General features: G+C 45.1%; 1 protein-coding gene and 1 pseudogene across 1 annotated transcript; one reads left to right on the forward strand and one right to left on the reverse strand.

Moving 5' to 3' along the window:
* Positions 1 to 7,270: 7,270 nt before the first annotated feature.
* CGNL1 (cingulin like 1) lies at positions 7,271 to 104,689 on the forward strand. Its single transcript, XM_040968980.1, has 18 exons — positions 7,271 to 8,845; positions 9,619 to 9,713; positions 11,075 to 11,180; positions 23,083 to 23,184; positions 23,831 to 23,979; positions 25,770 to 25,905; positions 36,029 to 36,241; positions 80,974 to 81,180; positions 82,006 to 82,110; positions 87,829 to 87,981; positions 88,565 to 88,735; positions 93,421 to 93,582; positions 96,045 to 96,134; positions 101,743 to 101,826; positions 102,271 to 102,395; positions 103,089 to 103,197; positions 103,481 to 103,644; positions 104,545 to 104,689. Exons 1-18 carry the CDS (start codon positions 7,271 to 7,273, stop codon positions 104,687 to 104,689), a joined length of 3,891 nt encoding a protein of 1,296 aa, XP_040824914.1.
* Positions 72,283 to 72,940, reverse strand: LOC121148725 (annotated as a pseudogene).
* Positions 104,690 to 144,179: the final 39,490 nt, after the last annotated feature.

The raw sequence follows: 144,179 nt of genomic DNA on the forward strand, positions 1-144,179 counted from the left end.
AGATATACAGAGAGGAGGAGAGACAGAGAGGAAAATCTTCTATCTGATTTCACTCCTCAAATAGCCGCAATGGCTGGAGCTGAGACAATCTGAAACCAGGAGCCAGGAGCTCTTCTGGATCTCCCACACGGGTGCAGGGTCCCAAGGCCTTGGGCTGTCCTCAACTGCTTTCCCAGGCCACAGGCAGGGAGCTAGATGGGAAGTGGAGCAGCTGGGATTAGAACTGGTGTCCATATGAGATCCTAGTGCATTCAAGGCGAGGACCTTAATCACTATTCTATCACGCTAGGCCCTTAACTCCATTTTTTAAAAAAGATTTATTTTTATTATTTTTTTATTGGAAAGGCAGATATACAGAGAGGAGAGACAGAGAGGAAGATCTTCCGTCCAATGATTCACTCCCCAAGTGAGCGCAACAGCTGATGCTATGCCGACCCGAAGCCAGGGGCCTTTTCTGGGTCTCCCACGCAGGTGCAGGGTCCCAAAGCTTTGGGCTGTCCTCGACTGCTTTCCCGGGCCACAGGCAGGGAGCTGGATGGGAAGCGGGGCTGCTGGGATTAGAACCGGTGCCCATATGGGATCCCGGGTGTGTAAGGCGAGGACCTTAACCACTTACGCCATCGCGCCGGGCCCACTTAACTCCATTTTTAACACACTTTTTGAAAGTGCATTCATATATTGAAAAGTGTATGCATTTTGCTAACCTTAGATTTTCCACATTTAGATCTGTTTTCCAAATTTAGATCTTTCACTTTTAGTTGGGGTTCTAATATGGCCTAATAACTCATGCCAAGTTCTTTAGGAGTATGTATGTTGTTTAACGTGTAGGATTTTTTTTTTCCCTTTCTGTTTTTGTAGCATCTGGGGGAGAAGTGGAGGATAAAAAGAAGAGAAAATAGTCTCGTGGTTGCTGGTTCCTGAATACCTGCAGCTGCTGGGAGTGGAGGACTCGGTCTAGGTGTCCCCTGTGGATGTTAGGAATCCGCTTTGTAGAGCTGTCTCCCCTGCTTCCCTGAGTCTGCATTTAGCATGTAGCTGGAGTCCAGGGTAGGGCCAAGGCTTGAACCCAGGTACCTTGATATTGGAAGTGGGCATCCCTGGCTGCGTCTGAAGTGCCAGGGCCACCACCCTGCCCTCTCTGGAGAGATCTTCTCCTTGTCTTTGCTGGCAGAGGTTTGAAAGAGGTGACCTTCCAAAGGAGGCACTTGTGAACCCCTTTCAGGAAATGGTTGTTTGGTTTGTGGCTCACGTTTGTTCTCCTGGAATGAAGCTCAGAAGTGTTGTAATGCTTCTTAGCTTCCCTCCTGTACGTTAGATGACTCCTTTGAAGGGCTTGGATGATAAAAGATTATGTATCCAAAGCAAGTGTACACAGAGCTTCTGGCCTGTGCTGGGTACTGTGCTTGGTGCTTGGTCCAGCAGGACCTGACCACTGGGGACTGTTGTCTTCTGGAGGAAAGAGCAAGTCTGCGTGGGACGGTTTGGGACTGCGTGACTGCGTTTCTGTGGTGGCCATGAGGGTCTTTGTCAGGCAGATGAATGCATGTCTGGGTCTTGGAAGTAGCCCTGGGAACAAGAATAAAAAGATGGGAGTATGTTCCCCAGCATTACGTGACTAAGCTCCACACTCACTGATGACATGTGATGGACCAGCGAGAGGAACTGTTTTTATCTGGCATATGTTCCTAGTTCTCCCAAGAGCTAAGCTCTTTGTTCCTATAAACACACTCATTGATCTTGCTAACTAAAACAATTATCATCAGTTAGCAGTCTTTTCAGACAGCATTATTTCCACTCCAAAACACCATTTTTATTTGCCAAGTGTCACGATGTTGCATCCTGGCAATGGATCAGCATCTACTGCCAAATTATGTAAGCCCTTCATTGGGCTGAATCCCTGATGGAGCGAATCTGTCTGTGTTGTGTGTTGGAACTGTGGACATGGCCCAGTGCCTAAAAGTGCAAAACAGCTGGCCTCGAATTCTTCAATTAATTCAGTGTGTACACTTTGGGAAAAATCCGCAGTTGCTTAACAAATGAGTGCCCCGCTGTGAAATATCATCCCGTGAAAATGTTGGGTTGAGGCTTACTGTCAAGGACGTGTGAATTGTGGATGTTTCATGAAATTCGGATATGCGGATTAATTTACCAACAGGGAGCTAGGATTTTCATAAACCAAGGTGGCCTTCTTCAAAGATTGAAATGTAATTAGTGTTGACTGTAGTAGTAACAGCTATTATTGAAAGGGACTATAATACCCTAGGCAAGGACTTGATTAGAAAACATTTTTATCAAAGTGTCGGCATTAAGAAGGGTTTATTAGCAAAATAACCCCATTTAGTAAATGCCACATATAAAAGTCATCTCAATGAATACATTTGTGCAGAAGCTCTTCTCTTAGAAACGTTAGAAGCAGGCCCAGTGTGATAGCCTACTGGCTAAAATCCTCGCCTTGTACATGCCGGGATCCCATATGGCCGCTGGTTCTAATTCCTGTTGCGCGGTTTCCCATCCAGCTCCCTACTTGAGGACAGTAGAGGACAGCCCAAAGCCTTGGGATCCTGCACTGTGTGGGAGACCTGGAAAAAGCTCCTGGCTCGTGGCTTCAGATTGGCTCAGCTCTGGCCATTGCCATCACTTGGGGAGTGAATCATTGGATGGAAGATCTTTCTCTATGTATCTTCTCTCTGTATATCTGACTTTCCAATAAAAAGAAAGTAAATCTTTTTTTTTCTTTTTTTTTTATTAACATTGTATTATGTGATACAGTTTCATAAGCACTGGGGAGTCCCCCCCCACCCCTCCCACACCCCTCCTCCCATAGTGGATTGCTCCATCTTGCTGCACAACCGCATTTCAAGTTCAGTTGAAATTCCTTCATCGCAAGCATGTACCTAGCATAAAGTCCAATGTCTTATTGTCCAGATAAGTTCAGTGGCCTCTTGGGGAGACCTTCTCTGGTCTGAAGGTAGAGCTAACAGAGTAAACTTCTGGTCAGTTAAAACCCCCAACAAAACATCAGCGTCGATATACAATGTTATGGGATTAATTGGTATAGTGTTGAGTGAACACTATGTTAAATTAAAAAAAAAAAAAGTTCAATTCTTCCACACCTCTGGGTTTAGACAGTATCAGTGACAGGTTCAAAAAGTAACAATCAACCAAGCATAAATTACAGGTTAAATCCAGGCAAACATTAGATGTCTGACATAGTATTGAGTAGACAATATGTTAAAATTACATGTAAGTTCTTGATTGCCCTCTACAACTATTTCAATGTCACCTCCTCAATTGAGGTGTGTAACGATTTTGGGGGGTGTTGCAGAGAAATCTCTCATACCTTGCTAATGAGTACTTGTTCTTTATGTTCCATCTAATAGTATATGAGTGAGTCCTTGATGACCTATCTTTATTGTTCTTTGGTTATCTCATCCTATTAGTGTGTGTATATGTGTGTGTGTGTGTGTGTGTGTGTGTGTGTGTGTGTGTGTGTGTGTGTGTGTGTGTGTATGTGTGTATGTGTATGTGTATGTGTATGAAGGGAGGCAGGGGGGTTAGGAACCTTGTTGGTCATTATAGGGGGTGGAGGCCCAGAGCTGAAACTAGGTAAGGACTGGAGAGGATTCCTCCCCCACTGTCCTGCCAGAAGTTTATTGATCTTCTGGTTCTGATGACCAATCGTGGTTCCTAGTTGTTGTTCTGATGTCGTTGGTTCCTATGTGGAAGGACTCGGGCTTCTTCCATCTCGTGTAGTTGGTCCAAAGAGAGGGGGTGTCTGTCCTCTGGGTTCACAGCATTTGGAGGCATTCCAGATCCCCGTGTTCTCTTTGGCAGTTGCGTTGACGTTCTTGTGTCCGTTCTGATAGACCTTGGTGGGAGTCCGGGAGTCCTTATGGGTGGGGGATAAGCCTCCTCCAGTCCCTCTGTTCCGCTCTGGGGTTCTCCCCTATTCTGTGCATATGACCACTTTAAAAAATAATCTGATTTAAAAAAAAAGAAGAAATGTTAGAAGCATTCAAGCCTGTGGAGACACTTGCAGAGATCCATAGTAAAGCTTGCCAGTGTTGCCCCCAGTATCGAGGTGCAGCTGACATAGCCAACGGCTTTGGTCTTGGCCATGGTACATGTCTTTGTCAGCCCAAGGCATACTGGCTGTATTTGTCTTTGGCACTGAGGCGTTGTATATTATTAGCCTTGTTACGTTAGATAACCTTCCAAGTTTCTCCTTTTTCAACACCTTATTACAAAGTGCTAGTAAAGGAAGAAACCATTGTTTGGAACTTTAAGTGACAAGGGTTGGTGATGGTGATTTCAGTGGAGGAAAGCTCGGAAGCAGATGGCAGTGTGACTGCTGACGTGGTTCAGGAAGGGACGTTTGCACTTTGTGTGTTAGCGGTATGCACACAAGGTGGCTCACCCGGGTCACAGCCCAGAGGCTCAGAGGGAAAAGGCATTGGTGATGATGCATGGCAGTTAAGGGCCAGCATCTAGGGAATGAGAAATTGGAATCGTTAGACCTCTGCAAATGGCAAAGCCTCTCTCTTCTGCTGTCTTGCCTTAGCAGCAGCTGGAGGTTTGCTGTCTGGAGAGACAGGACAGGTCTCTGGTGTGGCAGGGACCCAAGTATTTTTGCTGCTTTCCAGAATGCTCAATAACAGGAAGCTGAGCTGGGAGCTGAGTAACAAGGACAGGAACCAGCACTCCCTTGTGGGATGCCAGCCCTCCAAACAGCATTATAACTGCTAAGCCGAGTGTCTGCCCCGTAATGTACTTTCTTTAAGTGTGAGGTGCTACAATGAAGTAGTTTGAGAGGGCATATTTACTTTTCATTGCACTCTTTTGTTATAATCCCTTTTGTTGTTGTCAATCTCTTATTGTGCTTAACTTGCAAATTAAACTTTAAAGGGCAGACATATAAGTGTGTGCTTAGTACTCTGGCTTCAGGGATACCTGGGATCTTTTGTATCCCCTGTGGATTTGGGAGTATTACTGTAACAAAAATGAAAGTGGGTGTCATAGCAAGTTAAGCCATTGCCTGCCATGCCAGCATCCCATATGGACCTGGCTGTTACACTTCCAGTCCAGCTCCCTGCTAGTGTGCCTGGAAAAGCAGCAGAGGATGGTCAGTGTGGGCCCTGCCACCCACACGGGAGATGCAGATGAAAGTCCTGGTTTCCGTCCAACCCAGCCCCAGTCATTTAGGGGCTAGCAACTAGAAGGTCTGTTTCTCCTTCTTTTATCTCTAACTTTGCCTTTCAAGTAAAATGAATAGATCTTAAACAAACAAACAAAAAACAACCTAACTAGAACTCAGTAAATTAAAAAATAAAAAGTGGGGCTGGCATCTTAACTTAGCAGGTAGTTGCTGCCTGCAGTGCCGGCATCCCATATGGGTACCAGTTTGTGTCCCTGCTGTTTTACTTCCAATCCTACTCCTTGCTAATTGCCTGGGAAAAGCGACAGAAGATGACCCAGGTGTTTGGGCCCCTGCCACCCACTCAGGAGGCATAAATGATGTTCCTGGCTTTGGTCTGGTCCAGTGCTGGCCCTTGTGGCTATTTATTTTTAGTGAACTAGCACATGGAAGATCTCTGTCTCTGACTTTCAAATAAGTAAACAAGTAAATACATTTTTAAAATAGTTTTTTAAAAAGTGCCTTAGAAGTGATACTTGATAGATTTTAAGGTCTAGTTCTCTAGTGAAAAATCAAAAATATAGCTGTAACTATGGTGAAACATAATTAACAAATAGAAGAGAGCACATAGCGTAAGTAGATAATGAGAAATAAAGAAAATGATTTAGGCTTTGCCAGAATCTGTGCATACAAGTGAAAATTTATTTGAAAATTGAATTGAATACATGATTTTCCTGGAAATAGGTTATGAGTTCGACTCTAGGGTAAGCTCAGCTCAAAGAAGGCCCTTGAAAGTGAAAAAAGGGATGGCTTGTAAACTGTGCTGAGCTTCCTGGATATCTGTGGCTAATGCAGTTTTCCAGGGTAATGGAAGTGAATTTGTGGTTGGAGTACCACGTGTCACAGACCATGGCGGATGTCCCATGTCTCGGGGGATGAAATGTGTGCAGGCATCTGGCAAGTGTGGCTCACACCAGGAAGGTGACACAGGCAACAGTTCTTAGTATCAGGACCCATTCCAACATGAGAAGCTCTGAGTCTTTGTTTTCATAGCATTTTCCAACCGCTGAATGCTACTTGAATTTTGTTGATTAAAAAAAAAATCAAAAAACTTTGGAAACATGGTCTAATCATTGACTTTCTTTTTTAAAAAGACTTATTTTTGTTGGAAAGTCAGATATACAGAGAAGAGGAGAGACAGAGAGGCAGATCCTCCACCCACTGATTTCACTCCCCAAGGTGGTTGCAGTGACCGGAGTTGAGCTGATCCAAAGCCAGGAACTATGAGCTTCTTCTGGGTCTTTTATAGGAGTGCAGGGTCCCAAAGTTTGAGCTGCTCTCGACTGCTTTCCCAGGCCACAAGCAGGGAGCTGGATGGAGAGCAGGGCCACTGGGATTAGAACCTGTGCCCATAGGGGATTTCAGTACTTGCAAGGTGAGGACTTTAGGCTACCACACCAGGCCCTCATCATTGACTTTCACTGCCAGTCTCATAGAAAGCGGATTCTGTAGAGTAAAAATGTTTTCAAAGTTATGTCTTAAATGAAAGCTATTGAAGGCATCAAAGCAGGATTGCACATTAAGGCTGCAGGAGTTTAGAGAGGAAAATGAATAGTATAGAAAACAAGGAGAAGGGTGCCCATCAGAACTCCATAGCTCAATTAATTTCATGGAAAAATACTCTGGTTTTAAATACTGGCAACTGGCACATTCTATTGGTTAAAAATAAATAGCATCAGGGTAAGGAAGCCAACTTGGGCGGGAGGGAGGTGGGGGTACGGGGGTGCAGTTGGAGTAGTGAGAGGAAGGAGAAGAGAAAGTAACTGGAACAGCTTGTAAGCTAGAAAAGGAGCAACAAAGTTATGCCAAAGGCATCAGCTCATTGCACTACTTAGTCTGCCCTCAGCCCAGTGTTGATAAACACTGGTTGGTCATGTGGCCTCAGGGTGTCCTGAAGGCCTGTTTGTGCATGTCAAGGTCATGGTGCTCTTTGTTCTTAGAAGTGTCTGGTTGTCTTAGAACTTGAAAGTTTTTTCCCCCTTAACTATTCTGGTCTTTAGAAGATGTCTATTCTAATGTATTGTCCCTCCCCCATCCCTTTACCCTGTCTTTCCCTGGCAGTGTGAACAGTGAACCATGGAGCTGTATTTTGGTGAATATCAACACGTGCAACAGGAATATGGTGTCCATCTGAGACTCGCCAGCGATGAAACAAAAAAGTCACGAAATTCCCAGCCCTCGAAGGCAGGCTCCTACGGCGTCAGTATTAGGGTCCAGGGCATTGATGGCCACCCCTACATAGTCCTCAATAACACCGAGCGGTGTCTGGCAGGGACACCCTTTCCTGAAAACGGGCCTTTATTTCCACCTCCGGTTGTAAATAACCTGCCCATCCGTGCTAGTCGCGGGTCTGTGCTGAAGGAGAGCAGGGCAGAAGAAGAACAAATCCCCGAAAACCCGTATGGCCAGACCAGCCCAGTAAGAAACCTGAAACCCTCCTCTGTCCATGAGGGCAAAAATGGAGTTCTAGAACGCAGAGATGGGTCCACGAAACCCACTCACGTGCTGAACTTTCAGAGGCATCCAGAGCTGCTACAGCCCTATGATCCAGAGAGGAATGACTTGAATTTGCCAAATCACCAAGCTCCTGAGAGTAATTGGCTGAAAACTTCAGCAGAAGAAGGAACCAACAGCAAGAAGTCTTGGACTTGCTTTCCCAAGCCTCCCAGTTCCCAGCCAACCAGCCCGCCCCTGGAAGAGCTGGCCAAGTCCAACGTGACTGCCATTCGTGTATGCAGCTCCGTGGTCATAGATGACCCCAAAAAGCAGACCTCCGTGTGTGTCAATGTTCAGAGTTGCAGCAAGGAGGGTGTGGTGGCGGAAGCCCTCTCCCCTAGCGGGAGACCCTTATCTGCACACAGCCCCCAGGCCCACGCTGAAACCAAGAAGACCCGGCCAGACGTTCTTCCCTTCCGCCGACAGGACTCGGCTGGACCCGTCTTGGATGGAGCCCGGTCCCGGAGATCATCTTCATCATCGACAACTCCCACTTCGGCCAATTCTTTGTACAGATTTCTCCTTGATGACCAGGAATGTGCCATCCACGCTGACAGTGTCAATCGTCATGAAAACAGAAGGTACATCCCTTTCTTGCCAGGAACTGGGCGGGATATCGACACAGGATCCATTCCCGGCGTGGATCAGCTGATTGAGAAATTTGATCAAAAATCGGGTCTTCAGAGAAGAGGGCGGCCTGGGAAACGAAACAGGATCAATCCAGACGACAGAAAGCGATCCCGGAGTGTGGACAGTGCCTTTCCTTTCGGACTCCAAGGGAACGTGGAGTACCTGACGGAATTTAGTCGGAACTTGGGCAAGTCCAGCGAGCACCTGCTGCGGCCGTCACAGCTGTGCCCGCAGCGGTCGCAATCTCAGGAGCACCGCGGGAAGCCTAGCGCGGGCCGCACCTTTGCCAAGCTACAGGGTGCCCATCCCAGGCCTCTGCAGCCAAACAAAGATGGGAAAGTTCTGGAAAGCAAAGGTCGTTGGGAAAGTGCTGCGTCTTCTCCCCCAGCTCAGAGCAAAAAGGAGGAGGAAGTGAAAAAGACCACTGCCACGCTGATGCTACAGGGTCGGGCGATAGCAGCCTCGCCGGATTCTGGTGCCAAAAAAATTTCCGTGAAAACCTTTCCTTCCACCTCAAATACTCAGGTAATGCCTCCATGATCACGATTTTTTTTTTGTTTGTTTGTTTTTCCTCCCCATTTCCAAATGATCCAAACATTAATCTGGTCATGCATGGTCTAGGGGTTGTAGGAAATCCTGTATCCAGTGAGCATTGATGATGGCACACCTGGTTTTTTTCTTAGGATCAGATTATGGTCTGCAGATTGTGTTGGTTTCTGTTATTTCCAGAACTAGTAGATTTCCTTCCATCTTGAGCTTTGTTAGAGAGACTTGACAAATACCTCCGAGAAATTCCATGTTCCTGTGTAGGTATGAGGTCTGAAAAGTAGGTGGAATTTGTGTTCACGTAGAGTCAGTGGTTTTGGGAGGATACATTAATTTGGGAAGCTGGGTGACTGGGTTAATTTCTAGCCTGAGAAATTAGGTTAATTCTAATTTAATTGTGAAGGGTTGGAGGCTAAGTGGCACATTTAGAGTTTTGTGGGAACCATTAACAGTAATGACACTGATAAAAACCATATGAAGATTGGTAAGTGGCAGGTGCCGTGTGTCTGATATTGCAACCCTACATTAGCCCTACGGAGGTGTAGGCCACAAACCTCCACGGACAGGTGAGAAAAAAGAGGGGAAGGGGAATTTTGAAACTTGCCGAGGTTACTGGGCTGGTCAGTGTTGGAGCAGACTGTAATGAGAATGGGAAAATGATTTTGGAAAGCAGGAATGCATTTGGAAGCCTCTGCCTCCAAATGTTTTCTTCCTGGAGATGTCACCCTCTAATAACAGTCCTTGTATTCCAGGCCACACCAGATCTCTTAAAGGGCCAGCAAGAGCTCACCCAACAAACCAACGAGGAGACAGCCAAGCAGATACTCTACAATTACCTTAAGGAAGGGTTAGTGATTTTCTTTCTTTCTTTCTTTTTCTTTTTTTTTTTTTTTTTTTGCTTAAGGCACACATATTCAGCCTTTAAATGTTAAAAATTGCATGTTTGAAATGACGCTTTTCTGTTTCACAAACAAATTCAAAGACAGGAAGACTGTCTTGAACTGCTGCTGTTGTTTGCACAGGGGACTTCAATTGTCCCTTAGAAGTTAGGAAGAAAATCCACTGTACGAGCAGGCGTGCACAGGCCAGGGGCCTCTGCTTCTGTGTCGTGTTTTGTTTTAAACACCTTTGACTCACTTAGAAGCAGAACTTTTCAGAACTTATCTTGGAGACTGAGTTCCAGTAATCTTTCAGTCCTTACTTAGACACTAACCATGCCGGAATCCGAGGCAAAGCATTTGGGGTTCCTGTTTCAGTTCTCTCATCAGATATTATTAAGAGAGGGCACCAAAGCGCGATAGCTTGACATAGCTGAGAGCCAGCCACTTGGCAAATGCTCATTGGTATCATAGCACTTGATATTTTCTGGATTGTGCTTTGCAATTATTTGTCAGGATTGCACAGCTGATAAAATCGTTTCAAAATATAAGATTAGGGGCTCTTTTTGGCAGGGGGAAGGGTAACTGGAGAGTTTCTTTTGGCCAAGAACTAGTTATTACAATTTCTTTGTGAAGGGGTTTATACTATTCCGATAAAGGAAGAAGAACTTTTGATTTAAAATTCTTTAAATGCTTTTTACTTTGTTTTGGCATATCACTTAATTGGTGGGAGGCGCCTACTTAAAAGGAAATTTAAAAAAAAACCTTAATTGCCACGTGTGTGAGAGATGTAAATAAAACTATCTGATCTTTACCTGTGAGCGTCTAGACAGAGGGTTACTGTGTGGGCAACCTTGGCACAGGGCTTTAATTTGTTTTTTAAAAGCATAAGCCTACTAATTTATGCTCACCAGAGATGGTCCTCAATATGAAATTTAAAAATATTGTGTCCATATGAGCAGTGAATGACACACAAAGTAAATGAAAATTCCTTTAGCAATGAATATGTGCCATGTGAATTGAACAACAAATAGCCTTCACTGGACATTTTTTCCAAGCTAATTTTGAATGTTGTTAGGTCTCATATATTTGGAAATAAGAGCCCCTGTTGCACTGTGAAGAGTGACGTTTTTTTCCTTTCCTTTTTTCTGTTTAAGGGTAACATTTTTTTATTCAAAGAGAGCTACAGCGTTTGCTCGTCTCACACTGGTTTTATCTGCTGCCGTGATTCCTGCTTCTTGCAGTTTGTCTTCTTGAAGGCTGTCTGTGTGAAATGGCAAATCAAAGAACAGTTTTGTGTTCCTTATTTTCCCTATTGTCACTTTTGCAGAAGCACTGATAATGATGATGCCACGAAAAGGAAAGTCAACTTGGTTTTTGAGAAAATCCAGACCTTAAAGTCTCGAGCAGCTGGGAGTGTGCAAGGAAATAATCAAGTAAAGTACACATTTTCTATTTTGCAGTATGTTTAATGTGATCTGTGATGAGCAATTTGCTGTTAGTTCATTCTGTATGCTTGTAACAGGAAGTGAGAAATTTCTGAAGTAGTGACTACACTTTAAAGTGGAGGCCATTTTTTTTTCTTTTAAGATTTATTTATTTGAAAGGCAAAATTGCAGAGAGAGAGAAAGAGAGAGAGAGAGAGAGAGAGAGAGATATCTTTCTTTTTGGTTCATTCCCTGAATGAGTGAAAGCGCTGAGCTGGGCTGGTTCAAAGCCCAAGAGCTTCTTCCCAGTCTCCCAAGGGAGTGCAGGGGCCCAGGCACTTGAGCCATCCTCTGCTGCTTTCCCAGGTCATTAGCAGGAAACTGGATTAGAGGTGGAGAAGCTGGGGCTCAAACTGGTGCTCATGAGGGTTGCTGGTACAGAGGGTTAGCCTGCTCTACACCAGGCCCGGAGGCCATGTTTTAAATTCTTACTGAACATCTCAATGCAAACAGTTCTGAAACTGAATGTTGACATGCCACAAGTAGAAAATTCTACACCTGACCTGACATGAAGGCTCACAGTCAAAACACAGATGTATACATATTCTTTTTCAGACAGGCAAATTTAAGCATTATATAAAACCAACTCCAGGCTATGTGTGTAAGGTGTGTATGTATGAAACAAATGAATTTTAGGTTATGACTTGACTTTATTTCCAAATTATCTGATTATGTGAATATAAGTATTCCCAAAATCTGTCCCCCGACCTCTCAAAATCCAAACTCATCGTGCTTTTGTTCCTCAGCACTGGGAGCCTGAACCTATGTTATTAATTTGTATTCTGCCTTTTCTTCAGAAAGACTTTAAAGATATTTTATTAAAAAAATACTTCAAATGTAATAAGATGACAAAAGTAGGTGGTGAAAAAACAAAAACATGTGGAGAACTCTGACATTGTTACGAGCAAATTGGGGGGAAGTCAATCTGAGTTGACTTGAACCTTGGATATAAAATAGGGTGAGAACTAGAGCCTGGAACAGGCAGCTGAGGTGTAACGGAAGGGATGAAGAGTAGTTATTATTATTATTTAAATGGTCATAAAGATTGAGTCATCTTGGTCCCAGCTTGGTGGCCTCTTGGCTAAAATCCTTACATTGCATGCGCCAGAATTCCATGTAGGTGCTGGCCTGTGTCCCACCTGCTCCACCTTCCATCTAGCTCCCTGCTTGTAGCCTGGGAAAGCAGTGGAGGATGGCTCAAAGCCTTGGGACCCTGTACCAGTGTGAGATCAGGAAGATGCTTCTCCTGGCTTCGGATCGGCTCAGCCCTGGCTGATATGGCCACTTAGAGATGAGCCAGTGGATGGAAGATGTTTCTGGTTTCCTTCTCTCTGACTCCCCAATAAAAATAAACAAATCTTTTTTAAAAATTGAATTGTCTCATGTTTGCTGAATATCTCAGTGCTGGGTGACTTGTGCCTTGCTAGGAAGCAGCTCAGCTGACTAGTGTCCCTCGGTCCTGTTACACCTGGCCTTAGGACTCTGTCCTTGCCTGGCTGGCTTCCCTTTTCCTCCCAGGGGAATTCCTCATCGGGGGGGAGGAGAGAAGAGATAGAAAGTCCACCCTGTTCTTTATTGCTGCGTATTCATCTGGCTTACCCATGGCTGCTGCTCTGGCCTCAAGTAGAGCCATGCTGTGTCCATCCCTTTGTGTGTTTCTATAGTAGCAATAAGAAGGGAGGCCACAGGGACACACACACAGATATACTGGGGATTTTCATATTATACAACTATCGCCATCCTTCAGCAGGTTCCACATAGTTCTTCAAAGTAGTTCAGTATTTTTCTTTTACTAAGTTGAAATTATCCTCATGGTTTTTTTCCTTTACATATATATATATATTTAAAAAGATTTATTTCTTTGAAAGAACGAAAAACCGAGGTTTAAGATTCTGCAAGATTTGAAATTCCCCACATGGCTGTAACAGCCAGTGCCAGGTCAGGTCAAAGCCAGGAGCTCCAGGTCTACAAGCATGGCCTGGAGTGAGCTGGGCTGTGCGTGTTCAGGAATTTGGACTGGAAACAGGAGGCGAGGCTGGAGTTCCGGCACTCCCCCTGCAGACTGCGGCTCTCACAAGGAGCAGCTTAACCACTGTGCCGCAGCACCTGCCCCTGTTCTTGCTTTCCTATTTACCTGCATGTCTGTTCTTTGGGAGAGCAGAGCCTTGGATTCGGATGAGAGGATTGTCCTGGGATCACAAACTAACTGGGGAAGTCGGAGGGTGGCCCTTCTAGGACACTGATGGTGTCTTAGGGAGCCTAGCACCTCTGTGTGGAGAGGAAGGCAGGTGGCGTGACTGACACTTTAGGGTCTGCAGATAACTTAGTGTGATGGCGACATAGAACCAGGAGTTGGGGAATGAGAGTGCAGTGGGAGGGCCTTGGAACATCACATAAGAAGTTTCCCATTTCAGTTTAAAGGGGAGGGATACTACTTGCTGATTTCCTACACAGACATGAATATGATTTCGAATGGTTGTGAAAAAAAGAAAAGTAAGTTTATTTCAGTGCAGAGACTTTTGGACTACAATATACATTTTTTCCTCATACACGTTTTCCGAGAACTTTCTGAAGACCTCTATACTTGCGGAAGTTTGTCCCATTTTGTAGCTTCTGGAGAGAGAGAGGTGAGCTTAGAAGAAGAGAGAGCAGTTAAGCTGCTGGTGAGGCAAGTGGGAGATGACAACTCAGGCTCAGCTCTCACACAGTGCTGGGACTTGCATCCCCCACTGTTTCCTTTCTCCTGTTTTCTAAATTGGAGTCTTAGCCAAGGTTCTGGAGTTTTATGGTGTCTGTTTTAAGTGAAGACTTAGGATGCTGAAGCCATATTGGAAAACAGCAAAGCAGGTCGAGTTTTCTTTCGAGAAAGGATAATTTTCTTCACTGGGTTGGCTTTAGGTGGCTAAGATGGATTGTTTTTCATTTAGCTGAAGGAGATTGGAAGTGCTGTGTGTTGGTTGACTGTTGGGTTCTTATTCCCTTCACGGGCACAGATGGGGAAAGTGCCTCATTTCAAGTTTGTCAAACCCCTCTTGCACCTGGAGTCAGAGATTATTGAGCCAAGACATTGCCGTTTGCAACTTTGATTCCTGCTTTTATTGCTTCCTCTCTCTTGTGTTTTTATTACCAGTTTCCTGGGTAATTTTAGCCAAATGTTTTTTGAGAGAATCATCCACTCTTTATTTTAATGGAAGAAAAACATCTCTCAAGATCCATGAACATTCGTACTCTGTAATTGTACACTGAATGAGGGATTAAAAATCTCATTAGCAGTTAAGAAGCAATAATCACTCCTGTCACGAAAGTTCTATGACAAATATGTGTGCAAAAGAACACTAAGACAATGGCCTTGGGTATCATGTCCTAAGACAGAGGAGTCTGCAGCAAATGTCTTTTAATAACTATTTTATTTGTTATAACTTTCATATAGTAAATTGCACAAATCTTTACTGGATCATGAATTTTTTAAAAAAGGATCTATTTGAATATTAGGTTTACAGAGAAAGGGAGAGATAAACAGTGACACCTTCCATCTGTTGGTTCATATAGTCCAGATGGCCAGGACCCAAGTACTCAGGCATCTTTGCTGTCTATTATCAGGGAGCTGGATTGGAAATGGAGTTGGATTGAACATAACCTGGCATCTTCTGTATGGGATGCTGGCAACACATTTGATGTTTTGTTTTTTTTTTAACTTTTTATTATTATCATTTTATGATACAATTCCATAGGCTGCTGGCATTTCCCTTATCCCCTTCCCAATTCCCTCTCCCCCCACCTAATTCCTCTATATCATTACTAAAATACAGTTTTTCATACACAGTCATAAGTCCATCATTGCGGACATGGACAATGGCAAAGAGTCCAGCATCCTATTGTCAAGATATAGTGAACAGTTTCATTGTAAGTCCATCTTTGGAAGTAGAAATGCATACTACATTGTATCCTCACATCTGGATGTTAGTCTCCGTTTCACAGCTACTGTACATCCCCTCAAATGAAAAGTCATAATACAAAATCAACAATAGAAAGAAAAATAGAAATTTACAATGCCATGAAGTTAAATGACATGTTACTAGATATGACAGTCTCCACTACACAGCTACTATACATCCCTTTAAATGAAAAACCACAAAACAAAATCAACATCAGGGAGAAAAAAGAAATTAATAACACCAAGAAGATAAATAACATGCTAGTTAATGACTAACGTGTAGCTGAAGAAATGAAAATCAAGAACCTTCTTGAAGAAAATGATGCCACTGCATGATCTACAAGTCATTGAACGATTTAATCAGAAGTGTTTTGAAGAGATGAAACCAACAGAAAACAACAAAACCCATGCGATAGTTTCCGCTGATCTTTGTTGAAGTGTGTCTCCTCCAGACAATTAACAGATGGATTTTGTTTTTTAATCCAGTCTACTACTCTATAATGTTTGATTGAGCTTAAGTCATTTACATTCAGGATTAATATGTATGGGTGGAACTTTGGTCCTGTCATTTTAGGAATGGGTTGTTCATTGGTTTAGTCTTCTGTTGTCATTTTACTGGGATGTTCTTCTCATTTGCCTTTGGTTTTGGTAGATGCTGTTCCTCTTCTCTGTCAAGAGAACATCTTGAAGTATCATTTGTAGGGCAGGTTTGGAAGAGGCAAATTCTTTTATTTCATTTTCAAAGATGAAAGAAAGCTTTGCTGGATATGTTATCCTAGGCTGACAATTTTTTTCTTTTAGAATCTGGAATATGTCACTCCATTCTCTTCTTGCCTGTAGAGTTTCCTGTGAGAGATCTCCTGTGAGCTTAATTGGCATTCCTTTATATGTCAATTGATTTTTTTCATGTACACATTTAAGGATCTTTTCCTTATGTTCAATTGAAGAGAGTTTGATAATCATATGTCTTGGTGAAGATCGCTTTTGATCAAGCCTGTTGGGAGTTCTGTGCCCCTCCTGGATCTTGTTTCCCAATTCTTTCTCCAGATTAGGGAAATTTTCCTTTATTATTTCATTAAATACATTTGCAAACTCAGCTTCTCTTTCTGTACCTTCTGGGACTCCCATAACTCTTATATTTGGCCTCTTAATAGTGTCTTTCAGTTCTTGAATACTTTTTTTGGCCTGATCCAGCTCTGCTTCCAGTTTTTTGTTTGCTTCCCCCTGATCACAGGAAATATCTTCCAATTCTGAGATTCTTTGTTCTGCTTGCTTCATTCTATTTTGGAGAGTCTCCATTGTACTTTTAATTTGTTCTGCTGTGTTCTTAATTTCTGGTCTATCAGCCTTGATTTGCTTTATTGTTTCCTTTAATTCTTTGAACTCTTGTATGTGCTTCTCATTTTTGATCAGAAGCTTTAAAATGAGTTTTATGAACTCTGTGTTCCCCATTTTCTCGATGTCTTCCTCAGTTAACTCTGAGGTTGGCATAGGGTTTTGCTCCTTTGCAGGAGAGTTTTCAGCAATATTCATTGTGTTTTTGTCTCTTATTTTGCTCTTGGTCATTGTGCTTCTGGTTAGCAGAGTGTTCTCCTTGGGGCAGGTTTCTAAGCTGTGTTACCCACAGGTCTACAATGCGGTTTTGCTTACTGCAGTTGGTACACAACTCTTTACTTGCAGCCACTTGTGCCACAACCTCCAGCGAGTTCCAGGTCTGGGTTCTTATGTTAGATTTCCACCATGGTCTCCACAGCCCCAGCTCCTGGCTCACTAGTCTCCACCTCCTGTGATACCGTGCTGAGGCTGCACTGTTGTCTCTGCAACCTTTCTCCCACTTCCGGTTGGAGCAGGTCCCAGGATTAGAGAGACACCAGGCATCCTATCTAGTTAGATTGTTGGTGGTGCTAATCTTGTCGGAACCTGTTGGATGTTAGGTCTGGGTGCCACACGCACCTGTTTTGCCCCATACGATGCCACAGTCGGTATTATTTTCCTGCGGGACCAGTGCAATCCACGGACCTCAGTGAGTTCTTGTGAGCTCAGCACATGCGCAGTTCACTGTTGTCCCTGAAGTCCCAAAGCTATTGCCACAACGTACAAAATGGCCCCTGATGTACTTCTACTATAGTTCTTGATCTGCTGGCCATCAGATCTGACGGCTACCCAGACCTGTCTTGGGTGGAACCTGTAGAATGCCACATTACTGCAGTTCACTGAGTCAGAAATGAGTTCACTCCCAGCTCTGTGTATCCTCAGTCCTTTCCCTTGCCTTTGCCTCCTTACGCAAAATGGCGTCCAATTCAGCTCTAGGGAGCTGACTGGGCTGTGAAATCCACCCTGTTCTTCCAATGTTCATCTGTGATCTGCTGCTCTGTCTCTGTTCCTGGTTAAATTGAATGGACCAGCAGGACGGATAGTTCTTTGTCTGGGTTCACCTCCCAAGCTCCCAGTGAAAGTCCCTTCCCACCTGGTTGCTGGTGGAGTTCCGGCTGCTGGTGGAGTTCAGATTGCCATTAGTTGAATGCTGTTGGATTGTCAGTTACTGCAACACCACACCGCTGTGTCCGCTGCTTTCCTGTGTCTGTCAGTCTTCAGGTACCCCTCTGCTGTTGTTCTGTCCTTTCCTATTCCCTGGAATATGTCCTCTCTGCTTCATCCTGATTAAATGTTCTTCTGTCCGTTTAAACGTGTCCTTACCCTATTTCACCATCTTGATTGTCCCACATTTGATGGTTTTACCTGCTATACCACGATGCCAACCCTAATTCCTGATTTGCATTCAGACAAGATAGAGGACACTCCCAGCACCCAGAGGCCTATGTTCCTTTATAGTGAGTTATGTTCCTTTGGGAAGAAATCAGAGTTTCATTTCTTCATCTAGATAAGTTTTACCATTCTTGAATTTTGCATGAATCAAATACTAAAAATATCTTTTGAATGTCTAGCTTCATTTTCCCAATTTTAATAAACAAATTTCGTTACTGATGTGTAAATAGCTATTTAAAATTTTAATGATCTATTTTAAAGGTTCTTTTTTTTTTTTTAAAGATTTATTTATTTATTGGAAAGTCAGATATACAGAGAGGAGGAGAGACAGAGAGGAAGATCTTCCATCCGATGATTCACTCCCCCAAATGAGCACAGTGGCCGATGCTATGCTGATCCAAAGCCAGGAGCCAGGAACTTCTTCCGAGTGTCCCACACGGGTATAGGGTCCCAAAGCTTTGGGCCGTCCTTGACTACTTTCTCAGGCCACAAGCAGGGAGCTGGATGGGAAGTGGAGCTGCCAGGATTAGAACCGGCATCCAAATGGGATCCTGGTACGTTCAAGGCGAGGACTTTAGCCGCTAGGCCATGCCACTGGGCCCTAAAGGCTCATTTCAAATATGGAGTTCTGTAGAGCGGGTGGGACATAAGGAGAAAGGTCTTCTATCTGCTGGTTCACTCTCCAGGTGGCTGCAACATTTGGGGCTGGGCCAGGCTAAAACCAGGAGCCAGAAGCTGTTTTGGGTTTCATACATGGATACAGGGACCCAAGCACTTGGGCCATCTGCTGCTACTTTTCTGGGAGCATTATCAAGGAGCGGGATTGAAACTTGAGGAGCTTGGATTCGAACCAGCACCCATATGGGAGGCCAGTGCTGCAAGTGGTAGTGTAACCTATTAAGCCACCATGTCAATCCTAGCTTTTTTTTTTCTTTGTATGAAAGTACCAATGTAGATACAGCTAATGGACACTTCCAATTTTTGGCTATTAGGAATAAAGCCAAATACTAATGTTCGTGAACTACATTAATTTGTCTTGAGTTTATATACCTAGGAATAAAGTTGTTAACTCTTAAATTAGGCATATGTTTGGTTCTTAAATGCTACCAAATGATGTTAAAGTGCCAGCCATTCACTGCCAAGGTCAGCTATTCTATTCTCTAACTCTCAGACTTTCTCTTTTATTACATTTATCTACTCCTCTTTATTTGCACTAATACTGTAAGGTTGAAAGCCTCAAATTTGGTAGTAAGTCTTGAAATTTGGTCATGAATGTCTTTCAACTCTTCTTTAAGATGGTCTTGGCTCTTTTAGGTCTTTAACTTTTCCATATAGAAAATTAGGTTGTTGACTTTCATCAAGAACAAGACGAAAAATGCCCCCAGGAATTTTGATTGGGATGACAGTAAATAGGTGGCTAAATTTAGTGAAACTGACATCTTGTCATTATTGATGCTCAGGTTCATGAACGTGAGAGTCTTTCATTGTTATTTGTGACTGCAACTTCTTATGGCCATGTTTCTACGTGCAACTTCCATTTGGATTTAGTCCCTCCACCTAGCATTGCTTTGTTATTTTCTTTATACCTGCGTTTTCTTCCAGCTTGCCTGCCTTTTCTGTTAGATCTTGAAGTACTTCTGTGTTCCCTATGGATTCTGGCATTGTTTGAGAATGTCTTTCATCCCTGCTTTTTGCTTGGAGGTACCCTGGCTTGGGAAGTAGTACTTTGTTTGAGAACTTTAAAGACATTATTAGCATGTCTTTTGGTAGACGTCGTACTTAGTGTTGGTCTCCTGAAAGTGCTACCAGTTTTTTTTGGCGGGGAGGGGCGCTTCTTGTGTTATCTTTGCTAATTTGGTATCTTTCTTTTCAAACTTTAGAAGTTTGAGTATCATGTGCCTAATTGAGGTTTTCCTTGTATTTATTGCAGGGCTTGCTGAGTTCCTGGTTGTCAATGTTCAACAGATTGGCCAATTTGTGGTTGTTGATTTCTTAGAGTAACTCCTTTCCCATTCTCTCTAAGCTCTTCTCAGATTCCAATCACTTGTATCTGAGAAGTCTTTGTGATTTGCCTCTTGTTTTTTATACTCCATTCTGCATGTGGTTATGGCTTTGATGTATTAGATATTCTAGATACTTTCAAATTCATTAATTTTGTTTTTTAAAAAGCTATATTAATCTTTGATTCCTTTGAAATGTCATTGAAAGGAGCAGTTTCTTGTTCTTCCAACAGAGTTCTTAGATTTCAGATAATTGTGTTTGCTATTCTATAATACTGTTTTATGTTTATTGAATCTAACAATAATCCTCTTTTTATTCACATTGTCTAATTTTTTCTAAAAATATTAGAGCTGGCATCATGGCATGGCTAGTTAACTTGCCACCTGTATGCTGGGCATCTCACATGGGTGCCAGTTTCAGTTCTGGCTGCTCCACTTCTGATCAAGTTTCTCTTGCCAGTATCTCTGAGAAAGACCATGGGGCTGATACTTTGGCCTAGTGGGTATTACTGCTTCCTATGGCATTGACATCCCACTTGGGCACGGGTTCAAGTCCTGGCTGCTTCACTTTTGGTTCAGCTCCCTACTAATGCACCTGGAAAAACAGCAGAGACTTGGGCCCCTGCACCTGTGTACATCTACATGGGAAACCCAAAGGAAGCCTGTAACTCCTCACATTGGCTTAGGCCAGCCCTGGCTATTTTGGTCATTGCAGGAATGAAGGCAGATGGAAGATTTCTCATTCCTTGTCTCTGCACCTCTGTCTCTGTGTGACTCTGCCTTTCAAATAAACAATAAATTAAAAATATTTTGTTTATAGTTTCTTTAAAATCTTATCTGCTGACTGCAGTGTTTGAGTCATCTCTGTTTTTACTGTTTATTTTATGCATTGATTATTGGTCAGTTTTGCCTGCTAAAACATTGTGTACTATAGATTGTGGATAACAAGTAATGCATGTTCTAGGTTGAGATGTCACTTATTGAATGGTGTGTATTGTTCTGACAGTCAATTAAATTACTTGCAGATTTCCATGATTCTGAATACTTGGTGCTTGAGGCATTGTTAGTGTTGTGTTTTGTATGTTTTTGCCTTTACTAAGTGGGAGGGCCTGCATTCCTTTCTTGAATGTCACATGAATTCCAGGGTGGTCTGTGGAGGTTTCACTCTTTTGACAATGCTGGAACCCTACTATCTCCTGAGTATGTGTAAGCTGTGATTCTTTTGTTGGATTCTTTGCCTTTTGAAAATATGTCTTTGTTGGCCTCTTAGATTCTTAGCCGACTCATATGTAGTTTAGGAATCATCAATGAATACAAGAATTCTTGCTCCCCCTCCCCCCAAGGATTTTGCATCTTTTTCTATAAAGCTGTCTGGTCTTTGGCATTATACCCTGAAATTCCTGCATGTCTACTTTCCTTCCTCCAACAGGGATTTGGTCACTGTCTATTTTGGACCCTCTTTGCCATTAAATTAGTGGGATTTATTTTTTTAAAGCAAAATTGGAATACATAGAAAGCTCCTCAGCTGTCCTGTTCCCACACGTGCCTTCCACCTGTATTAGCATCCTGCAGGATGGTGTAACGTTGTGACAATCAGTGGCTCTTCCCTGACCCAGTCATTGTCACCCAAGCCTGTGGTTTACATTAGGGTTCACTGTTGGTGTTGTATAGGTCATGAATGGTGACCATTTAATGATATACTCACCATTGTGGAGTCACACCTAGCAGTTTCACTGCCCTAAATATCCTCATTGTGTGGTTTATTTGTCCTCTTGACCTTAAATTCTAGCAATTAGCAATCTATTTTTTTTCTTATTTTTATCATTTTGCCTTTTCCATTGCAGCGTGCGTTTGGAATCATGAGTATATAGCCTTTTCACCTTAGCTTCTTTTACTTCGTAATATTCTATTTTCTGATGTACCACAATTTGTCCATTTACCTTCTAAGGACATTGTAGTTACCTCCAAGTCTTGTCAATTACAAATTCAATGCTATAAACGTCCCTGTAGTCTTTTTTTTTTTTTTTTTTTTCACTTGGGTATACACTACGGAGTGTAACTGCTGGGTGGTGTAGCAGGAACATGGTTGGCTTTGTGAGAAACTACCAAACCTCCAAAGTGGCTGTCCCAGTTTGCATCCCCCCAAACAATAAAGTTCCTATTGTTCTATAGTCCTGCCAACATTTGGTATTTTCAGTATTTTGGATATTGGCCAGTCTGATGGATGTGTCATTGTATCACATGGTTTTAATTGCAGTTTTATGATGGCATTATTTGAGCTTTTAAAACTTTACTGTGCAGTGGTTTGAAAATGGAGTCAGGAAGAACCAGGTGAATTCAAGTTAACCTATGTAATTTTCCCTGTAAAATTCATAGCCCTGTGTTGTGTTTTTTTTTAAGCCTGCAAATGATTGTTTAGGTATGTTACTCTTCATAGTGTTTTTTTTTTTTTTTGTGATAACTCTGGTATCAGTTACTCTACTATGAAAGAACCAGAATTCAAATAGTCATTTATTGATATAAAGATTCTTAAAAACGATTTCTTTATTATTTTTATTGGAAAGGCAGATATACAGAGAGAAGGAGAGACAGAGGAAGCCCTTCTGTCCATTGGTTCTCCCCAAGGAGCTGCAACAGCCAGAACTGAGCCAATCTGAAGCCCCTTCTGGGTCTCCCATGTGGGTGCAGAGTGCCAAAGCTTTGGGCCATCCTCCACTGCTTTCCCAGGCCACAAGCAGGGAGCTGGATGGGAAGCAGGGGCAACATGGGATCCTGGTAGATGCAAGATGAGGACTTTAGCCACTATGTTACTGCACTGGGCCCAAGTTTTAAGATTTCAAAGTTTAGGATACAGCATAGTTCAACAACTTCATCATTATTCAAGCTTTTGTTATATTGAGCTGATGTTGAGATAACTGGTGAGGTAATTCCTGTGTTAGAGGAAGGTATTGTAAAATAAAATTTGCTGGAGTTCCAAATGGGTCAGCATGATTAATATTGCCTGCAAAATTGGGGGAAGGGTCTCTATAGGGATTGACATTCAACTTAGATCTTAAGATATTTAGTTTATACTTCATCTGTTTGTATTTCGGGTGAAGAAATGAAAGCATCTTGAAGATTTATGATAGGATATCTTTGCAAATGTTTCTAGGCCTCTAATTCCTCATCTGAAGTCAAAGATCTGTTGGAACAGAGAAACAAGCTGACCTTGGAAGTGGCTGAGCTTCAGAGACAGCTTCAGCTGGAAATCAAGGTACCTGGCTTTTCTTTTATGTTTTATTCATTTCCACCTTGGTTGATAAGGAATATTTTAAGCACATTGATAAGGAATATTTTAAGCACATTGGGATACCCAAGGGAGTGAAAATCAGTTTTTTTTTTCTCTCTAAAGAAGCATTCATTCCTCTCATCACAGAGTAAATTCCTGTGTGTTTGCCTGCTGCTGTCTGAATAAAGTATACGCTGTCAGACTCAAGTGGGCCAGTCAGAAATTTAATGAATGTGTAGTATGTAAAACATCTGAACTAAGTAATAGGAATGACACAACAAGGTTTAATCTTGGTGGTGTCCTTCCTTTAGAACTATTAGATTCATTCAATATAAATATTTAGTATGTTCACTATGAACTCTTTAATTATGTAGTTTCATTATGTCTTTTCCTGTACAATAAATTGTAAAATAATCACAGATCTTTAAAATTGTAGCAACATAACATTATTATCCCCTGGTTGATACCTTTGTGTAAATCAAAGTTTCACAAAACTGTATATTTGAAGCAATGATTATTTTTAATAAAGAAAACTCAAAGATGAAATGTATTAACATTTAGCAGTAGGTTTCTGTGGGATTATGTTAATGTGTGGTACAGGTGCATGAAAAGTCACTCTACTTTATGTTAGAACCAAGAGAACATCAAAGAGGAGAGAGAGCGGATGAGAGTGGAGTTAGAGGAGTTGCGGAGCCAACACGACGGTAAGGTGAAGGAGAATTCTGTCCTGCAACAGCGACTGGAAGAAAGCGAAGGGGAGCTCCGGAAGAACCTGGAGGAGTAAGTGTCGGGCAAAGCACCTGATAATCTTCTAGCTTCTGTGACTGGGTGCTGCCAGAGCCTTCCACATACTCAGAGAGGCAGCTGACTCTGCCTTTTCCCCGCCTCTCATCCTTGCAAAATTATAGAGCTGGTGGTACGTGAAGGCTGGTACAGCAGGAAAGTTCATGATTGTGAACATTCTTTGTATATCTGGAAATATGTTTTGTAATGTTTTTGCTCGCAAGATGAATCTCGGAGCAGGTAACAGTGAGTGGAAGTGTCTGGGGAGACTGCTGTGTACAAGAGCTGGACCCAGAAAAACAGACGCTCTGAAAAACATGTGTTGCAACGCCTCTACGTTATTCAGGCTTGTGAACTTTAGAACTTCTTTCAGGTCTTCCACAGGGGTTCAGGGGCCCAAGGACTTGACCTATCTTCCACTGCCTTCCCAAACTACATGCAGGGAGCTGGATCAGAATTAGAACAGCCAACCTGTGCCCAAATGAGATGCTGATGCTTGAAGGTGCAGGATTAGCATGTTGACAGTGCGGGCCCTATTGCATGTATCTTAAACCTAGAGAAGGAGAGTCAAGTCTGGCATGGCTCTGCAGTTATGTTGTATTAAGATCTGCTGCTAAAAGATCTCAGAGCTAGTCTTGGCAAGTAGGTGCTTAACATTCCCACGTCAGAATACCTGGGTGTGATACCCTGCTCAAACCCACAACTCTTGCTTCTCACCAACACAGACCCTGGGAGGTAGTGGTGTTGGTTCAAGTAATTGGGCTTCTTTCACCTTTGTAGGAGACCTACATTGAGTTTCAGACTCCTGGTTCTGGCTGCAGTTGGCCTTGGCCACTGTAGGCATTTGGAGGAGTGAACCAGTAGATGGGAGCTTGTTCTCTCTGCCTCTTAAATGAATACATTAAAAAATAAAATAAAATCAAGATCTTAAAATGTACGATAAAATTCTGTGAACATGAAAGAAGCCTTAAGTGAAAGATTAAGTAGAAATGAAGTTTAGAAGGAAATTCAAGAAAATGAGGACATTATCTAATTTATTAGATTAGATTATATAGATTTGATTGCCTTTATAATTCTGATGGTGGTTTTTTTTTGCTTTTAAAGTAAATGTGGACTGTAAATTCAGAAGCTAGAAAAAAAAAATCAGGAAACTTAATGCATAATAAAGACTTGGCAAAATAAGTAGGTGCCATGATTATGAGTGTGGGTTAGAGCAGAGGTTGGCCAACTTTGTCTTGTCAGATGATGATGATGATTTTGAAGTTTGCAGACCATATAGTCCTTGCCATATCCATTCAACTGTGACATTTTGTTGTGAAAAGAACTAAGGGATATATACATGCATGCACATGATGTGTTCCAGTAAAATTTCATTTACCAAAGCAACCATGAACTAAATTGGCCTCTACCACCATTAATTGACTCTCCCACTATAGTGTAAGGTGGAGTGGCTTTAGAGGGGGAAAAACTCAATGCAGTTATTTTTGTCATCTGTGTCCACATTCTGGTACCATAGGTCTTCTTTTGCAGAGAAACTTGTCTCTGTGTAGCCTTCCCCAATTCACTGATCTGAGTGCTCACTTGTTGGGTGAGTTTGACCAGAACCCGAGTTCTTACCAGTGCTTTTCCCTGTTGGTGTTGGCTTGTTCTGTGCAGTGCAGAGAATGAACAGGCTCCTGGCGGCTTTGTTTAGATGACTTGGTGAGAGCCTCTGGAGGTCTGAAATTGGACAGGAGGGGAATGAGTAGGGCCTAGGAGCGTCTCTGACACACTTGCTTCCCTGCCAGGCTGTTTCAGGTGAAGATGGAACGGGAACAGCACCAGACAGAGATCCGGGATCTCCAGGACCAGCTCTCGGAGATGCATGATGAATTGGACAGTGCGAAACAATCCGAGGACAGGGAGAAGGGGGCTCTGATTGAGGTAAGGGGAGGGGCTGGGGTACGAACAGGTCTTTTTGTGTGTGTGCATTTGTTCCTCTGGACTTGTGATTGGAATCTGCAAGAGCACTGTGTGTAATAGTTGTTACACATTGTTTTAAGGAAGTTTTTAGCCCTACTGAAAGTGGAAAGACTTGTCTAACCTACATAGACAGTTAAGCTACATTCAGCAGTTGGCACTATTTTCTTCCTCCTTTCCTCTTATTTCTTACTTTCGTTTATGTTCTGCATCATTTTTGAGATAAATTACATCATGCCTCATGCCTCAAATTGTCAGGATGCACTTTCGTAAAATTGGGGAATTTGCTTACATAGCCACAATAACATCACCAAACCTTAAAAGTGAATTACTGCTGTAATATATAATAATTTTAACACAGTGATTATTCTGAAATTTTTAGTTGTCCCCTAAGTGAGTTTTTATAGTGTTTTTTCCCCCCACCTTAAGACAGATTCCAACCAGGAATTGCATGCTATCCTTGTTTGAGTTGATTTTACTGTCCTGCCCACCACCTACCACTCCTGGCTCCTTGCATTTCTCATCTGTTGACCTTTTGTGGAGACCAGGCCAGTGCCCTGTCTTCTGGATTGTCTCCTTGTGGAGGCTGTTGACTTGCTCTGTTATCTGCATGCATTTCTAGAGAAGTGGGAAATTGGATCTAAATAGTAACAGAATCAGGCTAAGCTTTGAGGCCAAAATATTCGATAAGGGTTTGGTTTGCAGAAGAATATTGGGAAGACTGAGAGTGTGTGAGTGAGTGCTCATAGGGCACTTGTCGCAGGTTCCTTTGGCTTTGCTGCAGGAGTGGCCCAGCACTGTACCTGGTATATAAGGGGCCTTCCAAATGCTTGGGGGAACAATGGAATTCAAAACATATTTGTTTAGATATAAAAGTTTTTTGCGATCTCTGCAGAATTTTGTGATAATGCGTATTGCCATGAGCTTTTAGGAAACCTGGTGTACATAGCAGCTACTGCAGTGCTGGGAGGGATACAGATAATGCACAATTGTTGATGGTTGAGGGGGTTCACAGTGCGTAAGAGAATGAGGGAATGAATGCATGTATTTGGTATGTGCACAGTCTGCTGACCTGGCTTTTGCCTGTAGGAGCTCTCAGATATTTCCCTCTTAACAGTGTATGAGTTGGTGCATCAGGCTGATTTGTTCTCTGCTGAGCATTTATTACAACATTTGCCAAATACCTTCACTGTCTCTCCCCTGGATAAGATTGCTATTCTTACCCTTGCTAAATGTTTAGAAAGCAGGCACATTGGCTCTGAGTGTCCATGCTTTATTGTTTGGGAATTTAGATGTTTGCTGTTTATTGTAACATTATAACCATGTGTAGTTTTGAAACATATTTATAAGATTGAATTTGTAGAAATAAACAAATACGTGGTAGAAAATTTAGATCAAAGCCCTCTCAGATTCTGCTCCCCACCCAAGAAAATAAAGGACCCCTGTTAGTATTTAATTTTCTCTTGCTTCCTACTTAGCACTTAAATGCTTTCTTTGCCCCTTTCCTGCCCTTCAGCTCCTGGAGCTGCCTGTTGAGTCTTAGATAACTGTCTTTCACTCCCTCCACTGTTTAGTTTTAAGATAATTCTCTGGGAGGGACTTGAGTTCTTTCTCTGTAGATCTTGGACTTCTCCCTGTGATTTGGCAGGGGTGGAGGGCTGAGTGCTGGTGGCTGCACAACATGGGAGTATTCTTGAATTCACTTTCCCATGGGCAGAGGAGGTAACTCCCTTTGTCCCACGTGTCTGTTTAGTGTTATTTACTTTCTGTTTTTATTTTGTTTGAAAGACAAAGAGAAATCAAGAGCTTCTTTCATTAGTTTCACTCCCCAAATGCCTGTAACAGCTATAGTTGGGCCAGGCTATAGCCAGGAGCCTAGAACTCATTCCAGGTCTCCCATGTGCTTGAGCTGTCCTCTGCTGGGTACACATTAGCAGGAAAATTCATCAGCAATAGTTAGGAGTTTACCCAAGGCACGCTGATAGTGGATGTGGGTCTGTTAACTGCTGCATCCAACGCCTGCTCCTCTGTTGCTACGTGGACCTCTGTTCCTGATGTCTCAGGATTATTGTTTACTGCCTTGGATATCTCCATTTATCAAAAAATTCCTTTTAAAAACCACCACAGTCATGGTGTTTCACTACTTTCTGTGTCCCAACATTTTTTCAGGGCTTAGAATGAAAGACATATTAGAATGGACTATGAAAATACATGTACTTATCATTCAAATACTATTAAAGTAGCAGGAAATGAAATGTACAATTGTGTATTTTTTTTTAAAGATTTATTTTTACTGGAAAGTCAGATATACAGAGAAAAGGAGAGAGAAAGATCCTCCGTCCGACGATTCACTCCCCAAGTGACCGCAATCACCGGTGCTATGACAATCTGAAACCAGGATCCAGGAACTTCTTCCAGGTCTCCCACACGGGTGCAGAATCCCAAGGCTTTGGGCCGTCCTTGATTGCTTTCCCAGGCCACAAGCAGGGAGCTGGATGGGAAGTGGGGCTGCTGGGATTAGAACCGGTGCCCATATGGAATCCTCGCATGCCCAAGGCAAGGACTTTAGCCGCTAGGCCATGGCACTGGACCCTACAATTGTGTATTTGAAAAGAAGGGATACAGGAAAGAGATAGAAAGCAGTGATTGTGATACTGGCATCCCATGTAGGCACCAGTTAAGTCCTGGCTGTTCTACTTCTGATCCAGCTTCCTGCTAATGTGTCTGGGAAGGCAGCAGAAGATGGCCCAAGTAGAAGACTCTCTGGGTTCCTGAATTTGGCCTGGCCCAGCCCTGGTCACCGTATCCATTGGGGAATGAACTTGTAGATGGAAGATGGCTTTTTCTTTCTTTCTCTCTCTCTCTCTCTCTCTCTCTCTATCTCCCTTCCTGCCTCCCTCCCTCCCTCCCTCTCTGTTTCTCTGTTTCTCTGTCTTTTCTTTTCTCATCACTCCGCCTTTCAAATGAATACATCTCTAAAAAGCCAGGGCTGGGCCAGGCTGAAGGCAGCAGCCAAGGACTCTACCTGAATTTTCCACGAGGCATACAGGGACCCAAGCGCTTTAGCCATAAGTGTTGCCTCCCAAGGCATGTGTTAGCACGAAGCTGAATAGGAAACAGAACAGGCCCTAAATCCAGGAATTCCGTTGGTTGTGGTATATTAAGTATTTATTTATTTATTTATTTAAAAGTGAGGATTGGCACGTACAGATTTTAGTAATGCCTGAACAACTGTTTTTAGTTCTAGGTTTTTGGTTACCCTCCAAGTCAATTGATAGATTGTATCTACTCATTTATGTATAATAGAAAGTGAAGTCCCAGTGTCCCTACAGTTTTGAAAACCTGTGTTTAAATGTTAATGTATCAGAAACATTTTCTTACTAAGCTTTACAGCACTTATATTTTTTTCTTTAAAGTTTTATTCATTTTTATTTGAAGGGCATATTTTACAGGTAGAAACAGAAAAACTTCCATCTGTTGGTTTATTACCTAAATGGCCACAATGGTCAGAGCTTGGGCAATCACTGGGTTTCTTCTGGGCCTCCCATGTGGGAAGAGGGGTCCAACAATTTGAGTCATCCTCTGTTGCTTGCCCAGGCCACAGAGAACTAGAATGGAAGTGGAGCAGCCAGGACTTGTACCAGTGTCCAAATGGGATGCCGGCATCACAGGCAGAGGATTAGTTTGCTATTACACTATTTTGACCCCTATATTTTAATTTGTAAAGGTGATAAACTGTACATAATAATGTAACTTTTTTTTTGCAATTATGAAAAAAACAGTGATGATTTCACAAGTGCCCTGTTAACGACTTGAAAAGCATTTCATATGTAACAGTGTCCAAAAATGATGTTGCTGAGCAGCTTATGGATTCCAAGAAAAGTGAATAACTAATTTCAATATTTAAGTTACTTTTAAGATGTCACCATTTATTCCCCCCAGCTGCCTTTTATTTTAAAGACTATTTTGATTTGAAAGGTAGAGTGAGTGAGACCTTTACCCATGGGTTCACTACCCAAATGCCTATAATAACCAAATGCAGGGTTTAGTTTAATCAGGAGCCAGGAATTCCATGCTGGGGACCCAAACTCTTGCTCCATCATCTGCTTTTCCAGGTGCTTTAGTAGGGGGTTGAATGACAAGTAGAGCAGCTGGGACTTGAATGGGCACCCGGCTTAGGATGCTGGCAGTGCAAGTGCCAGTTTATCCCACAATGCCACATTACCTGCCCCCATTTTCCACCCCCCCACTTTTTTTTTTTTTTTTTTTTTGCCTCTGTAAACATGCACTGTACTGTGTGTGTTAACATGACGTTCTTGAGTGAATAGTTGATTTATTTGTATTGGTCAGTAGGCCTTGGTTAGGGCCGGATGAGGTAAGGCAGAATGCAGGCTGATAGTGAGGTGTTGGGTAGTGAGAAACAGAGCCCATCTTTTTCTCAAGATGTTCCTGGCATTGCTGGTTTCCCGGTTGTTTCCTTTTTCTCCGTGTGGGTCTGGTGACACTAGCTGCCCTTCTGAAAGAGTGAGTTAAGAGGAACAGGTAGTTTGTCCAGCCCAGAGTCTTTTCCTCTCTGGAAAATTGTCTTTATAGCTTTGATCAGTTTCCTTTCCCATGTCAGCAACACTGTGTAACAAGACATAAGGCTTCCGCATCAGGAAAAAGAGACCCCATGTCCTTGTCACTTTCAGTTTATTCTTCACATCTTAATGAGAAGTGGTCTGTGGGAATTTGATAACAGAGGATAGCCGTGGGCCAAGTTTTCCCCTGAGAACAAATGTTCTGATCACTTCAGTTTTGGAAAGTTTGAAGACCTAAGGGCCTGTGTTTTGTGAAACCTTCAGCATGGGCCAGATTTTTGGTGGAATCTCCTTTAATGCTTCACATTTGTTTGGCTCGGAGCAAGTCCCTGACTTAGTCACATTTTCTTGGAAAGGAAAACGTTTATTAGAGCTTGTGCTTTGGAAAGCCATACAGTTCAGGGTAGGATGGTCCTGTAAGTTTGGAAGGTACAGGCTGGCAGTGGCAGAGGGGCAGGGAGACAGAACAACGTGAGAGCTGGGAGCAGAGACTGCACAGGGAGGCTGTTCAGCTTATATAAGAGTCCTCCTGCAAAATCTGTTGCTAGCCACCCAAGTCTTCCTGCCAGGCCCATTTCTGGTATGCCATGGTCAGATTGATGTCTTCACCCTTAATCCCTCAACTGTCAACAGAGGGCTTTGAAGTTTAAATATCTCCATGAATTTGAGGGCCCATGTTCTTTTGCATCTATGATAGCCCCATGTGGGATCTCCAACAACATGAAGAGAATAAAATAGTAAAAACAACCCCCTGACCCCCCCCAAAAAAAAACTGGAAAGGAAAGATTAGTTCAGAGGACGTTATTTTCTAAGGATAAGCCAAATGAATCAAGTGTTAAATCATTGTCCAATGGATGTTTCTGAACAATTATTTTTTTTAAAAGATTTATTTTTATTATTTTTTTATTGGAAAGGCAGATATACAGAGAGGAGATACAGAGAGGAAGATCTTCTGTCCGATGATTCACTCCCCATGTGAGCGCAACAGCCGATGCTATGCCGATCCGAAGCCAGGAGCCTCTTCCGGGTCTCCCGTGTGGGTTCAGGGTCCCAAAGCTTTGGGCCGTCCTCGACTGCTTTCCCGGGCCACAGGCAGGGAGCTGGAAGGGAAGCGGGGCTGCTGGGATAGAACCTGCGCCCATATGGGATCCTGGGGGTGTGCAAGGCGAGGACCTTAACCACTTGCGCCACCGCGCCGGGCCCTGAACAATTATTTTAAATCAAGTTGTGCAGGTGATGATCACAGAGCATGTTTGCACCTTCTGGTTTGTCTATGAACCTTTGCCTTCTGTTCTAGGGGCATAGGGTCAGCATGCAACGTATCTTTACTGTGTGGAGTTTTCTTAAAAACAGAATGTGCTGTTTTTGAAATTTTTTGTTTATTTTAGAGACCGTGTGAGAAAGAGGGAGAATACACGAGTGAGCACCCCTGTTCACCCATTGATTCTTCAAATGCCCCAAATGATGCGGGCTGGGTCAGGGCTGAAGTCAGGTTCTGGGAACACAATCCAGGTTTCCCAGGTGGGTGGCAGGGGGATCTGATACGAGAGCCCTCACTGCTGTCTGCCAGGGTCAGCATTAGAGCGTTCTGGAGCTGGCATCCAGCCTAGGTACTCCAGTATGTGACGAACGTGTCTTGTGTGGGATCCGCTGGGCTAAATCCCTGCCCCAGATGACATTTTCGATGGCAGCTTGTGGCCGTTTGGGTTGAGCCTCACTTGAGTCAAGGCTTTTTGTGGTTTCTGCCATGTCTCGGCCACTGTGCAGATGCTTCCGGGTTGTGGACATCCACTGCTTGTGCAATGGTGGTGACTGGGAGAGAGTCTGTGTGCAAGTCTTCACCATAGCTGCCTATTGCCTTCACTGTGGAATTTCTGGCCATTCTATAATTTTTCATTAAGAAGCAACTGAAAATATGGCTCTCGCCAGCAATGTACTGCCCTTCCCAGACGATCCTTTCAGGAAAGCAGTGTAGCATTCTGTTACGTATGTTCCTAGAAGACCTTTTATTGATCCTCTTCAGCGAAAATGAGCCTGAAATGGCTACACTGTATGGCTTCGGTGAAGTGTTTGTAAATAGAAGAAGATCCAGATCTGTTTTCTGCACGTTGAGGTGGAGCACCTGTGAACACTATATGTGTGAAATCCATCCAGCTTTCTTGGGACAGCTCAGTTGCCATGTGGAACATCAGGGTGACTGCTGTTAGGATGGCCACTGTCCTGACAGCCTTTCCCAGGAGTTACTTCCTTTTTCTGATTTTTTTCTTTTCTATTCAACCTCTCTGGTCATGGTTTTCTGCTTTACTTAGGAGCTCCACCTCCTTAAGGCACCTGCAGTCAAATCCAGTGTGCCGTGCCATTGGCATCTAACAGATAATCTTTTGTTCTTTGGCTGCTGCTTTGTGGTTTTGTGGTTGGGTGGTGGTGGCCGGATGGTGAGGAGAGAGGCCATTGGGATCCAACCCAGATGCCGTCATAGGCAGGCTTGTGTCTTAGACTTCCAGTATTTTTCTTTTTGATCTTATGAAGAAGAATAGTAGTATTCAGCTCCTTGAATCATCATCTCCTTGGATTTTTGGAAATGATTAAACCAGTTCTTACTATGCAATAAGTGCCACACATGGTCAATTTTTGTAGCCCACCCCACCCCCTCATTCCTATTTATTCACACTAATTCTTTGTTTATCTCTTGGCTGCTTACCATGGCTGAAAATATTCTGAATGCATAGAGATTGTGAAAACATGGCTTTTTTTTTTTTTTTGAATAAGCAGAGTGTCCTTGTGTTTTCTTTGGTTGGCGTCTGCACAGAGGTGTGTTCATGTCTAACGGATGTTTACTTGTATTTTGAAGTTTATATGTTTTCCTTGCCTTTCTTTAAGTTGAAATAAGTAAGCCTTAAAGCAATAGAATCAAGTTTTTGGAACCTCTTGTGCCTTTTGGGCTCTACACTGGAAAGCTTTAAGTCAAGACAAGGTATAATCTGGTTGGATGTGTGTAGTCCAGTCACTTAAGCAATGACCCAGCCAGAGATAACAGCTAGTTGGTATAGAATGGACCTTAAAACCCTGGGCAGGCAGGCGACAGAACACAAAGGCAGCACAAAGCACAGATAAATCTTGGAAAAGATAAGTGTGGGAAGAGGAACTGCCTGCCCCTGGAAACAACAGAGAAAAGTGTGAGAGTAAAAGCAAGAAACAGGCATCAGGCTTGCAAGGGCTGCTGTGCCGGAGGCTGTGGGAAGCCCTCCAAGGATAGCCCACAGCTGCAGTGGTGAGGGATTGGGGAAGAGTACTTCCTTAAAGGACTGTGACTCTGGATAGGTCTCTTGGTTCTTCTAAGTTCATCTGTGCAATCTAGTTAGATACTTGATGGCACTCTGTCCTAGCCTGTGCAGAGTAGCTTTACTCAGGGACTGTGGAAGTTACCCCAGATTGATGGGTTTGCATGTTCTAGAGAAAAAAGGCAATTTCATTGTGGGTTACACTGAAGCTGATGTAAATGTTTGCACTCCTCCTCGGGAAGGGAAAAGCAGCTTAGCATCTCTGATGGTTCTGGGCTCCATCACAGTCCTTGTTCCCGTTCCCAAAGAGTGCCCGGAGAATAGAATTGTGTGCTTATTCTGAGAGCCTGAGTAGACTATCTGAGATTCTCACATCATCAGATCCCTGCTGTTGTGTACATGTTAATACATTTATATCCAGAACAAAGGCACATAAATCATTCATTTGTGAATCAAAAATGCAGTAAATCAGATCCTACTATAAAGCTGACAGTCTGGTGGGGAGATTTTTTTACAAAGCTATCAAAATACATAACAAGGTATAAAGTGTTAAGTACAGTGAGAAGAGCTCAAGTCTAGGGAGTACTTAAAGGGGTATTCCTGGCAGGCTTCTTGGAAAAGGCCTTCCAAGAAGTGCCTTCAAAGGTTTCCTGAGAGATACTGAGGTGGGATTGAAAGTGAAGGTCTCCCACCCAGAGGATGCTGTGTGGATATGTGCATGTTGTCCCGAAGGCCACAAGTGAGTGATGATGTGTGGGAACAGCTGGGTGGCTGTGGCCAACTTCTGCATAGGAGGTAATATGGGAAACCAGGGACGAGTGGTACTAGCACCAAAAAAAAAAAAGTTGTTGCTAAGTGCCAGGGGGTGCTATCCTCGAGAGAAATGAGCAAAATAAGAGGAAAGAAAGGAGCTTGGTGGTGACACTTGAAACTAACCCCATGGAACCTACAGTGCCCACGAGACCTAGGCAGTTATGTCTAGCAGGTTACTGGCTGTGGGGCTGGAGAGAAGAGTTGGAGGTAAAGGCTTGGTGGTCATTTGTGTAGAATTAATAGTTGGAAATATTACATCAGCTTGCCCAGGGAGGATAAAGAAGGCAAAATTGCATTCTTGGAGATGATTCTTAGTTTCTGGAAAGAGGGAGAACAAAGCCAGAAAAGATTATCACAGAAAAAGTGACTCGAGGGAGGAAAAGAGGGGCTTATGTTGTCTTTGAACCACAGGGAAGAAGATAATCTTAAGGGGACAGGCAGGGAAGATCAAAGAGAGGGATCAAGGAAATGGAGGGATGACCTTGGGGCTCTCTTAGCAGAGTAGGGACAGAAGTTATGTAGCAAGTCATTATGGAGCGAATGGGTGGTCATGCAAGGGAGGTTTAAAGGTCTGGAATGGTACAGCATGAAGGGGAGATGTAGCCCAAGATTTAAGGAATGGAAAAGAATCAGAGTAAAGACTGGGGGCACGCTGGTCGGGGCCAGTTCCTCCTCCTTGAGGTGGCTTTGCAGTGAGAATTGAGATAGGGAAGAAGGGCATGCACTGGGGAGGATGTACCCACCTCCGGGAGTGCCAGGAAAGTCCAGGACAAAAATGAAGAAAGGAAAAGGTTGGGTCTTTGGCAGGCCCCTCTTGAGCTTGGATAAAATGATTCATGGTGGAAGTTGTTGTCCCAGTTGTGTGACTTTGATAAACTCTGGGGAGTTGAGGAGGAGAGAATATGAGTACTTTGTTCTGCTCAGATGGGCCAGTGAGGTAGAAGGCAAATGGCCAAAGTCATCCCTGGAGGATTAGGAATGTGGATTAGCAGTTGGACCACATGCAGGATTCCAGGAGGACATGAACCAAGCCAGGCAACACATTGGCATGTCCCCCACAAATCAGTGGCACTTAAAGGGCAATGGCACTTAAGGACAGAGACCCATTGCCTCAAGGTGGCAAAATCCAGACATGGATTTTCACATCTAGACAATGGATATGAAATCAGTTTTGCTTTACTTCCACAACAAAATCTCCACAAAGCAAAGACAGAAGGATCCAAGGAAAGGGTGACTTGTGAGAAGGTCAGCAGTGTAGAGTAAGAGATGGTCTTGACAGGAGTGGGATCTGAGGAAGAGGAGAGAATGAGCAGGACAGGTGAGGTGCTGTAGCTGAACTGGAGGAGAGAGGCAGGACTGCCTGATAAAGATGTTTGATTTTACACCTCTCTTCCATGTGTTCTGTCTCTTTAGGAACTCTTACAGGCAAAGCAAGACCTTCAAGATCTGCTGATCACCAAAGAGGAGCAAGAAGACCTCTTGAAAAAGCGGGAGCGTGAACTCACTGCCCTGAAGGGAGCCTTGAAGGAAGAGGTGTCCAGCCACGATCAGGAGATGGACAAGCTGAAGGAGCAGTATGATGCCGAGCTGCAGGCCCTGAGGGAGAGCGTGGAGGAAGCAACCAAGGTAGGGCTCCCAGCCCATCCAACAGCAGAGGCCGTGGGAACTGCAGAGGCCATGGGGATTAAGGGATAGGGCAGGAAACTCCCTCTTCGGAACAGGTGACTTCTTAGACCAGTGTGAGTTGGTTTCCTTCCTTGTAATTACAGAAGGAAACTCAGTTTCATCACGTCATGGAAATACAGCTTGTTCACAAAGAATGAGCTCCATGGTTCTGCTGTTGACCTTTTAAAGTCTGTAAATGTAAACACTGTTAGGAACCTTGGTTAAATGCTATGGCAGGATGTAAGATTTAGACACCTGTCAGTGAACTCTGCAAGTTCCCTAGCCCAGGGCGGAGTAGAGAGCTATGCTCCTTAAATTAGGCATTCCCACAGGTGGGAAGCCCAGGTCCTTGTGTGACTTTGCTAATGGGGGAAGAATTGCAGAAAAGACCTTTATCCCTGCCCTACCCTGTTCCTTTTGGCTTTTGCTAGATAATTCAGTGTCTTCCACCAGCAAAGTTACATGAGGGCCAGTTGGCTGAAATATTCCAATGCCTTCCAAGATTGGTTTGTCTTAATTGAATTTTTGACTCTGCAAATAGATTCTAAATTATGTCGAAGTTTATTGATGCAGACCTCATGTTGGCTGATGAAGAAAAGCAATGATTTTGGGGGGAAATGATTTGAAATATTATGCCATCTTTAGGGAAAGAGGGGAATTACAGAGGATAGGATTTTTAATTTTTAAAAAAATTCTTATTATTGGTCTCTGCAATGCATTGGCTAAAAATGACGAGGAGAAAATTCTTGATATTTCCTTGTTTTGTGATGGTGATAGTGACAGCTCAGAGCTTGCAGGATCCCTCTCTCCAAAGCCCCATGGTGATTCAGTGATTTTTCAATTATGTCATGGTAATTGCAAATGACAAAGAAGTGAAAGATGGGTTTGTTTGTTACAACACTAAAAAGTCTGGAAAAGAGACACTTTGGGGGGCTGTTATAACTTTGAGGCAGTTTTAAAAGCCTCTTGTTAATTTTCTAATCTTAGCTTTTTTCTTCCCCTGAGATCTGATGTGAGGAAGAAAAATCTATGTTGATTTAATTTTCATGGATTTGAGGAGACCTGTGTGCTTTTTGAGTGTCTATTCATTTCCGAGCAGCAGCCCTGGTGTCTCTGGTCTTGACCTCTATGTGCCTTTGCTTTGTTAGTGGGTTCCTGAGTAAAATGACTCTTCTTTTGGACCTGTCATATATGTATACATATATATTTGAATTATCCTTATACTCTGCATCAAAGCTCATGTTACCGTGGACTATTCTGAATGGCTTATTTAGGGGTAATTGAGAAATGAGTTTGAGTAAAGGTTTACAGTGGTTTGACCATGGGGAATATCAAACTTGTACTATGCACATGGGTAGCTATGTGTGTGGGGAAAGGAAAATGAATGGGCTTTAACGGGATGTTTTGTGGTGACTTAGCCTCTTGCATTTTGACTCTTCGGTAGGAAGGCTGCATTGTATGTTTGTTCCAGGATATTTTCATTATGCCAATTCAGGACAGATAACTGCCTTCATTCATGTTTGTCTATGAAAGCAATGAGTTTGTCATGATACGTCACTGGCAGGAAGCACAGAGTTTCTGAGAATTAGGAGGGTAGCGCCAAGGGGGTCATCTTAATACTCAGCGAAGTGTGAACCTGTAAGGGCTCTGGGCTTCAGGTCATGGCTGAAATAGCTGACAGCATTTTTTTTTCCCTGAGACACCAGATCTGGTCATACTAGCTTCTGTGGGAATCACTTGCTGACTCCCCACTGTCCCAAACTTAAATTCAAACTTGCTAGTGTAGTAGGCAATAGAAGTCCCTTCTCTGCCCCATTAGAGAGAACTCCTTGATCTTCAGTCCCCCTAGCTCTTGGCACATAGAGAGTGACTTGCTGGCACTTTCCCAACCTGGCCTGTCTCTTCTCATCCTTTGAAAGCCCTTTTCAAATGTCCTCTCCACTGTCATTGTGACTTAGATACCTTGTCTCCCTGTGGTGGGGTTATTTGCAGCTATGAGGGTTTCTATTGAACTTGTCCTTGTTGTGATCTGTCCTTGTTCCATCTGCCTTCTCCGTTAGACTCCAGGTCCAGGCTTGTTAGGCACTGAGGGTAGGTGGAAGGGTGGGTGGGTATCGTTTTCTTTTTCTAAAGTAGGGATATAAAATGTGGGTCAGACTAGGAGTACAACTGAGTGAAGCTCTGAGTGTGTTTTATGGAGTGATAGGGTACGATGGACATGTGACAACTTGGAGGAGGGTATCCTTTTCTGTAGGGATCGGTTTCTTCTGTTACTGCTAAAAGTTAGCAGGGAAGGAATTCTGGGGCCAGGTTCCTATGTCACTCAACTTTTCAAATGAAGCTGTGTAGCTAGATGTTGTATGATCTGTTAACCTTTAAGCATTTCTTCAAATAATAAAAGTAAAATCACATGGCCCGAATTAACCTATCTACAGGTCAACAGTGTGTGATCTTAGTCCTTTGGGTTTAGCACAGCGCCTAGCCTAGAGTTACTAAGTTACTTGGAGACAAATCCCCTAGCTGAGTGTTGGGTCCCTGCTATGTCCTTTATGCTAGATCCTCCCCTCATCCCTCAGTGAAAACAGGGGAGCTCTATTAAGGGGAAATTATGTTGTTACGTTTGACTTTCAAGTTCCTTGAAGGGTCTGTGTTTTCATATCTTTTGGATCAGCTCTTTGTCAGTGTAACAGATACCTGAGAGAGTCTGCTTGGGAAGAAAGGAAGTTTCTGTGGTGCATGCCTTAAAGGGTCGCGGTCTAAGATGGAGTGGCCCTGGGAGAAGGGAAGTGGAACTCCTGAAGAGCCAGGAGGCAGATAAAGACAGAGTCGCACATTCTCCACCCTTGACTCATTGTGGATGCCACCCACACTATTTAATCCAATCTGATGGCTTCCTAAAGACTCCTCCGGTGCTGTCCTTGGATCAAGCTTCCACCCTTAATCTATTGGTTTGTATGTGACTCGAGGATTTAAAGGTCTGCATGAGTTAGGGAGCCAAATTGTGTTCGATACCATACCATACACTTTGCTAGCTTTGCCTCTGAAAGTGATTGCTGAACAGTTGTGATAAAATCATTTCATGGGGGAAAATGTGCCAAGTTACTAGATAGATGTTTTGTTATATGGTTTATGAGATAGCATGATCGAATAATTGTTAGATTCTATTTAACACTGGGAGGAGAGTAATTAGATGTGATGTTATAATCTGATAAAGAATATTTCTTAAATTTGGACGCCAAAATTTAGCCATTTCTGTGCTCCAGAAGAAGAAATCACCGTCATGTTAAAAGCTAACATTTTTAAGGATTTTTATCTCGTTGAAAAGTTCATTTCTTTGAACGGTTTTAGGAGACAACCCAATTTCCTTTCATCATTTATCCTAATTTTCCTGGCCCCCATCTCGGACTGTAAAATGTATAAAATGCCATTCTCTCATTTTAGAGTAGCAAGCAGTTCATCCTAGCTTTGGTTTGAGCATCAAAAGTTTAAATTATTAGGGCATTTTCCAAAAACTGTGCAATACTATTAAAAATATTGTAGGGGTATTCTAAACTGATTCCCTATGATCATGCTTTCTATGACAAACAGCCACATGTTTTAGGAACGGACTGATTGCTCAACACATAAGAATTCCTGAATGCCTTTGTCATGTGATTTTCTCGCTCAGCAGGAGGAATTTTGCCTCACTGGCAGAGCAGGCATGGTTTGGGTTATGTGGACAATTTTATTTCCTTTCTAATAAAGAAATGGATTTTCCTGGTCTCTTAGGGGATTCCATCAATCACACATTCTTCTAAAGGATTGTAAGTCCTTTGGCACCTTACTTTATTGCATGCTGCTTTTCTCTGGCACGTGTTCTTTTATGCACTTTCCAGTTAGAATGATTTGAGAAGTGAAAAATAGAAATGAGAGAGGTTCTGCACATGCACCCTATCCCCACATGCATGTGATGGCCAGAAATGGGTGGGTCAAAGCTGGAATCAGGAGCTCAGTGTCATATGGGTGGCAGGAATCCGACCCCTTGAGCCATCGTCGGCTGCTTCCCAGGGTGTGTTAGCAGGAAGCTAGAATCAGAAGCAGAGTCCACAGTGTCTCCAGCTGGGCCAAGCCGAAATCAGGAGCTTCATGTGGGTTTCTGTGTGGGTGGCAGGACACAAATACTTGGGTTATCTTTTGCCCTCCCAGGAGCATTAGGAGAGAGCTGACTGGGGAGTGGAATAGCCTAAACTGGAACTGGTGTTTGTATGGGATGCCAGGGTTGCAGGTGGCAATATAACCTGTTGTGCAATGTGTGTCCCCTCTTAAATGATTTTTTTAAGGGTGATGGTAATGTTACTAAGAGTCCTTAAATGGCCTGACGCTATAGCCTCATAGCTAAATCCTTGCTTTGCATCTGCTGGGATCCCATGTAGGTACTAGTTCATGTCCTGGCTACTCCACTTCCCTCCTAACTCCCTGCTTGTGGTCTGGGAGGGCAGTGGAGGACAGCCCAAAGCCTTGAGACCCCGCACCTGTGTGAGAAACCCGGAAGAGGCTCTTGGCTCCGGGATTCAGATTGGCTCAGTTTTGGCTGTTGTGGCCACTTAGGGAGTGAACCAGCAGATGAAGGCTCTTTGTCTCTGTCTCCTTCTCTCTGTAAGTCTAACTTTCCAATAAAAATAAATATATTTTTAAAAGTCCTTTAAGAAAACATCTGGAGGCATTTATGGATAGTTTGTGAAGTGAAAGACTTACTTTCAAAATGATAGGCTGTTTGAAATTTGCTTTAAAAGAATCCGTTTTGGCGAGAAAAGTGAGTAAGGGTTTGAGTGCAAAGAGATGAACCATGTGTTGACCAGTTTTGATGCTGGAGGAAGTGTGTGGTTTAATTAAGGTTTTTCTCTCTATAGTTACAAGTTTTGAAGTTTCAGAGGGAGAGAGAGAGAGATGAAAGGAAACAAGAATTAACGGTGGGAAAGCTAGGTTGGGGAGACTGTGGAGACTGGTTTGAATTGGCAGTGAGGGAGAGTTGATTTTCCTAGGGAATCATCACTTTGGAGCATTGGAACTGAAGGGGAGGTGAATGACTAGAAGAAAGAGGTGATGGCACTGTGAGCCAAGGAGAGCCCATGGGGGTATGGGTGTGGTTTAAAGGGAGGAAGGAAGGCACAGCTAGTCCTCTGGATGCCTGCAAGGGAGCTTTGCTGGGAGGTCCCTGTGACCCCTGCATGGACACGTGGGAAAGCAGGGGTTGGAAGTCTCAGACCTGAGTGGGTGGGAGGCTGTGAGCCAGACCTGGAGGATGGAGAAACTCAGAAGAGGGGCTAAAGTCTGGGAGGAGGAAGGGCTGACCCAGACACACACAGCTGAGAGGAACAGCCAAGTGCAGGAAAGGACAGAGCAGAGCACCTTATTTGATGAAATTAATGAGGTATTGGAGAAATTTCCAAAAATAGACCACTTGTGCTTTTATTTTAACATACCTGTTCTCTTGCACTGTTACTTCATCTGCTCCTCATACTGTAAAATCTTTCCAACATGAGGCCCAGGTTTTATATTCTAGAGCCCCACTGGGAATTCAGATTCAATAATGTTAACTTTGTCCTCCTGCAATACAGCCCTTTAATTGGGGCTGCGTGAGTGTCATTTACGTAACAGTTTGGTGGTGTCACTCAGTCGCAGAGAAGTGAAGTTGTGCCTCCAAGCTTTTGGCCCATATCACTTCTGAATTTTCCCTCCTCCTTTTCCTTTCTCATAATGGAGTGGGGTTCCTTCACAGTAGGGAATCGGCAGAGGGTGGGATGGGAAGACCAGTGCTGATAACAGGAACAGTGGAATCATTTTTCCTTTCCTCAGCATTTGAACTTCAGATCATCAGCACACTCTCAGTGACAGCTATTGAGAGCTGGCATGAGGGAGGCAGCGAGAGCGAGGCGCGTTTCTAGACTCCAGTGTGCCTGGAATGACACAGAACGTTCCATTGACAACTGCCATGATGGCTGAGAGCTTGGGTTCAAAAGGGGCTTCTTTCTTTCATGTCTCTTCCCCATCTTCAGAAAGGTTGCCATGATCACTGCCTTGCTCTTTTGCATTTGATATTAATTAAAAAGTCTCCTATGGGGACCTGGTTGGAGTTCCATGCTATTCATTTTGAGGCCTCCACCCCTCCCCACCCCTACTGCAGTCTAATTACCTCTGTGGCTTTGATGCCAGGTGTTTAGGCATCCCGTGGGGTGATGCGCATCATGCATGAATGCCAGGGGCTGGTGTAATTCCTCTGAGAACAGAAAACAGAGTGCCCCAGCGAGTCTCTGCTGGTGTGTTTTAAAACGGAGCTCTCTGATAGAAGATGCAGTAAGCGAGTCCTGGATGTGTCAGTTCAGCTTTTGTATCGTCACTTGTGTCTATCACGTGCCAGCACAGTGCTGGTGACAGACTAAGAAAGGCAGGCAAGCATCAAGGATCCTGGGAGCAGAATGGGCCAACAGAATGGGAAGACTGTAGCTGTGAGTGAGATGGGTTTATTGCTTTAGATGACAAAATTCAGAATGGAAAGAGCACATCTGTTTAGTAATTTGACATCCTAAGTGCCTTTTAGGTTACCCAATTCTTAGGAATTAAAAGTAGAAAACCATCTTCTTTTCCCAAGAAAGTTCTCCAAGGATTTCTGGACATTAGCACATCTTGAACTTGCACTTTTTGGAACAGGTTCCCCCGCTGCCTGATGAATGTTAGAGTTGAACTTAGAGAGTTAAACTGACAAAGAAAGCATAAACTGGCTAAATATAAGACCCAAGAATGAATACTGACCTGGGGATAGGTTAAAATAAATTTCATTTATTTGAAAAAGAAAAAATCATTTAGATTCCAGTTATAGTGAAGACTTCCAGAGCTTTGGGAACTTAGGAAATGAAATATTTATCTTACCATTCCTGGCTAGGAAGACAGATAAAGCCCCCCTCCCCTGTGCCCCCCAATCCTTGTCCTTTGAGAAGGAGTAGACTGTTTCTTTGGGGGAAATCCTGGAGAGGAGTTTGGCTTTAACATTACAATGCAAAAGGAAGAGTTGCTGAAGAATGTCATCAGGGAGATTCCACACCCAGAAAGAGGTGGGACATTTGCTCCTTTTAAGACCATACCCGGCAGCCCTGGACATGGTTAGGCAGTATGGTATGTTCCACCAGCTCCAGCTGCTGTGGGTAGGACTTTGAGGACAGAGTGCTCAGGTGACCAGAAAGTCGAGAAAGTGCAGAGACTCAACTGGGTGAGGGAGAAAAAAACAGACCCCAAATTACCTTGTCCTACCTTCAGCAAGAGCATCAGGGCAACGTGGCCTTCCAATCGTCTGTATTTTAACCACACACACCTGATTGTGGTAGAGGGCGAGCTCTGGCCTGGTTCACACCCATGCCGTGGAATTCCCTGGGGGAAATGGGCTTTAAGTGACTCAGGAGGTTTGATTGTCAAACACTGAGCCCCACTCTCCTGGGAAAGGATTGTTGATTTGGTTTTGGAAATCTCTATTCAAAACATTCAACATTGATAACTAAGCAGAAACCTAGGAAGCATTTCATGGAAACCGGAGACTAAGCAAGGTGATAGGGATACAGTGAACAAAGGAGTGAGACAGACGCCGTTCAGATCATGACATGTGAAGGGATGTGATTCAGTTGTGATAAATGCCTGAATGTTGAGGAAGAGAGGGAGGAAGAGAATGAAGGAGGATGTTTCTTGAGGAAGGAGGTCTGAAGGGTGTTTTCAAAAACTTCAAATATGGGTAGGCAGAGGTAACAGTATGTGCAAAAGGTCTTGGACAAGAGGGGGCATGGGGAGAATGATGGGATGATGCAGAGGTCCAGAGGCAAATCGAAGCCAGCTTCATGCATGCAGGGCATCTTATGGAGGCTGTTCTTCTCCTAAGAGCAGTGGAAATCACGGAACACAATGAGAGGGAAAAGTAGGAATTTGGCCTGGGCAGATTTTTTTTTTTCTCATAAAAAGAGGCTGGCTTGGACTCTACAAGGAAGATGGCTCACCTTGGGCTGGTACTCCCATGCTGTGCCCTGAGAGGGAGGCATGGCGATCTGATACCTCCTGAGCAGTCCAGTTATGGTTTTAGTGGGATTAGGACCTGTCTGCCTCTCTGTTGCTACATGTGGAGGAAGGCAAGGAAGAGGCTCGTTCAGGACCCCCCTTTAGAAAGTTTTCCTGTTTGCCAAGTGTTGGTTGCCTGGATTTGTAGCCTGTGTCTGTGAGTAAGTAAATGGGAACTGGTAGGAATCACAGATCAAGAGAGGAGTTTTGGATGGTGAGTTTTGTAGGAGAGTAAGTTTTCACTTTTCTTGTCTGGAAAGTACATTTTGATGAGAAGAATGTCTTTGTTTAAGTAAATCTACTTAAAATATTTATATTGGAAAGACAGGTATACAGAGAGGAGATACAGAGAGGAGATACAGAGAGAAAGATGCATGTGTTGGTTCATTCCCCAAATGGTCACAATGGCCGGTGCCAAGCCTATCCGAAGCCAGGAGCCAGAAGCTTCTTCTGGTTCTCCTATGTGGGTGCAGGGTTCCAAGGCTTTGGGCCATCCTCGACTGCTTTCCCAGGCCATAGGGAGCTGGATGGGAATTACAGCAGCCGGGCTACGAACCAGCGCTCATATGGGATCCCAGCACATGCAAGGCGAGCTTGTAGCCACTAGGCTATCACGGTGGGGCCAGAATGTCTTTATTTTAAAAATTTATTTGAAAGAGACAGAAGCATTGAATGAATGAATGATCTTCCACTCACAAGACTCCAGCCACAACCATGGAACGAGTGATCTGAAGTCAGGAGCTGTGTCCAGGCTTCCCTCATGGATGCCAGGGGCCAAAGCACCTGATTTGTCATCTGCTGCTTCCAGGCTGTGCAATAGCAGGAAGCCTGGAAGAGGTGCTGAGACATGAGCTCAGGCACTCACATCTGGTGTATGACAGTGAAGTTAAACCTGCTGGACCACTAGACCCAGCTCACCTTATTATTAATTTGCAGGGGGAGGGGTGTTTTGATTTGAAAGAGAGGCATTCGGGGGGAAGGGAGGAATTAGCTTTTAATATTTATAAGTAGCAGAGAGAATAACTGAGTGCTTATCTCACCACATGGAATGGATGTTTGGAGATCTGTACCTTATCTGTGCACTCTGTGTGAAGTGCAAGAGTGTGAGCAAGGAATTGTATGTGGCCACTCCCGAAGGAGCCACATGCATTTCCAGATGTGGTTGTGGTTAAACCACAAGAACTGGGCAGTACAATGGCAGGCGTGGTTTTACATAGCCAGGTGCCATCAGAACCACTGGAATATCACACATACTCAAGTCCTTAACATCTGAAAGGAAAAAAGCTTTAATTTTATTATCACAAATCCTCCTCAATCCCTGTTCTGCTCTCCTCTGACTCTCTGGACTCTGCCTGAGGCATATTTGTCTTAAGGCTTGCCAAGATGATTAAGTAGATTTCTACTTTGGTGGAAAATTTTTGGCATTATTATTTGATCACTTTAAGCAGAAATTGGAACATGTCACAAGCTCTAAATCCATTAGATAAAAGGCAACTGGAAATGGAAATATCTGTAATGGCAAAGTCAACCAGGGTGTAGAAGGGATTTATGTCCATCAAGTTCTCAGTTGGCCCTCTGTGCTCTACACGTATTTGTACTCTTTCTTTGTAATACTTTCCCAGGCTGGATGGGAATGACTTATGTAACCAATAGTCTCATGGAAATGATGCCTTGCTTCTGGATTTTTTGCTGCATCTCTTGCTTTCCTTGGGAAGCTGTGGGAAGTGGCTCAACAGCATGCAAAAAGGCCCACTTGCTTGGGGACTGAGGCTATTGCTCAAGTGCCTATGAATTTGCTCTCTTGGATGCCAATCCTCTAGCTCCAGGGAAGGCCTCAGGTGCTGAGATCCAGGGCCAACATCTTGTTTTTTTTTCATTTATTTCCTTGACAGCGAGAGGGGAAGATGGAAAGGGAGAGGGAGAATTCCCCATCTCTTGGCTCACTCCCCAAATGCTATATGTAATGACTGGAGTGGGGTGAGGGTGAAAGCAGGAGTCAGAGACTCGATACAGATCTCCAGTGTCAGATTCAGAAACCCGGTCACTTGAGCCATCACTGCTGCCTCCTAGAGTGTGCATGAGCAGGAAGCTGGAGTCTGGAGCTAGAGCCTGTCATGGAACCCAGGCACTCCCAAGTGGAAGGCAGGCCAGGCTGAACATCTGTCCCTGCTCATCACTGTGGCCGCAATCTGATCAGAAACCCTGAGTGCCACGACACACTCAGCCAGTCACATCTAAACTCATTACCCTCAGAAACTGAGGGCTAACACAGCCTGGCCATTCCAGGCTGCTAAATTTAGAAATAATTTGTTGAGAAACCACTGATGTCTACTATAGCATTTTGACTTATCTTAGGCAGTGAATAGTCTTGTGTTTTTGTATCTAGTCATCCAAGCAATATTTTTGACTGCTTGTCTGTTTGGGGCACTAGGTTTACATGTAAGCATTTAAGCCTATTGTGGGCGGTCCATGGATTGCAATAGAAACCAGTAGAGTAGTCAGGAGGTAGGCCCTGAAGTGATTAGATATGGTCTACTGAATTCTTAGCTCCAGGGTGAGTCAGGTGTGCAGGTGACCCCATGTTAGTACTACTCTTGGAATGTGTGCGGGAACAGTTAGATGGAGTGGAAAAATATTGCCTCAGTTCTCACTCAAAATTTATTTTAGCCAGCAGCATTAGGGTAGTTTTGTGAAAGACGGGTAAGGGCAAAGTGGCTGTTTCCCAGTGTGGATGATGTCATGCTTTTGCGTCAGCAATGAGTAGGAGTTGGGAACCTGGAGCAGCGTGGTCTTTTCCCCAGGAAATGCTAGTCACGGATCGATCTTGCCCTTGGGGACTACAGACGAAGGAGAGAATGTGGAGGACACACATTTCCTTGTTTTCCTTCCCCTTCCTCCTTTTCTGTTTTATTTGTTAAATTCCTGTACCTGTTTCTCAAGTGTGTGGTCCAGAGGGAAGAAATACTGGCTGTGTCTGGATTTATGGAAACTTTGAATCCACTTGGAGTTAGTGGGTAGGGAAAAAAAAATAAGACTGGATATGTTTCAAAGACATTTTGGAACAAATCTGGATATAAAGAAATCAAATAGAGAGCTCAGAAAAGGTGATGTGTGAGATGGTTCTGGAAGCCTTTGAGCTGATACAGCCTGGGAGGATGTGAAAGCCTTGTCCTTTTCTGAGCTGTCCCAGAGCAGGAGTGCCTGCCCTGCGCTAGGGAAAGTGCTAGCTTGGGTGACAGCCCAGAGAAGACTTAGACGGCCAATGTGGGAGAAAGCACCGAGTTCTTCATGTCGTTGGAACAAGAGTCAAAAAGTCACCAACTCTGGAAAATACAGAGAAGGGGTATCTGGAAGAAACCACATGGGGGAAGTCTTCGGAGCCACTTGGGCTTATAAATACAATCCCAACCTGCGTCTGGTGTGTGCCATGTTCAAGTTCAGGGTGCTGTGCTTCCCTCCACTTGTGTGTATCTGGTACGAACATTTTTCTTTCTTCCTTGTCTCTAAACTGGTGACCCCATGTAGGAGCCATGGCTTCTGCTGTACTTTGTTTCTGAGACCCCCCAGGTTGCCAGGGTGCCCACTTTGCTTGCCTGCTCTGTTTCCTTCTGTGAGTCCAATTGTGAAGTTTCCTATGTGGGCTTAGCTCCATGTTCTTTCCTCATCTGTCTTAGTGTCCCTTCAAAACCAGGAGCACATGCCTGTGCTGTGTACCATGCACTTCCTGCCGCTGAACTGGAGGCAGAATGTGCCGGGTAAGTGCCGACCTCTGTGGCTGCTTCAGGGCCAGCAGAGAACCTGGGTTAATCATTGACTCTGTCCCTGTGCAGCCACTGGTGTTGACCTTGACAGTACACTCTTGCGAACTAGTGAGAGCCTGGCCTGGCATTTAACTCACAGATCAGGTGGCTCCAGAAATGACGACTGCTTTTGAGGCCAGTTGTGTCTCTGAGTTTATGGCTGGCATTCATATGCATCCGGTCCTGTTCGCCCTCAGCAGTCAGCACTGTTTACTCACTTTGTTCAAAGACAGATGTCACATAAGGTCGGGGGGGGGGGGTTCTGGCTCCTTGCCACAGGTGGACAAAGGCCACAGTAATCTGGATGCTGCATTAGAGAGGCGGTGGAACAATATTTGGGCCTTGCAGGTGCGGCAGGTTAAAAAGCATGTCATGTCCGTGCTCTGTTTGTTTTAATATTCACAGCCCCTTCTCTTGCTTGGTTCCAAGTCTTCTGGTGCTGTGAGGTTAAAGTGATTAAACTTCCTAGGGTAAAGTCAACAGCTCTGCCCTTTCTGGAAGGCACTTGAACTGGAGGAGGCCCTCCCACTGTAGGCATTGTACCCTCTATTCCCTGAAATCACATCTCTAGGGCAATGATTGCCCGGTGGTGTGCTCTAGAAAATTGACTTCCAAATGCTAGCTGCTGAGCAAGCATGGGTTACAAAGGCTCTGTGGTGACACAGAGGTCGACTCTCACTGATTCAAGGTTTGGTTATGCTCATCTGTGTTAGGTGGGCTGAAGGCTTTGCTTCTTGGTCTCTGCACTAGGAATGTAGCTCATACCCTGGCCGCAGCTACCAAGCATTGTAGAGAGCTGGCTGCCCTGACCTTCACCCTGTCCTCCTAAAAGGCACAAGGACTTGGTCACAAGTGGTTCTCACATGCACTTTTGGATTCCTGCTCTGTTGCTGTTTCCAGTCTGCTGGCTGGCATGCTCTATAAACACACCTGTACTACTAGAGAAGGCAGCTGGCTCAGGAAGAGAGTTTACAGAGGTGGGAGGGAAAAGCAGAGCAAGCCAGAAACGGGGGTGGGGAGGTGCAGAGAAGCCAGGAGAAGCCTGGGGACTGGCCAGTGCCTGCCTGTGAAAGCCATCAGCATTAGGAGCAAGGGGGCAGTCACAATTTGAAGTGTGAAGGGAACTAAGAGGGGGCCATGGAGGTAGGAGTGGGTACAACCATGCAAGGGAAGAGTGAGTTGGCAGGAAGCGTGGTGAGATACCAGGAAGGGAAGCTGGTAACAAGCACCAAGAGCTGAAAGAGGAATCAGGAGTTTGAGCCAAAGATCTAGCAGAAAAATTCTTCTGAAAAATTTGAGATGAGGACAGCCAAGGACTGAGGAAGAGCTGTGAGGAGCCTGCTGCGCCAGGTGGGACTTCGGCTTTGGGAATGTTGACTTCACAGTTGCCTTCCAGCGCTGTGGCAGCTGGTCTTGTCTTTTATTGCAAGATTAGAAAGATATGGTTACTAAAGAAACGGCTTTTGAAAGTAGAGTATGAATCTGCCCTACCTTTTTTTTTTTTCCCCTGGATAGGTGATTTTGTTGCCTGGTATTTCTAGGGTCTCTGTCCATGGCATTAAGTGTAGATTAGGAAATACCCATGGAATATAATGTTTGGAGGAGTTATAAATGCCATTATTTGTGGAACAAGAGCGTAGTCCAATATATAGGCTGTAGAAGTGTGGAGAGACCTTTGGTAAGCCGTCAAAAGAAGAACTTAAATGATTTACATTCTGTCCTTGAGGATGAAGCTGATATTCTTTTGAAAAATTATATGCTTTGAGTGGAGAATCTGTATAGCTTTGGAGAGGATGGTTTCCAGCTATCAGCTTGTGAACTTGTGCCATGACTTGGTGGATCCAGGACCTTCCTGTGTCCTACCTACTGGCTTGGGTCCTGCTTCTTGAAATCAACTTTGTTTCTGTCTTGATGGAGTTTCTGTTATTCCCTTCAAATCATCTCTGGGTGGACATTAAACTTCAAAAACCTTCTTTTGTATTCAGCCGATATCTGCTCAAACAATAGTGTATTTGAGCCAGTCTTTGGGGGAAGACTTGGGTTCAAAGAAAAAAGGAATTGATATTTTATGGAAGAATTAAAAAAAAATTTTTGTTTTTCTAACAGTAAGGTAATTATTAGCTCACATTCAGTTATGATGGCTACCAAGGCCTGCGGTGTGCCAGTTTGAAGCCAGGAGGTTCCCTTGGGTCTCCCACCTGGTTGCTGGGGCTTGGGGCTATCTTCTGCTGCTTTCCGGCCATAAACAGGGAGCTGGATTGGTAGTGTAGCAGCTGAAACTCAAACTGGTGCCTGAGGGGACACTTGCACCCCAGCATAGGCTTTGCCTATTGTGCTTGATGCCAGCCCCAATCTCACCCAATATAACTTGATGCCAAATGTAATGCAGTGGCACAATCAATATATTAATATGGATATAGTCATACAGGACATTTGCATCACCTCAAAAATCCCTCCAGCTTCAGAAGCAGAGTCACAGACAATGTGCTTCCACCCACTAGTTCTGTCCCTCCAATGGTCACAACAGCAAGGGCTGGGCCAGTCCAAAGCTAGGTGCTTCATCGCATGTCATATGTGGCTGCAGAACCCAAGTAGGTGGACCATCTGCTGCTCTCTCAGGTCCATTATCAGGGAGTTGAGTTGAAGTAGAGTGGCTGGAACTCCACTGGTGCCCATATGGAATGCCAGCGTTGCAGGCTATGACTTAACCCACCATGCCACAACACCAGCCTTCCTCCTGTCCTTTGGTATCCACACTCTGTCTCTACCTGTTGCTTCTTTATTCAGTTTAGCACAAATGCTAGTTTGTTCTCTGGCTTTTGAATTTTATCATTTCAGGATGTCATAGAGATACAGATATAATCATACATTACATTTTTATGCTTTATTTTTTCATTAAGCATAATTTTTCTGGGGGATTAACTCAAGAACTCAAGCTGTTGCAAGTATGAAGTTCTTTCTTTCTTTCTTTCTTTCTTTTCTTTCTTTTCTTTCTTTCTTTTCTTTTCTTTCTTTCTTTCTTTCTTTCTTTCTTTCTTTCTTTCTTTCTTTCTTTCTTTCTTTCTTTCTTTCCTTTCTTTCCTTTCTTTCCTTTCTTTCCTTTCTTTCTTATTTAGGCATTGCGGCAAAGCAGGTAGAAAGTGCTACATGTGACAATGGCATCCTGTTTGGATGGGCTCTAATTCATGTTCCAGCTGCTCCAAATATTTTTCTCCTTTTAAGTTTCATTTCAAGTTACTTGATAGAGACAGAGAAAAATGGAGGCCGAGTACCTGCTCCTGGTACTGATTCTGGCCCCAGATGGTGGTGAAGACCATTTACTCTTAAGAAGCTAATCTTGGGCCCGGCGCAGTGGCGCAAGTGGTTAAGATCCTCGCCTTGCACACCCGGGATCCCATATGGGCGCCGATTCTAATCCCGGCAGCCCTGCTTCCCTTCCAGTTCCCTGCCTGTGGCCCGGGAAGGCAGTCAAGGACGGCCCAAAGCTTTGGGACCCTGCACCCGTGTGGGAGACCCGGAAGAGGCTCCTGGCTTCGGATCGGCATAGCATCAGCCATTGTGTTTGTTCACTTGGGGAGTGAATCATCAGACGGAAGATCTTCCTCTCTGTATATCTGCCTTTCCAATAAAAATAAAATAAATCTTAAAAAAAAAAAAAAGAATAAAGTGTTCGGGTTCTTACTGGCAGGCATAACATCAGTTACAGCTCTCGTGTAGTTTGTTACTGAGTTCTCATCTACAAATGCTTTCTGGGTGTTAGTTTGTTTAAAATTAACAATGAATGGTGAAGTTTCTCTGCATTTATTTATGATTATGGCATCTAAGAATAAAATTCACTTGATCATAGTGTATAATTTTATATGCTGCTGATAATTTGTTAAGGATTTAATGTCTTTGTTGAGGGATATGGATCTGGGAGTATCATCTGTTTGGTTTTTACATTAGGGTTTATGGGCATTATTAAATAAATTGAAATTTTTTCCTCTTGTATTCTCTGGTAGAAAAATACTGGTATGTTTCCTTTTTTCTTTCTTTCTCTCTCTCTCTCTCTTTTTTTTTTTTTTTTGCTTGGTGGAGTTGTTCAATGGTTGGAACTGAGCCAATCTGAAGCCAGGAGCCCAGAGCTTCTTTTGAATCTCCCACGCGGGTGCAGAGTCCCAAGGCTTTGGGTCATCTTCGATTGCTTTCCCAGGCCACAAGCAGAGAGCTGGATGGGAAGCGGGGCTTCCAGGATTAGAACTGGTGTCCATATAGGATCCTGGCACATTCAAAGCCGATTTAGTCTTGAACTTTAGCTACTAGGCTACCACGCCAGGCCCTCTTTATGTTGTCAATATTAGTTTCTATTTCATCTTTATTATCTCCTTCCAAGTGCTTGCTTTTGTTTTATATTGTTCCCCCTTTTTTCATACTTTGCAGATGGGAGCGAAGATTATTGAATTTATATTTGTTAGATACGAACTGTGCTATAAATCTTATTTGTGCTTTCATTCAAGTCAGTGTATTCATAAACATTTTTTGAAGGTTGTTTTTGAGCTCCTGATGATTTGTAAGTATGTCATTTAATTTCTAAGTGTCTGGATGTTTTCCTATTATCTTTGCTGACTTTCAGTTCAATTCCATTTTTTCAGAGAATACAGTCTTCTGTACTTATTTTATATTTAGTGGAACTTCTTTTATGACTCAGGATATGTTTTATCTCAGTATACATTTCTTTTTTTCCACCTCAAAATTGCATATTTTACTAGAAAGAATTTTAAAATGGTAAATACAGATCAGTCTCAGGGAGTCCAACGAGTTTTCTTTGACAGTAGAAATAGTTACCAGTTGGAAAAGTCATCCTTAACCATTCCTAGTCTTTTATCAGACAGAAAATGGGAACATTTCCTTTCTGATGGTTTACAGACCCAATCATGTTTGGATGTTAAAAGCAGGTGGTTGAGTATATGTGGATTATCACATTGTCTGACTGAGTTTTTTGCTATTCACGCAGTAATTTTTCTTTAGAGCTGCTTTCATGGGAATGTTTGAAATTATATTGGAAAACATAGGAGAGTGTAAGAAAAATTGCGTGTTTTGGATGTTGCTTTTTATTAGCAGAGATGGGTGGAATAAATTTTGTGTTCCCATAAGAAAATTCAGACAGAGAGAGCATTGGTCAGCAAGGTGGCAAGGTTTAGTAGGTGCGGGATCCATGAGAGCAGGGGAGCTTCTCTTCAGACTACCCTGAGAGGGAACGCTCAGCCATTGAGGCCGGGGAAAGCAAGATGCCCTGGTTTAATGGAGACACCACACATGGCAGGTCAGGCGGGTGGCTAGGAAAGAGCCGAGAGCTGAGCACCCGGTCTGGACTCAAACAGGGACTTCTAAGGGGATGGGTTCAGTTCTTCCCCCGCTCCCTCTCCTCAGGACAGTGGGTTGGCTGAGTGGGAATTAGGCCTCCATAGTTTCGGTACTCAGTGCTGTCAGACTGTGTAGTGGGGGGGGCTAGGGCGAACTGAGGGGCTTTCACTTTGGTGCCTTCCTTGAGGGGCAGGTAGTATTGCCCAGTGTTATCAGGATGGATAATCCATTTGGAGCCGAGTAGAGAGGATTCTCTTGGGACACTTTGCTTTGGAATGGGTAGCAAGAGGCTAGCCCTTCTGTGAAGTTCTGGGGTCTAAGCAGGACTTTGTGGTGTAAAATCCTGGGCTTCTTTTCAGCTGCGACTGATGCCTTGCTTTCCTGACTCCTCTCACACATGCAGCTGATTTCCAACTTCCTGCCTAACATTTTGACAACCACACTTTTCCTGCCTCACACTACACTTTGAAAAGGCTTTTAGGCAAAGACACGTGCGATGTCCCCACACTCTTTTAATAGCAGCGATGTAGTTCATTGAATGATGATCTCAGAGCAGGTGAGCCACCTGCTAACTCCTCTGCTGTCCCAGTCTCCCTGAGCTCTGCTGAATTCCAACATGTCTCTCTTGGAGAAACGAAAGGGTCTGCCAAGGCGAGGAAGCCATCCAGGCGAGAGGAATTCAGAAATTCATGAATAAATGAGGATGGGTCAGACGCAGAGCCCTGGCTGACTCAGGACGAGGTGATGACCTTGTTGAATCAGCTGCCTTCCTTGTGCTCCGGGACAGGCGTAGGATCAACTGTGCTGAAGCCTGAAGTGACGTCTCTCCCAGGGCTTGGTTCATTGACATGGACTAGGAATTTGACCCCAGTCAAGCTTCCCAGCCTCTCTTGTAGTATTTGATCAGGAAAAGGTAAACCAAACTAACTCCATGACTTTTGTTTCTCTCTGTGAAGAAATGGGAATGATGCAACTGTAGAACAAAAGCAGTAGAGGATGGTGAATAAATAACAGAGAGAGAGATGAACAGGATTGGAAAGCAATCAGATCTTAGACTCTTCTATAAGAACCATAAACTGTTTTTATCACCGATTCTGGCTGATTCTGTCCAGTGTATCTGTCTCTTCTTTCTCTGTCTCATTCCTGGAGTTCTGCTTATGGTCGTGGTTTGGAGGAAATGAATGAGAGTATGTTGTGAAGGGTGACCTTGACAACTTTTACACTAAGTAGCTGACTAAATATTGGAGGCATTGAGAAATGCAGAAGGGTGTCAAATCTAGGCGTGCTGAATGGACTGACAATTTCTCTGTGTTCTTTTCTTTTGAGTTGAGTTTGAGAAGTCATGGAACATCCAGAAATGAATGACTGGCATGTAAGAGGCTAGGCTAGGGTTGAGTAGCACCAGTGGGCTCTTGCAATGTGGAATGATCCAAGGGAAGAGAAGAAGTTACTTGAATTCTGTCCTAATAGTATGTCCCCATTGGGAGGAGTATTCCAGAACATCACACAGATACCATAGTAATTGTAGGTCTGGCTCTCCCAGCTATGCTTAAGTCACTGTGGAGGTAATCCACTTCTTTGGAGCTAGTTCTCCTAACCCTGTTCACCTGTTCCCTGATGCAAATCAGGCTGTCAGTGGAGAAAAGGGTTTTAGCACACAGATCTAAAATGTCTCGCTACCGGCATAATTACACAAACTTTACATGCATAGCAAGTAGAAAGATAAGATACTCTGGTGTATGTTGGCATTTGTGGTAGGGTGAGTTGTAGTGAGTAGGTGAAACTTTACGTTTACTATGACAAAAGGGCTCCTTTGAGAGAGAGAGAGGTCTTTCCCAGATTGTGAGTTCCTCTGGTTCATGTCTCAAATGGCCACAGTGGCTGTGGCTGAGCCAAACCAAAGCCAGGAACCCAGAACTCTACATGGGTGGCAAAGGCACTTAGGCTGCCATCTGCTGCTTTTGCAGGTGCACTAACAGGCAAAACAGCTGGGACTTGAATCTGTGCTCCTACACAGGATGCTGGTGTTGGAAATAACGGTTTAACCCACTGTCTTACTGTGTCTACCCTGAAAAACTGTTTTTATACACAGCCACTGACACACCAGAATAACTCATACATTTGGTTACTAACACAATGAAGGAATGAGCATAAGATCAAATGTTTTATGGATTTACTGTATGCAACACCTGTTGTGGTGGTGGTCCCTGTACTCAAAGATGCTCATTGTGTAGCTTGTAGGCAGCCTACTAATGGGGTGATGACCCCACAAGGCAGTAAGTACCATTTCTGTCTTCCCTAGAGCATCCTGAAGGTCATTGTGAGCCTGTTTCAGTAAGAGTGCTATAAAGATGTGTTCATCACAAGCCGACTTCAGATAGTGCTGGTGGGTTAACTCTCGATGTTCCTCTCCCTGCCTACTTTACTCTCAAGTATTTCTAGTGAGATTTTATTCATTCAGGTAAACTTTTACTCAAATTCTCAGTAATGACCATTTTGGGAAAAACACTGATTCACCAGCTAGCTAACACTTTAGAATTCACAGATTGAAGTCTGAACTTAAAATAACCTTGGCAGTAAGGCAGGAACATCTTAATACAGGAGGTTAGAGATGAGTTCCACTACCCAAAAGTAGAGGTTTAGAAGATGAGGAGGGCCTACCTTGATCTACTTCCTTGGAGCCATCACCAATTTCAGCATTATGCTCCAATCCTGATGTATGGTGTGAAGATTAAGGGATGCCAAGTCTTCAGTGGCAAAACTCAGGGAACTAGGCTGACGACTTTAAATCCTGATATTTTTTTCCTAGATTAAACCCAAAGCTACTCACAAAACTATATGCAATAAAACAAGTATGTATCTATTATAAAAGATCATAGATTTATTTATGAATTTAAAGAGTAGTTCTTAGAGACAAAATAGAGCCAAGCTGTACGGCCCAAGGAGATCCTGATGGTGAAGTGAGATGTCAAAATGAAAAATGCAATATGATCTGTCATGATTTTTGTTCATTAGAAAAAGAAGACTTTTCCACAAGGCAAATAAAGTTTATGTGGACAGGCACTTTTGGAAGTCAAACTTGAATGTATTTCTTAGCCTGTGGGCACACACACTCTATGGGCAGTGAGGGGGAGGAGGCTGATGTTTCTACTAACCCTCCAGGTTCCCACGGTCAACTGTACATGTCCGAGGGTCACATATCAGGAGGGAGAAAAAAAATGATCATTGTTCCAGGGTTGGGAGCAATCCCACTGGATGTGGTTTTTCTAGTCTCAACTTTTACTTCCGTTTTTGAGAAGTGTGATATCACTCCTGTCCTTCTGTGCATTAGAGAAGTGAATCCACCATATGTGAATATAAGAGGGTTTAGGATTCTGTGGTCTGGTTTGGTATCAGAGTTTAACAAGGCGAGGAAAGTAAATAGGTTAGACTAGAACTAATGCTGTTGATAGTTCATGAATTCAGATTTGCAGTGAAGTAAACAGTGATGAAGCTCTCAGCCTTGTGGATTCTCTTGTGAAAGTGTTAATAGTTCAAGTAAGAGCTGAAAAGAGATGCTTGCTGAAAATCAACGAAAACATTCCGAATCAGTCTACTTGTACTGTCTTCCTTCTCAAAGGGTGTCTGGGAAAGGACATTGGGTCACAGATGGGTTTGGGTGGCGTTTCCTAGTGATGGATCACAAGATGGCGATCTTGTTTTATGATCACAAGTATGGTCTTGTTTTACGAACTTGTTTCCATGTGTGCCATGAACCTCACACTTATTTCCATTTCTTTCATTTTGTAGAGATTAAGTATATTATGAAGGAACCATAGGTGAATAGATTTTTGAATGACCATGAATCCTGGCAGGAGCATGGATGCACTCATGTTCCTAACTAAGCTGCACCTACCATCATATTTTAGAAACCTCTGAGGTCCCATGTAGTGAATTCAGTGAGATATGATCCTAAATTCTGAACTGTTCCATCAGAGTTTGTAATAGACACTTGGTAACTTCCCACACTGAAGGGTATTAGTCAAATAGCAGGTGTTTTGAGCTTCAGTTGCTTCTGTAACATTGGTTTGCATATACTTACCTGGCAGGGGAGATACCATGAACAGAGTTTGCAATCGCTAGCTAAGGAAATAAAGCAGGCAAATTTCAGACCCTCAAGAGCTCCATGTTCTCTTCCTAAATACATGTGGGTTAGGATGAAAACCTATGCCACTATTGCATAGAAATATAAGAAGTCACTTAAAAAAGTAAAACCTAAATATAAATAAATAAAATTTTACCAGGAAAAATATGGGCTTTCAAGAACTTTAAAAAAATTTTTTAAATTTATTTTTAAAGGTTTATTTTTATTGGAAGGGCAGATATATAAAGAGGAGGAGAGACAGAAAGGAAGATCTTCTGTCCAGTGATTCACTCTCCAAGTGGCCTCAACGGCTGGAACTGAGCCAATCCGAAGCCAGGAGCCTGGAGTCTGTTCTGGATCTCCCACACGGGTGCAGAGTCCCAAAGCTTTGAGCTGTCCTTGATTGCTTTCTCAGGCCCCAAGCAGGGAGCTGGATGGGAAGTGGGGCTGCCAGCGCCCATATGGGATCCCAGTATGCTCAAGGTGAGGACTTCAGCCACTAGGCTACAGCTCTGTGCCTGAACTTTTTTTTTTTTAATGCTTGTTGCTGCTTAAAAATTACACGTTTATAGGTTAACCTAACAGCTTTGTGCTTTCAAGGCAGAGCCATTGAATGACTCTTTGTTAACTGGACAGTGTGTGAGAAGGAGGGGCTTGGAAGGGTCTGCAATCCCAACTTGAGAGACCAAAATGCTCTATTTATGATAGAAATGTAAGGTAGAGGTCTCTTTGTTTCTGTGCATCTCCAGGGCTGTGCTGTCCTTATTAAATCCCTGGGTGTGAAAGCATCCGTTTCTGCCACTGTACTTTTCCTTGGTCTTTGTTTCCCACCTTTGCCCCAGAGTCAGCATGTAACACTCCCCATGTGAGTGCAGCTCCTAAATAAGCCATTCATATACAAGGAGGCTGTTCTAAGTAGAAAATGTGAAAGCATAAAGAAGGATGGATTTTATTTTGGAAAAAGACCTCATCCCATGAACTTCCCATTCTTTCTGTTTGGGGGTAACTTGTCTTGAGCCTCCATTTTAAGCTACTCATAAACTGGTGCACATGACATTTTCTGCCTTAGAACAACTGGCCTCTGAATTTCTGTTCGTTCCTGAACTCCAGCCACGTTGGATTGAGCGTAGTGTACAGCTGGCATCCCCTCCAGCAGACGTTGGCCAAGGGTGTTTCTGGAAATTCGAGTGTCTCGGCATGATCTCAGACACTGGCGTGATGGCCAGTGTTCTAAATGGCTCCATGTGCTTTGTGTGTAATACGGACTGGGGAGCTGGAAGGTGGCTAGCTGCTTTTCTCAGCACGCACTTTTTCTTTGCTCCTTCGTGGAGATGTAGCCATTCCTTGTGTGACAGGAGCTGTGGAGATGACTGTCATCACCTCGACTACAGATGGCTGCAAAGGCTGGCCTGCTTCATTTGTACATTCATCTAGAGCCTTCAGAGGGTAGCTGATTAGTTTGTGGTGCTTGGCCCTGTCCTGTGGGTCCTCAAACTGGGGGAGTTTCCTGTAGATTCTACAGGAAGTTTTTCCTGTGAAGTCATGGAAATCACTTGCATGTGTGACCCAGAAACCAGCTGTCAGCAGCTCGTTGGCCTGATGTCACTGGTCTCTTTGTTTGCTCCACCAGCCCTCGCTGTGTGTTTGAGGAGCTCATGGCCAACCTTCTCTGTTGGTTGCCTGTTTGTTCCTGTAATGAAGTATCTAAACAGGTTACTCTCTAAAGAGCGGGGATTTCTATAGCTTACACTTTTGGAGGCTGAAAGTTCTAGAGAGTGACCCATTGGATCAGCCTCTGCTGAGAGCCTGCTATCAGTCCGCTGTATCACATGGCTAGACAGGAGCAACTATGTCTGTCTCTAATCTCTCATAAAGCCACCAAGATTCGCTCATGGAATCAAGTCCCATCTTGATGACTGTGCTAAATCGAAGCACCATAATTGGATTAAGTTTCTACCCTGCGAATCTGTAACTTTTGGGCATTAAACTCTAGCATGAGTCTGGGGGCAGGGAGGAGGACAAGCTGTGTTCCCACAGTGGCACTTTCTCCTGGATTGCGAAGGGGGAGGGGTTTCTGGACCCCCCGCTGGTTTGCACACAGCAAGGATGCTTTGCTGCGCCCCATGGGAAGCTTTGGCTTGCACATCAAGAACTCTTGGCACTTAGCACCTGTTTGTTCATCTGACATCAGTGTTCACGCGAAACGTGAATTTCTGGTTTTTCTGTGATGATGTCTCAAAAAAAAGCCCGACTTTGCCCTTTTAACCTAGAAACACTCCCAAGGAGAGAAAGAAAAGATGGCAAATATCAGTCCCAAGGATTCTCAGTCAGTCTGGGAAAATACAAAGGTTTTGCCACTATGCGCTTTCCGGCATCTATGTTTTACAGCATTGAGGGACAGTTTTAGGGTGTGCTGCAAACACCAGAAAAGAGAGTATTACTGTAACCCACACTGTCTTGGGGGATGTATAACACAGTTTGGCTTATGATCAGCACTATTTATCCTGATATCCACTGGCTGTAATGAAGTTTTAGTGTCTCCGTTCCATTGCGGCTCTGGTTCGTGCCATGTGGAAGGTGAGGGAAGTGTGAAGGCATTTATTTTCATAGGAAAGCATAACTTTGGAACCACATATGGCATCTAATTGACAAGAAAAAATGAAAACCTGTTTCCAAAAGGCCAAGAATGTCTTAGCAATGCAGATAAATGTTGCTTGTAAAAGCAAAACTGATAACCAGGAGTGACTCTGCAGTGGAGCCTCCTGAACTCTGGGGAATAGAGATAAGATAAAGGAGTGAAAGACAAGAGGAGGGAAGTGTGTGTTTTCAGGGAAAATGTCCAAAAGGGTTGTGTTTTAACACAGTTGGATGGGCTCACAGGCAATAGATATGTTAAATAAATACAAAGCCCAAGTAACCTTGTTTTTTTCCTTTGTGAATTCTTGAAACGAAAATGTGACTGTTTCCAAGAAAACCATTATAATTATCAGGAAAATTATCTACTGATAATTTGACCCTATAATTTGAGTCAAGACCAATTTGTGGTATTCCAAGTCTGATAATTTTTCTTAAAAAAAAAAAATCAAGGCCCCCCCTCCTTTGTAATTTTTGCTAATTTTTGACAGGTTATGCAGGCTATTCTGGAGACTAAAAGCTTGTACTGTGAGGCATAACTGCATCAGATGGCCTGGTTTCTATGCCCAGCTTGGGATCCAGCCTCCAACCCCTACTGGTGCAGACTCTGAGAGGTAGCCATGATGGCCCAATGATTTGGTTTCTGTCATCCCAGTGGGAGACCTGAATTGAGTCCCCAGCTTCCGGTTTTAGCTCTGGCCATGTATGCGTTTCAGACGTGAAACGTGTCTCTCAGTAACGTGTGCTTTAGAGTCAGACTCAAGTTGAATCGTGGTTGAATGATGTGGAGCATGTTGCTTAATTGTGAGCCCCCAGTCTCATTGGTGACATCTGGATAGTAGCAGAGGGCACCCCTCAGAGCTTCAGGGAGGAAGAAAAGAAGATGGTATATTCCAGGTTGCCAGTAGTGGCTTCCAGCAGGCATTTGGCATTGCAGGAGTGAGAAGGGAGAGGGGTCCGGGCTGCGCAAATGCTTTTGGCCTTTGGCCTGGCAGCTCTGAGGGCTTGGAGGACGTCCACTGTGCTCCTTGTGGAAGTTGCATGTGAGCAATCAGAGCAGCTGTATCTGGGAACAGAAGGCCCCATGATTGCTGTGCTTGCTGCGACAGGGGTGGCCCTGGAGATAGAAGGCCAAGAAATGATAGTCCCAGCTGGTGCGGAGCCAGGCGTCTTGTGGCAGGTCACCGAGGGGTTCCCGGTGCATCTGCTGACTTCAAATAAAGGGCAATGTGACAGCAGTAGTTCAACAGGAAAGAAAGCCCTCGGCAAGAAGGCCTCTTTGTTTGTTCCACTCTGTGTGTGCACCTTGTCTGCCTTGGCGGGCGGAACTAGATGTTTGCTTTGCGGAACAAAGAACAGGCCTGGTTAGATTGGAGCGGGGGCAATGGGGAGGCAGGGGAGGGGCGCTGGCTCCCAGCAGTGTTCCTCTTGGTTAAAGGACATTCTGGGAGAAGCATCTGGCCTGGGTCTCCCTGTTTCCCAAGGGCAAAAAGAATGACATTCACAGGCATGACCTTTGATCCAGTGAAGGGAAGTCCCAGAGGAAAAGGTCAAAGGTGTCTTGACCCTCTTATTGAGGACAGCTGCTGACCACGGAGAGGGATTCGAGGAGGTCCACAGAAAGGGGCGGATCTGTGGGAGTGGAGAGGGCGTGAGCACAGCCCTGGGTGGGCCCTGCAGAGGGGCAGGGTTGGGGTGGTGGTGTTTAACCTCAAGGCTGGGCTGAGCCAAGCACCTGTGCAGCTGAGAGGTGCCACACATGGTGGCAGTGGCTTCTGTGACCGCCTGCTGGGGAGCAGCATGGCCATGCAGAGGGAGGGCTTAGGGCTGACATCAGCTGGCACCTTGGCTCCAGGGCTGTCCTTTAGTAGCGATCAAGACATCTTTCCTGCCCTTGGGGATTGAAGATGCGAAAGGCCTGGGTGTCGGACCAAAGCAACCAGATACCTTGAAGCATCCATGCTCGACATGCATTGTTTGCTGCTGTCTAGAATGCATTTGCCTTCCTTCTGTGCTTGGTGCCCAGCACTAAGCGGCTTAACTAATCTCTCCCAGGTAGATTTAAGGCTCCTCCCTTGATTTTGGTCTTATTGTGGACTAAGTTGTATTATTAACACTTTCTTTATTCATGCTGAGTGTTCCTATTTTAGTTGATGGGAAAGGAGGAGGGAAGGAAGGAAGGATTTTCCCTCTCAACTGTTTCTGTGGGCAGAAACTGCATTAAAGTTCTTGAGCAAAAAATAGCTATGCCATTTTCTGTCTTCAAAAAGTTCAGTCTAGTGAGATTTAAAAAAAAAAATTATAGGGCCTGGCACGGTAGCCTAGTTGCTAAAGTCATCGCCTTGCACACACTGGGATCCCATATGGGTACCAGTTCGTGTCCTGGTGGCCCCCACTTCCCACCCAGCTCCCTGCTTGTGGCCTGGGAAAGCAGTCAAGCATGGCTCAAGGCCTTGGGACTCTATACCCACATGGGAGACCCGGAAGAGGCTCCAGGCTCCTGGTTTCAGTTTGATGCAGTTCCAGCTAGTTGTGGCCACTTGGAGAGTGAATTAACAGATGGAAGATGTTCCTCTCTGTCTCTCCCCCTCTTTGTTTATCTGACTTTCCAATAAAATAAATATGTCAAGGCTTTGGGCCGTCCTGGACTGCTTTCCCAGGCCACAAGTCGGCGCCCATTTGGGAACCCCGGGGCGTTCAAGGCGAGGACTTTAGCCGCTAGGCCACGCCGCTGGGCCCGGCAAGGTCTTTTCTGGAAGGTGTCTAGTAATTGGCTAGGTGATGAGATGTGTGTGTGTGTGAGAAGGTAGCCTCGTGTCCTGGGGCTGAGCACTCAGGAGTCTGGGTTTACAGGAGTGGAATGAGGAGGTCAGGAGGCCCAGAAGGAAGAGGAAGATGTTTTGCTTCACAGCCTTGCTTCTTGGTGGGCAGCCACTGTCGGCGACAGGAAGCCAAGTGCAACCCTTCTGTGCTTTTCAGAGGCCAGAGAAGGGTGAGGCTCCACCGGGAGCCCTGCGTGTGGTGCGAGGGAAGAGAAGGTGCAGGTCTGAGCCGCACAGCCCTCCTCGCGGAGCAGAAAGGCCGCAGCTTGTGCTGCCAGAGAATACCTGATGCGGGTGCTGGGTGGGCGGTCAGGCCGGCAAGTTCCTGGCCTGGCTGAGATTTCACGGGGTGACTTAGAAGAGGCCACTTCCCTTTGCCAGTTCCCCCTTCTGCCCATTTGGAAAATAAAGGGCCATAGTAAATGCCAGGCCCTGACTTAGGTTGAAAATTCTAGTCATCTGAGGCAACAATGCTCATTAATTAGGGCAACCATTTATCACGCTTAGCAGAATTTGTGAAAAAATTTAGATTGAGAATAGAGCCTTAAAAAAAAAAAAACTGCACCATGTCCAATTCACACAGTCCTCTGAACGTCAGGCATCTTTTTAAGGCGAAAAGATATAGCCAAGTGAGGCAGAGTTCAGATGGACCAGACCTTCCAGCGATGCAAGCTAAGCAACACCCTAATGAGGAAATCTGCTAATTGGGTACTCGATTTAGGGACAGAAGGTGCTAAACATTTATTTTTATGTGGGGTGTTTGGAAGCTGAAAACATTGTCTCAGAAACATTGCCATGAAACAGGGTTAGCTCCTTAGGCCAGCTAGCAACAGTGGATTTAGCTCATGACATAATAAAAATAGTTTGTATTGTTTTTAAGATTTATGTATCTTTTATTGGAAAGACATATTTACAAAGAGAAGTTGAGACAGAGAAGCCGTTCATCTATTGATTCAGTCCCCATATAGCGATAATAGCCAGAGCTGGGCAGGTGTGAAGTCGGGAGCTGCTTCTGGGTCTCCCACGCAGGTACAAGAGCCCAAGGATCTAAATCATCTTCTGTTACTCTCCCAAGCAACAGTTAGGGAACTGGATCTGAAGCAGAGCAGCTTGAACCTGAAACTGCCCAAGCAGGATGCTAGCACTGCAGGTGGAGGATTAGTGTGCTACGCCAGGGCGCTGGCCTCAGTTTGCACATTACTGAAAAGTGATAAAAATATGTGGTAGAGCAGAGTATGCCTTTTTGGTGAATAATTTTCCCTTCTATTTTTAATTTTATGGTACAGTTCCATAGGCTCTGGTATTTCCCCTTTCTCTTCTCCAGATTCCCTCCCCCCAATGTATTTCCCCCATATTATTACAGTGGTATAGTACTTCATAAGCAGCCATAAGTCCAGCATCCCATTGTCAAGAAATATCCAGCAGTTTCACTGGCATTCCATCTTTGATTTGGAAGTATAGAAGCATACTGCGTTGTATCTTCAGATCTGGATACGGTAGGCTCTATCTCGTGGTTACTATGCATTCCTTAAATGAGAAGCCATGAAACAAAAACAACAACAGGAATAAAAATAAAAGATTTGTAGCACCATGGAGGTAAGTAACATGCTACTGAATAACCACCGTGTCAGTAAAGACATGCTCCTAGAAATATGTCCAAAGGAAATGAAAACTGCATGTGAGAAGGGATCTGTAATCCTGTATTTACAGCAGCACAATTTACAATAGCAAAGACATGGAAACAACAACCCAGATGCCCATCCACAAACGAGTGGTTAAAGAAACTGTGGTCCGTCTACTCAGCCATGTGTGATAGACGGTCATAGCCAGATGTAAAGATACAATGCAATATGCATCTCTACTTGCAAATCAAATATGGACTCCCAATGAAACTGTTGGATATATCTTGACAATGGGATGCTAGATTGTCTGCTGTGACAGGTTTTTTTTTTTGCAGTTCTCTAAGCACTCTCTGATTTCCATAGTGGTCATACCAGTCTGAACTCCCACCAGCGGAGAAGGAGGGTACCTTTCTCCCCACATCCACACCAGCAGGTGTTAATAGAGTTCTGAATATAGACCAACCTCTCTAGAGTTAGGTGGAACCTCAGTGCGGTTTTCATCCTGTTGACTAGGGAGCCTGAACATCTTTTCATATGTCTGTTAGCCATTTGAATCTGTTCTTTTGAAAATATCGGATATGGCACAGTAGCCACATGTTGGGATCCCATGTGGGCACAGGTTCTAACCCAGCAGCCCCACTTCCCAACCAGCTCCCTGCTGTGGCCTGAGAAATCAGTTGAGGACGGCCCAAAGCTTTGGGATCCTGCACCTACATGGGAGACCCAGAAGAAGCTCCAGGCTCCTGGCTTTGGATTGGCTCAGCTCTGGCCATTGCAGCTGCTTGAAGAGTGAATCAATGAACAATAGAGCTTCCTCTCTATCTCTTCTCCTCTTTGTATATCCAATAAAATAAATAAATCTTTAAAAAGTCTGTTCATTTCCTTTGCCCATTTCTTCACAGGTTTTTTTCTTCAACTCTTCCTGGGTTTCTGAAGCTCTTTGTGGAGATTATCTCAAGGAGCTGTCTGAGAAATGCATGGAGACTTAAGCGATATTGGTGGTGGTTAGATGGGAGGGAAGGGGGAAGGGACTGGGCCAGAAAAGGGATGGGATGAGAAGCAGGACCCCAGTAGCAATTCCCTATGGTTCTTGCACTGTTGCTTACAAAGGGGGAATTCTGGGATATGTCCCATGGACATCTTTGGATCTCAAAATGGCCAAAGCCTTTTCTGGTTCCTGGGCCTTAGTTGAAGCCCCAAGTTTTCTTTTTGCCTTCCGTGCACCTGTGCAGGATCTGATGGTTTTATTTGCTGGGAGGTGTTGTCTCAGAATTGAGAGATCATTGGTAGTCGGGATGGGGACAGGCTGGGCTCCTTTTGGCCACGGCTCTCATACTGAGGTAGTCGTCGGTACTCAAGCCATTGGAACATGTAATGCAAAGTGAAGACTGGCTGGTCTGAGGGAGGCCATATTTGAAAGGCTGTGGTCTGGAAGAAGTGTGCACCCTCCTGAGTGGGGCCCAGTGACACTGAAGGCTTGCAAACCTCGACTAAGCATGAAGTGTCCACAACCGAGAGCAGTGAGAGCCTGCACAGGCTGGTTCAGAGGCGATGTGTTTGTAGTCCCCGGATGGCTGTGTCCCTGGCAGAGGTGTAGGGTAAGGTGGGAGGGAATATTGGACATTCAGATTAGGGTTTGAATGTGGGATTCTGGATATGGAGAAGTGACTGTGCCGTCCTATTTTATCTTGAGAAATGGAAGCTGTGGTGGGGCAGAGAGGAAGTTAATCATATTGACTGCATAGACACCATCAGATGGCCAGGACCTGGTAGACCATTTGACCATTGTGCTTGGGAGTTTCTCTTTGTTCCGAGGTTGTTCCTATCTCCTTGGTGAACCCAATAAACTCTCTTGAGATTCTGTAAACTCTTTAAGAATAGTACTGCACCTTATCTATCTTGTATATTCCTTGAGTGTGGGCAGTCCATGATGGGCACTGGCCTCCTTCACTGGAGTCCCTTCTCTGACCTTTATGACTGCAAAAATGAGCCGTACATACGTTGCGATGTGCCTCAGGTCCAACGCGATCTTAGCGGCCACCACGGGTATAAGACCCCCTGCTCCCACTTAACTTGCAATGTTCCGTCCCTGTCAGCTACTTTCAGTGCCTAGAGAGCCATCAGGGTGTTTCGGTACCAGTGGGAACAGTTGGTTAATGTAGAGCCTGAGGACACATTGTTAGAGATGCTTTTAGTGTTTTGCTGAGAATTCTGCGGCAAATAGCAGGTTTTCCTACGTGGGAGGTCTGCGACTCCTCTGAGCCTCACTGACTTACAGTTAGGGCTGCTTCTGTGTGTTCCCCAACAGAAAAAGGAGAGATTGGGTGAGAATCGAACCAACAACCAACTCCCATCTAGCCTGGCCATGATTGGTCCAGGCAGGACACAGACCCCTGACAGCATCTCTGTCTTTGAAGAAGCCAACCTGTGAGTCTCACATACTACTCCCTGAAAAACATCTCAGAGTGAGCAGGAGACCTTGCCTCGGTTGGGACATTTCTGTTTTCAGTCCTGGCTTCCTTTGCTGATCAGTTCGAGTGGTTGCCAGTCCCTGAAAGCTGGCCTGTGGGCTTTGTGGGAGCCTGCACTGCTGGGGAACCACCGGCCGCTTTGAAGGAAGAACTAAATGCAGGCCCCTCTCGTGTGTCTTAACTCTGGAGGGTTGCAGGAATCACCTTAAAACTTGTGAAGGTCTTGGCCCAGTCTTTTGCCTCCCTAGGCGATGGCAAGGCTCTTCTCTTACAGCCATGGAGATTTCTATATAGAGATCTTACAGTCGTGGAAAATTGTGGACAAAAGAAAAGTGGGCAGTTTTGTACATGGAAGCTTGGTTTTGTTTGGGGGCTGCAAAGAGTCACTCGAGAATGGCCATGGGGTGGTGAAATTTGTGGAGGAAGCATTTTGTTAAGGTTCATTTTTTTATCTGAAAGACAATTATGGGGAAGAAGTAGATGGAGATGAAGGGAGAAGGGGGGAGGGGGAAGGAGACAGAGAGACCCTCTGTCCTCTGGTTCACTCCCCAAGTGGCTGCAAGGAGCAGGGCTGGGCCAGAATGATGCTAGGAGCAGGTTTTTCTGTTTCTCTCATGTGGGTGCAGGAGACCAAGCAGTTGGGCCCTCCTCCGCTGATCCCCCAGGTGCATTGCCAGGGAGCTGGATCCCACATGGGATGCTGGCACTGCAGACAGCAGCTTAACTCTGTATGCTACAATGAAATAATTTTTTTAAAGATTTAAAGACCTGGAACTTCCTCCAGGTCTCCCACTTGGGTGCAGGGTCCCAAGGCTTTGGGCCATCCTCGATTGCTTTCCCAGGCCACAAGCAGGGAGCTGGATGGGAAGTGGGGCTGCCAGGATTAGAATTGGTGCCCATATGGGATCCCGGTGTGTTCAAGGTGAGGACTTTAGCTGCTAGGGTATCGCACCGGACCCAATGAAAAAATTTTTACTGAAGGTTTAAAATGGCACAGTTTCTAAAAGGAAGGGCTAATCCCCTACACACATGGGCAGATGAGAGCAGCCAGTAGGAAAGGGAGCTTTGCCAAATAGCAAGATTTCTAGAAAGTGGAGTAGAGTAGGGACCTCGGTGAGGACCTGTGATTTTCCAGATGGGGCCTGTGGCTTATCTTGTCAGGGGAGGTCCCCACTGCCCCAGGTGGCAGCATTCTGGACAACTTGTTTATCTTCTTTCTTCAAAAATCCTGTTCAACCTGTTGGATGTGTGTGTACTGCCGGCGAGCTGACATGTAACCGTTTGTGAGGCTGTGTGTGTGGTGTGTCTTTGAGAAGGCACTCTGCTATCTCATCCTGCTTGCCTTCCGTTCCCTCCCTCAGTGTCCCCCTGAGCGTGTGCAGTCCTGGAATGTGGCACTGCGTGGGAGCAGTGCCTCCTCACAGCTCTGCCCTGGGTGGCGTGGGCCGAGTTCCAGCAACAGAGCTTCTACATGCTGGGTCTCACGTGCATTCAGACAGGGGCCTGGATAATACTTTATAAATAGGATGCGATTTTTTTTTTTTATCTTGGGAAACTGGGGAATACTTTAACATTTTTTATAGGTAGTGTTCAAAAAGCAAAAGCGTCATTGCACGTGAGTAACCCGTGGCTGTGTTTTAAGAATCCTCTGCCGAGTGTGCACCTGTAGCTAAAGCTCATGCTGGCAGGCTGGGATCCACGTCCCTTTCCTTGCTGCTGTCCCTTTTGGAAGAACGTAGTAGCATCTTGCCGAGATCAGAGTCCGAGCAAGGTTCAAGTCCTGGTTGTGCACCTTCAGGCTTCCTTTGCGCTTGGTCTGTGGCTGCTGCCAGCTGAATTCTCCCTCTGGGCCTGAATCATTGCTAAGAGGCAGTATAATGTGTCTATTCATTTTTACAGCACTGGAATAACCAAGACTTCAGGAAGAAGGGGCAGGGCCAATTAAGGTCTATTGACTCTAGGGCCTGAACTGCATTGTCTTTTGTTTTTATTGAGATAACATTCACAGAATAGAGAATTGACCACCTTAACCCCTTTAAGGATGCGATACAGTGATTTCTTTAAAACGTGCTCACAGTTTGGGCAGCCAGCACCACTGTCTTATTGTCCATCACCCCACATGAAGCCCCTTCCATCTGCATCTCCCCTTCCTCTCCCCTACTCGCCTTGAGCTCTGTTGCTTCCTCATCTATTTTCTCTTTAATGTTTTCCATCTTTGGCACACTTCATGCAAACAGAGTTATATGTCACTGGAAATTATTGAGCATGTTGTCTTTTGGGGAGAACTAGTCCCTTAGACGCAGAATATGTTTTATCATAGGTATTTTATCACCATCTTTAGTACTTTATTTTTGTGATTTAAATGAGAAGACTTGTCATGCATTCTGTGAGCAAGTGTGAGACTTTATTGTCCTAACTCTTGTCTGGGACCCATGGCTCAGCTAGAGGTCGCTCTGTAGCAGATCTTGCTGTTCCTTAATTATTGAAAAGGAAGCATTTTGACTTATTTTACATTGTGAAGAAAACCCAAGATATTTTTAACCTATACAATCTCTGAATTAATACAGCAAAAACAAGGAGTCAGTGAATCTTATTAAACGAAAACCTTTTTTAGGTAGTTCCATAAGGAGGTGCATTATCACCAGGGCAACAAACCAAGATACAAATGGAGTCTTTATTAAGCGCCATAGTTTGAACTCCTAGAGTTATGGGCTGGAGGAGGAGGAGGAGGAGGAGCTGGGAGGAATATATTTCTCTGCCTTAGTAGTAGGAAGTTGCTTGTCTTTAGGTGTGGTCCTTGGGCTCTAGATGCTGAAGTAAGAACAGTGATGCTAACAATCTGGCTTAGGCAGTGACACTTGAAAATGACACTTCCTCCTGCTGTGGCAAGAAGAAAAACTCTGGATGCTTCAGTATGTTACATGACTGCCCATTTTCTTTAGGTTCATTCTAGAATGCCAGAGGATTAGAGCTGGCAGAGGTAGAAGTTGGTGGGTGGTTAGGCTAAGGCTTTCATGTTGCAAAGGGGGAAACTCAAGGCAGCGTACAGTAAATCAATCGCAGAATCTACCTATAATCCGTATCTTGTAACAAAAGGAAATTTAAGATTAATCTCTATGTTCTTGGCTTTGGGATCTTGAAAATTTGTGGAGCTTTAGCACAGAGCATCTTCTATCTCCTTCTCACACTTATTCCTACAGTTGCTATGTGCTGCTTCCTTGCCAAAAGCAAAAAGAGCTTAATTTGTGGCAAATGTGTATTGTGAAAAATCTTGGTATGTTTTCAAAGCCTTATCTTTTAACGCCTGCATTTCTATGAATTTCCTGAAGCACCCTCTCTTGACCACTTGAGTTCTTAACTGCAAACATTTAGGGACTAAAAGTATAGTGTTGGTCCTGAGAAAATATAATGGGAGAAATTTTGCAAAACTGAAGCATGATGTTTAAAGATATTTTCCAATGGCTCAACCTCATCTTGACCAAAAAAAAAAAAAAAAAGGTAAGTTAGGCAGAGTCAAAACAGAGGAAGCAACTAATAGTGTAAGGATTTCAACTTAAAGTTTCTGTATCTCTTTGTTTATTTTTTAAGAAACCAACCAAGTCTTGCTTTATTCATACTACATTATAAAACATGGCAGAATATTAGCATCAACATTTCTAGGCTTTATGGCCACCCCATTTGAAGCATCTTTGGAATGGGGCGAGAAGACCTGAAGATTTTGCTTTTCTGTAATTGTAAAGCTGTTACTCTCAGCCCAGGCCTGGCTAATGCAGTGTTTTCCCCAAACGCTCAGTTCCCTTCACCAACTATTCACGTGTCTCAGTCACTCATGGAGAAAATCATCATCAGCATCAATATTTAGCAGCATTTTCAAAATACAATTTGTTTCGCAAATAAAAAGTCTACCTATGCCATTAGTTCAATAATTCCATAGGTAGACCATAGAGTTTTATTATCTCTATACTGAAATCTTTACAAAGGTGGATGTTCCCGCCTTAGGTGCATAATTTTTTCATAGTAAAAGGAGCAGTCTGAGCTCATGAGGCCAAGCAGCGGTTTAAGGGAGACCCTTTGCACAGCTCACTTGCACAGAAATTAGAAAGCAATAAGAGCAGTCACTATGCTCACATTTTTTCATTGGCCACGGTGAGAAGAAAATACAAGTTTTAAAATAAAAACTGCCGGGCCCGGCGCGGTGGCGCAAGTGGTTAAGTCCTCGCCTTGCACGCCCGGGATCCCAAATGGGCGCCGGTTCTAATCCCGGCAGCCCCGCTTCCCTTCCAGCTCCCTGCCTGTGGCCTGGGAACGCAGTCGAGGACGGCCCAAAGCTTTGGGAACCTGCACCCGCGTGGGAGGCCCGGAAGAGGCTCCTGGCTTTGGATCGGCATAGTATCGGCCCGTTGCGCTCACTTGGGGAGTGAATCATCGGATGGAAGACCTTCCTCTCTGTCTCTCCTCTCTGTATATCCGCCTTTCCAATGAAAAAATAATAAAAATAAATCTTTAAAAAAAAAAAAATAAAAACTGTCTTCTAAGTAGAAGTCAAAATGTTTTAAGGCAAAAGTTCCAAGAAACAAAGATTCTTTGGAGCATGGATGCAGAGAAGGAATCACTCTTACTTGGGAAAACAACTTGTGGACACACACAATCAGAGAATCGCCCACTGAGAGCAACAGCTTCAATTCTGTTGCCACTAGGACAACGCATGCCGCTAGTACCTGAGACAAAGCCTGAGACGAATCACCTATGTGATTCAACAGCCATGAGGTATGGGAAAAACCAGGAAGTACTGCCATTGTGGGTAAAAGGAGGCTGCTATGGCAGCAGGATGGCCATCAGAAGTCAGCTGGAGCTCAGGTTATACACCCCTTCAATTCCAGCCTATACTTGCTTCCTTGGGAAAGGATGGCCACATGTGGAAGGACTCCCTTCAAAGGCAGGAGGGCCTCGTTGTGAGCTCTTTCTACTCCATTAGTTTTCCTATCACTTCACCATGTCAACTAGAAAAGATGCTGCAAGCTATCACAGGTAGCTTCTAAGTTGGACATGGCACCAATACTACACACACAATTAAGTGAATGACCGTGTCTTCCTGGTTCTTCCACTGAGCAAGCTCAATATGCCTGTCTGGATTGAACAGGTGTGATCTTGTATGAGAAAAGTGTGTAAATGTAAGGCCAGATTTTATTAGCCTCCATCCTCCAAAATTGGTGGAGCACCCCCAGCTCTTGTATAGCTCAATGGCTGGCTTCGCAGCATCCTTATACCGTCTTAGCCGGGCAGCAACTGCTTCAGGCTTATCATCCTCTTGTTGGACAAATGATTCACCAGTGATGTCATCAAGTCCATGCACTTGAGGTGGGTTGAAGTCCATGTTATGCACTCTTGAATCCAACCACGGCTGAGCCGATCTTTCAATGTCTCAAATGGAATGTTCAAAGTGATCACTAGATCCAGGTCACAAATTTTGTCCAGAGCTTCAGCCTGTACTAGCATCCTCAGAAAACCATCCAGAAGCCAGCACTGGCCACTCCTGCTCTCCAGTTCTGAGAGCATCTGGCATGTAATGAGATGATCTGGGACCAAATGGCTTTTCTCTAGGTATCGCTTGGCCATATCACCAACTTCCGTGTTGGCCTTGATATTCTCTCACAAGAAGTGGATGCTGGAGAAGTGCCACAGGCCAAAGTTCTGGGCAATCCTATGGCACATGGTGCCCTTGTGCAAGCCAGACGCCCCGAGGATGACTGCTCACAGGAGTTTGGAAGTCATTGCCTTGGTGAGGGGGAGACCCCTGCGTGAGCCCCATGAACTTTGCTGCTTGATCCCTGCCTCTGGCACCATCTGCTCGCGAGGGAACTCGCCAGCCACCTCTGTATCTCTTGTATATTTGTTTGAAGGTGGAGAGAAAAGGAGATTTCTTTTTTTGCCCTCTGCTGTTCACTTCCCAAATGACCTGACTAGTGAGGGATAGGCCAGGCTGGAGCCAGGAGCTAAGAACTAGTCTCGGGCACCACATGAATGGCAAGGAGCCAACTAGTTGGGCCATTACGTGGTTTCCTCCACATTCAGAGTGAAGGAAAGGAATCCTCTGGAATGCAGGCCCTCACTCTGCAAGGAAAGTGGGTGCCCACAGCTGCTGTGCTGAGAAGTCCTGCCCACAGCTGAGTGGAGCTGGGAGGCCCGCTGGGTACTACTGCTGCAGCCACAACACAGTGGAGTGTGGGGATGACCAGCTAGATGGACCTGACAAACTAGCGTTCCAGTTCATGGCCTCCACGCTTCAACTGTTTTCACTCATTCAGCAAAAAAGGGAGAAAGAAAGGAAACAAAGCCGGCTGTGGCAGAGGCCATGTTAATTAGTAAAGATTGCTGGGTTTCTGTATTGGGCCTGCCCCAGCACAGCCAGGAGGCCTTGGCCATTAGAGGCCAGCCTGTCATTGGGGTCAGTTCCGGGATCCTACACAGAGCCTGCTACACCAGACAGAATGCTCAGATGGGGCCTTTTATGATGCTATTTGCCAGTTTGGTGCTTATTATGAATAAAAGTTTTCTCTAGCTCCAGGTGGGCATTCACTTGCCAGCTTATAAGCAGGTTCTATTTGCAGTGAATGGCAATATGGGGCTGGAAAAGATGGAGTTTATGGATGTGATAAAATTGCATTTCCCTTCCTGCCTTCTTTTAAGTAGGTAATTGGTTAAAAGTCAACTATTTTTAAAGGAGTCAATTTTTAGCAGTTCAGCATATTAAGACATGCTGTTTGCCTGGTTGAGGGGAAATATTTTTTTCCTTCATTGTCATCGGTTTACCTTTGATTAGGAAATGGGGCTGAATTTTTAATGAATTAGCCAACCGAGAAACCTGACTTGCCCTTGAAATCACACAGGGGTCGTCTTTGTGTTGTGTAGCTATACCGGAAAGTCTGTCGGAAAACCAGGATGAGCCTTTTGAGAAGTCTAGACTCAAAAAAAAAAAAAAAAAAATTGCACATCATGACCTGAAGCCAAGTGTGACAGTTTGGACCTGAGGTTAGGTAAATATGAAGTCCTTGTGTATTTTAGGGAAACAGATGGGGGTTTAGTTGGCCTAGTAATCGCAACCATGTTTATTGCAAGAGCTGCATTCTCATCTAACTGTTTTTGATGTTGGGGCACCAGATAAGGAAACAAGGCTGGAACAGCCAGGAAGGTCCCAGTAAAAGGCCTAGGCTGCATCGAGTCAGATCAGGTGAAGACAGCTCATTCCCTGTTCTCTACTGTTAGAAATACAAATGACAATTCTGGGCCTGGTGCTATAGCTCAGCAGCTAAAGTCCTTGTCTTGCATGTGCCAGGATCCCATATGGGCGCCGGTTCTAATCCTGGCAGCTCTGCTTCCCACCCAGCTCCCTGCTTGTGGCCTGGGAAAGCGATTGAAGACAGCTCAAAGCTTTGATATCCCTACACCTATGTGGGAGACCTGGAGGAGGCTTCTGGTTCCTGGCTTTGGATCAGTGCAGCTCCGGCCATTGAGGAGCTTGGGGAGTGAATCAATGGATGGAAGATCTTCCTCTCTGTCTCTCCTCCTCTCTGTGTATCTGACTTTGCGATAATAAATAAACAAATCATTTAAAAAAGTGGTAGTACAAATGAGGATTCCATTTGCTGAGATGGTTTGTCTGACACACAGACTGAGCTCTATGGATGGGGTAGGTGGGGATGCTTGGCAGTGTCACAGGGTCCAAGTGTTCCCCAAGAGCAAACAAACTGTAACATAAACAGAGACATGATGTAGAATGAAGAAGTGATATCATATGCAAAATGTAAGTGCTCTCAACAGAAAAAAAACGTAAGTGCTGAAAGTTTTTCCCTTGTTTTGTCTTTCTCTCGTCACTTCTCTCTGGACATCTTCACCTTAGGGTGGCTGGGATAGGAATGCTGGAGAAGCATCCAAGAAATTGCAACACCTGGGGATCTGGGCTTTTCCCCACTCCTGCAACTATGTGTGCTGGGATAGAATTGCCTAACTCTAGAGAGCAGTGTGGGAGAGCTGGCACCCCACTGTTTGCACAGCTGCTGCTGCTGGGGCTCCAGCTCCACCATGTTTCATGGTCCACAAGTATCTGTGAAGAGGCTCGAGAGGGTTGCCGGGGTGAGAATGTGGCTGAGAGGGTGCGTTGTCTACCAGGTGCCTGCGGCCATTGTCGGTCAGCCTTTTCATAGAAAATGTAGATGATTTAAAAAATGTTAATACCTGTTGAATTTCTGTGGTTCGAAACTTTAAAACAATGGGAGGATCTGAGATGGAGAACTTCTCCCCTTTGTTCTATAACCTAATTCTCCTCTTCATAGACAGTGTTAACCGATGTCTTGTGCAGTCAACTTAGTGTGTATTTATCTCTCCCAATGCTTTTCTTCTTCTGGAAATGTGCAGGTGCACTATTCTGTCCCTTTCTTCCTGTGCGCCTTCTTCTGCTCCCACCCCCCATTGCACAGGATACCTTTGAACAGATGCAACTACTGTCCAAAGAATTAGCCTTTAGTTGCTTGCAATCTTTCATTACGACAGTGCTGCCATTAATAATCTAATTTACATGTCATTTTTGGCACGTTGTAGTGTCATTTGCTAGACTTGGTTGCTTGGTTAAAGGGAATGCCCATGGTCAGTGTTTTAAATACTACTAAAACACTTTGCAGGAACTCATACTCATTTTCAACGCTACCAACAAGGGAGAAGTCTCCCTCTTTGCTCATTCCACTCACACATTGTGTTAGCATACCTTTGACCTTGGATGCTTGATAGGTGAGGGGGCAAAAAAAGATCATAGTCCAAGTTTTCATAATCATCCAGTTTGGACAAAACAATGTGTTGGTGACTTCCTGTTATGTTTGCTGCTTTAGGGAGTGGCAAAAAAAATTAGAGTTGGATTGACTCCTTGCATGTGTGAGTAATAGTTAAAATAATCAAGGCTGGGAAGGGGATTTGGCTTAGTGGTAAAGAATGCTTGGGATGCCTGAACACTTACTGGAGTAGCTGAATTTGATCCCCATTTCCACTTCCTAGTCCAGATGCTGCAAAGCAATGGGTGATGGCTCAGGTGCTTGGGTCCCTGGCACCCATGTGAGAGATGTGGATTAAATTGCTGGCTTCAGTCTGATTCAATCCCAGCTCCTGCAAGCATGCAGAATGCGAATTTATGCATGGGATATCTGTCACTGTGCCTTTTGAAAAATAAAAAAGCAAAAGAAAATCCAAATAATCCTTTAAAAACTAAACGTGGGCGACATGTTACAGCTAAATGCATGGTTAGATCTGTGTGCTTGTTGATTGCACTTCCAACGGCACATCCTCTCTAACATTGTTAAGACACAGGACATGGATGAATCACAGGAATAGCACCAGCAGCTTCTCCGACGAGCAGCCTGTCGCCTGTGATCCCTTCCTGAATAGACCTCCAGCAGCCCTGGTCTTGGAGTGGTTTTGCTAGCAGACTTGGGCATTTGGAAGACATGATGTGCAGATCAAAGTAGGTCAGAGTTGGAAAGTCTTCTGCCAGCTTTCTTCCCTGCATGGTCTTGAGGAAGAATTTGTATGGAGCACAGGTTGTACATCCATAATCCAAAAATCTAAAATCTGAAAGTTGGAACGTTTTGAAATTTGGAGTTTTGGATTAGGGGCATTTAATTGGTAGTCTATGCTAGTATTTCCAAATTGGAAGCACTTGTCCTCAGCATTTCAGAGAAGAGATATTCAACGTGTTTTTGCCTTGAACAGAGATGTGATCTGTATTTTATTAGATGGAAGATGGCTGCAGAAGGAAGCTTGCTTGTTCTAGGACTTTTTATTAAATAGTGAGCTGTAGGTGGGCAGGGGATGGGATTGGTTTCTGCATAGATTGGCTAACAGAGGATTATGTTCAAATATTTATAAAACCAATGTGATCGGCCAACACAGTGAAGACAGAAAACAAATAATCAGAACAGGGCTGAGTATGTCAACTCTGCAAGCTGCCCTGAACTTGTACTTGCCACTGTGAGGGCTGGGAGTGGAGTGAACCCTTGACAGCTGTAAGTGGAGCCACAAGCTTACACACCAAACTCTTAACTTCGAAATACAGTTCCAGTTCCCTTGAACAAAGATGTGGTTTTTGTTGTTGTTTGTTTGTTTTAAACTTTAAAGAGTTACAGAGAGAGGGAGAGAATGGCGAGAGAGGTATTCTACCCACTGTTTCACTCCCCAAATGGCCACAAAGACTAGAACTGGGCTGATCCAAAGCTAGGAGCCAAGAGCTTCTTTTGGGTCACCCTTGCAGGTACAGGGGCCCAAGGTTTTGGGTCAGCCATCACTGCTTTCCCAGGCACATTAGCAGGTAGTGGGACCATAAGTGGAGCAGCCGGGACTCAAACCAGTGCCTATACATGGGATGCCAGTGTCACATGAACCATACTAGCCTGGATGGTCTTTGCTTTACCAAAAAGCCCCCTTGTTCTCTCGCAGACACATAGCTAAGTCCAAGATGACTGGAGTGAATGTGTCATCACCTCCATCGCTGCTCTGGCTCCAGCTCTCCCTTGCCTTTGTTTATCCTTTTAAAGAACAGTTATATTAAGGTAAAACCCACCTAATATGCAGTCTAACTCTTGTATGTTACATTTCAGTCAATTAATAGAGTGATTTGAGTACCCAGTAGTGGAATTGCTGGATCATATGATAGTTCTAATTTTAGTGGTTTTTTTTTTTTTCCGCAAACTTCTATACTGTCTTCTACAATGATTGTGTTACCTCATGTAGCTTTTTTAAAAGACAAAATTATTCATTTGAAAGGCAGCATGACACAAAAGGGAGAACGGGGAGGAGGGAAAAGGAGGGAGAAAGCAGAGTTTGGGACAGAAAAAAGGGAATGAGCACGAGGAGAAAGAGAAAGAACTTCCACCCACTTGTTCATACTCCAGATGGCAACAGTAGCCAACACTGGGCCAGTCTAACCCAGGAGCCAGGAACTCTGTCCAGATCTCACATAGAACTGGAGGAGTGAGGACTTAGTTGCCACTCTTTTGCAATGTCGGCATCTCAAGTAGTGGCTTAACTTACTCAGCGTCAATCCCTAGAACCTTTCATGCAGTTTTCATTTTTGTTTCTCTAATATTAGACATCTTTTCATGTACTTTTGGGATTGGGATCCTGGGCGTGCAAGGCGAGGACCTTAACTACTGCGCCACCACGCCGGGCCCATATAGTTTGAGTTTTTACAGTTAGGTCTAAGATACAGTTGAGTTCATGGCTGTGTGTGCTGTAAGGAAGAGAGTCTCAGTGTCCTTTCCAGTTACCCCAGCACCATTGTTGAAGACTGTGCTCCTCTGAGTCAAGATCAAACTCTGTTGTGAGTCAGTTGCCCACAAATGTGTGGGTTTATTTCTGGATTCCCAGTTCTATTTCATTGAATTGTATGTCTACCCTTCTATCAGTACCCTCCTGTCTTACTAATTGAGTATTCTCTTTTATGGGAGACTTGGGAATGGGCGATCTAGACGCTCACTCTCTCTGGTGTGACCAATGATTGAATTCTTCGGATCCCTCATCAATATTTGAGCTACGCTTTTATTTCTTCTCTGTTCTTCCTTGCAATGCGTTCTCCTGGTGGTGTCATTAGGAGAGGTTATCCAAATAGTCCTAACAAATTCCTACTGCCTGTCACCTTAGTTTTCTCTGGGCAGTGTCAGCTAACCTCATTGTCACTCAGTTGCTTTGTCTCTGATGTGATTTCTCGGATATACTGAATTAAACATTTGGGTTGGGGAAAGATGGCTCTGGGTCCTGAAGCTCTCTAATTGATTAAGTTCAGAATAAGACACTTTACAATACTGTTAAAAAGATTTAAAGATCCTTCCAAACTGCTATGCAAGCAAGCAATTGTAGCAGACCACTCTCCCATGTGGGCCTTCACATGAGCTTCTGAAAATGTCTTGCCCTCCTGGAGTCTTTCTTTCCTTGCAGGCATCTGCAGTGTTTCAGGAGCATGAGACTTGCTGACACTGACATCTTTGTAACAGTGGGGAAAATGGAGGATGAGATGGAATGCTGTACAGGAACCATTTAGTGTCACTTCAGCTTGCTAAATTAAAGAAGTACAAAGCATACATGACCCAAGAATGAGTAATAATCACTCTGTTGTTGTTGCTATTCTCTCCTGTTGCAAATTGTAGCAGCACAAGTTCATTTCCAAACGATTGTGTTGGAACTTGCACTATGCACTGGAAGAGAGGCAACTTCTTTTCAAGATTTTTTTAATTGGATAAGCAGATTTACAGAAAGAAGGAGAGACAGAAAAATCTTCCATCCTTTGGTTCACTCCCCAAATGGCTGGAGTCAAGCTGGTCCAAAGCCAGGAGCCTCTTCCGGGTCTCCTATGTGGGTGCAGGGTCCCAAGGCTTTGGGCCGTCCTCTATTGCTTTCCCAGGGCACAAGCAGAGAGCTGAAAGGGAAGTGAAGTAGCTGAGACACAAACCGGCATCCATATGGGATGCTGTTACTTGCAGGGGGAGGATTAGTTAGTTGAGCCATTGGGCCAGCCCTGGAAAAGCAAATTAATTTCCATTTTCTCATTTCTCATTTCTGTTTTCTCATGGGCATTAAGAACCTGTACACAAAATCTGTCCCTTGTCAAGAGCTTCTGTGAAGGGTCCTGACCTATCTTTAGGGGTGTGTAGAGGGGAGCAGGGATGTGAACCCATCAGAAACAAAGGGGCTGAAACGTGGATTGTTTGAATGCAATTTCTCCTGAGTCATCTTGGGCACGGTGCTTGGTCTCCATCTATGTCTCCATCTCTTTAAGATGATGGCAAGAGCAGCACCCACCTCTTGGAGTCATTAAAAGGTTTAAATCTCATGCAAAGGACTGGCAAGGATTGGAAGGCAGACTTTTCTACCAAGAATGTGATAGCCTTGAGTTGACAGCATGGTTTGTGGCCCCTGTTACAACCTCTCAGTGCTGCTAGCAAAGCTCAGAAGCCATCAGAGACACTCAGCAAGATGGGTGTCAACGTGTTCTCAAAGCACATCCTGGGCCTGGCACGGTGGCGCAAGTGGTTAAGGTCCTCGCCTTGCACGCTCGGGATCCCATATGGGCGCCAGTTCTATCCCGGCAGCTCCGCTTCCCTTCCAGCTCCCTGCCTGTGGCCCGGGAAAGCAGTCGAGGACGGCCCAAAGCTTTGGGAACCTGCACCCGTGTGGGAGACCCGGAAGAGGCTCCTGGCTTCAGATCGGCATAGCATTGGCCATTGTGCTCACTTGGGGAGTGAATCATCGGACGGAAGATCTTCCTCTCTCTCTCTCCTCTCTGTATATCCGCCTTTCTAATAAAAAAATAATAAAAATAAATCTTAAAAAAAAAAAAGCACATCCTTTCTTTAAAAGCATTTATTTATCTGAAAGAATTAGAGACAGTTATTCCCCAGATGGCCACAATGGCCAAGGCTAGCCCAGGCTGAAAACGGATCCTGGAGCTCCATCTGTAGATATCAGGATTCCAAAGACTTGGTCCATCCTCTGCTGCTTTCCCAGGCCTTTGGCAGGGAGATGCATTGGAAACTGAGCATCCAGGATACAAACTGGTGGCCCTATGGGATTCCAGAGTTGCAAGTGGTGGTTTCACTCATTATGTCCCAGTGCTGGCCCTGGCACTTCTCTGTAAAAGAATGTGGTGGGGTGGTTTGCCCTACAGGTGTTGCCCAGTGCCTGAAACGCTACAGGTATTTCATAAGCATCAGCCATTCTCACAGCTAGGGGGTGACCCACTGACCTCTGTTATGGTTTCATGTTTTGAATAGAATGTTGAAGTGCTGGCCCATCGGAGCAGTGCCTCGGAGCAGAACAAGGTGGGGGCTGAACTGCGCGAGAAGCTGCTGAAGGAGGAGAATGAAAAGCTGCAAGGAAAGATTGCAGAGCTGGAGCGGAGGGTGGCCCAACTTCAGAGGCATGTCGAGGACCTCCAAGGTGATGAGGCCAAGGCAAAGGATGCACTCAAGAAATCCGAGGTGAGACTCTCTTTCTCAGGTGAGTTCTTTCAGCAGTGGGCAAGGGTTGCTTGGTCATAGGTGAGTAGGAAGGGACAGGGCAATTCTGAGTAGATTGTCTCTTGCTGCCATTTGTTCTCCACTTCTAGGAATGCTATGAATGGGAGGCCTGAGGCAGGGTTGGAGATGTGTGTGTAGATATGTGAGTCTTCATTCACCCTGATAGCAGAAGACCTGGTCAACTCTTGAGAAGTTTCGCAGAAAACTTCTAACACTTGTGAGGGCTGCCTTCCCATCCCCACCAGGCCCGCTGTCACTCAAAAGTGCTTATTCTTTGTTCATGTTCGATTGATGTCTCTGGAGTTGCAGAGGTTTTAGCAAGCCCATTATCCAAGTTGCTAGAACTTTAGAAGTGGGAATCTAAAAACAAGAGTGGCAACAGGTGACATAAAAAATGGCCAGCTCACAGTGAAAGAGGGCAAACCCTTTAGCAGCAGCTGTTCAGCTTTGAAAACCTGCGTGTGTATCCCCAGATTCAATCAGTGCCTGGAGCTTCTGAATCCCCAAGGGTCAGGCTGGAGATGTGTGTTTTTTTTTTTAGGAAGAAAAAAAAAATCACACCAGATAATTTAGATGTTCACTCTTTGCTAAGAATTGGAAATGCAAAGGCAGGCACGCATCCAAGCATACAGCTGTTGTGTGTCACCTTGGGCCCACGACAGATGGGTTGTTACCCTGGCCATGCTGTGTCCATGGCTGTCTACTGTATCAGTTTCACTCCACAGAGTTGGCTGCATAGGCATCGCACACATCTAAACTCCTGCTAAGCCGGTGTTTTCACTGCAGGGACAAGTGCGGCAGTTAGAAGAGGCCCTCATGCATGCCAGAAAGGAGGAAAAAGAAGCGACATCAGCCAGAAGGGCCCTAGAGGGTGAACTCATGGATGCTCAGGTAAACACTGCGGGCTGCTGGCTGCACTCCTTCATAAAGGAAGCCCAGGGAATCAAAAACAGAGGGACAAGTGGAGATCCCTGTCCTTCCGCCTTTAATTACCACTCGGGGCTGGTCACTGTCCATCCAGTCTGGCAGTTTTTAATTGTCTGAGTGTGTGCATATGTGGTGGGTGCATTGGGAAATGTCTGGAGACTTGGGTGGCTATCACACCAGACAGGTGCTAACAGCCTCTAGAAAGTGGGGGCTGGGGTTACTGCGAACCATCCTACAAAGCGCAGGACAGCCCACCACTAAGAATTACCAGGGGTGCCAAGGTTGAGAAGGCTGCTTTACAACATGCAAGGGCTTGACAACTTTCCAAAGCTAAAATATGGAATGTATGAAAAGGCCAGCGGGATTGGTCCCCAGGGTGTGGAGTCAGTCCAATTTCCCTTTTGCTCTGGGCAGATGTACTCCACGGAGTGCCGTGTTTCCAGACACGGATTAGAGGAGCAGGAGAAAGTCATCTCCCTGAAGCTAGATAGCCATCACTATTCTAAGCCAGGAGGCTCTTTGAAAACCCCATTTTCCTGAAGTACATTCCTGTCCCAGGCCTGACCTGGAATTCTCACTTGACCTTGCTCAGTGGCCTCAGTGGGACCCAGCTGTGTCCTGGATCACACTAAGAGAACCAGCGCTCGAGCCTCCTCACATGAAGTTCTGAGGACTTGGGAGGTGGGGTCTTGGACAGTTGTCCAAAGGTTGTTGAAGAGCCCACCTTCAGGTAGGGTCAGGTGGGGAGCAGCACATTCACTATGAAGAGCTGAGTTGGATTCTGGTTTGTGAATTCCTCATTGCAGCGTTCCTTTAAGCAAAGACTCATCTCAAGTGTAGAGGAGGCGGATTCTCTCAGGTCAACCCAAGACTGCTCTCACCTTTGGACAAAGAACCTACTTGTACATCAAGTAGAACTCTGGTGGTGTTTTGTTGTGTCTCCTCCCCTTACCCTATTCCCCAACCTAGTATCTGACTGCCTCCACTTTGCATTTCCTTCTTTTTTTTCCCTTTAAAACATATTATCTATTTGAAAGACAGAGTTACAGAGAAGGAGACACAGAAGCTGAGAGAGAAATCTTCCATGCACTGTGTCACTCCCCAAATGGCTGCAGTAGCCAGAGCTGAGTGATGGGAAAGCCATAGACTAGGAACTTCGTCCAGGTCTCTGACATGGATGCAGGGGCACAGTACTTGGGCCATCTTTCACTGTTTTCCCAGGCACATTGCCACATAACTGTAATGGAAGTGGACCAAGTAGAAGTTGAACTGGTACCACAAGGGATGTGGTGCTGCAGGCATTGGCTTAACCCACAATGTCGCAGTGATGGCCCCTGCATTTCTGTCTTTAAGTCTTTGTTACAGCTGTTGGGTTGGTTTTGTAGATGGCAATTTCATGATGCTGCTATTTAAGTCTCATGACAGCCACTGTTGCCCAGCCCAGCTTTCGGTGTGTATGGTTCAAATTTATGAGCTAGCGAGAGGCTTATTTATATTTGTCTTCATTGGGACATACCATATCCATGCCCAGCCCTGGGCAGAACTCTTGGAGCCTCTCAGGATTCTGTTGCAGGCTGAAGAACCTGATTTGATTCAATTTGCATTTGATTTCCTATGACACAGTTTCCTATAGGGTCACAACGACACCATTCCTGAACCTTTTTTTTTGTTTTTGATTTGATAGGCAGATAGACCAAGGAGCCACTGTGATTTCTTCCACAGCTGGCATAAGGAGCCTGGAACTCAATCAGGGTCTCTCAAGTTCTTGAGCCATCACCTACAGCGCCCCCAGGGTTCACACCAGCAGGAAGGTAGAATTGGAAGCATTACCAGGTATTAAACCTAGGCAACTCCCATCTGGCATCTTCACGGCTGTACCAAAGGCTTGCTGGTGGCCATTCTTGCCTTGCCTGACCCCTAAGCCTTGGCTCAGGGCACTGCTGCAGGTGCAAGCAGTGTTTTTTTGAACTGCAAAATTCAGGGAGAGGCAAGTGTTTCCAAGTGGCTTCTGCAGCTAAGGGGGTGGGGATAGAGACTCGAGTTCTTTCCCTTAGGAAGGAATGAAAGCCACCATCTCCTCCTCCCTTTTGGACCTCCGTGTCCTGACACGTAGAGGGGGAAAGCCCCAATGCTTCCACTGCTTGGCCAAGGCTCTAGGATGACCAACTTTTGTTTGGATGAAACCACCCTTTCCTTTCAGCCCACAGCCACTTACAGTTTTGGCCATTGCTAGCATAGATCTTTGGGGCCAGCTTAGTGATGCGGCAGAAGGCTATGCATTTGGTGAGGGATCATGGTCTCTAAGCTCTAAGCCCCTCACTATCCATCCACCGACTTGATGTCTTAGATTCTCCAACATGAAAACATCTCTCAGTTTTTGGTCCCACTGTTAATGGCGACTGGGCTTATATTGTCAGTATTGGGAATGGAGTTACTATGTTTGTTTTCACGTGCTTTTGGGACCTATTTTCTCAGTAGTTATTTATTGGAATAACTATTGAATATTCAGAACAGCATTCCTACACCACAGGATATATTAGAATTAGCTAAGGGAAGTTTCTTTTTCTTAAAAAAAAATATTTTTATTATTTGAAAGGCAAAGCTACAGAGAGAAGTAGAGACAGGTCTTCCATCTGCTGGTTCACTCTCCAAAATGGTTGTAATAGCCAGAACTGATCATCGAAGATAAAGTGCTTTTTCTGGTCTCCGACATGCGTGCAGGGGCCCAAAGACTTGAGCTATCCTCCACTGCCTTCCTGGGTCATAATTAGGGAGCTGGATTGGAAGTGGAACAGCTGGGATACAAACCAGCACCCATGTGGGATGCCAGTATTGCAGGTGGAGGCTCAGCCTATTACGCCATGGTGCTGGTTCAAGGAAAGGTTGCAAATGCCTATCTGTGGACCTCCCACTCCAGAAACTTTTGATTCTATCAGAAAGGGCTATATTCTGCATTTTAAGACAGTAGTCTCTTGCCCTTAATAATCATACCCTTCTGGTGTAGGAAAACCTCAGGTCACTTTCAACCACTGAATTTTTATCACACACTTCATGGTCAGCCTTGCCCAATGAGACATACCCACCATGAACAAACCTAATTGCAACATCTACTTTTTGATTTTCCAGCAAGGACATGGAAAATATTTTTAAAATAACTTAGGAAAAATAATGATGTTCTCAGTAATATGTGGTTGGGAATGGGCTGTAGTGGCTCTAACTGTGGTGTCGCCAGTGACTCTGAGTAAAGGCTGAGTCTCGGATACATGAACCTGGGGCCAACATTAGGGTGTAGCAGATTAAGCTCCATCCTGAAACACTGGCATCCCATCTGGGTGCTGGTTCAAATCCCAGCTGCTCCACTTTTGAGGCAGCTCCCGGCTAACGCACCTGGGAAACCAGCAGAAGATGTTTACTTACCTTAAGAAGATGAATTCTGCTTACCTTTCTTTTGCCAGTGTCCTTTCCCTGAATGCTCTTGTTAACCTCGGTTCCCTGCAATTGTTAACTTCAGCAGCCCAGCTGTGTTGGCTGTTGCTCACAGAGCAGCAGCCTATCACAGCCCAAGGACTGGAAGGCTTCTGTGGGTAGTTTTTGAACTCGGTATCATGTGGTTGCCTGAGCAGAGCTGCTCCTGTGCAAACCAGGAGAATGCAGAATGATTTGGGAGAGTGTTCTCAGGATGACAGAATTCCTGCATATTGACAGCAGCTTCTAAATGTTTGTAAGTCTTGTACAGAAATAAATCACTGTTCTTGTGCAGCCACCACAGGGACACAAGTCCGGGAAGGCTTCAAGCAGTTCCTGTACTAACCAGATTCACCTTTCAGCATCTGAAAACAGTTTCTAGATGATCCAATCTGGATTAGGTTCCTTTGTTCTTGGCTGTGTCCCTTCTTGCTATTCTTATGCTGCTGACCCTAATACTTGGCCATTTACAAAAACCACCCTAGGGGCAGACATTTGGCATTGCTGTTAAGATGCCCACATGGAGTCCCTGGGTTCAAGGTCCCAATTTCAGCTCCCAGCTAGTGTACCTTGGGCATCAATAGGGATGGCTCACAAGTACTTGGCGTCCTGCTGTGTTCATGTTGAGTTTCTGGCTTCCAGTTGTCGCCTGGCCTGATCCTGGAAGTTGCAAATATCGGGAGGTGGTGGGGCTGGGGAGTGGGTGAGGCAGTGGATGGGAACTGTCTTTGTTTCAGTTTCTTTGCTCCTGAAATAAAGAGATAAATAAATAATTATGTTTGAAAAAGTTTAAAGAAGCCATTATTATCTTACTGAAACATTTTAGGGTTTTGTTTAGGAGTTGAATGTTGTTCACATAAAAGACAAGCGTCTTTGCAACCATGCAGTAAGAGCTTTAGGGGCACTGGGGGAAATTTGCATCCAAAATGGTTGTGTTTTATAGTAGGTACTGGTATCTGCTGATCCACTAAGCACCCATACATACTTGTCTGTCTAGGGTCTCTTCCATTTAACCTTTGGTCCATCAAGTTCAACAACCTGTGATTTCCAAATTGTTTGCATACATTTGACTACAGTCCGTGGTACTGCTTCCATCCAAGTGGACTTCTGGATCAAAGGACAGCATAGTTTTTGCTTGCAGATGCATGGTTAACTGTTCAAAGTGTAAGAACCATCTGCCTCAAGAATAAATTCCAGAATATTAGGTGCAATGCTAATTATCACAGGACATACTTGTCAGATAGGTTAAGGTTTGTCAGCTCTACAACTTGACTGTAATTTTAGAGCATGATTGTGATCATGCAGATTCGTTTTAGATGTATTCTTTATTTCAAAGAGTTACAGAGAGCAAGAGATCTTCCATCTACTGGTTCATTCCCCACATGGCAGCAACAGCCAGCCCTGGGCCACGCCAAAGTCAAGAGCTTTATCAGGGTATCTCAATGGGTGACAGGATTCTAAACAGATGGTCTACCTTGGGCTGTTGCCCAGACCGTTAGCAGGGGGCTAGATCAGAAGTGGAACAGCAGGCAGTGGCTTTATGTGCTGCAGCACAATGTGAGCTTCAAACCTCAAGATTTTGGACACTGTCGTGAACTCTTACCGTGAGCAGCCACTTGCTGTGTTTGTGTACCCCTGCTTCTACCTCTTCATTCCTGAGGGTGTTTTCCATTAAGTCACTTTTCATTTTGATGTCTGATTTTAGAACCAATCCTGGGCCCAGCACAGTAGCGTAGTGGTTAAGGTCCTCACCTTGAATGTGCCGGGATCCCATATGGGCGCTGGTTCTAATCCCGGCAGCTCCACTTTCCATCCAGCTCCCTGCTTGTGGCCTGGGAGAGTAGTCGAGGACGGCCCAAAGCCTTGAGACCCTGCACCCACGTGGGAAACCAGGAAAGAAGTTTCTGGCTCCTGGCTTTGGATCAGCACAGCACTGGCTGGTGCGGCCACTTGGGGAGTGAATCATCAGATGGAAGTTCTTTCTCTCTGCCTCTCTTCCTCTCTGTATATCTGCCTTGCCAATAAAATAAATAAATCTTAAAAAAAAAAAAAGAACCAACCCCATCTTGTGCCTCTTTTCACTCTACTGTGACTTTTCCCCTCATTGCCACAGATTTGATGCCTTGGTGGTATGGTTGTAAAATTCCTTCTGCAATCTGTTCTTGAGATTGGTCTGGTAGTATATAACTGCAATGTCCCTCTCGCCACTCTTTGCAGAGAAACCTGAGTCAAACCAGCGAGGAGCAGAAGCAACTGTCTGAGAAGCTAAAAGACGAAGTGGAGCAGAAGGAGCAGTTAAGAAGACTGAAGAACGACATGGAGGCCGAGCGATGGCACCTTGACAAGACCATCGAGAAGTTGCAGAAGGAGGTGAGAGGGCAGGAGGAGTGAGGAAGGTGGCACCCCTATTGGAACCCAGCGGACCCATTGCCCTGCGGAGTCTGATGAGAGCTGGGGCGTCCTTGAAGCCGACTAAGCACACATGGGTCAGGGCTTCACAGAACCTCCAAGGCAACTCTGTGGTTCGGTGGAGAACTCCAGAGAAGTGATTGGCGAAAGGAAAGCCCCATGCTATCTGGATTCTGGGCACTCACATCACCTCTGGACAGGTGATGGAGTGCACATGCAGCCAGGGTTCCTGTATCAGAAGCCGTGTGTCTTTGCGTCTGTCTGTCTTGTCCAGAAATGTGAAAGCCTAGGCCTGGATGATCTGCCCACCTCTGCCCCAAGACACGCAGCCAGGGACGCCAAAGGCTCTAATCTAATTCTTGCAATGGCAGATACAATGATTTCAGTATTTCCTATAAAGATGCAGTGAAGCTCAGAGAGGTTACATACCTGGAGGGGGGCAGGATACAGCAAGGGTCTGACCCCAGGGTTGGGTGTTGGGCTCCAGGGCCAGATGCTGCTCCCACTCTGACGGGACCAGACCTGGACCTGTCGTTTCTTGCAGATGGCTGACATCGTGGAGGCATCACGCACATCCACATTGGAGCTGCAGAACCAGCTGGATGATTACAAGGAGAAGAACCGCAGGGAGCTGGCTGAGATGCAGAGACAACTCAAGGAGAAAAGCCTTGAGGTGGAGAAGGCCCAGCTGGCGGCTGGCAAACTGCAAGATGAGGTAGTGTCCGGGAGCATGAGCTCTCCATTAATTCCATTGCAGGGCTGCTTCAGAATGCTTTTAAGGAGGACTTGGGAGTTGGTGGTTTTATTTATTAAGTCTGAAATTTAGGGTGGTGGGGGAGCAAGCATGTACTCCTTTGCACTGGTTTACCCCACAAGTGGGGGGCAGGATGCAGGGTGGGGAGGAAGGCTGCAGCCAGGAATGCAATCTGGGTCATCCCTGTGGGTGGCAAGGACCCAGCTGCTGGAGCCGTCACTGCTGCTCTTAGGGTCTGGATTAATGGGAAACTGGAGTCAGGAGCCAGAAACAGATCGTTGAACCTAGCCATGCTGGTACAGGTTGAGTTGTCTTAAATACAAACTCCATGGGGAGAGAGTCTTAAGATGGTTTTTGTGCTTCATTTTTTATTCTTAACTCCCCAGTGGTTACAGGGATAAATAATGTTGTAAGACAATGAATTCAATGATTCTGAGATAATACAGCTTTAAAAAAAAAAAGTTTATTTTTATCTGAGTGGCAGCTTTACAAAGAAGGAGGGATGCAGTGAGAGCAAAATTTTCCATTCACTGGTTCATTCCCCAAATGGTCACAATGGCCAGAGCTGCGTCGATCTGAAGCCAGGAGCCTGGAAGTACTTCTAGGTTTCCCCATGAGTGCAGGGGTCCAAGCACTTGGGCCATCTTTTGCTACTTTTTCAGGCACATTAACATGGGGTTGAATCGGTAGTGGAGCAGCTAGGACTTGAACCAGCAGCCATATGGGATGCCAGCAATGCAAGCTGAGGTTTAACCTACTATGACACATCCCTAAGATGACACAAGTTTATCAGACCATTTTTTCAATCCTAGAAGATCCACCACGTTCAATGGTGTACCCAGATATTTTACGCATTTATGTTTTAGTTTAATCCTAGAATAGGGATTTTAGTAGCTGGCTTTTTTTTTTTTTTTGCCATGCATTTTTGAAAATACAGATTTTTGCTGGGAGCAGGGTGCTAGATGAATAATTTTCAGAACAACCATAATGGTGAGTAGAAGAAATTCTGAGGAATCCAAGGGTTGAGATGATTCACATGTCTTCCCAGCTTTTCCAATTAAGAGAAACAGGACCAAGAAGCTTCAGCCTTGGCCTCTAATGAAATGTGGAACATGAGAACTTCTGAAACATTCTTTTAATGGGAAGCTGGAGGCTGTCAAATGCAAGTTCACTGGATGCTGATTTCTGGCTATGCCACCTGCCAGCTGCGTGATCCTGAGCAAGTGGCCGCTGTTTCCCGAACATCTGCTTCTCCTTCGTGAAAAGCAGACTGTCGGTGACTTCATAGCTCTCTCAGCTAACACGCTAGGCCTACGTGGCAGACACACATCCTGGACCTGACAAATGCTAGTTTTCCTTCCTTGAAAGTTTTTAATCTTGGCCAAAAGTGCCAAGATTTCACAGGAAAACAAATTTTCTTTAAAAAATAAATAAATAAACATGATTTATTTGACCATCAATGAAATATCAACTGTGAGTCTGTGCCAAAGCTGTCAGAGAGCCATAGATACTTATTATCGATTTCTGATAACAGAGCCTTTTGGCCTGGGATCAGGTGAGAGCAGACTCTGAGTAAGAACTGAAATTAGCATTGTGACAGCACGGCTTCCTTTGGCATTTAGCAACAGAGGGGAAAAGGTTTTCTTTTGCATGGCAGTGGTGAGGAGGGGTTTAGATGTTGGCCAGAGCAGTGCTGACGTCTGCCCTGTTTTGAACGGTGTCTGTTGCATCTGTAGAGTGGTCTTCCTTGCTGTCTGTGTAATGGTTTTGTAGCTCAGAATCATTGGAAGCAACTTGGGAATTTCTAGTTAGGGAACCTGAGGTTCAGGGATGGTGCAGGCCAGGTGCAGACCAGTGTTGCTTATAAAGGGACAGCAATTCCAGCAGAGGATCTCCTTCCATGAAATCAGAATAGATCTTTACCAGTTGGCACAGCCCCCTGTGAGGTACTATTCCCATTTAAATGGCAATGCTGGATATGTCAGTATTGTGAAGGTACAAGGAGGGCTTCCAAAAGTTGATGAAAATGGAATTTCAAGATGTTTATTTTAGTGCAAGGATTACATGTTTAAAAAAATTTTTTTTTATAATACACATTTTCTATGAGTTTTTGAAAGAACCCTCCTAATGCCTAGCTTCAGACGTTGATGTCATGGAGCTGTCTCAAGCCAAGGTAAATTACTGAGCGAAAGTTTTTGTGGATCTTTGAAAAGCTCAGTCATCTCTGATTCCTTTCCCTTACCCTATGTTTGGATTGAGCTGAGTTCAAGTTCTGAGTTATAAAGTCCTGAGAGGGCCCTTTGGGAACGCTGTAGTACTTGGCACCTGTGTTTGAAGAGTAATGGGCGCTTTGCTTCTTCTGCCTGCACTTTGGAGCTAGAAGAGTGCTGGTGAAGAGAATCCTGAGAGAATGTAGACCTGGAGTTGACCACTCATCCACTGACTTTCTAAGTTTTGTTGAGTGAAAGGTGATTGAACAAGTTCCAAGAAGCGCTTGTTGGTTCACGAGTTTCAGGACGAATTCTTCTCAGTCGCTAGACTTGGTTTTTTTTTGTTTTTTTTTTTTTTTTTTGTAGCCACCCCCCCACCTCTTTTTTTTTTAAGTGATTTTTATTTGAAAGGCACAGGCAAGAGAGAAACCTCTGTTCACTGGTTCACTCCCCCAAAGGACTACAATGACCAGCACTGGGCCAGGCAGAAGCCAGGAGCTTCTTCCAGGTCTCCCATGTAGATGCAGAGGTGCAAACCACTTGCGCCATCTTCCCTTGCTTTTCCAGGCACACCAACAGGGGGCTGGATCAGAAGTGGAGCCGCCAGTACTTGAAATAGCAGTCATATAGGGTGCATGGCCTTGCAGGTGGCAGCCCGGCTTACTACGCCACAGCATCAACCCTTGCACATACTTCTCGAATGCCCTTATTTTGCTGGAGCCCTTGCTCCAGTGTTAGGAGGGACCCCTGGATACTGGCCTGTGGGACCATACTGGGAAAAGAGGTACAGAGCCACATCGGATATTGGAGGGACATGCTGGTATTGGGAAGGGTGTCAAGAAGGAAGCATAGTGGCTGTGAATTTACTTAACAGTCTTTCTGACTCCTATTCATGTCTCTCTTTGTTATCTTATTTCTGTAAGTAGGTTTTATGATTCTAATGTTCTAATGTTGCATACAAAGGAAATTGAGTCATGGAGAGATTTCATCTCTGCTTTGCTGTTATAGTACAACTTCTGAACCCAGAGAATGTCTGTTAACACTGGCCTGTGGGATGCTTTTTATTGCATGCTTTCATTCTGTTTTTATCACAGTGACTGTTAGAACTTAACTAGAATCTCTTGGAAGTGTCAGGTGTTCTGGTTTCCCATGGAAGAACAAATTTTCTAAGGTTTTCCCACTAGTCCTCCTGCACCAGCCTAACCTGTTGACTTGGCTGTGACAAATGCCCCCCAAAGTTACCCTGAATAATGGAGTTTGCCAGTCATTTTGATAGTTTTCCTGCAGAAACACGGCTCTTTGTGTTGTGTTCCTAAGCCCTGCCTCCCCATGCTGACTTGTACTTTGTCCTGGAAGGTAGGACCTGGGGAACTGAACAGCCAGCCTGAAGCATCACCATGTGAGTCCCTACAGATGGTTAAGGACAGCCCACCTTATAGCCAGCTGGCAAATTTTCTTCTGAGATACTGAAGATGAAAACAGATCAACTTTTCCTCCAAAAGTGTTAGCTCAGTGCCACCTTGTGGTTGGAAAAAACTCTGTAAATTATGTTCACTGATGGATTGTTTTCTTCTGCAAAACAGTGGTTTTCAGGCAGGTGTTGTGGCCCAGCTGGTAAAGCTGTGGCCTGTGATACTGGCATCCCATATAGGAGCCAGTTTGAGTTCCAGCTGCTCCACTTTTGGTTCGGCTTCCTGCTAATGTACTAGGGAAAACAGCAGAGGCTGGCCTAAGTGCCCGGGCTGTACCTATGTGGGACACCTTGAAGAAGCTGCTGCCTCCCGGCTTTGGCCTGGGCACTGCAGCAGTTTGGGGAGTGAACTAGCAGATCTCTCTGCCTTTCAGATAAATAAAGCTTTTTTGTTTCTTGTTTTGTGTTGTTTTAAAGCAGTTGTTTTCACTAAATGTGTGTTGATATTGCTGGATTTTGTGTCTGCAGATTGCTTTGAGGTCATTCACTTGGTTTTTGTTTTCTCCAAGTTGTAAACCATCTTGGAGGTGATCTGGTAAATGTGAGCGACACTTTACTCTCTGGGGAACACTTGCCTAATTGAGTGGCTTGCAAGTGGCTTTGACCACGACCTCATAGTAAGAGCTGCATCTTGCGTTGCCCTCTCACATGTTCCATGCACATTCTCATGCAGGATTTCCTGATGCAAATTTCACGAGAATATTTGCTTGTACTCTACTGCTTTTTTCCTGTTCTCATTAGAAAATGCTTGTCAAAATCTAGTAACTTAACATTGAGTGCAATGAGTTGCTTCCTATAGCAGAAAGGTCTGTTTGGGTAGTTTTTTTTCTTTGTTTTTAACACAAGAGGACACAAGGCCTGTGAGGGGGTGGGACTGGCTGAAGGTCTCCTGGTCTCCCATGTGCTGGGCTCCAGCGGATCTGCTTGCCTCTGGGCTCAGCTCAGCCCTGGCCCTGTCCCCCTAGATGCGCGTGATGGAGGAGGAGTTACGGGACTACCGGAGAGCTCAGGATGAAGCACTCACAAAGAGGAAACTTCTGGAGCAGACGCTGAAAGACCTGGAGTATGAGCTGGAGGCCAAAAGTCACCTCAAGGATGACCGCAGCCGACTGATGAAGCAGATGGAGGTCTGTGGGCCGGCCCGGGGAGTGCCAACTCTCTGCCCACCCCTTGGGAAGTACTGGGTTTCTGTCCCTTTCATCTTCCGGGCCTGTAAAAGGTCACTTCTTGATTTGGGGGAGAAACTGATAGATCGTAGTGTTGGGCTGTGAATGCTGGAAGGAATGATGGACATAATTTAATCTAAAGGCTTATAAAGGAGAAGAGACCATGGGATTTGGCACGAGGACACAGGTAGCTGATTTCCATTTATTCTTTTGGGATAAAGATTCCAGCTGCAAAGGTAAAAACTGCTGTATATCAGGAGAGGGGTGGAGGTGGGCCCTTTACCCAGTCCACCCACCTCCTGGGGACCACCAGCAACCCATTCATCACACTGGTTCTTGTTTCCTGTTTCTGGCCTATTTCTTCCAGATTGTCTAGCTCACCAGAGCCAGTAACAGAGTCCAAGACAATATAGTCATCAAGTAGGAGTGATCTGGTCACAGATGAAGACACAACACATTAGAAAAACCTAGACAAAGGATAGACTCTTAGTACAAGAGTCTATGAGAAATACGGGAAGGACGTTAACATTTAGTCCCCAAGAACAGAATGGTCCTCAAACCAGAATACACACACACACACACAGAGGAATTTAAGGAGAGTGAAAGAGAGACTAAGATGTAAGCCTCAGACTTTGGGGAGAAGATAAAATTGTCAAGGTTTTGATAAAAGGCAGACTGTCCTCAAGGCCAGGGGGAGAAGGCTTGAATTCAGAATCACTGGGATTCCTGATTCAGCTTTGCAAATAAACAGAAATAACATTTTACAGCCTTCAGGGGACTTAGTGACTGTTTATATCTGGAGTCTGATGTTTCAGCATTGAAGATTTTATTAGAAGGGGCCTCCTTCAGAATGCAGAATTACCTGATTATATATAGTTTTACTGCTCTAGTGCAGTCTGACTGTACATTTTGCTAACATCCTTACTTTGATTTTTGGAAGGGAGATGAGTTTGAAGCAAGTGGAAGCCAGTTTAAAGCAAGTGAAAGTTAGCTAGAAAGTTAGCTATCATTTTAGGGCTCAAGCAACTTGGCCTAAAAGGAAGCTCACGTCTTGTGTGTGCGAAGTGGCTCTGGGCCGGGCACCCACGTACACCTGCTGGGTCTGAAGCAGCCAGGCACCCACATACACCTGCTGGGTCTGAAGCAGCCTTTCAGCTGCCAGTCACGGTGCCAGATCACCTTCTTGTAGAATATTCTGAGAACAGCATTTCTTCTGGCTGTCTCTACAGTCTAGGAGCAATGGGACTGCCAAGCTTCCTTCACCCCTGTGCAGTATTTTAGACCATTTCTCCATGAATTAGAAGATGAGTTTCTTTCCTGGGCCAGCCACCATAAAATACGTTTGAGGGGCGGTTCATTCCCTCAGAGGTGGCTGGAAGGACTACGTCGCTGTGACTGATGCTTCCCCTGTTCCCTCATTAGCACGTCTCAAATATGTTCTCAGGACTTAGCCGTCTCAGGGATGGGCATTACAGAAAACTCGGCCCTCCAGGTGGCTGCTGAAACGAAGAGCAGCTCACAGCAGTGGACCTGCTACAGCTAAGAGCCGCTGTTCCAGGACCCTGTTCTGTCCTGCAAGCTCCCTAGCGGTCCTACAGATGTTGATCACTGCCAGGGAAGGCAACTTGCAGCCACTGAGTCACTTGTGGGAGTTGTGTACATTTATTTTTGATGCTGAACAGAGGCATCTATTATTTGCCAACCAACTCTGGCAACTACAGAAACAGTGTCTGTGCATGTCGTTGTGTCTTTGTGGTTCTGAGCTTACCCAGATGTTTGACTAATTGGCTGGTGGTGCATGCACAAAGCCTGTGTCTCCTCAGTTCCAGGTGGATGGTTTTTGTTAGAAACCTTTTTTTCTCCCCCAAACACAAAGCTAAATTTGCCTTAATACCCAAGGAAATTAAACTGGGAGACAGTGAGGAAGACATGATTTGTTATTCTTGGATGATGATGGATTTCACAGGATTGGCCAGCATTGTCTATGTTATTTCAATGCACAATGCAAAGTGGATGGAGTTTTCTAGAAAAGACAGGCAGATGCAGGGCTTCTGGTAACTGAGTAAGAGAGAGACAAAACATTGCCCTGGGCATGACAAATGTACGGGAAGATATTTTTAAAAGGAACTGGGCTTGGTAGATAGATCTGTTTAAAGTTACCGATTTATGGGAACATGTTAAAATAACATTAGTGTTAGATTAGAGGTGGTTTTTTTCTATGTTTTCTACATGCACAATTGTACCTTATGCTCCGAAAGCCAGGAAGCACATGGTTCTGAGTATCTGTTGTGGGCAATGTGAGAAGCAACAACTCAATTCCAAATTCCAATCACCCTCAGTTCTCACTTGCATATGGGGCAGCTCTTTTTCCTGATCCAGATCAATGCAAGTAAGGTGGGTTCTCTGTGTCGTTTCTGCCTTAGGACAAGGTGTCCCAACTGGAGCTAGAACTGGAAGAGGAGAGGAACAACTCAGATTTGCTGTCTGAAAGGATCGCTCGGAGCAGGGAACAGGTACCGTTGTGTCATTGAGTGATGGATCGATGGACCCTTGTGGGAAAGAAATGTGCGAGGTTAAGCCTGGGCATTCAAGGAGTACGAGAAGGGAAAACCATGTCATGTGGAAAGTGATGGCTGATGGAGTAGTCTTCCCGTCAGAAGTCACTAAAGAAATAGGGAATAAGAAGTTTCTAGATGGGTAATGGGTAAAATGCTTTTGGAGCTTAGACTGTAAGACTCATTGATCCAAGCACCAGAGTAGGTGGCAAAAGCAAGTTCCCAGGGGAAAAGCTTTTTCCTTAAGGAACTTTAGACTGATTAGCGCTGTGTACACCCAGAGTGTTTACAATCCAGTAACAGTACTTCTGAGTGAATGCTTTTGATGAATTTGAAAAGAATTTCTTGTGCATTTCATCTGTGAGAGGCAATCAGGGCCATTCTTATTCTATACCCTAGATGACAATTTCCCAAGCTATGCTCAATGGCATGCAAAACTGATGTAATCCACAACTTGTTTCCATTTTTTGATGAAGTGACAGCTCAGGTTGCCATGTAACGGACTGGGTAGAGGAGTGGTCATGTTCTTTTGAAGCAGTTAGTGCCATGTTTGTGTGCCCAGTGCATGCCCTGCCTACTTGACAGGTTACAGAATGCGACGCTTGGGGACAGGATTTGTTCAGTAGAGGATTAGCCTGCTCTCTTAAGCCTCAGTCCTTTGTTTTGATACTAGATGCACAAGGAGAACTCTTGATACCTGTGCTTTCAGTACCCACTTGACCACGTGCTTCATGGCTGTGGCCCCAGGGAAGTGGTGGAGAGATTTGGACCTCTTCCTTGACCGGGGTCACGCTTTCTTTAAACGATGAAAACAGAACCTCATAATAACAGGTTTCCAGCCTAAGGCTTTTTCCCCCTGTTGGTATGCAGGATAATATTTTCCTGATTGATCTATTCATGAACCCTAATCGCTTTCAAATCGGACTGAGAAGGATGGATTTAGATTTGATAAAATCATGTCTCTGCTTAAACATGAGGTGAGGATGTAGTTTTACTATTACAGAAGGGCTTTGTAACAAGTTAAAGGAAAACTCAGTGGAATAGTGGATGTTTTACAGCTTCTGATCTGCTTAAGTGCAGAGATCTTATTTCCTCTCCTTCCTCCATTTATGATGGTTTACAGTCTACCCGTGGAATCTAAGTACTAGGCCACATTTTGCTTTCACCCTGGAGGTAGACTCTGTAAGGGTCCTTGAGACCGCACTCCCAGTGTCTTTGGTCTTTTCTCTGCAGTGGAAGATGCCTCGGTGTTTATGGAGGACAGGAGGCAGCAGCCAGAGGGTGGTCCAGGCTGGGATATGGATGTGCACTGCAGGCCAGAACTATAGGCCATTGCTGGTGGCTGAGTGAGAACGGTTAACAGGGCTGCGCCCAGGCATGGAAGCAAAATGAGCCAGCCTAGGCAGCTGGCAGGCAGGAGGAAAAATACCAACTCGAGGTTTAGGCAGTTTCCTGGTCTTTCCAGGAGCTCAGCTGCCTTGGCAACTGCAGGATAAACCCCAGTGGATGAAGTGGCAGGCTCCTGCAGTCACGGTCAGGAACTGCCCTTCCGTGGCCAGCTCACACCTGCTGCTGAGTCACCACTGAATTTGTAAGCAGGGGGGTTGGAGGCAGTGCAGCTACCAGTGAGTGAATCTGGAAATAGGCTCCTTTGGAATCATTGAGCAAATGATCAAAGTGGGGTTTCTTTATTCTGAGCCAAGCCTCAGAACTGCATCCCAGAGTAGTGGCTGATCGAAAGCCCAGTGTGGACAGTTGACCAGTTGCTGTGTAATCATTTTTCCTTTCTTGGGATCATATCTTCCTAGTGGCTCACAGCAGTGGCTTCTCAAGATCTGTGCTGCCCAAGGAGTAACAGAGGTGATGAGGTTAGAGAAAGTTACCTGTCGGTAACTCAGGCATTTCTCTGGCTTTTCTGGAACACAGAAAGCAGCTGCTTCCAATCCTGAGCACTGCCCAACCATGGGATCCTCCCTTCTTCCCCATGAAGCCTAGTGCAATCTGATAGTTATTTCCCACCAGAAGTCACAGGCTTCGGCCTCCTTTCCATGCAGCTGTGATACGGTCGCCTTTCGCTTCTGCTTTTAATTCAATAGGAAAGTTTGTGTTTGGCCCATTTGATGTAGTTGAAGGGTAGACGGCATCTAACGGCCCCAGGCTTACATCAAGACATGTTTTCCCAGCTTGAAATTTATTTCCCAGGACCAGAGGAGGAAGTGGGCAAAACATGCTACCTATCCCCAACGCACTTGCACTCTACCCCTGTTAAAACCAGAATGGCTTAAAATTACAGCAAGTCACTGGGCCCAACTGTAGGATCCGTGTCGTGAGAAGCACGGCTGAAATTGGCTACCCATAGCCTAGTTCTGACTTAGGGCGGGACCCATCCTTGCGGGGCATTGTGCCTAACACCGTGTAATTTTCCCTTAAGGTTCTGTTGGTGGATTTACTTTCATGTCAGCTGTCATTTTGGAAGAATCGAAGGAAGCCCATTATGTTTGCCAACAGCCTTGCTTTCCAAAAGGCCCAGGAGAGCTGGACTGCCGGGCCTCAGAGCTGAAGTTTTACAGTTCTGTTTTTATTTCTTCCTGTGCTCTCCTCTGATTTATTTTGCACTTCCATTTTAATAGCCATCTTTAGAAGGACTGACTGTTTTGCTTCTTCCTGTGGAGGTCACTGTTTGCCTAGGGCTCTCCAGGGAGGTCTTAAACCTGCAGCGACCCTCACGGAAGCCGCCCAGGAAGGTGTGTGTGTGTGTGTGTGTGTGTTTGTTCTTATCCCTGCTGGGATTCACATTTCCCAGCATGTAGGCACCAGGAGGAGCAGGGTTTATCCCAAGTCCTGCTCCCTCCAGGCGCTACTGAGCTTTGCTCAATCTCCCATGGCTGCTTCTCTCTTCTAGGCTCCAGGGTTTCAGCCAGGATTCGGCCTGCTTGGGGACTTTTCTCGTCCTTGGGAGACCCCCAAGCCCTGCAGTTTGCTGTGTTGGCAGTGGCAACAGGGGGCAGTGGGGGGAGAGGGCAGAGAGTACAGGAATTTAGAATCCCCGAGAGCTGCTTCCAGCTCTCTCTGACTCAGCGGTCTCGGAAAGCTCCTCCCTGGAAAGCCAGGGTGAGCAGCTCTGCCTCAGTGAGTTTCCAGGGGGGGATTAATGGGCTCAGTGTGGCTGCCTGGGCTTGGCTGGAGGGGAGTTGGGACGGGGGCATCGGGGGTTTGATGTTTCAGGAGGCGGCGCTCTTCCCAGGGTAGGCCCTATACGGGTCTGTTGTTAGTGTTTCACTTGGGGTGATCGATATAGCCTGGAGGCCCTCGCCCCTCCCAGCACACAGGTGCACCTCTTCACTCTCTCACCCGGACAGTGAGTCTTTGCCTAGGGTAACTTTCTAAAGGTTAGAGAGATGGAGGGGCAGGCTGCTCAAACCAGAGGCAGGTACATTGCACAGTATCCCCAAAAGAGGAGATGGCAAAGGCTCCCCTTACAGGCTGTCCCTTCTGAGTGCCTTGGACGCAGCATCCTACAGGGGAGATGAACAAGGTCACACACCAGGGAATGGCAGAGCCAGCAACAGAGGCGGGGTGGATGCTGCTCGCGTGCGTCATCTCTTCCATGGCAGTGAAAGTTTAACCTTGTCCTCCGAGAAGTGCCCTGGGTATGCACGACCCAGCTGTGCCTGGGAGGTAGGTCTGCGGTCCCGTGGCCCAGCCATTCTAATGCCCTTGGTACAGGTCAGAGCTGGATTGTGAGCCTGCATTTGTTACCCTTGGACCTTGTGTGCCTAGCAGAGTCTGGGATTTGGCGTGGTGCCCTCTGTGACCTGTGACTGGGGAGCCCTGGGCCAGGGCCACGGGAGGTGGGTTCTGGGCTCTGCCTGCTGATCCTTTGCATTGCTAGCACTTCCTACTTCCTCTCAATAAGGATGCTGTATTTCAGTGGCAAGTATCCTTGAATGCTGTGCCCTTAATTGCTTCAGAGACTGGGCAATAAATGGGCTTAGGTGAGTTCTGGTTCTTATCTATGGCTTGCATAACTGCCCCCAGCCCTCTCTTAAGCAGTAAAAATTTTCCAAAGATCAATTTATTTGAAACGCAGTTAGGTAGAACAGCCAAGCGTGGAACCCATGCTCTGACACAAAATGCTATGTTATGTTGCGTCACCTTGGGCTATTTAAATCTTGACTTCGATTCACCCGCCAGAAGTCAAAAGGTGAGCATTTTCTATTATCACCACTCCCCCACCACCACCCCCAGTTCTTGCGCTCTTGGCAGGATGGTGGGGAAAGGGAATCCTTATCTTGTACCACGTGGCAATGTGGTTGGGCACCTTCATGTCAAATGCATCCAGGCAGTTTACTGAGTACTCATTTCTCTTCTGTAACAATCTGTAACCGCTGCGTGGCCTGCTCCTGGCTTCTCCAGAGCGCCCTCTGCTGGCCAGCTTCAGGAACGGGGACTGGCCTCCACTCCCCTACTCTGGTCATTTCCTGGCAGCTGGGCCTGGCATGGGAGAATGACAGCCCCTAGAGTTCTTCTGCATTGCTGTGCAGCTCAGAGACTCTCGGTAAGGTTTAGCCTGTCAGGTCACCTGGAGCTGCCCGGTATTCACACTGCCTGCTGCTGCCGAGAAGCCCAGAAGCGGAGAACTCTGGCAGCAGCGTTTGGGCTGTGATGGCCGTGCAGCCCTTTCTGATGTTGGAACTTGAAATGCAGCAGTCAGGGATGCACCGTTTCAGGGCTCTCGCAGACTGAGAGATACTGAGTCATTTCCTTGGGCTGTGGTACAGTTCTCGAGGGCGGAAGTCTGAGACCGAAGTGTTGGCAGGGCCATCTTGCCATGCAGACCTGGGGGAGGACCCTTTCTTGCCTTCTCCCACCTTCCAGTGATGGGCCATAGATATGCATTGCTGTCCCTTGGCCTGCAGGGGCTTCACACGCGCCTCGGAGCTGTTGTCATGTGCTCTCTTCCCTCTTGCGTGTTTTCAAATTCCCTTTTGGTGAAGTCTGCTGGCCGACGGTCCACCAAATGACTTCACTGTAATCTTCATCTCCAAACAAGGTTCCATTCAAGTTCTGCAGACTAAGATGTTAGCATCTCTCTTTAGGATGGTACAGTTCAACTTACATCAGCAGGGTGAACTGTGGTTAGTATTTAGCTGTTTATTTGTGGAAAAGCATAGAGAGAGGGAGAGAAAGAGAGGTATTCCATCCACTGGGTCATTCCTCAAATGGCTCCAGTGGATAGGAATAGGCCAGGTCAAAGCCCAGAGCAGAGAATTCCATCTGGGTCCCCCATGTGAATGACAGGGACCCAAACACTTAAGCCACCTGCTGCTTTCCCAGGTGCATGGGCAAGGAGTCGAGTCCTGGACTCAGATTGGCACTCTGGCAGAGGCTGCCAGCATTTCAAGCGGTGCCTCGGCATTGGCTCCCATTTATCATTATTTGTGTCGGTATCTTAATTAAGCAATACCCTGCAGCCAAGGGTAGATGGCAGGAGGGGCACTGTCAGGTGACGTGGGGACCACAGCGGAGGAGCAAGCCCCTTCACCTGTGGGTCTGCCTGCTGCAGATGGAGCAAGTGAGGAACGAGCTGCTTCAGGAGAGAGCTGTGAGACAAGACCTGGAGTGTGACAAGATTTCCCTGGAGAGACAGGTGAGCACCACTGCCCTGTGAGTACCTCCCTCCTCCAGGATGGTGGGTGCACAAACGTTAGATGGTGACAGCTCCAGGGCGAGGGTATGCAGGAGCACCCCCGTTGCTGGGAAAGCCTGCTTGTCCCATCACGGCCTTTACTCACTGTTCATGTCAAACCACGCTTTGCTGGGAGGAAGCAGCTTGGGCCCCTCTCACATGCTGGAGCTTTGAGACAGGCCAGAGATTTCATTCAGGCCCAAAGGGGCTTGGGTTAGAATCTTCTTTCAACTTGTTAGGGTTTGACTTGAACAGCTAGGCCTGGAGACCTCTCTGGGCCACATGTACTGGTGTGCAAAACCTCCCTTACGCAGGCACTGACCCACCCTTTACTTCCGCCTGTGTTCTCTGCACAGCACCTGGTTCCCACACAGCCCCTCACAAAGTTACCCTTTCTGATTCCAGAACAAGGACTTAAAGAGCCGTGTTGTCCACCTGGAAGGCTCCTACCGGACCAGCAAGGAGGGGCTGGTGGTGCAGTTGGAGGCCCGGATCACAGAGCTGGAGGAACGGCTGCAGAGTGAGGAGAGGTGAGCCAGCCCTGCTGCAGGGGCCCCCAGGATGACCTGTAAGGGAGCAACAATGCACCCCTGCTCCTGCGGCTTCTGTTTCCCACACTGGAATGCTGAGCCCCGTCCAAGTTCATGGTTTGAGGAAGGAAGCCTGGCTAAACCTGAGAACAGCAGGGTTAGACCTCTCAAGTCCATAGCTTTGACACTGTGTTGTCCTTCTCCCCATATCCTGAGGAGGGCATGCTGCCCCCTCCACTCCTGTCAGTAGAGGCTGGGAGCTGGCTCAACCCTGGAAGTGAGGGATGCAAAAGCAGAGGGGACATGAAGTCCCAGGATCACACTCTTTCCCAACACCTCCATGCTCCGCTGTGAATTTATGTAGCTCTGAGGTCAGCACCTGGCTTACTTGGCCCAGGAGGCGCTTCCTTGTGGCCCCCTGCCTTCGAAGCAGGGGTATGTTCTCTGGGCTGTTTCAGTAGTACCAACTGATGGAACAGCCCAGAGCAGACCAGGAGAGCCACAGGCTGCAATTGTCTGTCTTACAGGAGTGCCATCTAGTTTTCTCTGAACTCTGTGTTGCTCCATTTCCTCTCGTAGTGTTGTGTGCTTTTGTGGTGTCTGGCCCCCGCCCCCGCCCCCGGTTGGCATTTCCCCTGGGAATGGCTGGGATTGAGAAGGGCCCTCGGTGTCTGTCCCCCCATCTCCCTACAGAGACCGCGCCAACCTCCAGCTCAGCAACCGGCGGCTGGAGCGGAAAGTGAAGGAGCTGGTGCTGCAGGTGGACGATGAGCACCTGTTCTTGACCGACCAGAAGGACCAGGTGAGGCAGCCTCCGTGGCTTTGTGGCTCCTGTAGGGGAGGTGAGACATGAGAAGCCAGGCATGGGGTTAAGGCGGGCTGACACCTCCATCACCATTTGTAACCAACTTGGAGCTCTGAGTTTCGCTTCTCAAAAGTGTGGAGTGCTCTTATAAAAAGATTGCTCCCTGCTTTCCCAGCTGTGGGCCCGTGTCCTCCATATCTCAGTTGCTGGCTGCCTGGCACCTCCGTGCCTCATCTTAGGCCAGCAGCAGCCCTAACCAGTCCTGTCTCTCCCGCTGCAGCTGAGCCTGCGCCTGAAAGCAATGAAGCGACAGGTAGAGGAGGCAGAAGAGGAAATTGACAGACTGGAAAGTTCGAAGAAGAAGCTGCAGCGGGAGCTGGAGGAGCAGATGGACGTGAGCGAGCAGCTGCAGGGGCAGCTCAACTCCATAAAGAAGGACCTCAGGTGGGCAGAGGGTGGCCTCCGAGGGCCAGTAGCCCCAGAGGTTTGAGGAGGGAGTGACGCTTTTAGTTGAGTTGTGTGTTCCCTCGTGCTGCCTCAAGGCTTTCGCCAGTGCTTGTCTTTTGAGTCATCCCATCCGAGGTGAAGGTGGCTGTGGAACCTGCCGCAAGTCACCCTGGTACCGGTGCCAGCTGAGCCGCCATCTTCCCCGTGGATCTTAGGGGGATTGTGAGGGTTGGGACAGGCCTTAAGGAGATCATGCCACATTGAGGAGGTACCTCCTGAACAAGCCTTCTTTTTTTTTTTTTTTTTTTTTCCAAAATGAGATAAAAAGTTCACTGGTTACTCTCTTCCTAGCTTTGGTCCTAGGATATTTTGGGGGAAGGAGTGCTGAGATTCAATTCCTGTTCACCCATGAAATTGAACCCCTCTTGCAGATGATTGGAGCTTGGGGTTCTTTGCTGGCTGCCTGTGGTATTCTCTTATAAATGCACAGAAGTTTCCAACCCATGGAGATGACTCTTGTCCACCAGGCCTTGTCCCAAGCTCAGCATGAGGGAACCGCACGTAAGAGGCCACCACACATCCCAGCAGTGAGATAGGCAGCAGCTTCAACAATGCTGTATGCAGTTCACACTAGTTAACATATTTGAGATGAACATGGGACCAGCAGTAGCCTCGCACCTGCCCATAGGGGTGGGTCAGGCCTAGCACTGTCAACTCCAGCTTTCCCTGCCAAAGGGTCTAGCTGGCTCTTATGTTGCCAAAGGAAGCGTCAGGTGCAGACATGTGAAATTCATGTGCTTCTGTGCCCCACCCCCCGCCCCGCCTCCATCACCGAATCAGAGCTGAGTCCCCAGCCCAGCCCCAACTCTGAAAACAAGCCCCTTGCTGTTTTGGCAGGCTCAAGAAGTTACCCAGTAAAGTGCTGGACGACATGGATGATGACGACGACGATGATGACCTCAGCACTGATGGAGGCAGCCTCTACGAGGCACCCCTGAGCTACACCTTCCCCAAGGACACCACTGTTGTCAGCCAGATCTGATTCCCGCCCCTGGAGCTCAAGAGGCTGTCCATTCCCTACAGGAATGCTGCAGCCCCAGAAAGGACAGGGATGGGAGATTGAGTCTACAGTGGAGCCCGTGGCTGCCTCTGCACACAGCATCCCTGCCTAGGGTCTCTCTGCGGGTGAGCACCTCTGGGAGCTTGGACCCTATGTGTTGAGACGCCAAAGCCATGGACTCATGCCCCCCACCCTCCCCTGCATCCTGCCCCAGTGTTTTTGGAACACTTGAGTAGTGAGGCCCCTGTTCTGCCCAGCTGACTGCCATCACCACTCACATCGCCTTCCTAGCCCACGTGCCAGGGTCCACGCTGCTCCTGATTATTTAATGCCACTGTGCCTGGAGGACTGATATGTGGGTTGTACATGTTTTGAACCAGAGCCTACTGCTCATGGGCTGTCGCTGTTCCATTTTGGAATGTTATGGAGCCTTCATAGGCCGTTGGGTCAGATCACACGTTTGTACTCTTCCGCCCCACCCCCGACCTCCAGATATGAAGTTACTAGACTTTCCATACTATGGAGCAGGAGTGAGGGAGAAGGCAGGCAGAATCACTGCTTTGGAAGTCAGAGTTGGCCAAAAGGTAGACTGGCTAAGGATGTGCTGCCAAGGGGGAGAGAGACGAAGTCACTTATGTAGCTGTAGCCATGGAATTGGCTGCTTTTTTTCCCCTAGAATTCCAGTGACATTTCTGAACTACCGTTTGCTCTAATGCAAGTGGTTAGAGGGACTGGGTGGGAGAGGTTTGCCTAGGGGAGACTAGCAGGTTAGTTAGGAGACAGAAGTTCGTGAAAGCTGGGGGATGTGTAGGCATGAAGGGGGTGAAGCAGGACTCTCAGGTTGAAATCACAAAAGGGAGGAAAGAAGAGCAAGTGAGGAAGCATTGCATCTATGCAACTCTGCCTCCCTGTGTGCTGGCACCTGGCACGAGGACCAGGGCAGGGAGGAAGCTGGGCATTCGGGCCTGAGCTTCTGTGTCACCACCTGCTGTGAGAGTGCTCCGACAGGCCTGTAGGGAGAAGGTGGCAGTGTAGGTATGGGGTAGGATGGCTGTGACAAGCTGTTTCAGCCTAGTGCAGAGGGCTCCACGCCCAGGGAATTCCGTGAGACTTTAAACACACCCAGATACATCAGAGCCCAGCCCACAGGGGTTCTGAAGCCTTCCTCTATAGGATTCCCATTGCTGTCCTTCCCTCTGCTTGCTTGTTAGGTATGCAGCAATCACTGCCTTTAACCATGCCTCCACTTAGCATATTTACTGGATCACTATGCTGGCTCGGCCATGACCCTAGACAAAACAGGTAATAGAACACCCACTGTCCAGGACAGTGGGGTTCAGGGCAGAGGGGCTCACCAGATGGACAAGGCAGATCTCCATCCACAGTCGCTCTGTCGTGGGGGATATCCCAGGCCGGTGGTGGAGTGCTCCTGGGCGTTCTCTGACACTCACCTCCCCACTAAGCCCTGCTGCTCCAGCCCCCTTCTAACCAGAAATACAAGCTGAGTGCTGCATCCCCCCGGTGTTCTAGGAGTTGAGTGATTCCGGTTGCCCCTCCGGTTCCCCTTTCTGGTAGCCAAGAGCCTGGCTACAGGCTGCACAACTGCCCCATACAAAAGAAGTCACCCTTCCACTTCTTTGCCTTGCTCTCCTAAGAACAGACTGGTATGCATTTTCCTGGTCATGCCACCCTCCACTGTCACAGGGCTGGCAGTGGGCTGCATGCATGCAGGGACTACAGAGGCACACTGCCCTGGGCATTGACAGAGAGGAGCTTGCATCCTCCCTTTACCTATGACCTTGACAGGGCACACCCGAAGCCATGGGACAAAGACAATTTGGGCCCAAAGTTCTTTCCCTGCTCTAACTTGTGATTCTTTGAGTTTATTTTATATACCTATCTATTTTTTTTGTCCTGCTTATGCTAATAACTAACCCTGCTCATGAATATTCGCTTTAGTTAGCTTAACGAAATGATGTAAGGAAAAACTCACGTGGCCAAATGCAAAGCCGAAGAGACAATCATGATCTCTTATTAGCCCTTTCCTGCTTCGGAGTGTCCTTCCACAACACAGACTGGCATGTCGGTGGGGAAGAAACTCATTGCAGCTACCTCCGTGTAAGAGAGTTCCTGGATGAAGCGAGATTTCCTTTCAATAAACAATGTCACCCCCACAGGAATCCTGACTCCTCTCTTGACTTCCTTGTTTTCTCAGGAACTTGGCTCGGTACTGAGGAACTGCCAAGGTGAAGGCTGGGAGGTGACTAGGAGAGGTAGAACTTTGCTCATCCAGCCCTGGACCAGGAGAAGGCTGGGGGAGCGGCAGGGACGCTGAGGACGTGAATGGCCCCAGCTGGTAGTGATGCTCTGAGAAATGCAATTGCCTGGTTAAAACATTGCCAGAGGGGAGGTGTGTTCAGTGTTAGTAATGGAGAGCAAACAGACCCACCCCTTCACTCCCCACCCCTCTGCACAATCCTTTCTCCCAAGCTGCGTTGGTTCTCCAGTCACGGTGTACGCGATCGCTTACAGCAGATGCGAAGCAAGCTGTCAGAGACCTGTAAGAACCATAGACCTCTGCTCTGCTCTGCCCTCTAGCGGCTGACCCACGGAGGCTCTGGCTCCTGGGAACACAGGAGAGGCCTTTCTCTGGCTCCCTGCTTCAGGCAGCATTTGGGGGTGAAATCCCCAATAGTGCACATTTCCAGTGGACCCCTTGACCCTCTTTCCTTATCCCTCCAGTTCAAAAGGTGGTCCTGGCCTCCTGGGGCCGTTGCCCCCTGCATCCACAGGCAGCTCCGGGTGGAGGTGAGTCCTGCACCACTGCCAGTCCCCAGGGCAGCTCTTTGCTATCGGAGTCCCTGCAGTCTGATGCTGGTTTCTGCCCAGAGCTGTGCCATGCACTGCCTCTTAAAGTCCACAGCCCCTGCTGGCACCCATGCATGCAGCTTCCCCCGGTTCCGACTGCAAGGAACATCCCAAACATAGAGGAGGTTTCCCAAGTTTCATAAATCCTCAGAGCTCCTGCGTGAATTCTGGTTGCCTTAATTTTTTAAAAAGGCAGAGCGAGACCTCTCATCCTCTGACTTGTCCCCTAGGTGCCCCCGGACAAGCCACGGCTTTGCCAGGCCCAAGTGAGGCCTGAGACACAGAACGCAGTCTGTGCCTCCCACAAAGATGGCAAAGACCCACGCCCATGCGCCATCCCCCTGCTGCCTCCCAGGGTGCCCGTTAGCAGGAAGCAAGCACAGAGCCGGGGTCTGAATGTAGGCACTGTGATCTAGGATGAAGATATCTCAACTCATACACTCAACAGTCACCTAGGTTTTGATGTAAAAGGTATTTTGAGGCCAAATTTTATCATTTGAAATAAATCATCTTGCTGAGGTTGCTTGTTTTTGACACCATATCTCAGCCTCTGTTGGACTCCACTAGCAGGGTCCTCAGCTTCTCGGGGGTTATTTTTCCTTCTGACACCCGAGGAATGTATCCAGGAGGGCCAGAGCCAAGAGGAATGTGTGCAGGAAGACCAGAGACAAGGGCCGGAATCCCCTGGGCCTGCAGTGCCTTCCCCCACATTCCTCCCCGAACCTGGGCTGAGTCATAATAAGAGCCTGTCTTCATGGAAGACTCTAGCCAAGTGTATTTTCTGTTCTAAATTTTCAAACGATAAGAAAAAAAAATTTTTGGACAGCAAGGTCTCACAGCCCTCCATCCAGAAACTCCTAGTTTTGCTGAGAAATGAGTCCAGCTCTGTCACAACGGCCCAAACACACAACACTGGAATCCTCCTGCACTTTCATAGGCACTTGAGTCTCAAGCTGTCTTCAACAGAAAAGATGGGAGCGTGCGCCCCCTGCTGGATTTATTAAGGTGAGGGAATGTGGCCACCTGTACATTCAGGAAGGGGTACTGGGTGGCAAAGGACAGCAAGTCTCCAATTTTACAGATTCTCATTGGATCTCACAGTAATAGTCACAACAGCTCTGAGAATAAGGAGTATGATTCCAAGGCTTTGGTGAGTCAGCATGGTTTTAGAGGAAAAGCAGAGATTTCAGCCCTTTTGCCAGGGAAGGACCCCAAATCGTGGGAAAGTTGTGCGTTTTGCCATCTGTGTCCACAAATGCAACAAGGAGCCATCACAGGGACCCTGCTAGCATGGGCAGGTGCTGCAGCTGCACTTGTTGTGACCTAGCGTCTAGGATCTTGGGAGATTACAGCATAGTTCTAGAAGAGCTGGGTGTTAAGTCGCACGGAAAATAGACATGAAGTTCTTCAGCTGTGAAAAAATATTCAAAACATTCATGGAAAAGATTATGCAATAGGCATGGATTTCAAAATCTTTTCACACTAAAATAAGAACATCTTATTTCTGCTTTTCCATGAATTTTTGAAGTCCCCTGGTATGTTTTTTCCCTGTGCATTTCCAGCCCTTCTCTTCAGTCCATGTACCTGGCTTTTCCCGAGGCCACTCAGAAGCCAGCATGTGTGGGCATGAACCATGGGCCAGCTGTCACCTCAATGTTTCACCTGTCCTGGCTCACGTGACCCTGATCACTCCCCTGGCATGGTCTACTGGGACAAGCTCCATGGCCCCAGGCAGAGGGACGTTAGTCACCTTGCCAAGGGCACATGGCAGGATGAAGGATATTGGGGGGCTGGAGTTTGGATTAGACCCCTCCTTAACTTCACATGCCTCAGAGGGCAACACAGGGCTTCCATGGAACCCCGTGTTAGAGGTTCCTGAGGGTCCCCCTCCACCTGTGGCCTGGGTCACTCAGCATCCTGCCCCATCTGCACTCCGAACCTTGAAGTCAGAGGTGGGTGGGAATCAGCACGCTCCGAAAGCCACAGGTCTCCGGAACGTGGCAGGACGCACAACCAGGTAGCTGGTTGTCCGGTGTCGCTACCTTTGGTGCCATTTTTCTGTTTGGAATCTTTTGAGCTCTCCCCTGTTGTCCTTGATGCCCCCTGCCACCGGGGCAGCTCATCTTGAAAAACGGGATGTCTCTCTCCTTGATTTTTACCAAGAATAGTAGTGTCACCCCTCTGGCAGATGATAACTTGCCCAAGATTGCCTGACTCGTGGGCCATGGGCTGGGATAACTTCCGTGGTCTCATCCCCAGGGCCTCTGGATTGCAAGGCTGTACTTGGAGCCTGTGGCCTTGGCATAGGGAAGACAAACACTCTGCCTCTCCTTCCTGCATGTCACTGCTGCCAGCTGTACCAGCCAGCCTGCCTCACTGCCTGCCACTGCCTCTTGGCCCCCTGGCCCCTCAGTTCAGGCTTGTTTTCAAGTGAAGGACTTGGATTTGCAGACAGGCTAGGGTTATCGTTTGGAAGAAGCAGTCAGTCAGCCTGCTGCCTGGGTTTTTTTCTCCCTCTATCGCTGTGAATGAGGCTGCTTTGCCTTTCATCTCTCCCTGCCTGGCACTGGGCCCATAGGCTCAGGGCTCCCTACAGAGCCAGCCAAGGGATCTGTCCTATTGGTGTCCAAGCTCTCTCTGGGGCTCACATCTCCTCCATGTCCCTGTTTGCACACGCTGGGGCAGACACCTGGCGTTTGAATAACAAAAAGCTAGAAAGCACAACTAGCTGGTCAATTCACCTGCAGCTTTCCTGCCGACCACCCTCTGGGCTAGGTTATAAAGCAAAGCTCTGGCCCCAACAGCTCACTTCCTAAGCCAGCTGCACTTGCTGAAGCATGGACTCAGGGGAAATGGGTAACTCTACAAACATCCTTGGCAGCAATATCCCCCCCCCCTTTTCTCAGTATGCTTCAACAGGGCTGGATTCTAAAGTCAAGGCACAGGATACTTTGGGGCAAAGGATAGTGGTGTCCTAGATACCCAGGATTGGTCCATCCCTGCCCCGGCAGAGGCGTGCAGGTTGAAGCACTGGGATATGCACTTCCTGAATGGTAACAGCCAGCATCTGGAGATCGCAGTGCACATATCAAAAGGTCAGTGTGGACTGAGTCCTAAGGACTTGGCCACCACTATCAGTATTTCTAAAAATTTATTTGAAACATGAGAGGAAGAGGGAGAGAGGCACGGTGTTCACTTGTTCCGTTCCCAAATACCCATAGAAGCTGTGCGGTGGGGGCTGTCCAAAGCTGAGCCCTCGATCCAGGTCTCCCATGTGCATGGTAGGGATCAACTGCCTGAGCTGCAACCTGCCGCCTTCCAGCACACACAGGTGACAGAAAGAATTGGGAGCAGAGCTGGCATTTAAATCTAGGCACTTCGATATGGAATGTGGCATTCCAAACAGTGTCTTGTCTTAAACTCTATGCCAAATTCCATTTCTGTATAAGTTTTATGTCTAAGCATCTAAGCAGCTTCTTACTTGACAGTCTGTATAATTATATTGGGGGGCACCATTGTGGAATAGCACATAAAGCTGCTGATCATGATGCCTGCATCCCATGTGGGTTGCTGGTTCATACCTGATGCTTCGTTTCTGATTCAGCTCCCTACTAATGTGCCTGGAAAAAGAAGTGGGGAATATTCCAAGTGCTTGGGTCTCTGTACCCATGTGGAAGACTGGAAGAAGTTTCTTGCTCCTGGCTTTGGCCTGGCCCAGCCTTGGTCTTTGTGTTCATCTGAGGAGTGAATCAATAGATGGAGGAGTTTTCTGTCCTTCTCTATAACTCTGACTTTACACAAATGCATATTTTTTTAAATGATTTATTTTTTTTGAAAGGCAGAATCCTAGAGCTGAGGACAGACAGGAAGAAAGAGAAAACTTCCATCTGCAGGTTTAATTCCCAAAACAGCTGCAAAGGTCAGAACCATACTGATCTGAAGCCAGGAGCTTCTTCCTGGTCTCCCAGAAGGTGCAGGATCCCAAGAATTTTTTTTTTTTTTTAAGGCAAAAAGGTGGTTTATTCAGGTTAGCCTAGGTATCCCAGCCACCTCCCCCAGCCCAGCATGGCTGGGCTGGGGAGGGGCATCCGCAGCCAAGGCTGCTAGAATCCCGCAGGGAGGACAAAAAAGCGCGAGCCAGAAGAGAGCAGAGGAAGCCCAAGCCCCCCAGTTCTTATACATTTCAGGCTATTAATTATACAGTCATGACTTCGCAGACTTCTATTGGTGGGTTTGAAACAAGCAACTTTCAAAAAGTACAAATCAATGAGCTATTGGGCTGTGAATCTTATCAAACACCAGGTACCTCCTTCCTGAGGAGTGGTCTGCCTACGTGACCTGCCAGGTGTCCTGCCAGGTGTCACGTAGACTATCAGGCCTGAGGTTCACACAGCCCCCAGCCAAGCCATTAAGGATCCCAAGAATTTAAGTTGTCCTCTACTGCTTTCCCAGGCCACAAGCAGGGAGCTGGGAAGGAAGTAGAGCCTCTGGAACATACCTGGCACCTGTATGGGATGCTGGTACCACAGGTGGAGGCCTAACCTATTACATCATGGTTTGAGCACCACAAATAAATGAATCATTAAAAGTATATCCTTTAAAAATAAAGTGGGAGGAACCAATTCCAGATCTCAAGACATACTACAGGGCAGTGGCAACCCCAACAATCTGCTACTGATACAAAAACAGGAGATCAATGGAACAGAATAGAAATGCCACAAGTGAGCCCACACACGTACTGCCAGCTAATCTTTTGACAAGAGAACTGAAAATAACCCAAGCAAAAAGGTTGGTTTCATCAACAAATGCTATCAGAACAATTGGATAGCAGTCTGCAGAAGTAAGAAGCAAGACCCACATCAAGATATGACCATCATATAGTAGTAAAGTGGCCAACTGAACATTTGGGGAGAGAACTAGTGGATGGGAGATCTGTGTTCAAGTAGATGAAAGTAAACAAACCTTAAAGAAACAGTGAAGGTACTTGAAATGTGGATGTAACTAAAACTATTTTGTGCCAAAATATTTTAAATCCATTCCTTTTGTAGGCTTTGGAAATTCATAAAAAAATAAATGTATATTATGAAAAAACTGTGCGGGTTGATGTGGTGGCATAGCCAGTTAATCCTCCAGTTGCAAGCACCAACATCTCTTATGGATGTCAGTTCATATCCCAGCTGTTCCACTTCCTATTCAGCTCCCTGCTTCTAGCCTGGGAAAAACAGTGGAAATGGGCCAAAGCCTTGGGACCCTGTACCTGTGTGGGAGACCCAGAAGAAGCTCCTGGCTCCCATCTACAGATCAGCTCAGCTCTGGTCATTGCAGCCTTTTGGGGAGTGAACCAGCAGATAGAAGATCTCTCCCTCTCTGGCTCTTACTTTTTCTACAAAAATTTTTAAAAATGAAACAAATCTCAAAACAAAACCCAAATCTATGTTTGTGTTTTAAAAAAAGTTAAGGGTTTATTTTTTATTGGAAATACAGATATACAGAAGAGAGACAGAAAGGAAGATCTTCCATCCATTGATTCACTCCACAAGAGGCCACCATGGCTGGAGCTGAGCCAATCTGAAGCCTGGAGCCTCTTCTGGGTCTCCCACATGGGTGCAAGTGTCTCAAGGCTTTGGGCTGTCCTCGATTGCCTTCCCAGGCCATACGTGGGGAGCTGGATGGGAAATGGAGCAGCCAGGATTAGAACCAGTGTCCATATGGGATCCCGATGCATGCAAGGTGAGGACTTTAGTTACTAGGCTATCACACTGGGCCTCTGTTTCAAAATTATTTTTGCACGAAAATAGACTTATCTTTTCTTTCCTTTTTATATGAAAGTCAGAATTACTGAAAAAGAAGGAGAGACAGAAAGAAAGATCTGTTAGTATACTTTCTAGATAGCTGCTCCTATCAGGAGCTTTATCTGGTTATCCCTCATGGGTGGCACGGATCCAAAGACTTGAACCTGCTATTTTCTCAGGCTAGTGGCAGGCAGTTGGATTTGAAGAAGAGCAGCCAGGACTCAAATCTGCACCCACCTTGGATGCTGGCATTTCAGGTAGCCTCTTTGCTCAGTATTCTACAATGCAGGCTCCTACATTTATCTTGTCATTAACAAGTTTTCCAAGAACATTTTATGTGTCCTTGTATTGGATCCAGTATTGATCTATCTATTGTATAAAGCAAAAATTAATAGATCTAAGGGGAAAGAGACCATAACACTGTCATAGCTGAGAATTTCAGCACTCTACTCTCACCCATGGAGAGGAATTGACAAAATGCCCACAAGCACCAGACTTAAATTTTGTTACTGGTAAGGCAGAAGAGCATGGCAGTGGAGTAAGACATTCCAGTGACTGTGTTCTCCCAGCTACAACCATTTGAGCAGATACTCATTCAGCAAATGCTCATCATGGAGCTAAGGGGGCCACAATGCCTGGTTTTAACACAATAATAGCAGTACCAGGAATCAGAGAGCTATAGCAACGTCATCCTTCCCACAGCTACAGGAAGTACAATTTGGGGAAAGATGACTGAAGCCCAGATTTCAGACTTGAAACCCAATTCCAGGCTCACTGTGGTCAAGCCTAGAACTGCACAGGGTCACACCCCCGATGCTACCACGTCAATGCACGCAGTCACAACCCCCGTACCATTTATATCCCAGCATCCGAATGTTTGTTGCTACCACCCTTCCCTACTGCACGGCAGACAGCAAGCCACTGGAGAGCAGTGCAGGAAAGTGAGTTCAGGCTTTTGTTTAGGTCTTCAGTAAAGCACCATCTACAGTGACACTCAGCAGCAGGTGAAGCCCAGCAGCTGCACCCTACACCTGTGTTCACAAAGTCTCTACATTAGTTCTGGCATCAGGCAGACACCAGTACATCAGGGGCAAGGGCTCATTTTGGCCTTCTCTCTGCTGTCTTGTCACAATCAGTTAAAAAAAGAAAAAGTGAAAATAATGAAGAGAGACTCTAAGGCCTCTGGGAAATCACTAAGCAAAAATTTGATTGTGGGATAATCTTGAAGGAGAATGGGGGAAAAAGGGAGGCATGGGAAACTTACTAACTAGGGTTGATACCACGGCACAGCCTCCATCTGCAGCTCTGGCATCCCATATGGGTCCTGCTTCGAGTCCTGGCTGCTCGACTTCTGATCTGGTTCCCTGCCTACGGCCTGGGAAGGCAGAAGAGGTCTTAAGTTCTTGGGCCTCTGCCTCCAGATGGGAGATAGGGAAGAAGCTCCTGGCTTCAGATTGGCTCAGCTCTGGTGGTTGCAGCCACTTGGGGAGTAAACCAGTGGACATATATCCTCTCTCTCTGTTTCTCCTCTAAGTCTGCCTTTCAAATAAAAAAATTTAAAAACATATTAAATGAAATGGTAGCTTGAAAACTTCTATCATCTGGAGGAAAATGTGAAAATGCAAATGCATGCAACCCGTAGAGTCCAGAATAGACCAAAGCCAGAAAACATCCTTTACTGTGATCATTCCGATCACACTGTCCAAAACACAACACTAGGAGAGAAAATTACCAAGAGATAGCTCAGGGAGCCCTCCTCTGGATTCAGGGCAGATGCCTTGGCAGAGAAACACAACAGGAGGGAATGGGATGATATTCTAAATTTCAAAAGGACACAAAAAACCCTACGAAAAATACTAACCCAGCAAAGCTGTCCTAAATGAAGGAGAAACAAAGACTCTCTGGTAAAGCCCAAACCTGGGAGAATTCCTACTGTCAGATTAAAATAAAAACTATGCTCAGGACAGTCCTACATCCAGACGAAAAGCAAAGATGGTTATGCATCATGAAAACATGTGCAAGTGTGAAAGCTACTGGAACAGAGAATAAGCAAGCAAGCAATTAGAAGGGAATGAAAATATATTTAAGCCTTATCAGCTCAGGAAAGCAAACCACAAGGAAGGATGAACCACAGAGGAAAAAAGCAATAATGGAAAACAAAAACAGCAAAATTCATAGTTTGTCCAGAATAATTCTTATCCATAGTATCTTTGAATATAATGGACGAAAGATTGGCTACGTGGATAAAGAGCCACGCCCAATGATATGCTGCTTCTGAGAAATTTGCCTCACCAGCAAAAACATATCCAGATTTCAAAGTGAGAGGATGGAAAGTTATTCCACATTAACAGAAAGCAAAACGTGAACAAGAATAGCTATATTCATTTTAGACAAAACAGATATATTAAAAAATGGCTAAATAGTGAGAGGTCACTTTCATCTCTGGAACAGAAAAATATCTGCAAAACCCAGCATGGAGCGTGTTCCTGGAATTGATTGAAAACTATCTTAAGGCATGGCAGAGGCTCTGTAAGGCTGTGAAAGAGAGGCCCCAGGTCACCGCTGACAGGTGCCAAAGCTCTGTGACTGGCTGGGACGACCACCCTGCCGGGAGAAGGTGAGTGCTGTCTGCCATAACTGCCATACAAGTCTACACTCCACATTGACTTCAAGTCAAGGAGCTGATGATCTGAGAGACTATTTTACTCCCCAAAAAGAAGTGTCAGTACCTCCCAGCTTCCTTCCTTGTTTTAGGCTCAGCTTACTGTCATGGAGCCACCGTAGAACTCTGTTTTGACTTAAGAGACAGCCAGCAGTCCCAGTGCTACCAGAAGCCATCAGAACCAGAGACAGGGCACTTTTCAGGGTGGAAGCAGACCCCACCCCAAACCCTGAGACTGTGGGATTTTTGAGCCCAAGCCCTAGAAGTATGCTCTCTCAGTCTATGTGATCCAGGGAGCTGCTACTCAGTTTCTTGGGGTTAAAGCCAGAAGCAGTCAATAAAAATCCATGTGGGCCAGACCTGAAGCAGTTCCTGCTCCACCTCCCAGACCACAGTGCTAAGAACCCACAGCACAAGCCCCAGCTTCCCTCTGGCATGCTGTGTGGAAATGTGGGCAGTTCCAGTTGGGTTTTCTAGAGCTGGGAGTGTTGACGTTGGTATCACAGTCTCTGAAGTCTCACATGAAGCATCTGGTGAGCTATGCCTGCTTTAGGCAGGTGACTTGCCAGTCAGCAGGCTCCCAACTTTCGAGACCTGGGTAATGACCCACTGAGTCCTGCAGCATCAGGAATGGGACCATTTGTACAAATGCCCTCTGACAAACTTCAATCTTCCTTGAGTGACCTGGGAAAAACCTGCTTGAATTCCAACTCTCTGGACACATACTTACCAGAGCATAATCTCCAGTGTATCTTACAATCACTCGGTAGGACTTTGTCAGAATCTCCCCTCACAACCTGTAATTCTGGATTAGGGTTTTGGTGCTGTAAGTCCCATTTATCACCATACTCTCCCAGGAAGACCTGGGAAAGTTCCCTCCAAATATCCTGTGCTCAGGTGAGGGCCGCCTATTCCAGGTACCAAGAACGAGGCTCTGGTTATTAAAACTTCAATATCACTGACATCCTGCTCTTGGGATTGAAGATACACACTCTAGAAAGTCCACATGTAATTCAGAGTTGGACTTGTACCTGCACGCACTATTGCAGATACATACCTGTGACACTGATTCAAATGAAAGAAATCTGAGAGCTTACACTTCTAGGCTACCCTAGAACCAAAAACAGAGGAACCAGGCAATGATATCCTGCATTCCATCACAAAAACACTTTCCCAAATATGTAAAACACATCAAAAATAAAATTTTTTAAAAAGTGATTGAGAACCTAATAAATAATAGTTGAAATTTTTCCAGATCTCTAAAGAGACATTGAAATACAGATACAGGAAACTCAAAGGATTCCAGGCAAACAGCCTAAGAATACCATCCATAAAGCATATTCTAATCAAATGATCAGAAGTTAAGTATAAGTAGAGAATTAAAAAAAAAAAAAGTAAAGCCGTCAGTTAAACTAACAGCAGACTTCTCAGTAGAAACCACATAAGCCAGAAGAAAATGGAGTGATGTATTCAAGGATTTAAAGGAAAAAAAACACTTACAACCAAGAATATTATATCCAGTGATTATACTTTAAAAGTGAAGGGGCCCAGCACAATGGCTCAATTGGCTGATCTTCTTCAAGTGCAAGGATCCCGTCTAGGCACCGGTTTATGTTCTGTCTGATCCACTTCCCCCCCAGCTCCCTGCTTGTGGTCTGACAGGGCAGCACAGGATGGCCCAAGGCCTTGGGACCCTGCACCCACAGCAAGAGGCCCAAAAGGGACTCCTGCATTTGCTCAGCTCAGCTCCAGCTGTGGTGGCCACTTAGGGGGTGAATCAGTGGATAGATGATATTTCTGTCTCTCCTCTCTGTAAATTTGCCTTTTCAATAAAGGTCTTAAGAATAAAACTGAAGGAAAAATAAACTACCTGTTAGATAATCTCATAGAATTCATTGCCTTCAGATAAGCTTTAGAAAAGAATCTTTTTCTTAATTTTTTGATTTTTTTATAAGATAAATGTTAAGTTACAAAGAGATGCAGAGACAAAAGAGAAATCTTCGGTCCACTGGTTCATTCCCCTCAGCTGGCCTGAACTGAGCTGATCCCAAGTCATGGGCTTGCTCTGGGTCTCCCATGTGGGTGCAGCAGCCCAAGGACTTAAACCGTCCTCCACTGTCTCTCTAGCCCACAAGCAGGGAGCTGGATCACGAAGAGGTGCCTATGCGGGATGCTCAAATTAGCAGGAGGATAGAAATAATGATCAAAGTAGAAATAAATGAAGTTGAGAAAAATACAAAAGATCAGCAAAAGAAAAAGCTCTTTTCTAAGAGGCTAAAATAGATGAACAAAGTCAGACTAACAAAGAAAAAAAAAGGGGAAACTCAGAATTGGAAATGAAAAAGAAGATATTCAATGATACCACTGAAACACAAAGAATCATAAGAAGCTTGATTGAACTCATTGGAAAACCCTGAATAAATGTTGAGAAACATTAAACCTACCAATATTAAATCTAGAAGATACAGTAAATCTAAATAGACCCATAACAAGCAACAAGATTGAAGCAATAATTAAAAGTGCTCCATCAAAGAAAGTCCAGGATTGGATGACTTCACTACTGAATCCTACAAAACTTCCTACAAAATATTGAACAGGATGGAACTCTGAATGCGACCAGCATTACTAGTAACCAAAACAGAACAAAAATACCATACAGAAAGAAAACAGATCAATATTTTTTAAAAAGATAGATGCAAAAACTAAATACTATCAAGCAGAATCCAATGTTACACCAGAAAGATAATAGATTACAATCAAATGAGAAATATCCCAGATACACAAGGGTCTTTCAATATTCACAAATCAATAAGCATCACAAGTCACATCAAGAGGCAGAACAAAGCAATATGATCATCTCAACTGATGTGGAGAAAGCATTTCCCCCAATTTAGCACCCTTTCATTATAGAACTTCCTACAAATTAGGCACAGAAGGGACATACCTCAACATTATAAAAAAACATATCTAAAATATACAAGCATAAAATTATATGTCACAAAAAGGCAATTTTATACAACATGAGGAAAAGACTATTTCCCCTGAGATCAGAAATAAGACAAGGATGTCCACTTTAACCACTCTCATTCAATATAGTTATAGAAGTATTAGCTAGATCAATTAGGGAGAAAGGGCATTAAAATTAGAAAAAAAATTCAAAATATCCATGTTTCCAACTGGCAAGATTTATACACAGAACAACCTAAACATTCCCACCAAAAAGCTATTTGAACTGCTATCCCAGTTTAGTAAGTCTGCAGATTATAAAACCAACATACAAAAAAAATTTTTTTAAATATATGCCAATAATGAATTTGCCAAAAGAGAAATCATTAAAGAAATCACATTCACAATGACCACAAAAACCCAAACATTTAAAAATAAATTTAACCAAAGAAGTGAGATCTCTACAATGAGCATCATAAAACATTGAGGAAAGAAATCATCTAGGAAAGTAAAGATATTTCTTGATCATGGCTTAACAGAATTATAAAATTAGATTTTTGCATCCATTTGGAGGAGTGAATAAATAGATGGAAGATTTATCATCTACCTCTCCTGTGGACAAATCTTTAAAAAGTCTGCACTACCTAAAGCAATTTACACACTCAATTCACCCCCTACTAATGACATTCTTCACATTAGAAATGACAATTCTAAAATTGATATGCAATCACAAGACTCAGAATAGCCAAACATTCCCAAACAAAACAACATGATCAGGCTGAAGGCATTGTAATACCTGATTTCAAAGCATACTACAAAGCCAAAGTGATTAGAACAGCACGGTACTTACATAAAGCTGACACATAGATCTATGGAATAGACTGGAGAGCTTATATACATAGCCTACTGATTTTTGACATAAATGCCCAGATTACACTGTGGAAAGGAGAAATTTCTCCATGAATAGCACTGGCAAAATTAGACATACATATTTAGAATGCAATTAGATCTCTACCTATCTAAATTTAAGGGCTGGATCTATGAAACTGCCAGAAGAAAATATAGAGAAAATATTAAAAGACATTAGTATAGGTGAAGATCTCAAAAGCCAAAGCAAAACTTAGACAAGTGCATGAGAGTGAACTCAGAAGACTCTTCCTAGCAAAGGGAACAATCAACAGTGAAAGTCACGTGAGAGAATGAGAAAGTACGGAGAGGCTGTCCTAGCCTGCTCCCTGCTGAGGCCACGGAGCCCCTGTCCTCTGCTTCATAGGTTCCTGCCATTTCTTGTCATGATGGCAAGGAAAGAGGCAGTTCCAAAGAGACAGGGGCAGAAGGGTGCAGGTGCAGATCAGACCAGCTTTGAGATGAAAGTGAAAAACTATGAGAGTGAAGAACTGAAGCAGACACTAATTCAGGCAGAAATCCAAAATGGGACCAAGCCTGTACCAGTAATCTCTCAGCAACGGAGATGTGTGCTGGCTCAGCAGAGAAAAAGTCTCAGCTCCACCTAATGGGGCTGAATGTGGAGACAAGATTACTTTTGATTGCTTCCCAGGAGAGCCTGACAAGGAACTACATCCTAAAAAGATTTGCAAGCAGATCCAGCCCGATCTTTGCGCTAACAATGTGTGTGTGGTCACATACACAGGAGTCCCCTGTAAAGTGAAAGGGAGGTGTGCTGGGTTTAAACCAGGAGGGACAGTGGAATCAAGATGTTTCCTTGACTGATATACACTGATGGCAACTCTAATGATAAAAGCAGTCTATTTGTCACTAAGCAAAAAGAATGAAAAAATATCTTCCAGCTACTTGTCTAACATATACAGAATATATCAGCAACCTGATCAATGCAATTAAGAAATGGACAAAGGGGCCTGGCTGAAGTCCTTGCCTTGCATACACCAGGATCACATATGGGTGCTGATTCACATCCTGGTTGCTCCACTTCCCATCCAGCTCCCTGCTTGTGGCCTGGGAAGGCAATCAGGAATGATCCAAAGCCTTAGGACCCTGATCCACATGGGATACCTGAAGAAGCTCCTGGCTTTGGAGCAGCTCAGCTCTGGCTGTGTGGCCGCTTGGGGAGTGCAGCGGCAGATACAGGATGTCTCTGTTTCTCCTGTTGGTAAATGTGACTTTCCAATAAAGAGAAAGAGAGAGAAAGAAAGAAAAGAAAGATAAAAAAGGTGGAAAAAAGGAAAAAGAAAAGAAAGGAAAAGAAGAGAAAAAAGAAAGGGAGGGAGGGAGGGAAGGAAGGAAGAGAGAGACAGAGAGAGAGGGATAAAGGATAAATAAAGGATAAATGGATAAAGGACATAGGCAGTTCTCAAAGGAAGAATAACCAGCAGATATGTAAAAATGTTAACTTCACAAGCCATCAGCCTCCTGTCAGATTGGCTGTGAGCCAAAACACAGAGTAACAAATGACGGCAGGGATGTGGAGGCAGGGGAATTCTTTACACTGTTGGTGAGAGTGTAAACAGTGCAGCCACTATGACAACAGGGAGACTTCTTTCAAAACAAACAAAAGCACAATAGATGGATGGGGTCAACGTCATGACTCAACAAACTAATCCTCCACTTTCAAGCGTTGTCATTCGTATGGCTCAGCTTTGGCCAGTGCAGACATTTGGGGAGTGAACCAACAGATGGATCTTTTTATCTGTCTCTCCTCTCCCTAAATTTGCCTTTGCAATCAAAACACATCTTAAAAAAAAAGGATAAACTGTCATAGGATCCAGCAATTCCCCTATAGTGTATACACCCAAGAGACATGAACTCATTGTACCAGAAATCTGCATGTTTATATCATCATTCACACTAGTCAAAAGATGTAATCAACCGAAATTTCCATCAGATGAAGAACGAACATGTGATATATATATACATAAAGCATTATGCATATACACATAATACTAATGTAAGAAAAGAATGAAATTCTATTTGTAGCGAAATGGTTGTAATTAGAGGGCATTACATTGAGTGAATTAAGTTAGATGTAGATATCCAAATTTTGCAGGCTCCCACTTATACATGTGAACTAAATTTTTAAAAACATTATTTAGGACCTGGTGTGATAGTCCAGTAGATAAATCCTTGCCTTGTATCTGCTGGGATCCCATAGGGGTGCTTGTTTGTGTCCTGACTGCTCCACTTGCCATCCAGATCCCTGCTTATGGCCTGGGAAAGTAGTAGAGGAAGTCTTAAGACTCTGCACCCAAGTGGGAGACCCAGAAGAAGCTCCTGGCTTCAGATTGGCTAAAACTCCAGCCATGGCCACCACTTGGGGGAATGAATCAGCAGAAGAAATATCTTTGTCTCTCCTTCTCTCTATAAATCTAATTTTTCAATAAAATTAAAACCTATCTTAAAAACATCATTTTTCTTGAGAGTGCTAGAGAGAGAGAAAGAGAAAGCTCTTCCATGTGCTGATTCAATCCCTAAATGGCCACAATGGCCACAGCTGGGTCCATCCAAGCATGGAGCCAGGAGCCTTACTGGGTCTCCCCTGTAGGTGCAGGGGCCCAAGACCTGAGGCCACCCCATCCTCTGCTGCTTTCTCAGACTACCACTAGGGAACGGGATCAGAAGTGAAACAGCAGGGACTTGAACCAGCACCTAAATAGGATTCTGGCAATGTAGGTGGAAAATTTATGCTACCAAGCTGGCCCCAATTCGTTCTTTTTTTTCAATTAATCAAATTTAAAAGTTTTTTGATTCAAATACAGTGTTTTGTTGAGCTTTAAATCTTTGTCAAAGAAGCTGACAGGAACCATATACTACTACAGTTTCAATGATTTTTTTTTTATTATTTAAAAAATTTTCAGTGGGACCCTGCACGATAGTGTAATGGTTAAGATCCTCTCCTTTAACGCACCAGGATCCCATATGGGAGCCAGTTCTAATCCCGGCTGCTCCACTTCCCATCCAGCTCCATGCTTGTGGCGTGGGAAGACAGTCGAGAATGGCCCAAAGCCTTGGGACCCTGCATCCAGGTGGGAGACCAGGAAAGGCGTCCTTGGCTCCTGGCTTTGGATCAGCGCAGCTCTGGCCGTTGTGGCCACTTGGGGAGTGAATCATCGAATGGAAGATCTTTCTCTCGGTCTCTCCTCCTCTCTGTAAATCTGACTTAGCAATAAAATAAATAAATAAATCTTTAAAAAAAATTCGTTTTGAGTGAAGTTCACATTTTTTCATTTAGGGGCTGGCATGATGACTCAATTGGCTAATCCTCCCCCTGCAAGCACCAGCATCCCATATGGGCACTAGTTTGTGTCCTGGCCGCTCCACTTCTCATCTAGCTCCCTGCTTGTGGCCTGGGAAAGCAGAGGGGGAGGGCACAAAACTTTGGAAGCCTGCACCTACATGGAGGATCTGGAGGAAGCTCCTGGCTCCTGACTTTGGATCAGCTTAGTTCTGGCTGTTGTGGTCATCTGTGGAGTGAATCAGCAGATGGAAGATATTTCTGTCTCTGCTTCTTTCTGTAAAATCTGCCTTCCAAATAAAAATAGATAAATCTTTAAAATATTTTCATTTGCTTATTGTTTATAGCCCTTACCTATTTACCTGCTGGACTATATTAGTAATTTATTTTTTATTTGTTGAGCTCTTTAGTGACACCTAAAGCCTTTGACTATGCTGTAAAGTAAAACTGTGTGTTTTGAAAGTAAATATATATATATATATTATAGGGCCAGCATTAGGACACAGCTGATTAAGCTACCATTCCAATGCCAGCATCCCATACTGGAGAGCCAGTTCAAGTGCTGATGGCTCCATTCCCATATTCCAGCTCACTGCTAATATTCCTTGTAAAGTAGTGGAAGGTGGACCACAAAATTGGACCCCTGCTATCTACACAGATGGAGTTCCGGTCTGTCCTAGCCCAGGTTATCACTGCCATTCGGGGATTGAATCAGCAGAGGGAATATTTCTGTACCTTTTCATCACTTTGCTCTCCATTAAGTAAAATACATCTTTTAAAAAAAGCTATAAAATATCTAAAAGATAAAATAGTAATAATAATTAATGAAAAAAATCTGCCCTTACTGAAAATGTAGCTAAATGCAGTGGAAATAAAGGAAAATTCGACTGATCCACATACAGGAAATGGCAGACTATGTTACATATCTTCCAAATTAATATGTAAGTAAAATTTTAACAATATCCCCAAAACTAAGATTTCCAAATGTTCTTTACATTTTTGACTAATACTTACATAAACACGAAAACAATAGTCAACTGGAAAGAAAAACATGTAACAACTTCTAATGTCTGTGGACCTAATGCTGGGGTACCCAGTGTTTTTCCTTCTTAGTAGTTCTTTTTATTTGTCAGGGAAAGAGGGTGAGGAAAGATAGAAACAATACAGGGAGAAAGGATTCAACATAGAGAACATATAGAGAGATAGGGAGACCCTACAGCCACTGTTCACTCCCCAAATGCAGGTTGCAATTCACCTGGTGCTGGAAACCCAGTCTAGTTCTCCCATGTGGTTGGTAGGAACCCTTCAACCATCACTCCCTGCCTCCCAGGGTACACTATCGTAGGAATCTGGGGCCAGGAGTGAAGCTGACTCAAACCCAGGCACTCTGATGTAAGACTCATGCATCCAAACCACTTACTGAAATGCTAAACCAAACCACCACGCCTGAAATACACTTCGTAAAGAAAACAGTATTTGATCTAAAGCGAGAGGGCAGGGGAGAAAGAGATCTACTAATACAATAAGCATGGGGAATTCCAAGACCCCACTTTCATCAATGGAAAAATCATTCAGTCAGAAACAAAGTGCCACGAGAATTCAATTATAGCATAGACCAAATGGACATAGCTAACATTTACAGAACATTTTATCCAGTGCCTGTAAATTAACAATCTTCAACAGTACATGTAATATTTTCTAGGATAGGCCCTATGCTAATACCCAACACAACTCTAAGTAAACTACAGATCTTTTTTTTTTTTAACCTAAATGGAATAAAACTTGAAACTAGCAACAAGAGAAACTTCTGAATTATTTAAAAATGGTGACTGAACAGCACATTTCTGAAGTAACCAGGGTTCCTGAAGGAGCCAAAAAGGAAATTAAAAAAAAAAATTCCAGGAAGCAAAAATGGAAGCAGACATATCTTAGTACTGATATTTTGTTTTTCCCAAGAAGGAAGTTTACAGTAAGTAGTGTCTATATAGAAATCAAGATTTCAAACATATGACCTAAGGAAGTGTTTCAAGGAGCAAAAAGGGAAGAAATCAGACCCAAATGAATAGAAATAATGAAGATCAGTCAAATGATGCAAAGACTAAAAAAATAGTGTAAGACATCAATGAAAAAATTTTTCATGAAAGGCTGAACAAAATTTATAGACTATCAAAAGTTATAGAAATCAAGAAAGTTGGAAGTCTAATAAAGATATATAAACAAACAAACAAGTAGATGGGGCCAGCATACCCTAAGGAGCAAGCCTGCCTCTTGCAATGCTTGCAGCTTCTCCTCCAACCCAGTTGCTTCTTGATGGCCTGGGAGGAGCAGTGAAAGGTGGCTTAAGTTTCTAGACACTCCTGTGGGAAACTAAGAGGAAACTTTTGCCTTCCGACTGGCCCAGTGTTGGCCATCGTGTCCATCTTGGGAGTGAACCAGTGGATGAAAGTTTGCTCTCTTTTTTCATCTCTGTAACTCTCCAGATAAATCCTTTTAAAAAATCAAGGACAAAAAAAAAAAAAAAAAAGGAGGTTTTACGACTAAACTCACACACAGAGGATCACTAGGGGTAGTAGAACAGCTTCATGTCAACAAGTTGGGAAGCCCAGAAGAAAAGGCTAAATCTCAAGGCACGTGGAACCTGCTAAAACTCAACTGCAAGACACAGAAACTTTTCAACTAACACCTGCATGGTATACATCATTTGCTTCACCGCATGAAACATTTTCTACGGTAGACCATATTCCAGGCCCCTCCAAACAAGTCTCAACCAACTGAAAACAACATTTAAAAAATCATATTTTGAATCTGAACAATAAACAAATAAGGAGATCGTATCAATAACAAGTCTCCCTATTAAAAAAAAAAAGAAAAAAGCCTAAAACTAGATGACTTCACTGCAGAATTCTACTAAGCTTTAAGGGAGAACTAGCACCAATTTTTTTAAAAAAAGATTTATTTATTTTTTTATTGCAAAGTCAGATATACTGAGAGGAGGAGAGACAGAGGAAAATCTTCCATGTGATGATTCACTTCCTAAGTAGCTGCAATGGCTGGAGCTGAGCCAATCTGAAACCAGGAGACTGGAGCCTCTTCTGGGTTTCCCACCTGGGTGCAGGGTCCCAAGGCTTTGGGCCATTCTCGACTGCTTTCCCAGGCACAAGCAGGGAGCTAGATGAGAATTGGGGCTGCTTGGCCACAAGCAGGGAGCTGGATGGGAAGTGGGGCTGCTTAGATTAGAACTGGCACCCATATGGGATCCCAGTGTTTTCAAGGCGAGGACTTTAGCCGCTAGGCCACTGCACTGGACCCACTAACGCCAATTCTTTAAAAACTGTTTTTTAAAAACTGATATGGAAAGAATGCTTTCCAACTTATTATTTAAAGTAAGCCTAATGCTGATATCAAGGCCAAACAAGAACAGAACAAAAGCTGTAGAACAAGCCATCTGATAAAGTTGTAAAAATTTTCAACAACATATTGCAAAGACTTCAACAGTACCTAAGAGAAATTGTATACCATGGTCAAGTGAGAGTTATCCCAGGGGTGCAAGAATGATACGACATGTATAAATCAATAACATTACATCAGCAGAATAAAGAATAACAATCAAATGACCATCTCAATAGATGCTAAGCGAGCATTCAATAAAATGTCAACATCTGTTTGGGAAAAAATAAATCCCTCAATAAACTAGGAACTGAAGAAGCATACATCCACATAATTAAGTCTTTATATAACCAATTCCGAGCCATTACCATCTTGGATGGGGAAAAGCTCAACGTATTTCCTCTAAGATTCAGAAAAGAAACAAAGTTGAAGATGTTCACTCTGACTGTAGTACTGGAAGTCCCAGCCAGAGCAATGAAGCCAGAGGAAAACCATAATTCAGACAACACAAGGAAGGAAGAAGTTAAATTCTCTTTTTTCACATGACATGATACTATATAGAAAATTCTCAAGACTCCACAAAAAGAGCATTGGCTCTGATAAAAACTCAGTAACACTACAAGATCTAAATCCAACACTCATAAACCAATAATGAAGTGGAAAAGGAAATCATTGAAGCAGTCTCTCATGATAGCTGCACAAAAGTTAGGGATTGAGGAGTCAATGAAACCAAGAATGGGGAAAAGCTCTACAGAGTACACATCGTAAAACACCCATTAAAATAACTGACTACCCAAGCCCAGTGTGATGGTTCAATTGGCTAATCCTACACCTCCAAATGCTAGTATATGGATGTGAGTTTGTGTCCTGGCTGCTCCACTTCCCAAGCTACTCCCTGCTTGTGGCCTGGGGGAGGGGAGCAGTCGAGGACAGCGTAAAGCCCTGGGACCCTGCACTCACATGGGAGATCCAGAATAAGCTTCTGCTCCCGGCTTTGGATTGGCTCAGCTCCATGTGGCCATTTGGGGAGTGAACCAGTGGATGGAAGACTTTCTGTCTCTCCTTTTCTCTGTAAAAATCTGACTCCTTAATAAAAAATAATCTTTAAAAAGATTAACTGAAGATCGTTGCTGAAAGTGGAAAGATCGCCCATGTTCATAAGTTAGGAAAATTGGTATTGTTAAAATGCCCATGCCACCAAAGTAGTTAAGAGATTCAATGTAATCCCCATCCGAGTATCAGTGGTATTCCTTACAGAAACAAAATTTGTAAAATTCACATGAAAGTCTAAGTGACCTAGAATTTCCAAAAAGTCTATGGGAGGAGTCTATAGGGTGTTCAGACACAGGGCTTGGGTGAAAGGAGCCCTTAGCAGTGTGGCGGTTGTGGTGGGGGTACCTGGCCAGGTCAGACCTAATGTTTGGGACTCAGACCATGGGCACTGCTGCCAAGCAGTGAGCAAGTCCTTTGCTTTGGGCAGCCAGCACTCCATGGGGCTCCAGGCTCCACCTGCTGGCCACCCAGCAGCGAGCTCTAGGGTTTTTGGGGTATGTAATTGCTGCCTAGGGACATCCATGGATAAGACCAATGTGAGTGTAGATGAGGGATAAATCCTGTGCGACTCCCAGCGACAGGGTCACTGAACTTGCTGGCAAGCATGGGGACTGAGACCTGGTGGTTTGGAGGGGAAGAGTCTGTAAGATCTGCTTGGGTCAAACTGATTCATCAGCCTATACGGGAGTCCTGAGATGGGCTGTTAGTGTAGAACATCGGTACCACTGACTGCCACACACCAGTCTACATGAAAGCTATGGCTGGGGGCTTGTTTGACAGGGCTAGATCCTAGTACCTGACTAAGTGTCAGATCACATTAGGCATGGTCATGACACTAACTAGCATGTGAGAGAACCAGGTCCGGGGGTAGATTCTGCAGAGGATAAATGGGCCTAACCCTGTGGAAATATAAGTCCTGCTGGTCAGCTTAAGAGTTGGGGTGGTGATGGGCTGAACTAGGAGTAACCATGGAACCCACCAACACTCACAGGTGCTGGGGCTGGAAACAGGCTCCTGCATGAGCATCCAACTACAGGGTGAGAGGGAGACTGAGCCACAGCATCCTCCAGCTCATACAAAGACCAAGATGGAGTGGCAGGCTATGCTAGGCAAGGACCTAGCACATGCTGGAGCATGTGAGCTCTGGGTCAGGGAGTGGGCCGAGTTGGGGAACCTGTGGACTTGGGGAACCTACTGGAGGGCACAACTCCTGCTGGTGAGCATGTGTTTCAGGCCTGGATGTTGGGCAGCCTGAGCAGGGTAACTCCAACTATTGGCTAATGTGTGGGTTGGTTTTGGAGGGGGGCGACCAGGCAGGGCTGAACCAACTTTACCTCACCAACAAGAAAAGAAACCAGGCTGGAGCACAGGTCAAGCTCAGCTAGGCTGTCACACCTACCAAGTTGCATGAGACTGGGATGGAAGCAGATGGAGCGGGGCCAGGTTCTAGCACCTGCCAACAAGTGGTGGGACTTGGGGTAGGCTGGGTCAGGCCAGACTACAGCATCCAAAAGCAAAGATCATGACAGGTGAGGGACTAGGCCAAGCTGGGTAGGAGCAACCCCTGCCATGTGCAAGCTCTATAGCTGGGAGCACACCTGTTTGGGGAGCTAAGGGGATACCCTTGGCTGGGTTGTAGTTCCCACTGGTAAACATGGGGATGCAATGGGAGCCATGTTTTGCTCTGGACATGGCTGAAGCATACCTTGGCACAAGTGTGAACTGGGGTTGAGTGTGCCAGACTGGGCTAGACTCCAGCACCCACTGGTGCTCCTGAGGACCAGGACGCATAGGAGCTAAGTTTTTGCCCCTGATGAGCCAGGTATGAGCTGTGTCTGTGTGTGGACCAGGCTAGACTTGGCTGTAATACCCAACAAAAATAACTGGAATGGGTTGAAGACTGGTTAGGAAAGGTGTTTTTCCTGTTAGGTCAGGAGATGGACAAAGTAGGGTTGGCCAATGAACCCACCCGTGTGTGGAAGATCTGGCACTGGGAGAGCTTCTGATGGAGGAGCTTGAGAAACTCCTCTGTCAGGACACAGTCCATGCAAGTGAGTGCAAGAACCATGACAGGGAGCAGCCCAGACCAGGCCAGACCAGTGGCATACATTTGGCATAGGTTGGGGGTGAACCAGGTAGAGCCAATTCATATCACTCACAGGTAAATCCAAGCTCCAGAATGGAGTGTGGGTCAGGCTGGGTTCAGTTACAACACACACACAGCATATGTGAGGATTTGGACTGGGTGCCAACTTGGCTGGGCTAGGCTTTAGCCCCCACCAACCTGAGCTGAAATTGGGGGTAGGCTAGGCCAGGCCATGCTACAGCACTCACTGGCAAAAGCTGAGGTGAGGCAGGCCATGCCAGACCAGGCTGCAGCACTCAACCAGCACACGTAAGACCCAGTGAGGGGGAGGGGGCAATGCTGGTAGGGAGAATGTGGACGGCTCCCTTGGTGGACCACCACTTCCACTGGAGAGTGTGAGTTGGCAAGATTGGCAGCAATTCAGCACAGTTGAACTATCAAGACCACTTGAGCAGTGCCCTCGGAGTATGCCCCACATTGATCCTGGGATGGTTGGGAGGGTGAATGTGGCTTCTCCTTTCATCTCTCCCCTTCCCACAGATATAGGAAGGAAAAAAGAGAATGTGGAAACAATGGTCTTACCCACTTTCCTGTAGCCCCTGACCCTTTGCACCCTAATCAACTATGTCAAGATCACAAAAAGCAAAACAAAACAAAACCAATACACTCATCCAAGAAACAGAAATCAAAACCTAGGGGAGAATCCACACATGTACAACCAACTTGTTTCCAGCAAAAACACCAAAAAAAAAACCCACTCCTGAAACAGGGAATCTCTTCAATAAATGGTGTTGGGAAAGCTCAGTATTGATATGCAAGGGACTGAAGCTCATCTCCATTCATATGCAAAAATAAACTCACAACTGACAAACTACAAATGCACAACCTGAAAATAAATGAAACTGGAAGAAATATAAGGAAAATGCTTCAAGATATCAATGCCTGCAAGAATATTTTGTAAGGATTCAACAGAAGCAAAACTAGACAAATGAGGTTATAAGAAATTAAATATTTGCATAGCAACAGAAACAATCTACAACACCAAGACACAACAAACAGAATGGGAGAAAATATTTACAGACTATTCATCTGCCTAATAAAAGAGGGAAAAAAGTTTGCCTAAGTAACAGATAAGAATTCTCAATGGACATTTCTAAGACAAAATGCAAAGGTCTAACAAATATTGGAAAATAGGCTCAATATTCCTGACCATCCATGAAAAGCAAATGAAGATAAAAATAAGATATCATCTCACTCTAGTTAGAATGACTACTAAGAGCAAGACAAGAAAAAAATGAATGGTGGTGAGAATAGAGAGAAAAATGAAGCCTTATTCACTAATGGTAGGTATGCAAACCAGTGTAGCCATCTTGGAAAACATTATGGGGAATACTTAAAAAGCTGAGGGTAGATCTAATATATGACTCAGATATCACGCCTCTGGGTATATCTGAAGGAAATTAAACAAGCATATGATATAGATACCTGCACTTTCATGTTCATTGGAGTACTAATTACAATAACCAAGATAGAAAATCAACCTACATGTCTATTGATGGATGAATAGATAATGAAAACACAGTATATATACAAGATGGAATATTAGTTATAAAAGATTGAAATCCTAAAATTTTCAGCCAAATGGATGGAACTGGAGATTACGTTTGTGGCGATTTAGGAACTGAACTAACATATGGAAGAGCTGTCGCTAACTCTGCTTTTTAAGTAAACCAATAAAAGCTATAGTACAGTCAGAATGGGCACAGCCACTTACAAAAAATTCTACCCAGTAGCTTTGAGTTCACTTTCTTCTCATTAGTACATTTTCCTACACAAACTTTACATTTGGCCCCCAAACAAATCTCAACTAATTGAAACAAACCAAAGATTTATAATTGGTCTTCCATGACTACAGTGGAATAAAATTGGAAATCAAGGATAAGAGGGACTTTAGAAATAGTAAAAATACATATAAACCAAATAGCAGATTCTGGCATTATCAACTAGGTAAGTGAGAAAAATCAAAGGAGAAAGATGAAAAATTTCTTGAAACAAATGAAAATGGAAATACAGTATACCAAAATCGAGGGGATACAGCAAAATCAGTTCTTGCACATTTGCATCAGTAAGTGCCTACATAAAAAATTTAAATAAATAACCTAACAGTGCAAGTCAAGGAATTAGAAAGCAGGAAAAAAAAAAAAAACCCAAAAAACCAAAAACAAAAACAAAGCCAACAGACTCAAAACCAGTAGAAGGAAAGAAAGCATAAATGAAGACATAAATGAAAATAGGGAATAAAACAAAAACTCAACAGGATATGAATCAAGTTAGTTATCTTATTTCAAAAAGATAAAATTAGCAAACATTTGGTAGGCTTTCCCAAGGGGATAAAAAGAAGGAAGATTAAATACAATCAGAAGTGATAATAGAAATATTGTACCTTATAGTACAGAAATACAAATGACTACAAGGGACTAGTATTAACAACGATATGCTAGCAAATTGGAAAACTCAGAGGAAGAAAGCCAATCTCTAGACATGTGTAACCTAGCAAACACAGCTCATGAAAATGCAGAGACCCTGTGCATAAAATAATGACCTGCTGGATGTACAACAAAACCAATAATAAACCTTTCAATGATGAAAATCCCAGAAGAATTCACTGATGAATTCTGCAAAACATTTAATGAATATCAACTTATCTCAAACTATTCAAAAACAATTGAAGGAATCCTCCCAAACTAATTCCACGGCAGCATTAAGATAGAAGGGCCTAGTGCGATGGCTCAATGGCTAAACCCCTCACCTTGTAAGTGCTGGGATCCCATATGGGCCTCAGGTCATGTCCTAGCTGTTCCACTTCCTTTCCAGTTCCCTGCTTGTAGCCCAGGAAGGCAATAAAAGGCCCAAATTTTTGGGACCCTGAACCCATGTGGGAAACCCCAAAGAAGCTCCTTGTTCCTGGCTTTGGACTGGCTTAGCTCCAGCCATTGTGGCCGCTTGGAGAATGAATCAATAGATGGAAGATCTTTCTTTTTGTCTCTCCCATGTGTAAAATCTGCCTTTCCAATAAGGCTGTCCCCCACCCAAATAAATAAATCTTTAAAAATATAAAAATCAAAACAAAGACACACAAAAAACTACACATTAATTTCCCTGAATATATAAAAATTAAACAACACACTAGCAAACAGAATCTAACAGTGCATATCAAAGATTATGTACCATGATCAAGTGGGGTTAACCCCAGGGATGCAAGGCTGCTTCAACATTCATCAGAGTATTGCAACTCTTCAACAGAGTGAACTGAAAACCTTATGATAATCTCAATTTATTAAAAAATGTATTCATGATAATTCAACATCCTTTACAATAAAAATGAAAATCTCAGGAGATTAGGGATAGAAGGAACATGTTTATACACAATGACAAATTCATGGTCAATGGCATGCTAAATGAAGAAAAGCTGACATTGTGGCCTCTAAGGTCTGGAACAAAGCAAGAACATGCACATCCAGCATTTCCCTCCATGTAGTCCTGGACATCTGCCCAGAGCAGTAGGCATTAGCAAGAAACAGAGAGCGTTCACATGGAAAAAGAAGTCAAATTATCTTTGATTTCAGCTGACAATGTTTAAGAAAGCTTTCTAGTCCACCAAAATATTGTTGAAATTGATCAAGAAATTCAGCAAAGTTGTAAGATGCAAAAATCAACATTCAAAAATTAACACTTTATACAACAATATTTAAGTGGTCGGAAAGGAATGAAGAAAAGATCACAATTATAATAACTACAAACAAAAAGCCCTACTACCTGCTCTCCCCAACCGTTGATCCTTCACACCCTAATCAACTATGTAAACACCATAAAAATAAGGAAAATACCTAATAACAATATCAGGAAATTGGAAAACATCTACTATAAGAATTATAAAATGCAGATATACATCATAGAGGACACACATGGAAAAATATCCCATATGCACAGATTGAAGAGTATTTTTTTTATGTCCTTACTACCCAAAGCAATGTCCAGCTTCAATACAATCATCATAAAAATGCCAATGACGTTCTTTGCAAATTTTGAAATACAGTCACAAGATTTGCAAAGAACCTCAAAACACTCAGAATAACCAAAGATATTTTGGAAAACACTAGAGCATCATAATACTTGAGTTCAAAGCATAGTACAAAAGTGTAGTAATCAAAGTAACAACATACTGACATAAAAATCAACAGATGACCATGGAGAACAGAAAACTCAGAAATAAATCCATGCATGTAGGCAACTGATTCGACAAAAACTCGAAGAATACGCATTTGGAGAAGAGACAGTCCGTCCAGTAAATGATGTCAGAGCAGCTGGCATTGTGGTGTAGTGGGTAAAGCCGCTGCCTGAGACGTGGTCATCCCACATGGGTGCTGGTTTGAGTCCCAGCTGCTCCATTTCTGATCTAGCTCTGTGTTCAAGACCTGGATAATACCAGCAGATTGTCCAAGAGCTTGGTCATTGTCACCCACATGGAAGACCTAGATGAAGTTCCTTGCTCTAACCTGACTCAGCTCTGGCCATGGCAGCCACCTGAGGAGTGAACAAGTATATAAAAAATTCCTGCGTCTTTCTGTAACCCCGACTCACAAAGAAGTGAATGAATCTTTTATTAATTTATTTTTAAAATGATCTTACTTAGTTGATTAGGGTACAAAGGGTCAAGGGCTACCGGATAGTGGGTAATACCATTGCTTCCCCACTAATATAATTTTTTCACCTGTATCTGAGGTCAGGGGAGAAGCAAAGGGAGAAGCCCCACCCAGCCTCCCACCCAACCCAGGTACCCCATGTGAGGCATGCCCTGAAGGTCCTGCTCAAGCAGTTTTGATAGTTCAACAGGTCTGAATTGCTGCTAATCTCACCGTTCCAATCACAATGAAACCTATTAATCCACTGGCTGATACAGTCTCTTCATGGTTGGGGTTCTGAGATCAGCAGTTCAATTGGTGGTATCTCCAAAGAAACTTCATCTGAGATGATCCCAAACCTGATTCTTGTATGAATTTGCCAGTACAGGGTCTGGCACAGCCAGTCACCCCAATCAGCTTATGCACATGCTGGTCATTGCATTGCTGGATCTGTTTCCAGCCCTGTCATCCACTTGAACCAATGGGTGTTGTAGTCCAGCTCTATCCTACCCACTTCATACTCGGTCCTCACACAAACCAGTGGGAGCTGCAGCCTAGTTGGGGCAACTCCCCATTACCCCCAAGAGGCCTGTCCCCTGACCTGGTTCCCATGCATGCCAGTATGTACTGCAGGCTTGTTCAGTCTGTCCCACATCCCACTTAGCTCTCCTGCATGTCAATGGGCACTGAAGCCTAGTTCAACCCAACCTGCCCTCCTATCCAGCCTACACACATACTGGCAGGTGCCTTTCTGTCTAGCCACCGCTGCCCCTGTCCTGGTTTTCGTGCTCTCCAATGGGAGTGGATACCCATGAAGGAGGTGCCCACTATCTCCCTACTAGGCCACTCCAACTTCTGGATTTTGCATTCTGGATCCCTGCTTCTTTCTGTAACCCTGACTCACAAGGAAGTAAATAAATCTTTTTAAAAAAATGATGCTGGAGCTCCAACTGGTTTGCATTGAAGACCGAGTATGAAGTGGGTAGGATCAAGCTGGACTACAACACCCGTTGGTTCACAAGGAAGACAGGGCTGGAAACAGAACGGACCCGGCAATCGCAATGACCAGCATATGCATAAGCTGATTGGTGTGACGAACGGTGTTGGAGTCTGTACTAGCAAACTCACTCAAGAATCAGATCTGGGATCAACTCAGATAAAGTTTTTTTGGATATCTCTCCAACTGAACTGCTGATCTTGGAACCCCAACCATCAAGAGACTGTCAGCCAGTGGACTCTGAATAGGTTTCATTGCGGTTGGGATGGTGAGATTGGCAGCAATCCAGAACTGATGAACTATCAAAACTGTTTGAGCAGGATCCTTGGAGAGCGCCTCATGTTGGGGATCGGGGATGGGTGGGAGGTTGGGTGGGGCTTTTCCCTTTGTTACTCCCCTAACCCCAGATATAGGGCAAAATGATTATATTAGTGTGGAAACAATGATATTACCCACTTTCACCCTGTAGCCCTTGACCCTTTGTACCCTAATAAACTAAGATTATTAAAATTAAAAAAAATGATGCTGGAAAAATTGGTATCCATGTTAGAATAATGGAATGAGACCCTCTTCCCCTACCTCTCACCCTGTATGACAGCCAATCCTGAACATGGTAAGAACCTAAATGTATGGCATAAAAGCATGAAACTACTAAAAGGAAGCATCAAAAACTACCTCACAATCCTGGCAGTCAGCAGTGACTTTTAGGGTATGATCCAAGAAGCACATGCAACCAATGTAAGACAGACAAAAGGTATCATGTCTAACACAGAAGCTCTTGCACAGCACAAGAAACAGACTAAAACAAAGAGTGGAGAAAATACCTGGAAACTACACATCTGAAAGAGGGTTGCTCTCCACAATATATAAGGAATCCAACAGGCAAAAATCCGCAAGTGTAGGCAAATATAAAATAAAATATGCAAACGATTGAAATAGACATTTCTCAACTGACACTATAGAAACAAGTATATGAAAAAACGTTTCACTTGGAATCAACTGGAGTCACAATTAGGCATCATCTCAAGAACGATTATTACAAAAAAAAAAAAAAAAGAAAAAGCTGGCAAGGCTGCAGAAAAGGGAGAACTCTGACATGTTGGTGGGACTGTACATTGGTGCATCCATGACAGAAAAGAAGGGGCCTAAAATGTAAAAAAAAAAATAGATCTACCATATAATTCACCCTTGTCACAACTGGGCATTTACCTAAAGGAAAAGAAATCAGTGTATCGGGCCCGGCGGCGTGGCCTAGCGGCTTAAGTCCTCGCCTTGAACGCCCCGGGATCCCATATGGGCACTGGTTCTAATCCCGGCAGCTCCATTTCCCATCCAGCTCCCTGCTTGTGGCCTGGGAAAACAGTCGAGGACAGCCCAAAGCTTTGGGACCCTGCACCCGTGTGGGAGACCCAGAAGACGTTCCTGGATCCTGGTTTCGGATGGGCATGGCATCGGCCATTGCGCTCACTTGGGGAGTGAATCATCAGATGGAAGATCTTCCTCTCTGTCTCTCCTCCTCTCTGTATATCTGACTTTCCAATAAATAAATAAATCTTTAAGAAAAAAAAAATCAAATCAATGTATCAACACGCACGTCCTAGGTAGCACCTTGTGCAACAGCGGGGATGGGGCTCAAGCTGTGTGTTCACTGATGAAGCACGGGTCCTCACATACACTCCCCCCCCACACACACAACAAAACATTACCAAGCCACAAAAGGACTACACCTTGTCATTTGTGACAGCATGGATAGAACTAGTGGAAGTGAAGTGAGAAAGGCCAGGCTCAGAAATGTAAATATTACATGATTTGATTTGTGAGTATTTAAAAGAACTAATTACACAGAAGTGGCGGGTACAGTAGAGGTTACCAGAGGCTGGGAAAGATAGAGGGAACAGAATGACAAGTGGGTACGTAACAGGCACCCCACAAGTTAGAGGAAAACAGTTTGGAAGTTACAGAGCACAGCTTACAGTTTACAATTAATTATGCATTTCAAAATAACTAAGAACTTGAAGGTTCCTAAAGTGGCGTAAAAGGCATCAGGAATGCAGATCACCTTGATTTGATTGTTATACTTGGCATACATGTGTAGAATTACAGCACAAATATGTCAGTTAGACTGTAATTCCAAAATAAAACAAGATTCCAAATTCTGCTTTCCTAAAACATGTTTATGTGTTTTTATCTTTCAAATCACGTCGCCCAAGCTATATGTTAAGTGAAAGGGAGTTTAACTCTCAGTCTCACCAAATTGCATGGGAGAAGGGTGCATAAATCCCAAAATTGCATAAAAACAGAAGTTCTTATTTAAAAAGGACAACCTAAGATTTTTATTCATTTTCGTGACATTTAGATGGTTGAGGGATACCCCATCTGCTGGCTCACTCTCCAAATGACCACAGCTCCCGTGTGGGCACAGGCTCCCAAGGACTTGGGTCATCTCACACTGCTTTCCCAGGCACATTAGCAGGGAGATGGATCAGAGTGGAGCGGCTGGGACTTGAACCAGCATCACCTGTAAGATGCTGACATTGTAGGCAGCGGCTTAACTCACTCTGCCACAATTCTGGCCCCTCCTTTCATTTTTATGAATGAAGCCCAGTGTGTTTTGCACAATTGGTCACTGCTGCTTCCAGGAATCCTGTTTTCCAGTCTGAGTCCTTTCACACCAGGAGCACCACACAGGGCTCCACACCTCCCCCACGCCATAGGACATCTCCCTGGGGCGAGGGTGGACTGCTCACCTGGATGTATCCAGGGTCCCAGGACTCACAGGTTAGGGAGGTTGTCCTGAAGGCAGGCTGTCTACAGCCATGACTTCCCCGTGCTGTAGGGTCAAAGGCAGGATGGAAGGAACTTCTATTTAAGAGGACAAGGTGCATGTGTAAGGAGCGCTACGCCTTCCAGAACAATTGTTCCACATTCCTGTCCCGGACATGGTTAGGAGTCTCTGAGCACGTGATCAAGTCCCAGGGGTCCATTGCATCAGCTCGCACTACTTGGTGGCTCGTCACCCCCGTCTGCCCTTACAGTCCTCCTGCCCCCTCCCTGTCGGGCAGTCACCCTGTCTACTTTCTTACGGTTTCTTCTAGAATCCTGGAGCACTGACTCTCCGACTTCCCACCACCTCTCCGGTTCTCCTTCAAGGGCACCTTGGGCCTCATTGTTCAAAACTGCAAATACGCAGGTAGGAGGGGACAGAGGACAGGGGCCTCCAGAGGAAAAGGGCCGGGAGGAGAGAGATTAAACAAGACCCGCTCCAGCCGCCTCAGAGGGCAATGAAGATGAAGCCAAAGGTTCAGGGTCTGCGGGGTCCTCATGTCTAACCACGTGTTCGTGGCGGCTTCGGGGTTGGAGTGTTTTGGAGGTTCTTGGGTCTCAGGTGACTCTGAGGAGTTGGAAGGCTTCAAGGTTAGCAGCTGCAGTGGCCAGCAGGGGGAGCAGTTGGCCACTTGTTGCCCAGATGGTGCACAGCTCAGTGGGTCAAGCCCCACCTGTCAGCCACAGGGTCCCCAAGGACAATCCTGAAGCTTGAATGGCAACCTTGCCCAGGAGATCTGTGGCTTGCATGATATCCTTATTTCAATTTTGTTCACATTACAGTATTTTCTTTTGCAATAATTTTGTCAACATTTATTGTAAACACATTTGGGGATAGATCAAAGGTACTCATTTATACTTTCCAAGCAGCATTTGCTGTGTATCCACCCCGCACTGGCCTACACGGAGGTGAGTCTCTTGTCTCAAAGGGATCAGCAATGTCCACTAAGAGCTAAAAACCAAGGGACATAGTCTCACGCATTGAAAGGAAGGTGTGGATGAAGGATGAAAATAGCTCGGAAAGGGAACAGTTACTGACTACGGCAATCAGGAAAGACTTCCTGGAGGAAAGGGTAGTCGAGAGGCTTTCAAAGTATGTTCAATACTTGAAATCCTTTAATTTAGAAGTTTTAATTCTCCAGATGGATAAATCTAGTGAGCACAAGAGGAAGGCTCAATTGGGCTGACTCTAAGATTAGTGAAAAAGAAGTAGGATTAGAGCTGAAACTGGAAAGCGGGCTTAGGGCCGTCCTTTGGAGGATATTGAATGCCTGCTCAGCATCAGGGAGCAGCGGAGGGCCTAACCACACAAAGCAGAAGTGTGGGGTTGATGAGCCACTGCAAAAAAAGTGGCTGGTGTAGCCCTATTAAAAGGTATGGTCCTTAATCAAAGAAGAGAAATCTGACAGTTCACTCCACGTTCCTCAAGGTGCAAATTACATCATTTAACTAACTGCTTCGCGAACTTGGAAGTGCCTCCGAATAGGCTTGAGGATGTGTTAACACAGACTGCTGGGCCCTGTCAGCGTTCCTAAAACAGCTAAGATCACGTTGAGAAACCTGCGGACTGAGCTTCCTACTTGATCTTTCTCAACATATCCACTGGGTGGCAGAAGAGAGCACTGCGGGCTCAGTGTGGTGGCCAAACCTGGAGACCTCCAGTGCAGAACGCACAGGGCTGTTTCTATGAGATCTTTGCTACCAAACCGTTACCCAAACAGACCACAGCATCAAGTTCTTCAGAATACAGGAATGCAAGGTAGAATGGGGGGATGGGTAATTTGGATCTCCTTCCTTTCAAGATGTCCCAGTTTCTTGGGCCCGGTGCGGTGGCACAGTGGTTAAGGTCCTCGCCTTGCACGCCCGGGATCCCATATGGGCGCCGGTTCTAATCCCGGCAGCCCCGCTTCCCTTCCAGCTCCCTGCCTGTGGCCTGGGAAAGCAGTTGAGGACGGCCCAAAGCTTTGGGAACCTGCACCCGTGTGGGAGACCCAGAAGAGGCTCCTGGCTTCGGATGGGCATAGTATCGGCCCGTTGCGCTCACTTGGGGAGTGAATCATCGGATGGAAGATCTTCCTCTCTGTCTCTCCTCTCTGTATATCCGCCTTTCCAATGAAAAAATAATAAAAATAAAAATCTTTAAAAATAAAAAGATGTCCCAGTTCTTTCTTTTTTACAAGTATATAGTTGCGACAGTGCAGTTTTGTAAGTATAGGGGTTCTTCCTTCCCACTTCCCTTCCTCCCTCCCCACTTTCCCTCCAGCCATTTCTCCCCAAATTAGCACAGTAGTATAGACCCTTAGTACCATTTACAAGTTTAAATTTCTGCTGTTAAATGTATTGTGTATCATATCATGATACGTTTAAATAGGTATGGGCAAAGATAGAAAATCTAGTATCATACTGTAGAGGTAGATTATATGTTTCAGTGGGACCCCTACTTTTATCCAGGATTAGAGATGCCTACTGCAGTGTAACTTTACTTCCCAACATGCTAGTCTCCCTCACACAGTTCATCTGCAAGAATGTTTGCTTGATTACCTATACCTATTTATTTTGTACCTTGCATAAAGCCTGTCTTATGTCAGACAGAACACAATATTTGTCTTTTGGGAACTGGCTTATTTCACTAGGCATACATGATCTCCAGTTAGAACCGCTTTGTTGCAAACGGTAGAATTTTATTCTTTTTTTATGGCTGAGCAGCAGTCCATGGAGAAGACAGATAGGAGCTAGAAGCAAGGTAAATAGCACTGACCCACTTCCTTAAAGAAAGAAAGGAAATCCCTTCAGTCAGGACACTCAGAGGGATGTGAAGATTAGGACGTTGATGGATTTGGGGGGGGGATTGGCCAATTTTTTTAAGTTCTGAAAATTAAGTTATCCTAATGAACCATGTACTAGTAGATTTTGGAATAAAGTTCTCATTTGGATAATGACGGGGAGAATTGGAAAGGAGGGAAGTGTGGGGTCCAGATGGGTGGAATGGATGCTAGCCACGGGCTGTCTGATATTCTCAAGTCGGCTCTTACAGCGCATTCCCCAGTGTGTGAGACCGGCCCTGACGGGGACATGATGCTGTCATCATCAAGGTGCTGTCTCACGTGGGATGGCACCCTGAGCAAGCACCCCCAGGGGTCCACAACACCTGCTCCATGTCACAGGGGTTGTCCCTGGAAGGCTTTAGGGGACAGTGAGTTTCCCTGCTGTTTTTATCTTCCTTGACAACCTGTCAGTACACAGGCTGGTTTAGATCTTAACTTCTGAGTTGTATTTCAGTCTTCATTCCCTGCCTCTCTAACCTTCTCCCACCCTTCTCTGGTTTCATTGAGCACTCCTTGTACATGGACCATTTCTGCTCTGTCTCCAGAGGCTGTGTGGCTCTAGTCAAGTTTCCTCTCTTTGCTGCCAGAAGCTCTTTGGTCAATGTTCGTATGCTCCTTCTAGTTCTTTCTTCTCTAGGATAATTTCCTTCTTCTTCAATTACAAACTCAACATGAGTTTAAGTTAATGCCATACTTCCACCTCTAACCAATTCTAGTCATTCCCTGCCTTAGTCTGAAAGTGAAGGGTCCCATGGGACCCAGCCTCTGCAGTATCAACAGGTGCCTAGTGTCCTCTGGATGGGCTGCCTCCACTGCCTCCACATGTGGGTTTGAGAATACAGCCCCAGTGCTTGTCCCTGGTACACTGAGAGCTCCTTGGGGAGAGGGCCTGACTGCTCCTTTTCTCTCCGCTGAGCCTCTCAGCCCCTGTCTTATTAGGATCTTTGCATTTGCTGAAGGAACCAGAGACCCACAAAGGAACTTGGAGAAGTTTGAAGAAAGTGGAATTAAAAGATAAAAAGGGAAGGAAAAAAAACAAAACAAACATCATTTCTTAACATCAGTTCCATCAAGCTCAAAGACACTTTTGTAAGCGACAACATCAGGATCTCTAAGGAAATGAAAGTCCTGGAAATTTAACCATGCTGGTGTAGTTTATCCTCCATATCGGGATAGGGGAGAAACAGGTATCCTTCAGAGATTCTTAAAGATTAGAAAGTGAAAAGACGACAGAAGGAACCACATCAGGACTACAAGGCAAATGCTTAATAATTTCTCTTTGACACTTGCAAAATTGCTCGTTTTATGAGAAGAGTGAACAGTTTTGTCCTGGTGGAAGAGCGCTGCCTGGAGAAGGCTTTCCAGGCTGTTTTTCTGTTCAAGGTTTGATTACCTTTCCCAAAGCACTCTCCTAATAGGAAGATGTTACCATTCTTTGGCCCTCCAGAAAGTCAGCAGCTACATGCCTTAAGCATCCCCTAAACACCTGCTTCCAGGATCTCTGCTCTCGCTGGACCACTTCTACTTCTTGGTAGCATTGATTGGTCTTTGACTTCAGGCTCATATTGGTAAAGCCACTTTCATATCTTGTTCTAACTCTTGAAAGAAATGTTTCAGGATCATGGTCCAGCTTGCTGGAAGCTCTGTTTCTGTCTGCAGCTGCCCTATGAGCAATGTTTGTTCCATTTTTGTTTTTCAGTTGGAATGTGAAAGCTGAGCCAATTGAGAGGTCCAGTAGGGGTAGATGACGCTACTGTTCATCTTTGGTCCTCATCCATTATGGCTTTAACAAAAAAAATTGTTTTTCCTTGCAAACTGATATGGATAGTCTGTTGTTGCAGGCATCAGCTTCAACATTATCTTTTCTTTCTAAATGTTTATATTATAGACTGGTGTTGTGGCTGCCTGCAACAGTGGCATCCCTTGTGCATACTGGGTCTGAGACTCTGATCCAGCTCCTTGCCAATGTCCCTGGGAAAGCAGAAAATGGTCCCAAGTTCTTAGAGCCTTGCTTCCTATGTGGGAGGCTCCTGGCCTAGCCCTAGCTGTTGCAGACAACTGGGGAATGAGCCAACACATGGGAGATCTCTTTCTCTTTGTAATTCTTCCTTCCAAATGAATAAAGTATTTAAGAACATTTTTCTAATTTGAGAGCCAGAAGAACAATGGAGGAGGCATAAGAACAGAGTGAGCACACGAACTCTCCTAAGCTGGCTTACTCCCCAAGTATCCGTAACGGCTAGACAAAGGCCAGGTCACACTGGTGTGCGTGAGAACTGCCACTGGGATGAGACCCGATAGAGGAGCTTGTGAAACTCCTTCATTAGGATGCAGTCCCTGCAGGTGAGAGCAAGAAGCAAGCCAAGGAGCAGCCCAGACCACGCCAGGTTACAGTACCCGCTGGCATACATATGGGTCAGGTCTGGGGACAGGTCTGGCTGGGCCAATTCATAACATCCATGAGCAGATCTGAGAACCAGCACAGAGTGCATGAGGAGCCAGGTTGGGCTGCAACACCAGCCAGTTCACATTAGGGCCAGGATAGGGATCAGGCTGGGCTAGGATAAGCTGCAGCACCCACTAGCAGGAGCTAGAAATGGGGGAAGACTAGTCTGAACCAGGCTACACAATACGATAGTGGGTGCTGAGGTGAGGTGAGCCATGCCAGCCTGGGGTCAGTGGTTGCTGAATTTGGGAGTCCTGGGGGTGGGGGATCTGGTGGGGCTTGGGTTACCTGGCCTGGAGCCTGGGGCCTGCCTGCAAAGTGGGTGTAGGGTTTGTGAGCCCCAGAAGCGGTGGATCTGGCAGGGTTCGGGTTGCTTGGTCTGGGTCCTGGTCCCACCAGCACCATGGGTGCCAGGTTTGTGAGCCCCGGGGGTAGGGGAATCTGGCAGGACTCTGGTCACCTGGCTTGGGTCCTTAGGCCCATCTGTGAGGGAGGTGCTGTGTTTGTGAGCCCCGGGGACAGGGAATCTGGTGGGGCTCAGAATATCTGGCCCAGAGTCCTTAGTTTGCCTGCAATAACATGCCCTCCTTAGTGAAAATGGTGGAGCAGTGGATGTAGACCAGATGCACATGTATTGTAGCAGAAGAACAGAACAAATTACACAACAACCCCAGCCAATGACAACAGCACAAATCTGG

This window comes from Ochotona curzoniae, unplaced genomic scaffold, assembly GCF_017591425.1.
Source record: "Ochotona curzoniae isolate NIBS_2020 unplaced genomic scaffold, NIBS_Ocur_1.0 scaffold_4701, whole genome shotgun sequence".
Taxonomy (NCBI): domain Eukaryota; kingdom Metazoa; phylum Chordata; class Mammalia; order Lagomorpha; family Ochotonidae; genus Ochotona; species Ochotona curzoniae.

What these genes read in the sequence shown, in the direction of transcription:
- CGNL1 (XM_040968980.1), top strand. Translation starts at nt 7,271, where the DNA reads ATGGAGCTGTATTTTGGTGAATATCAACACGTGCAACAGGAATATGGT. An exon ending in CTTCCACCTCAAATACTCAG is followed by an intron (nt 8,846 to 9,618) that starts GTAATGCCTCCA and finishes CTTGTATTCCAG; the next exon opens with GCCACACCAGATCTCTTAAA. An exon ending in GCGTGGAGGAAGCAACCAAG is followed by an intron (nt 36,242 to 80,973) that starts GTAGGGCTCCCA and finishes TGTTTTGAATAG; the next exon opens with AATGTTGAAGTGCTGGCCCA.